This window comes from Abramis brama, assembly GCF_963993115.1.
Source record: "Abramis brama genome assembly, chromosome: 20".
NCBI lineage: Eukaryota > Metazoa > Chordata > Actinopteri > Cypriniformes > Leuciscidae > Abramis > Abramis brama.
Window position 1 is genome coordinate 21,657,159 of NC_139982.1, and position 140,953 is coordinate 21,798,111.

The window sequence follows — 140,953 nt, forward strand, 5'->3', positions numbered from 1 at the left end:
AATTTATTTTTGTGATGCAAAGCTGAATTTTCATCAGCAAGTACTCCAGTCTTTGGTGTCTTATGATCCTTCAGAAATCATTCTAATATGATAATTTGATGCTCAGTTATTATCAATGATGGAAACAGTTGTGCTGTTTAATATATTTTTTTGGAATACTTTTTTCAGGATTCATTGATGAGTAAAACGTTAACAGCATTTATTCATAAAAACAGCATTTATTCAAAATAAAAACATTTCTAACAATATAAATCGTTACCATCACCTTTTATCAATTTAACGCATTCTTGTTGAATTAAAGTACTAATTTCTTTAAAAAAAAAAAGTTATTGTTCCCAAACTTTTGAACGGTAGTGTATATTGTTACAAAAGATTTCTATTCTAAATAAATACAGTTCTTTTTAACTTTTTATTCATCAAATAATCCTGAAAAAAGTATCTCAGGTTATAAAAAAATATTAATCAGCACAACTGTTTCCAACATTGATCATAAATCAGCATATTAGAATGATTTCTGAAGGATCATAAGACACCAAAGACTGGAGTACTTGCTGATGAAAATTCAGCTTTGCATCACAAAAATAAATTACATTTTTAAGTATATTAAAAAAGAGAACCATTATTTTAAATTGTAATAATATTTCATAATATTACTGTTTTTTTTTTGTTTTTTGTTTTTTTAACTGCAGGCTTGATGAGCATAAGAGACTTCTTTCAAAAACAATAAAAATAGTAGTGTTTCCAAACTTTTGACTGGTACTGTATATATATAGACACACATACACAATTTATTTTATTATTTAATATATAACAGATTAATAACACACATGAAACCACAATAAAGGCCAGAGACATTATTTATTGAACACAGACTGTTCTGACAAATAAATATGACAATAAGAGCACTGATGTCCAATATATTCCCCACTGAAGTGCCAATAACTTTAAAAAGGATGATTTATTCCTAACAAATGTTACTGGTTTTAGACCATTTCAATTTTTTAGCGTGTTTGCCAACACTGAAAAATTATCCAACATTACTTTGCAGCTCAAAGTTGAATCGTATGAATATCCTTTATCCCAAGTACAAAGTGACAGAAAGCCTTCTTTTTTCCCCCATGGGAATCACAGGAATCGGATTCCAGCCCCAAACTGCACTCCATCACATATCCTGAGATACAAAACACATCAGCACATTATATCATAAATTCAACATTAAACAACATTAAAGTACATTAAAAGTGTATCACTAGTGCATTAGTGATTGATAGATTGTGTGTGAATGTCTGATTGTCTACCTGTCTCCGCTCTGGACACCCATGGGAATGCAATAGTTGAGCTCCAGACGAGCGATGTTCCCCAGACGCAACACAATGCCCGCTCCATAAGACCAGCGGATACACTCGGCCAGTTTGCTCAGGTGCGCCCTCGGCCCTTCCCCTAGTGGACGTACAGCAGCAAATGTAAGTAAAAACAAAGCATGTTTCATGAAACAAAAGGAGGAAAATTTGCCTTTCACAGCATTATTCATCTTACCATAGTTGAGGTTACACAAGTTTCCGGCATTGAGGAAGAAATGTGTCCTGAAAAGGTCTCCAAAACCGCCTCGGCCTGGCCTGAATGGAAGAGGGGTGTACAGATGAACCCCCCCAGCCCAATACGCCTCTCCACCGAGGTAATCGCCTGTCACCAAAGTGAGAAAACAAACCTTACTCATGAATATATATAGATATATATACCTTTTGTCAGGGTCAGAGTCATTTACCTTCACTCTGAGGGCCGATGCTGTACATGCTGAAGCCCCTCACACTGGTCGGACCACCCAAATAGAACCTAAATACACCAAAACCACCATTACTTTGAGTGTTTGTGGGTCTTTTTTATCAATGACAGAGAGAATTTGCTAACCTGTCAGCAATGCAGGATGGTCTTTCTCCAAGGGGCAGCAACATACCACCCCACAGAGAGGTAGAGAGCACCTATAAGAGACGAAAATCAAAGTGCTTCAAAAAATCAAACCAGTGTTGATAAAGCTAAAAACATTTACATTGATTAAATTACTAAATTAGAAAACATGTTAATTGAAATAAAATACATTTTAACAAAAATAAAATAATATATGTATAAAAAGTAAATATTTTACTTCAGTTAGTTACCAAAGAAATTAACATTTCTATTTTTCGTTTAATTAAGCCCTCTAAAAGTGTTTAAAACAACCAGAAAAAAAGAGTGTTTTATCATTAACTACAACTACGACTATTAAAAAACATTTACTTTAAATGAAATAATGTAAATGTTAACTGGAATAAAATAAAACATAAAAAAAATTATTTTAAGTTAGTTGTTAAAACTAAGCAGACATTTAGGGATAATTCACCCAAAAATGGTCCAAATCTGTATGCGTTTCTTTCTTCTGTTAAACACAAATGAAGATAGAGTGAAGAATATTGGTAATGAAACAGTTGACAGTAACCATTGACTTAAAAAATACTATGGAAGTCAATGGCTACTGTCAACTTTCTTCAAAACATCTTAATTTGTGTTTAACAGAAGAAAGAAACTCATAGAGGTTTAGAATAACATGAGGGTAAGAGTAAGAGAGTAAATGATGACAGAATTTTCATTTTTGGGTGAACTATCCCTTTAAACACAATCACAACCTAATAAAATGATAAAAACAACAAAATTACTCACATAAAAATGGAAAATATAAAAATAAAAACTAATTCAAAATATTATTAAATACTATAAATACTAAATACTATTAAATACTATAGTATATTAATGATACTAAAAAAGTAAAATGACATTATTTAAGTTAGTTGGCAAAAAATATTTCAAATTTTCATTTGGTTTAGTACTAAAATTATTCAAACTAATACCAAAATAATCATTAATAAAAACTAAATACATATTTAAATTCAAACAAAACACACAAAATTACTAAAATAAAATATAAAAATAAAAACTCATTCACAATATTACTGAATACTATAAATAATAAATATTACTAAATACGTACTATAGTATATTAATGATGCTAAATTAACACGGCAACAAACAGACATAAGCAATCGTTTTTTCCCAAAGCATCTTACCGAGTCCCAGAAGAGAGTCTTGTTGAGCTGAATTTCAAAGTCTTCCTTCAGGAATCTGACATCTCCTCCAGTGTAACCTGCCAGTTCCTGATAGACCATAAAAAATAAGTAAAATATTCAATTTTTGGATGAACTATTCCTTTCATTTACAAGGATAGCAAACAAACCTGGTTGATCTTCAGTAAGGCACCTTTTCTCGGAAGGATGGTAGAATTGCGTGTGTCGATGACCATTGCGTGCTGTGAGGAAAACATCATATTCAAAATCAGATATGAAATATCAATGAGTGTAATAACAAAGCCAAGATATAGAAAAGACGCATACAGAAAGTGAGGACTTCAGGGAATGGCCACTCTCCTCCCTGACAGTGAAGGAGGCCGTACGGGCCAAACAACCCAGCTCTCGCCACACACCCTCCCATTTCAATGTGTGATTTGTCCTCCAGATGGGGAACTGGGGATCATAGATCAAACAATGGACAATTCATAAATTAGATATTTATCTACTAAAACTTTGACTTTTAAATCTACTAAAATTATATTACATAAAATAATATTAGTTTAAAGAGAACATAATAAATAAATAAACGCCTTAATATAATTAATGAAAATAAATAAATGATTAAAATGAAGTCCATTACACTGAACTCTGTGGAGACCCCTCGGTCCGTTTCTCTGAGTGAGCTCCATGGGAACTGCCCCGTGACTTTATACAAGTTAATGGAGAAGCTGAAAGAGTAAGAGAAAGAAATGTGCTTGACTTTAAAGTGCCCCTATTATGCTATTTTAATGGTTCCTAATTTTGTTTTTGGAGATCTCCAACAATTGGTTTACATGAATCCAGTACATATTATGGATTTTCAAAATAGACATTGTTCACGAGCAGCCATAGGCTGGCATTATGCAAATTTGTTTCAAACCTTTATAGGTTTGTGCAGGAAGTAAGATGACTCTAAATTACACACTACATGAAAGGTGATATCTGAAACAGGGGAACTTTAATGACTAACTTAAACGAGTGACTTGGGCACCATGACATTTCTAACAAAAGTAAATGTAACTGTAAACAGAAATACAATGCCGAGAAACATACTTCCGTTCAAAGTGTCCAGGCTGGGGCTTGAAGAATGACAGGCCATATGAGGTTTCCTTAGTACCATAAGAGAACTGAAAGGTCAGCTTCTCTGCACGGCCAAAAACATTGGGCAATTTCAAACCCAGCACCTGAGATGAGAACCAGAACAACACTCAGTTTTCAATAACCTCAGTTTTAAATTGTAGACACACAGCCAGCAGTGATGATTGTCTGCAGACTGTCAGTAGCTCACCATGCTTCCCTCGTTGTTCCCAACCATAGTGTTGTAACTTCCCGTCATTCTTCTCAGCTCTTTCACCTCGAATGTCACATCCAGTCCGTTAGGCAGCGCATCAGTACCTAATGTTTTAGAGAAATTCAGACTATAATGTATCACTTTGCTTATTGGTTATTTACTATTGGTTGTTTGCATAATTGTTATACCTTCAGCAGTGTCAATGACAACTTCGACATGTCTGAATATCCCCAGACGCAAAAGTTTCTGTCTGGCCTCATGGGACTTCTTCATAACCTGTTACAAATTTGTAAATATAAACACAATTTGAATATATATATATATATATATATATATATATATAATACTCACATCAATCAAGTTGTTGGCGCGGAAAACATCTGCAATCTCATACGTTAAAAGGTCTTCCTTTGTTCTTCCGAGACCATCAATGTGTACATGTTGTACTACAACCTAAACAATTGAAAGATACATATGAAAACCTGATATGAATCTACATTATGCATATGCAAACTCTGGATAGACCAAACACATAAAGATCAATCTTACATCTTTATTTTCCAGAACTTCCTGTTTCTCCTCATGCTCTGGTTCCCCCAGGTCCATGTCATCTGCTTGAACCCCCAGTTCAGGTCCTTGCATAGGAAGGGGGTCCAGACTCTGGGTCAACAAATATGTAGCAGTGAGTTATAGTGTTACAGACCAAGAATTGTGCATATATAAAGGCAAGTATTGGTGACAGCTATAGTTCGTCAATGTCGATTGTAACATGATTCAGTGTGTAGTGAGAGTGACCGTTTATATGTCTTACTGACAATTAATATGAATAAATGTGTAGTACAAAACGTCATCCTGAACTCGGCCTGTCATTCAAAGACACTGTTCAGAGGTCATTGCTTTAGCTTTTCCGACAACTCTGGAAAAATGCGCTTACCCTGGCATGCACGCTGCCCATGTTTAAACAACTGTTTACATTCAAACGTCCCCAATGTGATTATAAACAGAGTTCAATGTAAAACAGGACAATCCGCGGTCTGACTCTGGCACACTACAATAAACTCCTGGCGGCCGCCATGACACTTGGTAACCACGCCCATCGGAAATGATGATTGGCTGAGGAGGACAGGACAACAACGTCATGTTCGTTACTATTTTCCTTTAAAAAATATGACAAATTGCAGTTTATGTGACGATACAAATTAATCTGCACTGGTTATCCATTGGTATTGTCCATTTTGAAAAAACGTTTTGTGATTTTCTTTCGCTTTTGCAGTAGGCGGGGCCATTGTCAGACCATATCCATGGGAACAGCGGAGCGTCCTCGACTGTGGCTATAAAGTTTGACTGGTTGGCAACAAAAGTTGTCGTCTTTAGTTTGGACACCGATAGTCTAAATACGAATTTAACACAATAATGCGTCCGAGGTCAGCTGTGGAATGTTGGGTTAGTATGAAGACATTTTACTTATATCATTTCTGGAAGAAAATGGCTAAGTTGAACTAACGTTATCAAGGAAATAGGTTCTCTTATGAGGCTAGCTGCTAACTTACTGGTCCTCAATACAAGTTTAACTAAATACTTTCTAATTGTTTCAAGTAATTTAAAAACGTTGTACATTGAAGAATAACATTAGTATATATTGTAATATATATATATATATATATATATATATATATATATATATATATATATATATATATATACAATAAAAAAAACGAAGGACATTTAAAAAAAAAAAAGGAAACAAAAGCTGCAGTAAAAAAAAGCTTTTCCACTAGGGATGTAATGATACCCTCATCGCACTATTGGATACATATCACGATACTGACCTCACGATACGATATTATTGCGATACTCCAAGACATACGGTAAAAGGTTAACAAAAAATTATCTGTTGAATAAAATGCTATATTTGGTATTACATTGGGTGTGAAAATGAATAACGTTAGGCTTGGACTTGGTGCTTGCCTAATGCACAGGACAATGGTAACTAAATAAAAATAAATAATAAATAAAAATATTCATGCTTCTGAAGCTGAAAATCCAGAATTATTTTAGACGATATTCAACACGTTTTTATTACTGAACAGGTGAGTAAGGTATTTTATTGAACAGATAAATTGCCATATGTAGCTCTCTAGCAGATTCGCAGAGCTAAAGCACAACCAAAACAATGTTTTTGTATTGCGATATGTTGTGACACGAAATGTTATTTTGGTTATATTCAGGTGTCACAGTCAGCAGAGAGGCCTCAAATATCTGGCCTTATAGATCTGAGGCCTGTAACACAAGGGCTCACCATCATCCCTAGAGATAAGAGTTTGTCTCGAACTTCCACAGGAGAATTCCCAAGGAGAAACACTCTCAAATCTGACTCTGGTAGGGTTTATGCGGTTTATTTAGTTGGTTTTAGTGTGTATTATCTGGATAATGATGGAAAAGCATTTTGTTGAGGAGATTTTCTGTTTTATTTCTTCTTCTTTTTTACAGCCTCTTCTGTGCAGTCAGTGGCAGATGACAATCTTTCTTTGGTGGACATTGAGAACTTGCTCTTGGAGAGACTCAAGGACAGAAAACATGACTTGAAGGTTGCTTTTGAAGCCTTTGACCAAGAAGGGAACAAAACTGTCACCAAAGGAGAGTTCAGACGTGTCATTGAGGGCTTTCTGGTTCCGCTCACCGAGTCTCAGTTTGAGGGTCTGTTGGCTGAGGTGTGTTCATTTAGAATTACAACAGTCACCACTTTCAGACAGTGCACTTATTGTTATTTTGTGGTACCAAGGCAGCGATTTTCATCTTACTTACATTAAAATATATTTATATTAGCTTGACTTTAAAGAAAATGGAACAATTCCCTATATGGAGTTTCTCAGAAGATACGGCAAGGTTTCATCTGCTGTGGGCAGGTAATTTATGCTTTTGTGGATATTTTCTCAATTATTGTATTTAATTGTATTTCCTTAATTTATACACTACCATTCAAAGTTTTTTTTTTTTTTTAAATAAGTCTCCAAGGTTGCATTTATTTGATCAAAAATACAGTAAAACAGTAATACTGTGAAATATTACAAGTTTTTTTACAGTGTCACTTGATCCTTCAGAAATCATTCTAATATGCTGATTTGATGCTCAAATAACATTTGCGTATTATTATCAATGAGTTTTGAACCTGATATTTTTTTCAGGATTCTTTAATGAACAGAAAGTTTAAAAAAACAGCATTTATTTGAAATAGAAATCTTTTGTAACATTATAAATGTATTTACTGTCACTTTTGATCAATTTAGTGTGTCCTTGCTAAATAAAGGTATTAATTTCTTTTAAATATAATATAATATATAATAAAAATATAATACATTTAATAAATTTTTTGACACCAAACTTTTAAATGGTAGTGTATAATATTTCTTTATACATACAATATCTCTTAACAGAATCCCATCCAGGAGTGGAAGTTACAGAAACTTGTCACTTGGAGAACTACAGTGTCGTCTGAAAAATAAGGTGTGGGTGATAAGGTATGAATTTTATTTAAATATTTGTCTGGAGATGCTAGTGTAATATCCATGATTCTCATCATTTCAGATCGGAGGCAATTTGAAAAACATCACCAGGGCTTTTCGGCTGTTTGACTTCAACAGTGATGGACAGATACAGCAACATGAGCTGCGTAAAGTGCTAGAAGGATACTGCTTTCCCATGAGCCAGCTGGAATTCCACAGGTCCTGGTTTTTCCGTTTAATGGAACTCTCTTGATGTGTTAGCCTATTGTTTTTCCCAGAATGCTAAGTGTTTTTTGTCTCTGTCTTTCCTTCAGACTATGGTCACATTACAGCGTGAATAATGCTGACACAATATCTTACAAGGAGTTTCTTGAGCAGCTTGGTGTTGACTGTGGAAACTATAAAAATATTGCACCAGATTCTATACAACTGGGTACCGTTATTCAAAATAAATTATGTAATATAAAAGTGACAATAATAAAATAATGATTCATTCAAATGTATGCTATGTAATAGTTTTTCTTATTTGTTTTCAGCACTGAATTGGGAAGCTGTCAGTTGCAATACAACAAGACCTAAAAGTAAGATAAGCGTAAGGGGTTTTTCAGGCAAATCCAGGGACACCTTGGATGAAGCCCAGACCAGGTTTTTGAGTAAAGTGAGTATGACGGATTTTTTTTCATCTCATATATATGTGAGCATTTAATTAAAATCAGTTTTCTACTTTGATTGCAATTTACAGATCAAGAAAAATTATAGCCTTGTTGAAAACGCTCTGCAGGCATTTGACATCACAGACAGTGGGTTTGTCTCCCAAGAGAATCTCAGATCTGTCCTCAGTAATTTCCTCTTTCCCATGGATGATATTATATTCCGAGAGTTATTAAACAGGTATGAGAATTTAACATGTTGTTTATGTATTTACCTGATTGCAGTTCTGAAATTCATCTAGTGATCATTTACTGTCACAGATTTGGAGTGAGCAACACAGAGCCTGTGCAATGGAGAATATTTCTTGGATTGTTCAAAGAAGACATAACTGCACAGTAAGTTGGCCATACAGTTATTGTTTGGGTCCTATAAATCAATATTATTTACAATACACTACTGCAATATGTTGAAGTATATATATATATATGGTTTTGATTACGCAAATATATATATAGTTTTGATTACATAAATATTTTGTACTGTCTCAGGAAAGATTCTGCTTCAGCAACTCCAGGATCATGCAGTATTGAAGCAATTCTACCAAGACTACGTCAACATGTACTTAATCAGCTTCATCTGACAGAAGCCTTTATGGACTTTGATACAGTATGTTTTGTGATTCAGAAAAAATCTAATTGTGCACTTTAAATCACAACTATTCATAATAATGATATTTTTTTTCTACAGAACAGAACAGGTTTTATCAGTAGAGATGAATTATACAGGGCCCTGGAGAGTCTGAATTTCCATCTGACCGATAAGCAGTTCACAGCTCTTGTTGATGTCTTGGATGTGGAACATACAAATGTCATAAATTACCAACAATTCCTGGACATCCTTCGTCACCAAATGCCAATCGAGGTATTATAACATTTTACATTATTTTTTAGGACAATTAAGCTCAATTTAATTCACCCAAGTCTCATTACTGCATATATACATATATATATACATATGAAATTATTAAAACAATATAAATACATTTTATAAATATAAAAATGATAACTTTGCTGTACTGTAATACCCATGCAGGTGAATTTTAGGATGAGTTGTCTGGGTCACATAAAAAAAACAAAAACCTAATAACAAATATTGAAATATTATTAGGACCCTTTGGATTTTTGCATTGGGACAATATTTTTAGGACAATTAAGCTAATTTTTAACAATTCTCATTACTGTAAAATACGGAAAAATATTTCCCATTCTGCAATTTTTAAAAAACTCCCATAGATTATTTAAAAAAAAAATAATAAAAAAAATCATTACAAAATATTTTACTGCAATGCAGTAAAATTACATATTGCAATGAGAATCATTACAAAATACTAAGAGAGACATTACTTTAATGCAGATTGGTGGGTACAGTGGTTCCTAATATGTCCTAAAAAGTGTCCAAATTTGTTTTTCTTTATGCAAAATATAATTTCTTATTATTTTTTTTAAAAGAGTTTTGACAAATTCTCCCATATAGAGGTTATTCGCACATTTAAAATGAATCTAAAATGAACCCTGTTCTGTGCATTAATTCCAGCAGACACCAAAGCTCAATAAAAAGGCTCCAGCATGGGTAAACACATTGCCTTCCACAGCAACAAGAACATGGAACGCGGTAAGTAACCTGCAAAGTATTTTTTTAATATTTTTTGTGTATAAAGCTGGCTTATTCACCACTAGGATATCTAAGAATGATAAAATGAATCACTTGCCAATACTAGTTCTTTTACATACATGATTTCTACAGGTAGAAGGGATTTTGAAGGAGAAGCTCTCTGAGAACCATGACATGTTGATCGAATCTATCACCAACACAACCCAAAACCAGAGTGACATCATCCCACCAGAAGACCTTAGGAGATTGATCCAACAATACGGACTACCACTGTCTGAATCCCACTTCAGCAAGTGAGTCTCTCTTTTCTGCCCTCAGCCTTACCTCTGGATACTGACTAATTTCCCCTATTTGCTGTCAAGGCTCTGTGAACCATTTTTGGAGGGTGGAGGTGTGAACTACAAGCTGTTTTTGACAAGCTTGGGTGTTCCAGAGAAGAATAATGGCATCAGTATCAGTGAGAGGTCTGTATAGTCAATGAACATGAGAAATGATATGCATGCAACACCCTGTCCTGATGAGGAATCACATATGATCATTTTTTTTTAATATACTACAGGAACGAAAATGAACATGAAGCCTGCATGTTGAACATAAAAGCACAAGCAGTAAAAAATGTTGTCCTGAGGAAACTCAAGGACAGGTTTCAGAGGTGTGGGATGACCCTTCAGGACTATCTGAAGTCCACCAGGAAAAGCTCAACAGCACCGCTCACTCTGAGACATTTCTGTAAGGTATGGCCTGAGATCTCGCTCGCACTTTTTGTTTACATTTTGGTTAAACTCATTACAGGTACTATAATTCTGATAGCAACATTCATGCAATGTCTGAAACAATGGGTTCTTTACATTGATTCATGTCACTCTTGATTTTAGATTCTGGATGATTGTGGTATTTTACTGAAGGGACCCCAGTTTCAGATGCTTATTGAGTCTCTTGGTTTTAATTTGGGTCCGATTTCTGTTACTGACTTTGTGGCCAAATTTGAAGGTTTGATATTTCACAACACACAAACTGTTTTCTTAACACAAACATATGCCACAAACTGGTAAAACATCATTTTTCTCATTTCTTTTCACCACAGAAGCAACAATACCAGAAAAGGACAAAACTTCCACACTTTTGACTGCAGAGGATTGTCTAGGTCAGCTCAAAATGAGGATCAAGGAATATCATGGGGTATCAAAGCAACAGATCATTCTACTTATTTACTTAAATATTATATTTTTTACTTATACAGTATATATATTTACAGTATATGTGCATATATGTATATATGTAATGCAATGAATTTCATTAAAAAAAAGTGTAAATACATTTTAGGCCACTGTATATTTACTCTTTCTCATTTTAGGCTAAGTACTTAAAAACTACACTATTTAAGTTGTGGCAGAATATGTCCCACTGCTTAAGACATTTTTACCTCTTTTTTGTTTGCAGAATGCTCTGACCGCTTTCCGTCTCATGGACAAGAACCGAGATGGTATAGTTAATCAGAATGACTTCAGGACTCTGTTTGACAGCCTGATGTTTGTAACCCAAGAGCGAGAGTATCGGAGATTCCTCGAACTGTTTGGTTTTACGCCTGGTGCCACACTCAACTACACTGATTTCCACAACAAAGTCCTCTCTAGTGACAAGATGAAATCACATCAAAATGATAACACCTTGTAAGAACCTTTTACTTCTCTGGAATTAATCGTTATATTTATCTTAGCTGTTTTTGTAAAGCTAACAGCTCAGAATTCATGTTTTTCAGACGAAACGGGTGTCTTGATAATGCATGTGACCAAGTTCATGACTATCTAGCAGGCATTGCACACAAAAGACCTTCAGAGCTCTCAAAGGTAATCTCCATCCTGTCCCTGTTGGTAGTGATGCACGATTTTGAAACTCTGCTTCATGAAGCTTTGAAACCTTTATGAATCTTTTGTTTCGAATCAGTGGGTTGGAGCGTGTATCATACTGCCAAATACATGTGATTTCAGTAAACAAGGCTTTGTTACATCATAACTGTTTGGAAATGTTTAGAAATTTCAATAGTTCGCCGTTGGGTGGGGGGGGTTGGGGTGATCTGTGTGAACCAATGAATCATTCGCATGTTCCCCAGCAGCGAACCATTGAACAAGTGTCTATGGGTTTTACCTGATCTCTGATCAGTTTGAACATTTTTAGACATTTTAATTAGACATTAGTATAATTAAAAGGAATAATAGTAGTTAATAGTCTCTTATTGGCCTGTTTAGCTGACCAATGGAACAAACAAAACAAGCCCTGAAAATACTTACTAAAGAACACTTACATTATACAGACTTCATTTTTAATATTATAGGATGAATAGTTTATTGCATTTGATAGATTTTACTTTCAATTAAACTTTCAAATTACTTTCAATTTTTGTTACATTTACACTGTTCTGACCAGCTGGGGTCACCAGCATGTGGCGCTTCAAAACAGTGAATCTTTACTTTTTGGTGCTATATGGCAGCTGTCTTGGAAGTACACATACACCTAGTGGCCTGTATATAGCATAATACAAAAATATAGCATTCGATTACCAATGTGTAGAAAGTGTAGAAATCAGTATAGAAATGCATTATTAGCAGTCAGCCATGGTTATAGCAAGATGTGTTTATTTTTAGCAAGATAAACTGAGCAATATTTGACTGATCATGTGAACTCAAAATGGCGGCTCCCGCGAGGAGTCCCCTCCATGTATTAATGGAGGTAAATATGAACGAGTGCTCTTTTAAACTAAACTTTGCACTTAATAATTGTGTTGACAGGTCTTTTGCCAGTTGGGTGACGATGGTGAAAGCATCATGACCAAAAATGATCTAAAGCAGATGCTTTTTAAATACTCCATGCCTATCACACCAAATGAGTTTGAAAAACTCTGGTGCAGGTAAGCGACTTCATTTTGTTTACATTATATTTCACTTTAATGTGTGTATGAGTTCCTCAATGCATTTAACAGCTGATCCAGAATCAGTATTAGCATGGCATTAACTAAAATACATAAATGGCAAAATTCAAAAATTCTGTCTGATATCTGCTGTAAATAAAACAAAAAAACTCTCACACAGATATGATGAGGAGGGGAAGGGCTTCCTCACTCAGACAGAGTTTTTAAGAAGGCTTAAAGCCACATCAGATGAAGACAGTCAGTCGGACGCTTTACAGGAACAGCCCACAGAAAGGGTGATCTCCACAACACCTGATCTAGAGGTTATGCTACAAAATCTTAGGTGAGAATGGTCTCTTAAAATGGCAAACGTAATGGCGGAAGAAAACACTCTCCTCACACATAGTGTTACATGAATCTATCTGTGTTTGAAGGAAGTGGATCGGGAGTGACTTTGAGAGTGTGAGCGGAAGCCTTGTGGTTCTGGATAAAAACAAAGATGGTTACGTGACTGTGACAGACTTGCTCTCTCTCCTGCACAGAAATGGCTTTCAACTAACAGAAACACAGCTAACATGTCTACTGAACCTGTAACCCTCCATTACAGACATGTTCATTTACTCAAAATGTGATAAGTGTTGTCAGCCACTGCATTCTTCTTCTTCTGTTCTCTTGATGTTTCAGCCTTGGCTTTGATGCTTGTCTGAAGGAGCTGCCTTACCTTGATTTCCTAAAACATCTCACTGGACCTCCAGTCTCGAGTGGGACTGCAGTTGACCCTCCTCAAACTATGGGTTCTCCAGAACCAGTGGAGGATGTTGAGGAGCTGAGCCCAGACAGAGCCATACATAGAGTTAAGGAGCTGATTACTGCTTCCTCAGATACTCTCTACAAGGTACAGACTATTTATAAAATATATTAATACTGCAAGAGATGCAAAAAAACTAATTCTGTGTTTCGCTTTTTAGGCCTTCTCTGCATTTGATAAGACTGGAGATGGTATGATACCGCAAACAGAGTTTCGGCAAGTGCTGGACCATTTCTGCATGCGTCTCTCAGATGTACATTTCAGGAGGTTGCTGTCTGATATGAGACTGAGTGAAGGAGAGGAGATTATGGTTGACTGGAAGAATTTCCTCCAAGTCTTCAACCTCCACACTCAAGAGGTCAGAAATTGTTTTATGGTCATTTTTGAGAAATTGAATTTTTACTTTTTGCACACTATCAAATCACCATAATGTAGAATGGTCTTAGTTGCATATGGTGTATATTAAAATTGCTATTCCTTAAATCTAACAGACAGCAGATGAATGGCTGAAGAAAATCCACAAGATGCGTTTTCCTAATCAGACCCGACCTTTAGTCATCTCTGACATTTTAAGGCGGATACAGGAGGTTGTCTCGGCCCGCATTTACACTATAACAAAGGAGATGGTAGACCTCGACTACGCCAATATAAACACAATCTCCAAAATGGACTTTAAGACCATTTGTGATCGTCACTTCATGAGGCTTACCGACGACCAGGTAATTCCCAGTACACTCTCAAATACTATAAAGGTTTGAAGTACACTACAAGTGCACATTCAATGCATTTAAGTGCACGCTTTCCACAGCAATGCCATAGAAGAACCATTTTGGGTTTCATTCAGTGAAAAGTTCTTAAAAGAACTAAGTGTGAAGAACATTTAAAAAAATCTTTTTGCAATGGAAAGGTTCTTCATGAAACCATAGCTGCCAATAAAGAACCTTTATTTAAGAGTGTACCACATGAACATCTTTAATAGTTCCTTCAATTGCTTGAAACACAATCAACTCTTTCAGTTTCAAAGCCTGTGGAAAATGCTACCAGTTAATGGCTTTGGAAACCTGCAATATCGAGAGTTCCTGAAAAAGTTCAGTGGAGAACAGAAAGGCCTGGAAAAGGTTGCTAAATCATTACCAGGTTCAGCAAGATCAACACTGGAGAGACCAGCATCCCTCAGACGCCCCAAAACAGCACCTTGCACCTTTACACACTCGATGGTACAGTGCATTACTTGCTTCATTTGCTGATATTGGTTGTTTCCTCTCTCCAAGTGTCTCCAGTGTCATTTGTATCTCGCAGCCATCAGTCTCAGAGCGGCCTCAGAGGCCCTCCACGGCGGGCAGAAGGTCCACGCCACTGCTGAACTGTGAGGATGTGGAGATGAAGGTGCGTTCCAGGATCCAGGACTGTTGGAGGCACATCCAGAGGAGATGCAGGCAGGCGGACCCTGACAGAACAGGGGAGATAGATGTGGATATATTCCTAGGTACATGTTTGAGGCCTGATTTCTTTCCATTTATCAGTCACTGCACATTTCAACCATAAAATACAGGGTTCCCACAGTCATAAAAAAACATTTTGCAGATAGCTCTGAATTATTTATTATTGAATTATATGCTTATAATGCCTAAAATGTCATAATATATATAAAATTTCATAATATATATTATATATAATTTGTATAATTATTATACAATTATTATTATTATTATTTTTATTCAACTGAAAAATCATGGTAAAGTCATGGAATTATTTCATTTTCCTGAATTTAATTTTCATCAGTGAATCCGTCTGAATTATAATGATTTTTATATAATATAATTTGTATGTATTTTTCAATATAACAATATACAATTATATATATATATATATATATATATATAATGATTTATATATCTAAATGCAAATAATTTTTTATATAATTATAAATAACATAAAATATATTATATTGGGAATATATCATTTTTATGTATTTTGACTGATATAAAATTATATCATTTTTATTTTATAATTTATAATATTTTATAATCAATTGATTTTATAATCATATATATATATATATATATATATATATATATATATATATATATATATATATATATATATATATATGCATACACTTTTTTTATATATTATATATAATTTAATTACTATAAAAATGAATTTGTCAAAAAGTGCAGGACCACTAATAATAATAAATGGCAAATGACAATGTCATATATTGTCACAATGTTGTTTGGAAATGGTGAATTTGAACTGATGTTTTGCAGAGATACTCCAGGGCCTCAATATTGAGCTGAGTCCACCTGAGTTTGAGCAGCTGGCTGTCAAATATGACATCAAAAACAGCGGACGTCTCTCTTACCCGGACTTCCTACGGCACTTTGTGCTCATGTTCAGCCCTCAGGTCAACACTTCATCCAACAGACTCAGACTGCAGCTCCCCAGGACACCAGTGAGTTCACTGCAATTACAGCACGTCTTGAGCGGTTATAGGCCAGTATAGTTCATCCAGCATTTTCTGACTTCCTCCTTTAGATGAGTCCCGGTCCACTTAGTGGTCAGTGTGTTGAAGCCATGCTGAGAATTTCCAGGCCTATCCAGCTCGTCTGGAAACAGATGAGGCAAAAATTCACCACCTTTGACAAAGAACGCACTGGAAAGATCTCTCTTCAGGACTTTAGAAAGGTACAAGGCACTATTTTATACTTAAAAAAAAAATTTCAGTCCACGTCCTGTATTTAATCATGCAATATTTTGGATTATTCTTTTTTAGGTTCTGAGACAGTACAGCGTGAATCTGTCAGAGGAAGAATTCTTTCATTTCACATCTTTTTTTGACAGTAACCTCTCAGGGATGGTTTCATACAATGATTTTCTGCGCATTTTCCTAAAATGAGTGCAGTTTCCTTTGTTTATTAGTTTTGAGTGTCATATTGCACTGCTTTAGCTGCACTGATGTCACAAATGTTTTCATAAATAAAATAAACAGATTATTGTGATCCTTTATTTCTGTTGTTTTTATTCATATAGCAAGATAATATAATCATAATATTTGATTTTTTTTTTTTTTTTTTTAATGCTTAAACAATCATTGCATTCAAGATCACTAATGTTTTGACAAGAGAATCACTGCAATGTCCTCACCACATGTTGTTTTTCCCTGTGATCCCTGTGATTGCAACACACTGTTTCGCAATAGTAGAGCGTTGCCAGATCAGTGCTTATATGACTGACCTCTCATTTAAATGTATTTATCGCACCTGCACTGCGTGACCTCAGGGATTCATACAGTGTGTTGAAAAACATGCAGGAGTCTGCTAAAGAATGGAATATCTCTTTTGCCGGCTGTGGATTTCTGATGGCTTACTACTGTGGAGTATATAGCTGTTTATTTGAACGAGCCCCGTTTCTTCTTAAGGGGGTGACAAAGATTTGTGGGGCTTCATCTGGTGCTCTCATGGGTGCAGTAATAGCATGTCAAATGTCTCCAGGTACGTTTCAACAATAATTTGTGGTTTCTAAACACCTGAAAGTTGTAAAAGAGTTTTTTTTTGGAAGACATTCGTCATGGATCATACAAATCTTTCACATACACAAATGATACTGAATAGTAGTTTTAAAATCCAAATATATCTCCAAATCATTAAAGAATGAACCCCACCACCATGTAATTCATTTTGATTACTTTTATATTGATTCAAATTCGTGGTCCTAAAGGATATTCCATTTTAAAGCCAAATGCTGTGAAATTTTGCTGGAAATGTCCCGAGAGGCTCGGAAAGGCACTCTGGGTGCTGTGCATCCCTCCTTCAACCTACTGAAGATAGTACGAAACTTCTTAAGCAGAGACCTGCCCGAAGACGCCCACCTACTCGCCAATGGACGGCTGTTTGTGTCACTCACTCGAGTGTCAGATGGGACAAATGTGTTGGTGTCTGAGTTTGACAGTAAAGAAGATCTCATTCAGGTGAACTCAACTACCTTGTTGACAATGGCTTTTGTTTCCTGATGATTAGATAAGTATTCATGAGGATTAATGATTTGCAGTTTGCTCCCTGTCTGCAGGCTCTGATTTGTAGCTGCTTTTATCCACTGTATTGTGGTGTGATGCCTCCAAGCTATCATGGAATAGTAAGTAGCCAAACACTGTAAATTTGTGATAAAATTGCTTGCAGTTTTTCAATTAAAGGTGTACTCACTCATTTTTTATTAGTTTTAATGTTTTTGCTGGCCTTATTATCTTGATATTATACTGACACCTAGCGGGTTGAATGCAGTATCACGCATAAGAAAATGTACCCATTGTTATCATGATAATAGGAAAACGAGCTATAAGCAGTAAACCTTTTATTCGATGAGCGAAAGTGTCTGATAACTATCTGGAAAAAAAAGAAAAAAAAAGAAGATTTTTTTTAAGTCTCACAATTCTAATTACGTGATATAAACTCGGAATTCTAAGAAATAAAGTCAGTCTAAGTCTTTTTTCCCCTTTCCCCCACTGCAAATTTATATCTCACAATTCGAATAAACTCGCAATTGCGAGATAAAAGGTCAGAATTGCGAGAAGTAAACTCCCAATTGTGAGATAAAAAGTTGCAATTATCTTTAAAAAAATGTATTCTGTGGCAGAAACAAGCTTCCATATATAACAGGCGAGTTGGTGAGATAAAACGTCTCGGGTTGCGAATGTAACCATGGTTCCCTGAGAAAGGGAACGAGACTCTGCGTCCTAGGATGCTAATGGGGAATGCCTCCAGTATGACTGGTGTCTGAAGCATGTGTCAAAACACAATAATAACATTGGCTGGCGACAGCCTATGACATCACTACTAGTGTGACCCATGTGACCAGAGTATAAATATGGCACCTTTAAAGGGATAACGTTACTCCACTTTTTTTGGAAATAGGCTCATTTTACAACTCCCCCAGAGTTAAACAGTTGAGTTTTACCATTTTCGAATCCATTCAGCCGATCTCCGGGTCTGCCGGTACCACTTTTAGCATAGCTTAGCATAGATCATTGAATCGGACAGGACCATTAGCATCTCTCTCAAAAAAATGACCAAAGAGTTTCGATATTTTTCCTATTTAAAACTTGACTCTTCTGTAGTTACATCGTGTACTAAGACCGACGGAAAATGTAAAGTTATTTACTATTTTCCGGCGCTGCGTCATATTATTACGCCTGCTGGACTCATGGTACGGCAGCAAAGTTTCTTGATTATTACGCAGGAATGAGAGTATAGTTCCTAGCCATATCAGCCTAGAAAATCGCAACTTTACATTTTCCGTCGGCCTTAGTACACGATGTAACTACAGAAGAGTCAAGTTTTAAATAGGAAAAATATCGAAACTCTTTGGTCATTTTTTTGAGAGAGATGCTAATGGTCCTGTCCGATTCAATGATCTATGCTAAGCTATGCTAAAAGTGGTACCGCCAGACCCGGAGATCGGCTGGATGGATTCGAAAATGGTAAAACTCAACTGTTTAACTCTGGGGGAGTTGTAAAATGAGCCTATTTCCAAAAAAAGTGGAGTATCCCTTTAATACATGTCATCCACTTCTTGTCTGAAGGAGTCCCTCTTTTCAATCATATAAGTTTTATCCATTTTTTTTTACTTTTTTTCCATCTTATCTGCTTTCAGAGGTATGTAGACGGAGCATTGAGTGATAACATGCCTTTCTCTAGTCTGAGAGAAACAATCACAATCTCCCCTTTTTCTGGAGAGAGCGACATCAGTCCTTACGGCAACCCTTTTTACTTCCATGAAATATACTACAATAACGTCAGCATTCATATCAGCTTCATTAACGCACACAGAGTGGTTATTGCATTTTTCCCTCCAGAACCAGAGGTACATTTTTGAATTTATGTTTAATTATCTTGGTACATTTTCAAATCCATACTTATGCACACATACCCTTTTGGTATTTCATAAGGTCTTGGCTGAGATGTGTCAAAATGGATATAAGGATGCTCTCCTTTTTTTACAAGAATATAGTGAGTAGATAACACTCTTCCTGAGATGATATTTGGGGTAATTGTGTGGCTGTTTAGATCCAATTTTGTTTTGCTTACCAGAACTCCTGAAGCTCAGGTCGCCATTGTCAGAATTATGGGATCATATTTCAACATCTAAGAAATATATTAGTGAAAACAAGCCAACAGTGACTGGGAATTCTAAAAGTATCCTTCCAGAATCTATCAATAAAGGTAAGACAACAAATAACTGACATTTCACACCAGGAACTCGTAAATCTGGAAAATTACACATGGAGAAATTGATCTATTTTTCACCCCATTTAGTGTTTTTCAAGGCTAGCATGATGGAGAATGAAGAATTAAGATGTCCTTTCTCAGTGAAACTGGTTTCTTGTCTAATGTGGTGTTTTCTGCCAGTGGAGATGGTGTACATCATGCTTCTAAGGTATCTGTCAAAAACGAGTAAAATTAAATATTCAAGTCTTTTAATTTTATTCTAAGACTCTGACTGGAATTTAGACTTGCTGAGTGGACTCCAGAGATGTGTAAGATGACAACTGGAATGATTGGACGAATATGGAAGAGAGCTTTCTTAAGAAGGTTTGAAAGATATTACATATAATCAAAATATTAAGTGTGATGGATCTAAATAAGAATTTTCTGCCTTCAGGTATTTACATTCACAGAAATGTCCAACTCTTCATCAAGATCCTTCATCTTCAAACCGAACTCACTGACCTGCACGAATTACTATTTACAATTATTTTGAATAAAAAAAATAAAAAAATCAATACCCTTTTAAATGATTTTAATGTAATCACACCACTTAAATGGCCTATAAATGAAAGATTACAGATCATATACAATGTTGATAGACCAGTTTACAAGCTCTTCTCACAAATATATTGTATATAATACTGAATACTAATAGAGAAATAAACGTGCACAAGTAGAAATCAAGATAATTGTATTTTAATGAACAAAAAAAGATATTGATGTTTACAGGAGTCAAAAATAGCACCAAATAAGAGCATGTGAATAATTCCATAAATTATAGCATGCTCAAGATTAGTTCAGCCATCTTCATTTGTATAAATGGTCACACTGTATTCTATTTTACAGTATTGAAGGCGGAGAGGTGATTGTGTGCATTTTTAAAACAGTGATGTTGAAGCTTCCTCATAAGGAAAACATTTAAAGACATTTACAATCATCAATAATTTATCTTGCAGTGGCATCATAAAAGTTCTTAAAACCATCACGGTTGCATCCGGGCAACACGTAAAAAGACCTAATTTGTCACATGATGATAGTAACAAAACATTGTTTAAATGTTATCCTTAAAGATTTGGCAGTATGATCTTTAAAATTTACACTATAAAAACAAATTGGGTAGTTAAAACTTAAAATATTACTACAGAAACAGACAACAATACGTCCCATCTAAAATATCAAACAAGAATAGTGAATGCTCCTTATGAACAAATCAAGTATCAGTCCCTGATATCACATAATGCAATAAACCAGTGCTCAGAACCTCGTACACTACACTACTGAAAGTAACATCAATGACTCTAAACCATTAAATGTAAAAGATGAGTAAATATTCCAATTCCATAGAAATGCTAATTCCTAAAAGGGTCTAATTGAAATTCATTGCAAAAACAGTTCTCTTCTTTACTAAAGAGGCATTCGAGATCCCAAAGGCCCCCAATTGAAGTTCAGAGGTACAGTTTCTTTAAAAGCGTAGCAGCCATTGGATTCTCCTTGTGCAAGTTGGGCCACCTTGTATGATACTGTGATTCCTCAAATCGTTCCTGAAATTATATCGTAACAGTCGTCACAGCAGCGCACAGGAGAAAGACACCAGCGCACTTTAAGACTCCTGGGTTTGATTCTGAGAAGATGGGAGGCACAGCATCTCTGGAAGAACGCAGGAACTCCTCCAACGGGCTTCATCTGAAGTCCCTCGCCATGGTCTGTCCTCATACACCCCAGGTTTGGGCTTGAGAGGAGCTGCCGATGTCCGGGATCTGATCGGCGAAAGACTGCGTCATCCACTGACCGTCCTGAACTTGGCTAACAGCGTTTGGATTCGTTGGCGCCTTCTCGGCTGTGTTGGCTGAACAGAAATCGATATTAAAGGTGAAGTAAGCATGATTTTTTTATGTTAACAAACACATTTTTTTGAGATGTCAAACTATGCACATCACTGAAAACACTAAAAGCACTTTTTATCAACAAGTGGATATTGGTTATTTTTGCGGTTATCAGAGCAATTGCGTTCTTCCGGATTGAAAAAGCAAAGCTGAAGCAACTTGTGGTAGAATGGGGATGGGGCAGAAGCAATGGGGTTTTGTAAGAAAAATATCCATATTTTAAACTTTATAAACTATAATCACTGGCTTCCGGGACTGGCTGTACACGCACGCGCACTCACGAGAGAGTCGAGTTCCGGCGGAAGGGTGACCTCTGACCGGACGTATGACGTAGGCGTAGTGTAAGCTCACAAATTAGAAGTCTAAATCGAGAAAGAAAAATGTCCGAGGATTTTGATATAAGAGAAGAGAAGCTACGTCCTATGTCGGGTCAGGTCAGAGGTCACCCTTCCGCCGAAATTAGACTCTCGTGAACGCGCGTACGCCCCTTGCCGGAAGCCAAATTATAGTTTGGGAAAAGACATTCAGTTTTGGGTTTATTATGAGCGAGACGCTCACGTTCACTCTAGACAGAGGCTGCATCCGAAATGGCATAATTTCCTACTATATGTGTATAAAACAGTATGTGACAAAAGATGTCCGAATGAAAGACAAAAATGGTTAAAAAAAAATCGTCTTTTGTTTTCCGCAGAAGAAAGATGTTACCAACCTGTCTCCTCCGATGTGGAGAAGTTACAAAATCCATTGCTTTGGCCCCCTTCAGGTGCTGATTCTCCATAAGCTCCTCCGAAAGCAGCCTCATAACCAGGATCATACTGCTCTTCCTTGACGGCAATCCTCTTGGCGTCCTCTGCAAGAGAGAGAAGCGGTCAATTACAGTCCATTATTGTATGTACATCACTTATAATATGATTAAAAAAAGAAAAGCAATCATAAAAGTTCTGTATGTACCTTTAGCCAGGCCGAGATCAAAGGTGTATTTGACTTCCTCGACCTCTTTGCTCTTGATCACACCCCTCAGCTCATCTCGGAGCTCTCTGAGCTTGATGTAAAAATGCACTTTGTCCTGAGCACGAGGAAACTGAGCACAGCGGGCGCTGGAGGACGGCATTAGGTACAACGCCTACGGAAAAGCAGCAGCATTTAACTCAAATTTGAGTTTGGCTTTTATCATGCAATGAACCAAAAAAGGCTTCTTACCGTCTCAGAATCAGGAACTTTGTGAGGCTGTAGGCCAAACTGTAGTGTTTTGGGCTTTTTCCCAAATATCTCCCTACAGAACATTTCATAAATACCTGAAACATTTCAAAGTAATTGTTAAATGCACGTCTTTGTAACAGTTGTATTCTTCACGTTCTGTATCTGTTGTGAAAAACGTACATTTCCCGTTAAAAACCGCTATGAGTGGCTTGAATTTCTTTATTTTTTCCACTAAGATTTTTCCACCTTCTCTTAGTTCCTTGCTGCAGAAGGGTGACAAGCAAAACAGGTTAGAAGAACATCATCGCTTTCAGTCATGAAGGAAAGCAGCGTGATTATATCCCGCACCTAGAGAGATCTTTGCTTCCTGGTGTCGCTCTCTCTACCATATTTGTGAAGCCGATGCCGTATTTCTCAGGCAAACTCTGATCATCCATGTGATTTAGCAGCTTTTCAGTGAATCCAGACAGGAACAGGCACTTCCCTTAAAGATTGACAAAATGAGAGATTTTGAACAATTTATTTAAATTTTTTTTTAATATAATATAGAAAAAAAATATTTTATTGATAACTATTTACATAACAATATTGCTGTTTATATTAGAATTATATTGATATCAATTAATTCTAACAATATAAAATACCTCTTTTTATATTTGCAAACAACCACTTTTTAAAATGTTAAAATATTAACCATTGTTATTAATACTACTAATAAATAATATTAAATAATGAAAAAAATAATATTTACATTGATATATCATTTATAATAATAGTTTGAAGATCAGTTGAAGATGACTAGGAAGGGTTGACAAAATGGACAAAATGGTCAAAAGACAGCAAAATGATATATTACTGTTTATAATATTATTAATGTAAATTATTTCTATTATATTAAAATATTTTTTTATTTGTATTATCATCTTATTTATTGACCTTAGAATATCTCTTTTTTTAATATATTATTATAATAGTAATAATATATGAATATTTATATTAGCAATAATACAAATGAAATAATATAATAATCTAAAATGTTAAAGAGGAATAGAATTAAAGCCTACTTACAAAAATGGTTTCCTGGTCCAGGGAACCATCTTCCAATGTAGGCCGCCATCAACCCTGGATTAATTCCGATCTGTATCATAAAAAAAAATATATATATATATATTAATTTCAGTCATTTGGCTTCAATGCCATTTTGGTTTTAACATTCTTCGTCATATTTTAGACAAAAAACAAAAACTTACAATGACATAGTCCAGATTGGGGATAAGGATATCAGGCAGTGTCCTCTTCATGACTTCCTCCTCCGACATGCCCTTAAAACGATCGACTTTCCTCTTGACTTTCTTGAAGGTTTCATCAATCTTCTCCTGTCCTTCAGCAGGCGGGGCCTCCTTATCCTCCTTAGCTTTCTTGGGTTTGGGTCCAGGTTTGGCTCTTGCTTTAGGTTCAGCTTTGGCTTTAGGTTCAGCTTTGGCTTTGGGTTCTTTGCTCGCCGGCCTTCCTCGCTTTTTAGCAGGTGCTTAAAGGGGGGAAAAAAAACTTTGATTTACTTAAAGCTACATGAGAGTTCGCATTCAGTTTGCAGAGCTTATTTCTACGGTTTCAAAAAATACACGGCACTGGAAAACTACCTTTCTGTGCAGCAGCAGCCTGTTGGGCAGCATCCTCTGGGTGTACAGGCATCTGCTGCATGACCCCGTCCTCTCTGGGTCCCTCCATCATAAAGCCAGCATTGCCATTAGCCATGTGAGGATACTGAGCCTGAAGGGCCTGCAGATGCTGCTGAGCTGACTGAACCCTATTTCAAAAATAAAAATAGGGCCCGAAGTTGTCAGTCCAACTTATACAAAATAAATGCCAATTCTACAAGTGCATATTTAAAGGTGCAGAGAGCGATTTCTGAGAAATGCTGTTAAGAGTGGATCAGACCGAGCAGCACAACACACTTGCAGCCAATCAGCAGCAGGGGGCGTGTCCACTCATGAGAGAGAGTGAGCAAGAGGGAGATTTGAAGAAAGACTGTAGAAAGAGCGATGGCTGAGAGACATTACAAACGGCTATGATAAATAGATTGTGCAATTGTGCATTTTGGGGGTGGAGCAATGAAGAGAGGGGTGTGCATGTTTGGGTTGATTTCAAATATCAACAGTGTTTCTCAGAAATTGCTTACTGCACCTTTAACAATATGCAAACTAGAAATAGATAATCAGTTAATTAAGTTACACATAGCCTATTTCTTTAAATTATTTTTACGATAAATGGCTAAATTTCTTATCTAGCCTATACTGTCTCTAAAAATAACACCCAACACTGTGGAAACAATGGTGTTTACAGGTAAAGTAAATTATATAAGGTATTATTTGCATAATTACTCCTTAACTCAACAAGAAACATGTAACAGTTAACAAAACGAAGATTGGCCTTGTCCACATGGACACGGGTATTTTTATAATCGTGACTTTTTTTACGCGGTTCGGCCGTTCGTCCACGCGGAAACGCAGTATCGGGTCACTGAAACCGAACATTTTTGAAAACCCCTGCCAGGGTGAGGATTTTCCGAAACGCCAGTTGCAGTGTTGTCATGTAGACAGTAAAACCTGGGTTTTTGCTTCTGATTCAGGCTTCTGATTGGCCAACGTGGCTTTACGATTAGGGTTAACGCAGGAGGAAAAACTCCGGTTATAAAAATACCCGTGTCCATGTGGACTAGGCCTAAAATACATTTGTAACCACTTAGATAGCAAACATTTGCATAAATAAAACAACATATTGTTAATCATATATTGATTGTTTATTAATTATTAAACAAATATATTTATAATAACTATTCAATTTACGTTTTTTAATAAAATAAATGTAAAAACAATTACACAACAAGAAAAGATAATTACATTTTGCACCCACTTTGATTTCAAAGTTCAAACCTTTGCATACATTGTATCTAGCATAATAATAATAATAATAGTAATTATAAATAATTATAAAACAACTACAATTAGTTTTATTACTAAAATGTTCACAATTAAAATAACCATTAAAAATAGTTGAATTACTTGATATAAGTACCACTACTTCTACATTACAGTAAGCTGCTATCAGACACACAAAAATAAGCAGCATCAGCCAAACAAAGAAAAGAAAATGTCTCGAATGCAAATAGAAGCAATTTCTATAAAGTGATACTGAGTGTATAATGTGAGAAAAGCATAACATTAATGCAACCCGGATCTGCAAATAAACAGTTAATGATTGCAGAAGCAAACACAAGTGGCAACGCCAAGGCAGGTTTTCAATAATTGTTGTTATTGTTGACTCGTGCATTGCCGTTAGTAGCATTCAAAACCAGACTGAAGTGCTGAATGTTATTATCACATAAAATCAGTGGGATCTTAATTAATCTTGGCGCCAATTGATGACAAATGGGGGGACACTCACCATTGTTGGAGGTATTCCGAGGGGGCATGGGGCAAAGATCCATAGAGCCTTTCATCCATCTCTACGGGATTTACTTCAATAAATCAATATTGTGTGTTCATATCAACAGCAATTTCAGTGGTACTCTCACAGGAGAATATTTATAACCTGCCCTTTTTATAGGCTTACTTGTAGATTGCTTTAATAATTAATATGTTATGTTCAATTATATATAAAATTCTAAAATGCATTCCTAAATGAATATCAAAACATATCCAGTCTAGGTTGGCTTAAGTGTATAAACCAGATCAGAAAAGGTTCGGTGTGCTGGATTTTAAACACACCACGTAATCACCAGCACATCTCGCACCACTATTTTGCCACAGCAGGCAGTAGTTTACTTTAAACATTGCGAACTTAAATAAATTTAGCGACCACATATTCTTCCAGCAGGTAACGTTAAACGGAAAAAGATACTTTATTTTTCATTAAGAAAAACAATATATGTGATACTGTTAGCATGATCGGCTAACGCTGGCCTAGTGTGCCAATTCATTGAGTACAATGAATGATGGTCGCTAGCTAAATGTGCAGCGCGTTTCTATCGATATAAATGGCCTTTCCATAGTGTTATTAGTCAAATTAAGCTCTTATTTGTTAAATTAATACATACCGTTATGATATGATTCGAACGATAGTCCACTGAAAGGTTGATTTTTCTCGTTTTAGTAACAAAACCGGTGAAAGCAACAAAGACTAGACCAACAGCTAGAAATCAATTTGACAGTGGAGCGAACCAAAACACTAGGACTGGGGGTGTAATTGGCACAGTATGACTATTTCTTCCGTTTTATGTAAAAAGGAAAAGAAAGAAATCATAATTCAATATTAAATATAATTATTCTAAATGTAAAAACTGAAAAGGTATTCCAGGCTTTTATTTTTATCTTAATTTTAGTGTGGCAATGAAAAACTCTACCCCTCTAAAGTTAATAGTATGACCCCGGTCTCCTGTGACATTTAAACGCTTCAAAGCGAGCTTCTGATTGGCTGCGCTTAAATAAATAAGAAATTCTCTTTTACCATGTAGCAAATGTCCATATATATATATATATATATATATATATATATATATATATATATATATATATATATATAAACAAACAAAACTGGTATTGCTGTTAATAAACGAAAAACATTTGGCAAGACTCGTTTTGAAAGGAGAAACAGGCACAGGATTGACTACACGAGCAATGGTGCTTCGACCCCGATATATTTTTAATTGTGTCAATAACTAATATACACATGGCTTTTCATCATATTTGCTTTGCCATTTGCTTTTATTTGCCCTAAAACAGTTCCATTAGTAACACATACATATAAAAAATAAAATACAACTTACAGAATAACATACATAGTACAGAATTCTCACAGCAACAATAAAGCAGGATTATTATGATGCAACAAAACAGGTATAAATGATAATAAACAGTTATGCCCACTGACTGCAAAATAACAAAACAATTCTAAAAAGTCTAAAAATACCATTCAAAATGAGGTAAATTGAGTGATCGGTATTCAATAAGCACCATAATGTGGGATTGAGCATGCCATATAAATCCATGCATTGAAGGCATGCACAGTGATAAACCTCTTCCAGAGGCCAGTCATGGTTTGAAATTTGCTACACGGAAATACTCCTATTGAAAAACATGTGCATGTCAAATATTAGGTCTTCTCAGAATAATCCTAATACCACAGAAATGTATAAATTTAGTAAATATGAAACTATATAAACAAACAGTCAACATACATTACCATTCAAAAGTTTGGGGTCGGTAAGATTTTTTGAAAGAAGTCTCTTCCGCTCACCAAGGCTTTATTTATATAATCAAAAATACAGTAAAAACTGTAAAATTGTGAAGTATTACTACAATTTTATTATTATTTTAAAATATTTTAAAATGTAATTTATTCCTTTGATGGCAGGCTGAATTTGAAATCATTCAGAAATCATTCTAATATGCTGATTTGGTGGTCAAGAAACATATTTTATTATTATCAATGTAGAAAACAGTTTAACTGCTTAATATTTTTGTAGAAACCGTGACATTTGTCAGGATTCTTTGGTGAAAGGAAAGTTTAAAATAATGTTTATTTGAAATAGAAATCTTTTGTAACATTATAAATGTCTTTACTGTCACTTTATTTTTTTAAAGTATTAATTTCTTACTAACTTACTTTACCATCTTACTAACCCCAAACTTTTGGACAGTAGTGTATGATTAAAGTTTCCTTAAAAAAGATAATAAAAAAAATATAGTGGCACAAAATTAGAAAAATGTCTCAAACAGAAAGTCTCACATTCATTCAAGCAACAAAGCTTTGTTACACACACACACACACAGAAATCATATACATTAAATATTCCAGGTAACAACTTAGTATCATCACTTAGGAACATAGCCAAAACATATTGAAATATTAAATAAAACAATAAAAAAAAAATGTTTAGTTGGTCCTTCTCAGTTCATGCAGTGTAGACAAACAGTCTTTGTGCCATAACTACTTCTCAGGTTGTTCGGCTGTTGTTGCTACATCTGATGTCTGGAATCTGGTCTGCAAACGGCTGCATTGTCCACCGGTTGTCCGTTACCTGGTCTAGAGAATGTTGACAATTATTATGAGCACCTGACATAAAATTGTTCATATTCTTTCTGAACACAATATGTCTGTGCCTGTATCTGTAGAAGGATGGGCTCCAAACGCTTGCTGTGGTTCCCCCCATGATCCATGCGCACAGGTCTTCTCGTACTCAGGGTCATGCTGCTCTTCTTTAATTGCCAATCTTTTGGCATCCTCTAGAAAAACAACATCAAAAGACTTTGGTTAACAACATGTTTTCAAACAGCACATTAATAGAAAACTGTTTTAAAGGAACACTTCGACTTTTTGGGACTTTAGCTTATTCACCGTATCCCCCAGAGTTAGATAAGTCCATACATACCTTTTTCATCTCCGTGCGTGCTGTAAGTCTGTTTGACGCACCCACCGCTAGCCTAGCTTAGCACAAAGACTGGATGTAAATGGCTACAGCTAGCATACTAATCCCAATAAGTGACAAAATAACGCCAACATTTTCCTATTTACATGTTGTGATTTGTATAGTCACAGTGTGTAAAAATAACAAGGTCATATGAGACAGCCATTTTTGAAACGTTTAAATACTGGGAACTATTTTCTCAGAAGGCGAAGCACTGCTACTTGGGCGGAGTGATTAGCGCAGCACCCGTATTTCCCAGTATTTAAACGTTTAAAAAATGGCTGTCTCATATGACCTTGTTATTTTTACACACTGTGACTATACAAATCACAACATGTAAATAGGAAAATGTTGGCGTTATTTTGTCACTTATTGGGATTAGTATGCTAGCTGTAGCCATTTACATCCAGTCTTTGTGCTAAGCTAGGCTAGCGGTGGGTGCGTCAAACAGACTTACAGCACGCATGGAGATGAAAAAGGTATGTATGGACTTATCTAACCCTGGGGGATACGGTGAATAAGCTAAAGTCCCAAAAAGTCGAAGTGTTCCTTTAAAGTCACCTGGGAGTATTGCAGCATTTATTATAAATGATTTATCTGTTGTGCACATTATTTTTTAAGTTCATGTAACCCTTTATTCAAAATAACTTCCCCTTCCCTCTTCTCTTCTATGACAACATGTTTACGGGAGCAAGAGCAGGACAACCTGTCACTCACATGAGATCGACCAATAGCAAACCAAAACCATCCAAACAATTCCAGATGGAAAAAAACAAGTCCCGCCGTACATTTTTTCCGTGTTCGAGAAGCCGTTTCACTCAGATATACATCACAATAGGGAAGAAAAGAAAAAAAACCTATCGCAACTTCCGTTTCATGCCGACTTTAAATTGTGAAACTCTTCACCTTTGGCCAGAGTCACATCAAATGTGTAGTTTGTCTCTTGGATCTCCTGAGTCTTCCCCTCTCCCTTCAGCTGATCCCTGAGATCTTTTAGCTTGATGTAGAAGTGCACTTTGTCCTGAGCGCGAGGAAACTGGGCACAGCGTGGACTAGACGATGGCATCAGATAGCAAACCTGGACAACAGAACCTCATTTCTAATCAATATGCAACTTTAAACAGGAAAATTCAAAGTACTATCAAGAAAGAAACTCGTACCGTCTCCGTTTCGGGCACTTTGTAGGGCTGCAATCCGAACTCTAAGTTCTTGGCCTTTACTCCAAATATCTCCTTGCAAAATGTTTCATAAATACCTGAAATGAAGGATTAAATTACACAATGGCCTGGTTTCACAGACAGGGCTTAGATTAAGCCAGGATTAGGCCTTAGTTAAATTAGGATATTTAAGTAGCTTTTATAAACATGCCTCAGAAAAAAACATTACTGGTGTGCATCTTGAGACGAAATGGCAATGACATGTTTTAAGAGATGTCAGTGTAAGTTGCTTTCAGTTGAAACTACTCAAACATGCATTTTAGTCTGGGACTAGTCTTGAACCTTGTCTGTGAAACCAACGGTATAAATGAGAGTTAAAACCAAATCAAAGACTTACATTTTCCATTGAACACAGCGATTAAAGGTCTGTATTTCTGGAGTTTTTCCAAAAGCTGGTGGCCACCTTCACGGATCTCTTTGCTGCAAAACAATACTTTTTTCAAATGTACTCACATCAAGAATTTTCTATGGACTTAACATCAAATTAGGGCAAAAACACATTTTTAAGGTCGCATTTGTGAAATGTCATTAGTGTATCAATGTAGCTCAGCCAATGTCAATGTGGCGAATTCATAAGACCGAAATCGTGCGGAAATCTTTCACCCTTGTGAAATTCCCAATCACGTGGACTCCAATTTAAATGACTGGATTTCGTCTGTGAAAATTCACCATACAACAGTAAATGTGCCCGCACCTTTTCCCCCCAGATAATGCTAAACTCTTACTTTGATAGGTCTTTACTCCCAGGTGTGGTCCTCTCCACCATATTGGTGAAACCAATGCCATAGCGTTCAGGTAGTGTCTGATCGTGCATGTGGTTCAGCTGTTCTTCAGTCAGCCCGGAGAGAAACAAGCACTTCCCTATAAGACATTCAAATCAAAAAACAAGTATAAATACATAAACAACCTTTAACAACGATTGAAATCGGCTGAATGATACATACAAAAATGGTTCCCAGGATTTGGATAATGCCTTCCCTTGAAGGCTGACAACAGTCCAGGATTGATGCCGATCTACAAAATTAGCAAAAAATGGCATACAATAAATACATTTAAACCAGATTTATATATACACACACACACTTACTGGACACTTTATTAGGTACACCTGTTCAACTGCAAATATCTAATCAGCCAATAACATGGCAGCAACTCAATGCATTTAAGCATGCAGACATGGTTAAAACAGTCTGCTGAAGTTTAAACTGAGCATCAGAATTGCGAGGAAAGGTGATATAAGTGACTATGAACGTGGCATGGTTGTTGGTGACAGATGGGCTGGTCTGAGTATTTCTGAAACTGCTGATCTACTGGGATTTTTATGCACAACCATCTTTAGGGTTTACAGAGAATGGGCTAAAAAAAAGAGTGGAAGCGGAATATAAACAATTTTAAATGATTTATGAATTTATACAAATACATTTATACCAAATTTATAGAATAAATAAATAAAATACAGATCAAACTTGCAGTCTATATAATACAATAACTCACAATCAGCAAGTCAAGATTATGTGTGATGACGTCCGGCAGCTTTCTAGACATGACTTCCTCCACTGACATGCCGTTGAACCGATCTAACGTCCTCTTTGCTTTCTTGGCAGTCTCCTCAGCTTCTGTCTTTTCCTTTCCTTCACCTTTTAGAGGCCTTCCCCTTTTCTTTCCCTTTGCTGTCAATGTCGGAGGGGCTGCAAAACAGATATTTGATAAGTTGTACAAATGGGCTGCAGAAATATTCCAGTTAAAAGGGCTGTGAGGAAAAGGCTGTACCTGGTTGTTGGACAGAGGGTTGATGATGATGATTTTGAGGTTGATCCAGATATGAATCTTGATGAGGTTGATCCAGATATGGATCTTGATGAGGTTGATCCAGATATGGATCTTGGTGAGGCTGATGAGGTTGATCCAGATATGGATCTTGATGCACTGCTAAATCAGTCATGATTTTGTCTTCCATGGGTCTCTCGGCGTACTGGGTGGCATTACCCAGCTGGTGGTACTGCGGCACCTGCTCCGGCTGGTACTGCTGGGGACTGGTTTGATACCTGAGAAAACAAAATTACAAAGAAAGAAACACTGCACTTACTTGATACGCTTCGGAATAATCCGACCCTTTCCCTGTCAGTGCTTTCACATTTAACAAACACCATCATATCCCATTTTGAGAACATTTGTCGAGATGTTAATCTTAATCACATTATTTTTAAAAAATCACTAGTTTAATTCAAAGATGTATGAACTCTTTTGGGTTCTTTTTGGGCTGGGCAAACTTACCAATACTGAAGATAATCCATAGGGGCCGTCAGAGATGAATACTGCCTTTCTTCCATCTTAATTGGTGGTCTTACTTTAATAGATTAATATTCATGTTTATGTTACTAATATGCCAGCTGGTAAACCACACCTCCCTTTGTTTGATTTTTTTTACATCCGTCCCGTTTTCATTAGACTTGGCTTATAAATTAAACGTCACAAGATAAAATAAAATACACATTAACTAGAAATATACATATTTTAAAGACTAATTAGCCTCATGTTATGGGCAACACTTTAGGATGCAGCTAACTAGCTCATTGCATTCAATAGGCTAAGAGCTGTGTGTGGACGCATACAAGCATAAAAATAACTCGTTTCGTTACATACAGATATATTTCTGTGCGTTTGGGTTATGAATCTTACCTGCCATATATATTCTTCAGACCTTTTCTGGCACATATCAGTATTTAATGCAGAAAAATATGAGCTAAATGATGCTACACATGATGAATGAAGCCGGTGTAGGTAAAAATGTCAACAAAGGTAAAGGCTAGATTCAAAATAAAAGTCCCGGTTACTGATCCAATTACATATTTTTGGACTTAAAGCTTTACATTTTTATTTACTTATTATAGATGACGATTTAAAAGTTGACGTTTTAAAACATAAAGACAAAAAAACATTCGTGCTGAATTTACATCTAAGCTTTTATACAATAAAACATTAGTTTTCTAATGGTTGGCTTCACATTGTTGGACTCTACCATTATTTACAAAGGGGAAGTGGTATTTTTCTCTCCATGCATGTCTATATAAAACGCATCTTATGGCATACATGAAATTACTACAGTTCAAGTAAGTGTAGAATAAAGTATTTAATCAATTTAACAAATTTTCATCAATTGCTTGGGGATAATAGGGAAAATAATTAATTTCAGTACACCCCATGATAAACGTGACTTACAATACTTCCAAAGCATGTGAGACATGTAACAAGAACCTTTACTGCTGAATGTCGAATAACGAAACCACTCCGTAATGTTATTTCGACTATAACTTAACAAGGTTAGTGTATCATTCTCCAGATTTGATCTGGCTTAATGTAGGAAATATAATCCTGTTGTCATTCAATTGCACTATACTTCATTTGTTGCTTCGTTTAAGATAGCTAGCAGTGATTAAATGACCTTATAGCAAAAACCGATGTAATTAAATTGACTTATTAAATACGTATACTCACTTGAAATGCTTGTGTACATTATATCTTTTTTGAGTTTCATTGGAAGAAGCTACAACTCTATGGCTACAACATATGAAAATGTGTTGTAGACTAGCTGTGAAAATAATGGCTTATTGTTATTATAATGTTGATACAATTTTTGTATAATCTAAACATGTATTATTATTATTTAAAATAGACATTACATTATTTCAAATAGTGGTAATGGGTTAACACAACCCAAAATTTTCCTTCCTATTTAAATACTAACTCTGTTAGTGGGGCAAATTGCAATTATAACTTTTTTTTCTTTCTTTCTTTAGGTATAAATTCTCTTAATTTGCATAACACTTGTCAGCCAGCTGAGATTTAAGGATGCCAGCAGGTGTATCATGGCCAAGATATCTAAGGATGTTTGCAGCCAGTGTGTTGTCAATGTTTGCTGGAGCACAGGTTGTGCATCAGTATTACCGTCCTGATTTAGTAAGTTTCCAGATCTGGTTTTGTGCTTTTTTTTTTCTTTTTTTTTTTTAGGTGTTTGTACAATCTTGATGCTTGTCTGTAAATGTGATTTGCTATTTGCAACCAATTTTACATATTGTCTGTAGGGATTTTACTTGACTGTCTATTTTTTCTTTTCTTTTTTCTTTTTTTTTTTTTTGGAATTACATGCATCAGTTCATGTTCTAATTAAGTCCAGGATTGTGAATTATAAAAATAAATTAGATTATTTTTAACTTCATGTTGACTGGAAACATTATGTATGGCATAAACAAATTTTTTTTTCTTCCTAAATCATAGACCATTCCAGATGTCCCACCAAAGCCTGGAGAACTGCGAACAGAACTTCTTGGCTTGAAAGAAAGACAGACAGACTCTGTGTCTGAGAAACATTGACCCATTGATTTGTTTTTCATAGCTACTGTTTATATAAAACCTAAATCTTTTTTTCAAAGCCTGAGTAAAATGATACAAAAGTTATTTTATTCTGTGAATAAAGTTATTTGTACGTGTACTGTCTCCATTTGTCATATAAAACTCAAACTCAAAAATATTTGTTTCTTTATCTGTACAGTTGTTTTTGTGTTATAGACTAATTGAGAGTTTCTGCAACCATTTCAGATCGTGATGCTTTTATTTGGGAAGAACCTAATTAATAAATGTGGAAATTAAACTGTCTTAGTAAAAATAAGACTTTTCTCTGAAAAAGTTGTCAACTGTTTTCGGCCGAATATTTTTTTTTTTTTTTTGTAAGTAGGTAGGAACTTTTATTATGGAAAGCAGCCTGTAGCCGTGCAAACGGAAGTATGCATGTGTATATTTGAGCATGTACAGTTGAACGCGCTTGCCTGACACTATCTATCAGACAGAAGGCAGCTCTGGTGCGGTGGAAACATGCCGACTTTGTCCTTGCCTCTTTCAAGCCTGCTCAGAAATAAAGAGAGTTTTAAGAGACTGAGCACGCACTTTAAGTATCTGCACACTAGAAGCGGTACATGGTCGGTCAACAGCAGCACTCCATGGACCAGACGCTCCTGGGGACCTAAATGTGCTCTCGTGTCCCGGAGGCAGGGTCCCCTGGGACAACTGACAGCAGGGAACATGTGCACCAGCTCCAGTGACGACAAGACCAGCTGGCTCTGGTCTGTTTACAATGAAACCAAACAGCGAACGCTAGGTTAGTTAGTATACATGTTATAGAAATGCCTGTTTCCACTTTCCTCTTAAGATCATGATCTGGCAGAGGACCAGAAGGCTGTTTGGATGTTGTATATGAGCAATGCATAAATACAATTTTATTTTTTTATTCGTATTATATTTTACCGTATAGATTGTTAAAGTTTAGTTATTTATTGCAGTGATATGTGCTGGCCTCTGTATGCCATGATTGGAGATGTTAAATGACTATATAATGCATGCATTTATGTGTTTGCAAACCACATATATGAGAGAGAGAAAGAGAGAGAGAGCTGTTTTATTTATATGCTATTATAATATTTAATTTATTAGCTAATATTTTGAATGCACTTTTGTTCAGCTTTGAATTGATTTTTGTTTTGTTTACATTTTTCTTCTAATATTTGTTTTTTTTTTTTCAGCTTTAATTATTTTTAATAGTTTTAGTTTAGTAACAATAACAACGCTTGTCTTTACATGAAAACTATCCAAGATTTATATTAGCATGCAAAGAATTTCTTTTCATAATGAATGTCTCACTGCAGGTTAATCATTATTCATTGGAGTTCCTTTTGAATTTATTATTTTTTATTATATTTAAGCAAGCATAATAAAACTGTGAACTTAAAGGGTCAGTTATTTATTAACACACAAGTATGTTGTTTTTTCCACAGATTTAATTCCTGTGATATCAAGTAACTTTGTCAACCCAGACACCATCTTTGCCAATAATCAGATGAGTCTGCAGGACATTGAGATCTATGGCTTTGACTATGACTACACACTAGCTTTCTACTCAAGTCACCTTCACACACTCATTTTCAACATCGCCCGAGACATCCTCATCGAAGAACACAGGGTGACTGATCCAAGACTTTATACATTAAATATATATATATGTATATAGGCCTATTTACACAAACAAATTCTGTTATGTTAAATGATGTAATTTGTAATAATTATGAAATCTGTCAATATTTTCCAGAAATTACACACTTAAAACCAAGATATTTAAAAGATTTTCAGTAGTTTTAATAAATGAATGCCTTTGGAAACGATATTTTGTCTTTTTCTGTCCACATAACAGTATCCAGAGGGATTGAGGGAATATGATTACATCCCTAATTTTGTGATTCGTGGTCTGCACTATGATGTCCAAAAGGTGTGTTCAGTCCTGATCTAGAATTTTCTTGAGTTTTTTTTTCAATGCATAACTTGTCAATCTCATCCGTATTCTAGGCCTTACTGATGAAGATTGATGCCTTTCATTATATCCAGCGGGGTACTGTGTACAGGTAGAGTGCAACAAACATATATACTTTACTACTTTTATACATTATTATTAATCTCAAGATATGTTCGCTCATTGTAATGTCAATGTTTCCGTAGGGGTCTTAATCCTGTGCCAGAAAAGGAGGTCATTGCGATGTATGAGGGTTCCCACGTACCCCTGGAGATCATGAGTGACTTCTATGGCAAGGTCTGTGCGCTTGCTTTTGTCAATGGTTTGTTTGATATCTTAAAGGTGCGGTCACGCAAAACTCCCGTCCTGTAATGTTTCTTTTTGAGCATCTGCAAAGTTAGAAAGCACAAAGTCACTCTAAAAGAAGTTATTCTCTATATCAGTGCTGAACTCCCTGAAACGCCTTGATTGTAGTCTTGAGTTTTATTCCGGGAACGAACACGTCACAATATTCCTCATTTAAGGAATTCCCGCCTAAGGCATACGCAAAAAAAGGTAAGTAGTGTTGAAACTCACGATTATGGTAAGAGGCGTGACATTTTCAAAACGCGCTCAATGCTTTTGACCAATCACAACACACTGATCCAGCCGACCAATCAGAGCACATTGCGCTTTTCGGAAGGAGGGGCTTCATAGAGACCAAAACAAAACAGAGCGTTACTGACTAACTGAAAACCTATTCTAGTAGACCCCCAAAACAAAATCAAGACTTTGAAAAAGGGCATAAAAGTTCTCCTTTAACACAGCTCTTCTGTTCTCTCGTGCAGAGCTCTCACGGTCACACCATGAAGCAGTTCATGGATATCTTCTCCCTGCCAGAAATGACTCTACTGTCGTGTGTTAATGACTACTTCCTGAAGCACAACATCGACTACGAGCCTGTTCATCTTTATAAAGACGTCAAGGTATAGTCAAAAATCAAGATTTCCTTCACCGATATCAGTTTGTAAGGAGACGAAGTGCTGTCATATTTAGGGTACCACAAATGTCAGAAGGCTCAGACTCTCTTGAGCACATGTTGGATTAATACGGCTCCTGAAAGTGCTATTTAAGTTTGTATAGAGCAGCATGGAACGGTCTAATTTTAGAGGGAGCGTTTGGAAGCACCATCTGTGCCACGTGCCTGGAGAGAAGCAGTGTTACGGATGGACGGATGTCTTTTAGTGGATCTACAGATCAATTCAATCAATATGAGATGCACATCATTGCTTTTATGTTCAGTCCTCCCTCTTTATGCATTAACAAGTCTCAGAGGATTTATGACTGTCCCCAGATGAAATGAGCGAGAGCTTTCACAGGAGGTGTCTGGTAGTGCGTCAGGGCTTTGTGTGTTGCTTCAGTGCTGAATATTGATGTTACGTTGGCTTTGATATTCTGCATCTGGTGTGTTTCTCCACTCCCAGGAGGCCATTGGAGATGTCCATGTCAGAGGGATTATGTATCGAGCGGTAGAGGCTGATATCGGTAATTTAAGTAACATGTCTATTTGAGAGATCTGACCAAATTTCTCAAGCATCTTGTGACATATTCACACAAATTGTTCAATAATAATAATATCATTATAAATATGATTGATAAATATGTACTCTAATATACAGTGCAATGCATAAGTTAATACACCCATGCTAAAGTTGACTAAAAAGAGGAATAAAAAATCATATTTTGGAAATTGAACTTAATGCCTTAATTAAAAAAATTAGGAAAAATCCAACCTTTAAGGACACCAATTTTCTTTGTGAATGAATAATGTATCGTAAATAAATAAATGTTCTTCCTTAAAATACATGGTGCATAAGTGTGTACACCCCTATGTTAAATTCCCATAGAGGCAGGCAGATTTTTATTTTTAAGTATTTTTTTTAAATTAATTTTTAGGATACTATGCATCCTGATAAAGTTCCCTTGGCCTTTGGAATTAAAATAGCCCCACATCATCACATAGCCTTCACCATACCTAGAGATTGGCATGGTTTTATTTCAGTTAGCCTAAAAGCTAGTTTGATTTGCATTGAGAGATGATCTTATGGAAAGTACCCCATGCCAATCTCTAGGTATGGTGAATGCTATGTGATGATGTGGGGCTATTTTAATTCCAAAGGCCAAGGGAACTTTATCAGGATGCATAGTATCCTAATTTTTTTTTTTTTTTAATACTTAAAAATAAAAATCTGCCTGCCTCTATGGGAATTTAACATAGGGGTGTACTCACTTATGCACCATGTATTTTAAGGAAGAACATTTATTTATTTACGATACATTATTCATTCACAAAGAAAATTGGTGTCCTTAAAGGTTGGATTTTTCCTAATTTTTTAAATTAAGGCATTAAGTTCAATTTCCAAAATATGATTTTTTATTCCTCTTTTTAGTCAACTTTAGCATGGGTGTATTAACTTATGCATTGCACTGTACATATCTAAAAATTTGCGCTGTCAAATCAATTAATCTTGATTAATCACATCTAACATAAAAGTTTGTAAATATATGTATGTGTATATATATATATATATATATATATATATATATATATATATATATATATATATATATATATATATATATATATATATATATATATATATATACATACACTTGTATACATGCATACATGCATACATGCATACATGCATACATACATACATACATACATACACATACACACATATACACACACACACACAAGCTTTTATGTTAAATGTGATTAGTCACGATTAATGTATTTGATAATACATTTTATGAGTGCTGTCAAATCGATTAATCTAATAATATTCATAATAATAATTATTGTTATAAATAAATAAATAAAATTAATTATGGACAATATAAAAGTGTAATAATATATTGACCTGCTGTAATGAAATAAAATAATAAGAATAATATTATCATTATAAATACGACTGATAAATGATAGGCACTGTAATAAAAAAATAATAATAATACGTCCATAATCTATAGTAATAATAATAATAATAGCCGCAACAATATTTATAATTATTATTGTTATTAATACCTATTATGTACTGTTATACACAATATAAACGTGTAATAATAATTTAGTCTACAATAATGATGATGATGACATTATATTTTTTTATTAACAGTTAATATTATTGTGTTACTATTATAAATATGATTCTCAATTAATTCAATATAAGTACATTAGTACAATATAAAATGTAATATATGTGATATATAACGATCTACAATAATGAATTAACAATAACATTTATATTTAATTTATTTTATTATTATTATGGTAGTATTTAATATGATGTACATAATATGTACGCACTACTCCCTTGTTTTGTAATCATCAGTGCAAATGATACAATTTAGATTTACTTGTTATTCTTGTTTGTTCTTTTCTGCAGAAAAGTTCATCTGTTACGGTGAACAGACACACGCTGTTTTACAGAAGCTGTCTAAGATGGGCAAGAAGATGTTTTTGATAACCAACAGCCCTTTTGATTTTGTGTGAGTGCAACGAAGCTACTAAATTAAAAATAAACATCATTACACATAAATAAATGGATCATATGAGAGACACCCTATTACAAAGAATTTATACAAAGCCATTGTGACTAACCGCTTGTAACAAAATGCTCTTTTCAAATAAAATATCTTTTAATTTCCTTATTGTAGAGATCGAGGCATGAACTATATAGTTGGGAAAGACTGGCAGGACCTGTTTGATGTTGTCATAGTGCAGGCCGACAAGCCAGGCTTTTTCAACGACAGGAGGAAGTAAGTTCCAAAACCCCTAAGAAATCTCTGGCCAGGTCTGGCAGTGTTGCATCTCTTCTAAATCAAAGTCATTCTGACATTTTTCCCCGGTTTCTGAAGACCATTCAGACGAGTTACTGATAAAGGCGTGTTGTTATGGGACAGAATTCACCAACTGAAGAAAGGGCAGATCTATAAACAGGTGATCTTTCATGCCCCAGTGTTCAGCTGCCAGCTGTTTCTATTCAATGATGATGGTGGAATCTGATCTGTTCACTTTGTCTGCTTCCAGGGAAACTTGTACGAGTTTTTGCGGCTTACAGGATGGAGAGGCTCAAAGGTTTTGTACTTTGGAGATCACATTTACAGTGACCTTGCCGTAAGAATCAGATTCTGTCCTTTTCAACATATACACAAACATATTATTGTGCTTTGATTTGATAATAAGCATAAAAACACAGATATTAGGTATAAAAAAAAGATTACATTGAACCGTTTTATCAATTCTTTTAGTTTTGAATGAAATATACATAATTTTTATCTGCTGTTTTCATCACAATGCATTCAGAGGGTCGGCGGTAGTTCTGTCTTATTAATATTATTTGCAAGTCAGAATGCAAACATGTCTCAGCATGCCCTGTATAGATATCACACAGACAATGACTTGGTCTTCTGAAAGTATTGTTTTTGATTGTGTTTGATTTTGTAATGAAAATGATGTTGTGATGTGTGCAGGACCTGACCCTGAAACACGGTTGGAGAACAGGAGCTATCATTCCTGAGTTGCGTAAGGAGATCAAAATCATGAATACTGAAGAATACGTCCACACCATGACCTGGCTGCAGGCCCTGACCGGGCTTCTGGAACAAATGCAGGTCAGACCACCAGGGGGCGCTCTAAAGCAAACAAAAGGGGACGCTCTAAAACGGTGTTATTCAAATGGCGGGGCTTGGTTCCACCCGGACCGCGGGACATAATTGTGCCATTTTACCGTTTCTACAGATTAAAGATTAAAAACAACGAAGCTGTTCACACCACAAGCACTCAAGGTTGTTTATGGTAATGATCTTTCGGAGCTATATCTATAAGATTTTATCTAGAGCCAAAAGTGCTTCATTCAAGCCCTTTCTGCTCTGTGCGCGTTAGCTAAAAACGTAAAGCGTCACATTAAGAGCTGCAGACGCTGCAGTTATTTTAAGTAGATGACAGATGACTCTGACCGTTTTAAGGTGACATATTTTGCCCCTTTTCACAAGATGCAATATAAATCTATGGCGTCCCCAGAATGTGTCTGTGAAATTTCAGCTCAAAATACCCCCCAGATCATTTATTATAGCTTGTCAAATTTGCCCCTTTTGGGGTGTGAGCAAAAATGCGCTGTTTTTGTGTGTGTCCCTTTAAATGCAAATGAGCTGCTGCTCCCCGCGTCCATTCAGAAGACTGCCCCTTTACACTAGCTTAGTTCGGATACAATAATAAAACGCGTGAATATCACTCATCCATGTTTGATTTCTCATTTCATGAGCCCTTTAAGTGCATGTACATTTTGAGAACTGCTGAAGATTACATTTAACAATGTTATTAATACTTATTGTTTTTAAAGTTAACTTTGTTTTACCATTAGATGAGTGCAAAGGTAATCTATAGCGTAAATAAGCATGCAAATGTCCAATATTGACCAAGCATTTTTATGTGGCAGGTGCACCAGGACCCCGCGTCACAAACTGTGATCCAGCAGTGGATCAGTGAAAGAGAGGATATGATGTAACTAATCTCAAATTAATCTTTATATTTTTTCTATATTTAGACCAGTGTTATTTTAGTTTTCATTCATATTTACAGTTAGTTTTTATTCTTATATTATCTGTTTTCATATTAAATTTAGTCTAGCTTTAATAATGTTGCTGTTTTTATTAGTTTTTGTTTTTTAAAACATGTTTATATAAAAATATATATTTCAGTTTTAGTTATTTTAGTACATCAAGTTAAATGGAAATGAGAAATGTTGCATTGGCAACTTGCTGAAATTAAAATAAGCTTACGTTTTTCAATTTTCAATTAACTTTTTTTTAAAGTTTTAAAGTTGTTTTAATGGTTTTGATTTTAGTTTTAGTTAAATATAATAATACAGACACACATTTCGGTTCATTTCGAGGAATGTGGCGTTTAAAATCATTCATTACACAGTATTATTTCTCTTCTAACTAATGTATAGGAAATATTGATGGCATAGAGAAAATGATACACTGTAGATGAACTTAGTTTCTTCAAGCATAATGACTTGTATTTTATTTTTCAAATTGAGCTTGAAATGGGCAATTCTTCAAAATAATTTGTTGTTAACAGGTTACGGACCAAAGACATCTTCAACGGCAAGTTCGGGAGTCTTTTTCGCACGTACCACAACCCGACCTACTTCTCGCGCCGTCTTTCCCGCTTCGCCGACATCTACATGGCGTCCCTCAGCTGTCTGCTGAACTACGACCTCCAGCACACCTTCTACCCCCGACGCACACCCCTCCAGCACGAGTCCCCTATCTGGCCCGAGCAGACCAGCTTCCAGAGCCACAGGACAACCACCGGATCCCAGGGAGAGACTTAAAGACAAAGGCCACAGAACAGCCACGGTTAGATGTTATATCTCTTCCATCAGATTCAGCTTGAGTCGCTTCAGATAATATCATTCTAGTGTAGATCTGCGCTGTGGATGTCTGCCAATACCTTCATTTTATATGTAACCTTTCTTGTAAAATGGATGACAATGGAGTTTACATGGATAAGAGAGTACTTGAGGAACTTCATGCTGTTTTAATGTGCCTCGGAGAGATTTTATTTTTACATTTTGTAAGTCTTTCTTTCATCATTGGCCTTCATGAATCCATCTCCATTAAGCTTATTGAAAGACTAAAGGAGTGGATACTTGACACAATCAAACATGCTTTATCAAAGTGAATGTACATATTGAAGGGTTAAAGTTGATTCGGAGCTGAACCTGGTTTCAGATAGCTAATGAAGAACAAAAGAGAAACTCTCAGGAAGACAGACCTGTATTCATCTTGAAATGATCATAAAAATAAGTTCAGTGTTTAATGTTTTAAAAGCCTTACATACTGTGTTTTAGCAATATATGATGATAATATACAATGGGCTTCAAAAGTGTGAGACCACTAGTGAAAAAATACACTACCACTCAAAACTATGGGGTCAGCGAGAATACACTGATCAAAAGTGACAGGCATTTATAATGTTACAAGAGATTTCTATTTCAAATAATTGAATACATTTTACTCCTCAATAATCACTGATGAACATTCAGCTTTGCCTTCACAGGAATAAATACATTTTTTAAATATATTAAAATAAAAAATTGATTTTAATTGCTGGTAATATTATTTTCTTATCAAATAAATGCAGTGAGACTTTTTCAAAAACATTAAAATATCTGGCCAACCTCAAACCTTTTGATCGGAATTTGATTTTATTACAGATTATATTAAGTATAACAATTAGAGTGAAAAGTTTAACTGAATTTTTATTATAAACTTTTCAGATTTAAATTCAAATTTTCAATGTGGTTTCAGATTTTTGCTCCCTCCTGTATGTTTTTGTCAAATGTTGGCATAACTGTTTAGAAATCAACATTTATAGCAGAATAAAATATAAACAGTTGCTGTACGATGAGAGTTCGCATGACTCTTAAAGTGAAGGAGCGTATTGTACTGCTTTATTTTGCATAATCGCCTGTAAGGCATTCTTTCTGACATGGTAAATATATATTTTTGACTTTTAAAAATACGTTCAGTATACTGAACTTGGTATTGTATGAATGTTTGCATCACATTTTGAATACGCACACTAATTTTTTTGTCTGCTTAAACTTTCTTTTTGATACTGAAGGAAGTCAGAACCTGTCATTAATTTGACATTGTTCAAATGTGTTCATCTTTAATAGAAGTGTATTTTATTTGGGATATTTATTATAAATGGAAACAAATTAATCATTGTTTTGTCTTTTTTTATTGTTTTATGCTTTTGGTAGTACAATGCAAAGTATACTGTCTATATATAATTATCTTAAAACAAAATCTCAGCAGGCATCTCCAATTTTATTTTCTAAGCCTGCTTTTATTAATAAGATTATTAAGCTGGCAAAGAGTAATTTGACAAATGGCCTTTTAACAATTGGATATGGTGACCAGATGCTTCAGATTACTTTTTGTAATCAATTGGCCGTAGCCAATATCTGATCTCATTCTTTAAAGCCGATAATATGATGGTCTGACCGGCTCGGAACAAAACCCACTGCCGTCACACAGTCTCCAGAGCTCATTCAATCATGGAGAGCATCACGACTACAGATTTGGCCATGACGGTACAACCTACTATTTTTCCACGCGTGGGCTACAGCATACTTTCATACCTCATGTTCATAAACACTCTACTTTCTGTGTTTAATAACTTGTTGGTAATTGCCGTAATGCTGAAGAACATGCATTTTCTCAATGCGATGAACGTCATCATTCTCAGCCTGGCTGTGTCAGATCTTATGATTGCCACCTGTGGCTCTGCGATCGTCACCATCACAAATTATGAAGGGTCTTTCTTTTTAGGCCATGCATTCTGTGTTTTTCAAGGATTTGCTGTGAACTACTTTGGTGAGTACTGATTAAAAGGTTATTTTATTTGTTTTATGTTATATAATGCGTCCCCAAATATGTTGATGCCCTTCTGAGTGTCTGAGGATTTTTTTTTTTTTCATGGAGAGGATATAATTTTTTTCCATGTATATTCTGTATATTTTCATGTGTAAAGACCCATTAATATAAAAGCCAATTATTTAATGTTATATTTAAAATGTATAATAAGAATAATATAAATATGCAATATTTTTAGCATTAGACATTTAATATTAATATTATAAGAATTTATATTATTCACACATTTTGAATGGGTCTTTACACATGAAAATATAAAATGTGTGAGGAAAATAACAAGTATTTAAAATATTGAATAATAATTAATGTTTTAAAAAAATTACAAATATTAAATATTATATGAATATTAAATGTTTAAAACTAAAAAATTACATAGCCTACTTATAATATTAATGATATATTTTAAATATAACATTGAATAATTGCATTTTATAGCAAAGCTATTTCATGTGTAAAAACCCATTTAAAATTTGTAAATAATATTGATATTAAATATTTATACATATTACATTATGTATTAATATGATGCATTTTAAATATAAAATGTAATAATTGGCTTTTGTTTTAAGGCTATTATATATTCATATGTAAAGACCCATTTAAAATGTATGAGAAAAATATTAAGTATTTAAAATTTTATTATAAATATTTTTTAAATGTCATTTATAAATATAACATTTTTATAATGTTACATGCTTACACTACAATATTAAATGTATATTAATATTATATAATTTAAAGATAAAATTAAATAATTTACTTTTGTATTAAGGCTATTATATTTTCATGTGTAAATACCCATTTAAAATGTGTGAGAAAAATATTAAGTATTTAATAATAGTTTATAATAGTATTTTAAATCTTTTTTTAAACAATGGCATTTTTTAAATATTAAATCATTATAATATTAAATGTTTAATACTCAAAATATTTAATACTTTAATACTAAATAACATTATATATAGGATAACATTAAATAATTGTCATTTATATTAAGGCTGTTATATTTTCATGTGTAAAGATATATAATATAGTATAAACAGTATTTATAAACATTTATTAAAAATAAAAAGTAATTATAAAAAATATTTTTTTAAAGACAAATATTTTTTAAAGACAAGGGCTATTATATTTATAATAATTGGCTACTGTTTTTATATTATCTGTACTAAATGATTAAAACCTTATCTGTAAAATATGATAAAATAGTGATTAATCTCATAATTCCTGACCAGTTTTGAGTAAGCTGAATAAGCATGAAAGAAACTGTTATATATAAATACTGCATAAAAAAAAGTCAATAAAATGTATGTTAATGTCTTATTTTCTAGGCCTGGTTTCATTATGCACTCTCACACTACTGGCATACGAGCGGTACAATATAGTCTGCAAACCCATGGCAGGCTTCAAGCTGAACGTCTGCAGGAGCTGCCAGGGCCTGGCGCTGGTCTGGCTCTATTGCCTCTTCTGGGCCATCGCTCCACTGCTGGGCTGGAGCTCGTACGGGCCCGAGGGCGTCCAGACGTCCTGCTCATTGGGCTGGGAGGAGAGATCCTGGACAAACTACAGTTACCTCATCGCCTACACGCTTATGTGCTTCATATTACCCACTGCTGTCATTATATACTGCTACAGCAACGTCCTTGTGTCCATGAGGAAGGTAGGCGGCTCGCTCTTAGTTCATAGTCAATGATTCACTCATAAAAACTTCACTTGTTTCATTACTGGATCTCTGTAAAAAAAAAAAAAAAAAGATCAATAAGTTATGACAACATATGTTTTTACATTGCTTTAACTTGTCAAAATAACTTTTGTGTTATACAAGATTCAACAAAAATTTTAAAGTCATTTAAAGGGATAGTTCAGTGAAGCGATGCGTTTGTGTAAGAAAAATATTCATATTTAAAACTTAAAAAAGTATTATAAAGTAAAAAAAGCTTCCGGCCAAACAAACATATGGATTCAACTTAAGTCTAAGCACAACTTATGCGAGTAATGCAATGCACTGCTGATATTTGCTCTAGGCCATTACGCTCCACGTACTTCCGACATCACAAGTTGCGTAAGTTGCGCTTTGGGCGTAAGTAGACAGCGTTTGGCTGGAAACTATAATTTTACTTTGTAATGTGTTAAATATTAATATTTTTCTTACATAAACGCATGGCTTCACTTCAGAAGGCCTTTATTAACCCTTAACTTGAGGGTGAGTAAATCAGGGGCTAATTTAAATTTTTGGGTGAACTATCCCTTTAAGTTGAAATGACTTAAACATCCAAGTTGATTGTACTTAAAAATTCAAGGCAGGAACTTTTTTTTTTTTTTTTTTTTTTAGTGATTCATCTCTTGAATGAATATTTTGATTTTGTCACCACATACTGATGTAACTATGTAATTGATATACAGTCTTTATTTGAAGTCTCAAGCTACTTTCAAAAGGTGATTTACGCTATTGTGATCGCTACCGTAGACATCCGTGTTTATATCAAAACTATGATCTTTTATCCTAGTACTTCTCATATCACTGCAAATGACACTCCATCATTTCAGATCAACAAAAGCATTGAACTTCAAGGAGGAAAAAAATGCTTGGAGGACAACGAGCATGCGGCACGGATGGTCCTGGCCATGATCGTCGCCTTCTTCATCTGCTGGTTGCCTTACACCGCCATCTCTGTGGTTGTGGTTGTGAATCCAGAGATCTACATCCCACCTCTGGTCGCCACCATGCCAATGTACTTCGCCAAAACCAGCCCGGTCTACAATCCCATCATCTACTTCCTTACTAACAAACAGGTCTGTTTCATGTGCCAGCATCATCTTCGACAGAATGCATTGGTATTTATATACAGGGCACACTGTGCAACGAAACGCTCCAGTCATTCTCTGAAATGTGTTTGTCCAGTTCCGAGAGTCCTCTCTGGAAATCCTGTCCTGTGGTCGATACATCCCTCGTGACACTGCTGGTGTAATGATGAGCCAAAGCAGGGTTACTCCAGTCTGATCTGAGGTCTGTCAATGTGAATCATTGTGTATTACAATTGTAAAATTATATACGTTTAAATGACAAAAATCCAAGTTGATTGTACTTAAAAATTGAAGGCAGCAACTTTTTTTTACAGTGTATACACACATGCCAAAATGCTATAAAAATGCAGAGCAATAACATAAGGTTAAAAGTGAGCATCTTAATCTCATAATTAGAGTGTAAAACCTTTCCCAAATTAATCTCCTCAAAATAAGATTACTGATGTGATCACTATGACAATAAGAGCATAGACTACAGCCTTAATTAGAGACCAGTGCTTATTATGACTATTCTCTATTCAAAATAACGACTCACTTCTCTTAACCCGGTTCAAACGTTTAGACCTTTAAGAAATCAACAAATGAATAAAAGCTTTAAAGAGCAGAAATAAAGGGCAAAATAATAAAAATCAGCGTTTGTGCTGTAATTGGCATTGTTCCGGTCTGGAGATGACACATGGAACCAGCAAACTGCCTAAAGCAAAAGCATCCCTGGTGACCATCAGCCCTGCAGGGTGTTAATTGAAAAACGCAAACAAATGGAGAACCATGGTAATGATGAGGGTTAAAATAAAGGGCTTTATTAGCTACTACATGCTCTCAAAAAGCAAGAGACAAGAGATGGAGTAAAACTAAGGTGCAACTTTGTTCATAGAAATCGATATGTGATCTAAAAAGACATGGAATTAGCTGTTATTTGACTGGAGATGAGAAGTAATTCCACCGTTGTTTGGGGACAAGTCAACAACACATGGCAAGACACTATAGAGGTTGCATTTGTGGCTGCCAATTGTCTAGTTTTGCTGGTGACTTTACACGTAGGAATTCTCGCCAACTTGTTCGTGGCGTGGGCCGTGCACCACCAGAAGTCTCTCCAGACGTCCAACAACGCGCTCCTGGTGAATCTGGCCGTCATTGACTTCCTGCGATGCGCCGTTGACTGCCCGTTGCTCCTCAGCATTGTTTTGAGCGCTCGCGACGCGGCGCGAGACCTCGGACTGCTTTTCTGCAGCGCGCAGATCGCGTCGTTTTCTCTCATTTGTTGCGTGCAGTTGCTCACGCTGGCGTGCATCAGCGCCGAGCGATATCAAGCCATTGCGCATCCGTTTAAAAGCGCCGAGAGCAGAAAACGGGTAACGGTGTGGATTCTCTTGACCTGGCTGGCTCCGATCTCCATATCGGTCATTTGCGTGATATTTGCGAAAGACTCGCCGGTGTACGTAAGATGCAGAGGCTTGCGGATGGAGACTTTTGACTCTTACGACACGTTTGGACTTTATATTTTGACTCCCGTCTGGTGCGTTTGTTTGACGGTCATTGTTGGATTCTACGGCCGCATTTTCCTGTTGGTAAGAGCGCACGGTCGGAAAATATTCGATAAGGGTTCGCTTCCACCACCTGGTAAGAAGAAAGAAGATAAAAAGCAAAAACAGGAGGAAACAAAGAATAGTATTAAAAATGAGACAGGAAATACACAGACAATCGATACTGGTCATTTAAAACCCAATGAAAAAGAGCCATCTGAAGAAAATATCCAACAATATTTACATCCAACATCTGAGGAACTTCCCACAACAACTGTGACTGACTATTTAAATATAAACGAACCAGAGACTGTGACTGAAAAATCCATGAATGAACTTACCAATGAAACACTACAGGTCCTAGAAGGTATTGTGGAACCAAACGACCACCAAGATACTTCTCCATCGGCCAATGAAGAAGTTGGTGCTGTAGAGTCAAGCAAGGTTACTGATGGAGAAGTTTCTGGAGGGTCAACTAATGGAGAAGAGGGTGATGAAGACCCAATTGACCATCGAGATACAACTTCAGAAACTTCTCCATCAACTAATGAAGATGGTACTGTTGAGACAAGCGCTTCACAAGATATTACTGAATCTTCTCCAGCATCAGGAAATGGAGAAGGCGCTGAAGAGCAAAGCGCTCCTCAAGAAACCGCTTCAGAAACGTCTCCAGCATCAACCGGAGAAACCACAGCTGCTCCACAGGAGGAGGAGGAGGAGGAGGTGGTGGGTGCTGTCTGTATGATGCCGTCTCTCGCTCAGAGAGAAAGAGGAAACGCCAAGAAGGAGAGCAAACTGGCCAAGCGCTCCGGATACATCATTTTCACATTCCTCATATTTTGGATCCCGCTAATTGCGACAGTGGTCTTGAATCACTTCTATTACCGAGATGGCAATCTAACAGTGAGTTGAGTTGCGGATAATATAATGAATTTGTCTCACAATTTAAATGACAGCACACTTATTACATGAGAAAACTGCGTTAACCTACTCCTTGAAGGAGGCATTTATTCATAACTCTTTTCATTCATACTGCAAAAAATAAATGAAAAAATTTAAATCAATATTAAAGATTCAAGATTTTGCATTGAAATGTAAACCTGCACTGTAAAAAAATTATATGATCAATACGTTATGACAAATGTTTTTACATGGCTTTAACTCATCAAAATAAGTTAAGGAATTTTCAATTTCAAGTTATACAAGATTCAACTTATTTCATTCATCATGTAATTTAAGTTGAAATGACTTAAACATGCAAGTTGACTGTACTTAAAGTAATAAATTGTAATTAAATACAAATAAACAGTAGATTTAAAAAAGTAATAATACTAAACAAAATAGCAGTAAGGCAGTCAGTAGTCAATACAGATATAATAATAACAAATAGTTTTTTTCTTATTTTAAGTGTAAACCCTTTATAGATTTTATGCTTATAACAAATAAATAAAATAAATAAATAATAATTATGGAAGATATGAGTGTTCAGATGTTTATTCTAGAAAATAATACTGATTTTATTTATTTATTTAGAAGTGCATTGACCATACTGCCAAGTTTAATGGGTATCATCCAGTATAACACAGTTATTAATGTGTTTCAGGTGGATGTTTTTCGGGAGCTGGAGATTTTAACAGTGTCTTTGGTCAGCATGACATCCCTCACTAACCCCATCATCTACGCAGCGGTCAACCCTCAGTTCCGCACAGAATTTCACAATCTGAAGACGAAATGGAAAGCATTTTTTATACATTCATAGAGTTTTATACACTTTTGACTTTTACTTGTGGGGTCATCAGAGCTTTGAACAACACTATGCCAAACACTTCTGTCTGATGTTGACTGATTAGTCGCGTTTATCTGCTGTTGTGTTGTCCTGTGCCTTTAGCCACAAACTGAATTAGGTGATGCTTTCCTAAAGCTTAAGATATGCTAAACCTGTCCATTGAATGAAATAAGACACCTTAATGCTTTTAAGTAATATTTATAAGCATCTGCATTTTGGCACCTTTAAAATCCAGTACATTCTAGTAGATTATTATTTTATGAAAACATTTTCAGGTTTAACCTTTTAAAAAATTTTGCATACTTGTTTCTTTCAAAATTTGAGCTTGAGCAATATCTGTGATTGCTACTCACAAATAAAATGTGAAATCCAGCATTTATAATGTATAATCTTGTACATCAATTGTTCCCCCAGAAAAATCCAAACACTGATTTTGTTTATTTTAATGTTTTTATTTAATTTAATTTAATTTAATCAACCTCTTCAAGGCAACATTATGCGACAGATTGTTCCACACACTTACTCCAGAGATTTATCCTAAACTTCATCTATTTTAAAATATAGAAAATAAGACAAGTTGTTAAAATAATTATATCACAAATATACTTTTTAGACTTCTGTTTAAAAAGACATTATCTAGAGACTAATTTTGATGGCTCCAGTAATTGCAGCACTTCTGACTACCAAAGCTGTGCAGCAGCATTTGTTGCAAAAATGTACTCCTCTTCAAATTGTACCCTGACCAATGTGCAAAGAAGCATCACATGCACAAAAGAACTACTCTGTGAAACCCTGGACTGTTTGCAAGAGAGAACCACATCTCTGCTTAATCGTTACTCTATATACCCAATGATGAATTGCAGACTTTGATGAAAGATTTTGAAAGAGGACGAAATATGTTTGAGGAAGTTGATACCCCCTACAAAATGACCAAGTATTTTGCTGAAAACCACTAATATATGATATATGAACCACTAATATAGATATCAAGCCAACAGAAATCTTCTTTGGAAACAGAGGTGACACTGCAAGAAAGCAAGGTAAATTAACTCAAGTGTTAATAGCAGATACATGTCAATACATATCTATTATTGATACCCTGAAGCAAGGCTATTCAATTGGCGGCCCGCCAATCATCTCCATCCGGCCCGACGGCACCAACCTCCCTCCTCCTCTTTTCCTGGCGGTGCGGCTAATTTAGTTTGATACTCGCTCCGATTAACCTGAGAAACGTTTTACGTGCGAATATTTCAGCAGTTAATGTGTCCCGAATTTATGTCGACTGAACCAGCAGCGATACCAATCATTCGTGAATGAATCATTCTTTTGGTTCGATTCTTTCTAAACGCGCTTGCATAATGGTCTAAAACTATTCGGATTCATTCGGACCGCTCTGTCACTGAATCATCTGAAGCGGTTTATCGGTCAGTAGTCAGTGGCGGATTTAGCAAATTGGGGGCCCAAGGCGAAAGTATGTATGGGCCCCCCCCATTCGATCTTTAAAAGAGAACGAAATTTTTTTTTACAGACTGAATGGTGGATAGGCAGGTAAAGCTAATCTACAGGGAAGTAAAGGTTGGAGAGGAAAAAAAAAACTTTCCCTTTAAAGCATACATTTTCTTTAATCCAAAAAGCAGAGAACACACAAAGTGTAGCACTACACAAACTAATAGTCACAATGGCACCCAAGACGGTTTCAGATAACACCAGAACAATCTAGCATCACAATACGTGTATTGTGAAAGTCGGGGGTGTATGTGTAGAGACGGATAACCATGAAGGCATGAACTGGACATATTAACTACTACTTCAACGTTTCAACGTATTTCTTAATAATATTAATACAATTTACCATGCTTTTGAAGCGTTCATGATGATAAGATGCTTTTTTTTTTTTGAGGTTGGTTGGGGGCCCCCTACTACGACTGCTGGTGGGGGCCCCAAGCAGCCGCCTACCTACCGCCACTGAGTACAGTAGAGGTGATGATACACAGGGCAACTTTTTGAGCAATGTTACTGGGCAATATTGCCGTCAACGGGCAACCAGATGAGACACAGGGCCCACGACCGATCTAAATGATCCAGATAGAAATGTATTGCCAATTTTCAATGGGAAAGTGCCCAAGCAACAATCGCTCGGCAAGATTGCCCAGCAACATTGCTCAAAAAGTTGCCCTGTGTATCATCACCTTAACAACAAATAGCGCTGTTTTCAGTTGTTTCAACCCTATGGTTTCAACACGGCCCAGCACGGAGTTGCGTTTACTCCCGATCCCGGACACTAGTATTAAAGGAGACATATCATGCTTTTAAATTGTTCCTTTTTACATATAAATCATACATTTGTAGTCTATATAAAGCGGAACTGCAATGCTTGGGTCTGAATTCCTCATTATTATAGCTCCACAGGCCCCTTTTCTACCCCTTTTCTGATGTGCGTCTGAGAGCAACTCGTTTTGGTGCGGTCTCTTTAAATACAATTGAGACACTTCATACCCCGCCCACACTCGGTTCAACTCCACCCCGTTCGGCCATTTTTGTAGTTTGATAGCAGAGATACGATTATCTAGCGGCACAGAAACTTTTTATTCACACGTTATTAAAGGGTAACTAAACCCCTGGTCAGAGCCTGACTCCACCCACTGTCAATATTTGAAAAATGCTAGAAAAGTGCGGGGGGGGCGTGCACCTGAGACCTGCTGTGCTGTCAGACTCTCTAAAATGGAGAGTGACTCACAGGGTCGCAAGACGACAGTACATGCATCTGATGAGTTTTATCAGAGCCCGTCATTCTCTGGTTTTATCGAGTTGATGTCAATAGCGCGCGCTCTCTAGGCATATTCATATTTTGCCGCTATGTGAAAAAATCCAGCAAAATGCGCCGACGCGTTTGTCGACCCCAGAGAATTAACTTTAGCCTAACCATAAATTGTGATTAAAATATATATGATCACTCACATCAAGACGCCGCTGCGGTCGTGGAGTCCAGAGGAGTGGCGTTTGGCACTGCGTCGCTTTTCAGCGTGAGCCCGCGTAAAATTCAGGTTTCACACTCACGGTCTTCCAGGCGCCTAATTTCCAAGTCTGCTGGAAAGCTATGCAGTCCAGCAGTGTTGTTGCAACCAGCAACACTACACCTACGTACCCTCCTGACCACTGTACAATACAGATAAATCTACGCTAGCTCGTACCAGGGGCGTGGTGAGCTGGAACCTGCTTACGTCACCTGCCACCGCTTACGTCACTTGCCACCGCAACATCCAATAGGAAAATTCAACTGCAGTAGCCACCGTTCAACCTTAAGAGGGCAGCACTCAGACGTTTTTACACCATATATTGTAAAATTAAAACACTTTATACCCAAATGTCCAAAAAGTTACTCGAATCAATGAACAGCACTAATAAAGCCTCATTCTTACAGATCATTAACTAAAAAAAGTTGGTTTAGGGTTTAGTTACCCTTTAACAAAATGTCAACAACGGAAGACTTGTCCAGCCAGCCTTACATGTGTGAGCCAGAGTCGGAGCCGGAGCGAGATGAAAATGAAGACGACGAACCTGTAGAACAACGTCTTTATATGGATGTATCGCAATGGTGTGTACTGTATTTACACATGAAACTTTGGTCTTCCGACCTTTTACCACCGTGTCGATTTATTTTGATTAATATGTGCGAGGGAGAGAGAGCAAGACAGCGTCTAGTTTGGAGACGGTGATGTCTTGTTTACACTTTCACCTGGCTCCGAAGAGAGAGAGTGAGCGCGCGCGCGACCGGGTCTCTCACTCTGCTCGTTCTTTCAGTTAAACATGCGCCCTGTCACGCGCGGCAGTTCATCTACATTAGACGGTGTAATGAAGCGTGTGGGTTACTACATCCAACAACCGAACATTTTAACTTACCCTCTCGTAACTTCTGCATCCTTTAGCTTGGACTACAAAATTGCAGCGAGAAATAAAAATGGCGGATTGCTCGAAGTGTTGGGCCGGAAGTTAATGTCCTTATTTGGCAGTTCCGCTGCCAATGCTGTGACGTAATAGTTCAAAAAACGTCATAGATAACAGAAAAATCGGAACAGGTTGAAAAATATGACCAAAACAGAATATAAAGATATCAACGAAGCACCTGAAGAGAATAATTTCATATTTTATGTACTTCTAAACATTCCAAATATACAACAAAATGCATTTAAGGGCTAAAAAAGTGCATTTGGCATGATATGTCCCCTTTAAACAGCGTTGCGAAAACCAGTGGGAAGCGTTTCAGTTTGACAGAAACCTCTCTGTTACAAACCACAAATCACTCGATGATTTAACTAGTATTAAATCGGATGAAACAGCCTCAACATTCCCAACAAGACTAATGAGGAAAGCAGGAGAAACATTGTGGCATGAACGAAATTAGAAGACTTTAAATCCCCTAATCACCCTTACAAACATTTACCATGAATGTACTGTAGTAATTTACCATGGGTTGGGCAGAAATGTGTAATATTTATATTGAATATGTAGTAATAAATAAATAAATATAGTGATTTATATTGCATTAGATTTATTAGGTGGGTAGAGGAATATATAATTAATGTTTGTTATGAAATTATGTCAGTTTCTTTGTAAAGGTGCGTATAGTTTTTAACTTGTGTTTAGGCATTTTTTTATACAGTGGGAGTGAGTAGCCTGTGGTTATCAAGTCTCACTGTCAGAATATTTTCATTTAAGCATAACAATTATAAATAAAATAATTATTTCTCACCAACAGCTACGAGTTTGTATAATTTTTTTTTTTTTTTCAAGGAAAATAGTTGTAGCCTACACAGCTGTAAATGATCAAGTTTTTATTTATTATGGTTTTATATATCTGCATACTGTTGGGTACCACATTTCCAAGTAAATACCATACTTTTTTAGGGTTACTTTAACTTATTTATTGAAACTGTTATGTTATGTAAAACCAAAGTTCACAAAATGGGAGCAGTTTATTTTTGTTTGAGGAATTTACCTGCTAGATTTAACTCGTCTCTTGAAAACATCCACTTATGTTTGCTTTTTAATTCCATTGACAAAGAAGTTTATGGTTTCAACAAAATATTTGAGCCATTGTTGGATGATATTAAATTTCTTGAAACCAGAGGGCTAGAAGTTCAGATAAATGGCCAAAGTTCAGTGTTATTTGGCACAATATGCTTGATAATCTGGCCTGCCATTCACTTGGAGGATATTTGGAGAGTTTTGCAGCCAACAAATTCTGTCATTTGTCTGATTGACAAACATGAGATGCAGGGTATATTTGGTGATGATTGTTTGAGTTGCGCAATGAAGTTAATTACAATGAACATGTCATGCTTAAAAATCCTAGTTTAACAGGCATAAAAGCAGACTCTTGCCTAAACTCTCTAGAGTACTTTCATATTACCGATAATGTCTGCGTTGACATTATGCGTGACATTTTAGAGGGTGTGGCTCCACTCGAGATCAAACTAATGTTACAACATTTCATCTATGAGCAAAAACTTTTCACTTTAGATAAGTTGAATGACCGAATGATTAGCTTTGACTATGGTGTGACAAACGAGAAAAACAAGCGCCATTCATAATTTAAGAACATCAGAGAACCCCATTAAGCAAAATGCCAGTCAAATGTGGTGTCTCATCCTTTTTTTGCCTTTCCTGATTGGAAATTTTCCTTCTCCTTAAAGAAATTTGTAGTATAATTTTTGCACCAGTTGTTACCAAAGGATTAGCTGTATTTTTAAAGCAGCTATAGTTATTGATCACCATAATTTGTTTAAGACTCTATATCCAAACAAATCACTAATACCAAAGCATCATTTTATGACTCATTAATGGTGAATGATGATAAAATTTGGCCCACTGTCTAAATTTTGGTGCATGAGATTTGAGGGAAAGCATGGTCCTCTAAAAAGACAAGCACAAGTTGTATGTCATTTTGTAAATATAAGTAAGACATTAGCCTATACAAGAGTCAGGTTCAGACTATGTTTCATTGGAAACTGGGAAGTCCATTAACAGAAAAAAATACTGTCCCAATTACTGTTTCCAGTCATGGTTGGATCTTTGGAAAAAAGTGTTCTGTTTGTTGAAAACATGAGAGACTTTGGCTATGAACTTGACACATGTAGCACTGTTCATGTTTCTTACTCTGTTGGTGTGTTCGGTCAGACTTTTCAAACTGGTTGTGTACTTGCTTTAAACTGTGACTTAAGAGAAGAGCGTCTCTTTGGTGAAGTTTTACATATAGTTCCACAATGTTAGTTCTTAGAGTTCTATCACAAATGTACTTTAACCCACACTTGTGTGCTTATGCAGTCCAAAGAACAAATGAATACAAAGTGATTAATTTGAGCAATGCTGCTGATGTAAAACCTCTTCACATGATTTCCTACAAAGAAAACCTTTTTGTAAATCCAAGATATAAAATTGTTTCAAAATGTCTTTATGAAATTCAAATGACATGTGAATGCTGACATTGTGAATGTTTCAATAAATACATAAAAAAAAAAAAAAAAAAAACTTTTTTTGTTTTGCGTTCATTTTAACTGGTCACAAATAGCACATCTATGACACATTAGTGTGTTAAATATTTTAACACACTCCCTGTGTTAAGAACAATAACACACTGGTTGAGTTAAAAGTAACACAAAATGTGTTGTCCTTAACTACACACAGGTGTGTTAAGATATAACACAGGTTGTGTTGTTTTTAACACATCCGTTTTAAGAGTGTGCTCTTTTGACTTTTACTTGTGGGGTCATCAGAGCTTTGAACAACACTATGCCAAACACTTCTGTCTGATGTTGACTGATTAGTCGCGTTTATCTGCTGTTGTGTTGTCCTGTGCCTTTAGCCACAAACTGAATTAGGTGATGCTTTCCTAAAGCTTAAGATATGCTAAACCTGTCCATTGAATGAAATAAGACACCTTAATGCTTTTAAGTAATATTTATAAGCATCTGCATTTTGGTACCTTTAAAATCCAGTACATTCTAGTAGATTATTATTTTATGAAAACATTTTCAGGTTTAACCTTTTAAAAATTTTGCATACTGGTTTCTTCCAAAATTTGAGCTTGAGCAATATCTGTGATTGCTACTCACAAATAAAATGTGAAATCCAGCATTTATAATGTATAATCTTGTACATCAATTGTTCCCCCAGAAAAATCCAACCACTGATTTTGTTTATTTTAATGTTTTTATTTAATTTAATCAACCTCTTCAAGGCAACATTATGCGACAGATTGTTCCACACACTTACTCCAGAGATTTATCCTAAACTTCATCTATTTTAAAATATAGAAAATAAGACAAGTTGTTAAAATAGTTATATCACAAATATACTTTTTAGACTTCTGTTTAAAAAGACATATTATAGACCGTAAGAACAACAGGTCAGTGCAATAAATCAAATTGTAACCTCAAATCGCAAATTTTTGAAACAATGGCATCTATGACTTCATCTGTATGATTTCAAATACATGGTCAAGTAACTGATGGTTCATCATTAGGGCCTGTACAAACACCCAGCTGCACACTAACTAAAACCGGATTCTTTTTTTGCAAAGTACCAAATATGTTTCATAATAAAATAGTTTTAAAGGAACCGTATGTAAGAAATGCATTTCAATTAATCATAAAATGGCCCTGATATGTCACTAGACATTAAGAAATCATGTTCATTTCAAATACTTGTATCACTGACAACAGTAGTCCGGCCAGGATATTGTCATTTAAAAGTGAAGTTGCAGCCCTCAACTGATGTTGATGTTGTCATGTTGTGTTTTGGCCCCACCCTCCACCTATCTACCAATCACGAAGTCAGTTGTGTTTCGGCATCCGGGTTGCCAGCTCTGCTCTAGTTGAAAGCTCCTTGTAGCAGCCTACATTCCTGCTGGATCCTGCAGCATATCTGGCAACCTCGAGTCAGGGGGGAGGGGGAGGGGATACACCACTCTACAGTAATTTGAAAGTGATTGCAGTACCAGTTTTGGCCACAATCTTACATACGGTTCCTTTAACTATTATTTATGTACACTCCAAAATAATTTATTGTGCGCCACATTTTTATTAAAATAATAAATCCATCTATTATCACAAGTAGTCTTCTGTACTTCTGCATAGTAAAGTGCTAAATCAGATCAGCTTCTCGTTGAACAGAACAGAAAAGAATTGTTACTGATGTACCAAATAATAAAATGTTATGAATAGTGATAGTCTAAAACACACAGTAAAGCTAACATTAATCTGAAACCATAAACAGTGTTTCATACTGTAAATTTCATAACAAATGCATTGTGCTGAAATGTCTCTGCCTCTCAACAACCAGCGGGAGACGGAGCAAAAAAATACATCGCCAACAGGATGAGATACACCACCACAAGAGCAGTACCTGTAATACAAACAGACACACACACAGAGTTTTAACAATTTACAAAACTCATTCAAATCAATATGATGAACAAAGAAAGAGCAGTGAAGGAGACTGTAAAACTAATTATGAAAACAAAAAAGTAGTGTCCATAATCACAAATAGCTTTTTGTAATGATGATTTTTAATTGTTTTTTCTTTTTGGTTTAAATTATTATTTTTTGCTTGTCTATAAAATAAATAAAAATGATACATTCATTTTTTTTTTTTTTTTGGAAACTGCAATGTATTTTTTTTCCAGGATTCTTTGAATAGAAAGTAAAATAAAGAGCATTTATTAAAAGTAGTTTCCTGATCAATTTACTGCATCCTTGCTAAATCAAAGTATTAATTTCTTTCAAAAAAGAAAAATCTTACTGATCCCAACATTTTTAATGATGGTGTAGTTTTTGAGCAGGAGTCTACAACTTTTTATAATGAAGAGCCAGTACTGGATTCTTAATTCTTGGTAAGGTTCCTAACCCCTGATTTACAGAATATTTGAGCTTATTACCTTGAAAGTAATCAGACTTTCCGTCCATAAAACTATAATTCACAACGATGACGCTAAAGATGCTGGCCCACAGATGCAGGTCGCTGAAGACGAGTACAAAGCCAACATCCTGTCACAGAAAGATCATTAGGAAAACACATTGACATATAGCCATCAGTGAGCTAGCTTTGAGTGTGTGTAGCATGTGTGCATAATATCTCACATAAAAGACGTCGAATAAAACCAGGATGGGGATCTGAATCATGCACACCTGCACCGCAATGCAGCTTCCAACCTCGAAACTGGGAGAAAACAACAAAATGCATGTATTTTTAGAAGACAAGACCACAACCAACCAGGGATTGAATCAATGATTCCATTGTTTTTTCATGATGCCTAATGCATGTTAACACATACTGAACTTACAGTATGGTGTTACTGAACAAACTGACCTCAAACTGATTTGATTCTGAAGAGCAAACTGGACTCCATTGACGATTTCTGGGATTTCAGGGATCATGGCCAAAAGAGTCACACCTATGAAATACTGAGATGAAGAGTTGGGATCATAATCCATTAATATTGAGCTTGGTATTTACTGTCTGACTGATTTACTGCAGTATTAACCTGAGAAACAGACGAGCGGTTGAGTATGGGCTGAATGTGTTCGGTGGTCAGATCAGCACATGCAGACATCAGCACTGTGGCAATGACGAGGATTAACAAAGCTCTCCAACGGGACCAGTGCACAGACGCTCCAAGGTGACCTGCTGTGAACACACACATTGTGTTTTAAATCATTCTGCAGATCTCCAATGTTCCAAAATGAAACTTATTTAGCTTCCTTATGAAGTTTTGGTGGTCGGTTCAAAGCTTCGCATTAGTCATTTTATCGCATGGTTTAGCAAACTCACCCGTTCCGTCACCAACGTGAATGTCGTAGATGTGTGAATGTGTTTTAAGAGTAAAGATGAGGCCGATGATATAGGATATGGGGAGTAGAAAGGAAATGGTGTACACTAGAGGCCTGAGAAAACAGAGACACGTCAAAACTATATTAACGGTACTAAAAATATGAATAATTAATCCTTTTTAAAATTATAATGATTATTTCTATAATAATAAGCTACTGTATACAAAGTACTGAGTATACAAAATGCTCACACTATGAACTTACTCAATGTGACTGTGAAACAAGCTGTAGTTGTTTTCACTCTAGTGGACCAGAAAGAAAAAAATGTGCAGAAAATGGCTTGATGTTTCACTGTTTTAAATTTCTACGTGACGCATGTTTGAAATCTCACCAGGTCGTAGTGGCAGTTTTTGCACATGAAGGATCCGCTGCTGTTGGTTCCTGTAGAGTTGGTACAGTCCTCACACACTAGATTCCCATAGGCTTTGGAGAAGAGTGTAGGGGCAAACACTCCTACAGAGAACACAGTGGGAAATTATGGAGCTACAATAGTCTCAAAATGTATTGATTTAATGAAATATGATTCATTGCTATGATTAAAACTAATTCGCATTCACAAAAAAGTAAACAGCATTTCACAAAATACAATTTGGTTGTGCATTTTCAAATCATATTTTGTGAATATGAATAAGGTTATGAGTTTGTGAATTGCTATTTGCAAATATATAAACCTTTCTTTGTGAATGTGAATTAGCTTACGCATTAAATGCCATTTCACATTGCCTTTAATTACTACAGGAGAGAAGCGCAATAACAAGCAGATTTCTGCCGACTCATCTTACCCCCTATTGATATGAAGAGCAGAGAGGAGCTGACCCCCGCCGAGCGACTGTTAAACCTCTGCTCTCTGTGCCTGAGTCCTCCGATTATCATACAGATCCCCTGAGACAGACACAGATATAACAGTCGTCTACTGCACACTTTGCAGATTTAAGATCCTCTGTAAGATAACGTATGGAAGCCTGTTTCCGCCACAGAATAAAAAAAAATAAAAAGATTATTTGTGACTTTGTGAAGTACGGAAGAGGATTAGGGCCAAGCAATAATAAAAAAATAAAACCATCTTGAGATTAAAGTCGTTATAATGCGAGATTAAACTCGTTGTGTTTCGAGAAAAAACTCGTTAAATTTCGAGAAAAAAGTCGAAATACAATCTTGAGAATAAACTCATTACATTTCGAGAATAAAGTCGTTGTGTTTCGAGAAAAAACTCGTTAAATTTCAAGAAAAAAAACTCGAAATACAATTTTGAGAATAAACTCATTAAATTTTGAGAATAACGTCATTGTGTTTTGAGAAAAAACGTGTTAAATTTTGAGAAAAGAAAACTCGAAATAATCGTAAATTTCGAGAATAAAGTCTGTGTTTCGAGAAAAAAAGTCGAAATGAAATGTAGAGAATAATGCATTCGATCAGTGTTCATTGCATAGCCTACTGATAGAGGACATGGCAGAGTTGGATAACTTAGTCAAGCTATATTTTAGACTTTCTTTCAGTAACAAAGAATAAAACATTCTTAGGTCTAGGTCGGCTAGGTCTTTTTAGAAGAAAAAATCAGTCCAATTTGCGCGATGTACTCACTTTTGTCCAACATAAAATTCATAGAGGTTTCGTGGTTTCCCAGGATACCATAAGACGCATTATTAAACTTGTTGATCCTCAAGGTGTGGAATTTCGACGAAGGAGAAGACGCCAGTACACTTGCGCTGGCCCAAATGCATTCTGGCATATGGACAGCTATGATAAATTCAAACCGTACGGCATTGCCATTAATGGCTGTATAGATGGTTACAGTCGTTACATTCTGTAGATGGAGGCGTACACAACCAACAACGATTAATAATGCGTCTTATGGTATCCTGGGAAACCACGAAACCTCGATGAGGCTGAAATCAGTAGGCTATGCAATGAACACTGATCGAATGCGTTATTCTCTACATTTCATTTAGACTTTTTTTCTCGAAACACAACGACTTTATTCTCGAAATTCAATGAGTTTATTCTCACGATTACTTCGACTTTTTTCTCGAAATTTAACGAGTTTTTTCTCGAAACACGACTTTATTCTCGAAATTTAATGAGTTTATTCTCAAGATTGTATTTCGACTTTTTTTCTCGAAATTTAACGAGTTTAATCTTGCATTATAATGACTTTAATCTCGAAATGGTTTTTTTTTTTATTATTGCTTGGCCCTAATCCTCTTCCATAGTGAAGTTTGCCACATTTCTGACTTTTTTTCCCTCTCAATTCAGAGTTTAGGCTATATTTTACAATTCTGAGAAATAAACTCATAATTAGAGATAGATAGAGATATCAATAGAGATATAAATTCGCTGTTTCAAGAAAAAAAGTCAGAATTGAGAGTTTATATCTTGCAATTCTGACTTTTTTCTTAGAATTGTGAGATATAAAATCGCAACTGAGTTATAAAGACAGAATTGTGAGATATAAACTCACAATTTGGAGAAAAAATTAATTTAATCTTACAACTCTGACTTTTTTTCTCACAATTCTAAGTTTTAGTTTATAAACTATTCTGAGAATAAAGGTCTGAATTGACCATATAGCAAAGACCTGCCCCCTTTAGTTACTGTTGCTATGTCCGACAAGCCACGCCGCTCGCACGCCACTCCACGCTCTCACGCAGTGAAAAATACATCGCGGAGCAGAGTTTATATCTCACAATTCTTACTTTCCCCCCAATTCTGAGTTTATATCTCACAATTCTTACTTTCCCCCCAATTCTGAGTTTATATCTCACAAGTTTATATCTCACAATTCTTACTTTTCTCTTGCAATTCTAAATTTAAAAAGTAAAAAGTAGCAATTCCCTTGCTTTTTTTTAAATTACCTTTATTTATTCCTAATTATATGAACAAAAAAGTCTGTATTTCAAGATACTGAATTAAAAGTCTGAGTTGTGGGATATAAAGTCGCAATTCTGAGAAAAACAGTAAGAATTCTGAGAAAAAAAAAGTAAGAATTATGAGATTACCTCTTTAATTTTTTTATTCCATGGTGGAATCAAGCTTCCATAGTAACGGATGACATACTGGTATGAAGAGGATGCAGCCCAGCAGGGTTCCAGTAAGAGCCGCCTTCACTATCTCCTGCAGGCACTTATTGCCCTGGTGGTGACCTCTGAGCAATGCTGTGATGTAAAAGGTCAGCTCTGTGATGGAACCGAATGTTGCGTTCACCACGGCCCCGACAGCAAAGTTACTCTGAGCGGAAATACTGAGAATAGAGATCAGCAATTAGATACTGCATTAATGTTGATCTCAAAGCTATTGGTGAAGTTCTGGTGTTGTGCTGGAGTAACCGCTCACCTTGCAATGCCCATGCCAATATAATATGACAGTGGAATGATGGAGCTGATTGCTGTGGCGAACTTGACCTCTGAGCTGGCAAACTGGTTTGTTTTGTCCACGTAACCAATTATTAGTGCCACTATAACTAATGGTAAGAGATCTAAAGTAACTCAATGTAAGGAAAATGGCAAAAAAAACAGTAAAGAGTAAATCTTTTTCCACAAACATATAAGGCAGCACTGTTTTTCAACATTGATAATAATAATAAATGTTTCTTGAGAATCAAATCAGCACATTAGAATGATTCCTGAAGGATCATGTGACACTGAAGACTGGAGTAATGATGCTGAAAATGCAATCAATTATTTTAATACATCAAATATTTTTTCACAATATTACTGCATTTTTGATCAAATAAATGCAGCCTTGTTGAGCATAAGAGACTTTTGGACATTGGACATGGTTTCTGAATATCAGCATTGAAGGATAACAGATTTAAACTTTAGTTTGATATAGGATACTGACAGCAAAAACATTGATCCCATCCACTGTGTATTTATAGTAGTAGAGATTCACAGCATGGTAGCAGCATAGAACGACTTGGTCTTCATTCTCCTGAGCCTAAAAAATAAGAATAAAAATCGGTTAAATTTGCACATATGATACACGGTTTTAATCAGTATTAATTCACACATGGCAAAACCTCAGTGGATTTCATAATCATAGTACAGTGCTCTCACCTCCGTGGCGTGGCTGATGTGAATGTGTTCGGGGGGCATGAGCAGGATGGTGTGTAAGGTCTTGGCGCTCATCTTGGCCACAGGAATGGTGAAAACCAGCAGCCAGGAGATCAGACACAATACAGAGTGTGTGACGACGAGGAGAGGGTAACCCACAAACAGCCATGCATATATTCTCAAGCGCCACTGAAATCATATGAGATCCACATTATGGGAAAGCTGGAATCTAGTGATATCAGTACAAAATCTAAAGGGAAAAATATACAAATGCTAGAAATGGTGTATTGTGAGGTAATAGTCTCAATTAAGGACAGATGATACAGTCCTGCAACAATAACTCAAGGTTAGAATTATAGATTTTACACCATCAGACTATTTTAGTGGTGAAAAAATATACAATAATTATATACACTACCGTTCAAAAGTTTGGAGTTGATACAACTTTTTAATGTTTTATTTGATGGAAGAATTTTCAAATTATTTCACATTAATTTGATTGAAAAATACAGTTAAAACAGTCATATTGTGAAAAATATTACTGTTTTCTATTTTAATATATTCTACAATGTAATTTATTCCTGTGATACAAAGCTTCATTACTCCAGTCTTCAGTGTCACATGATCCTTCAGAAATCATTCTAATATGCTGATTTTCTGCTCAAGAAACATTTCTTATTATTATCAATGTTGAATACAGTTGTACCGCTCAATATTTTTGTTGAAATCCTGATACCCTGATATTTTTCAGGATTCTTAGATGAACAGAAAGTTCAAAAGAACAGCGTTTATTTGAAACAGAAATCTTTTGTTTGGTTTTTAGCTCTTAACCATTTTAATCACTTATTAGCGTATTTGTATTTCACTAAAATAGTCTGGTGGTGTCAAAATAATATAGATATATAATGGTGGTACAAATAATATATGTAGTCTCTTAATTAATAAATGATGTAATACAGGCTTCATTTATAATAATACTAATATATTTATTTGATAGCATGTTACTATAACATTTGATCTAATATCTGTTTCACTCTTCTCACCCAGTAGTGGTGGTCCTGTGGACTTCTTGTGGGCTCTTGTATGGTCTTCTCCACAGCTGTGGGCAGCAGGAGAGGAGAGGAAGGCTTTGTGTTCTCCTCTGCCTCTAGAGTGGAATTATCCTGGAGGATCTTCACACTGTACACTGGCACAGAGACACTGGCCTGAAAACAGCAACATCGGGTTCAACATCCTTCCAAACCACAAGAAATCCATGAAAAGGCTTGTGATGAATGCAGTATTAGCCTGATTTTCATGGAGCAGGCAAAAGAAACGAGTCTGTGTGTGTAGAGCTGTCATAAGACTCCATGAAAAGATCAGTACACAAACATACAAATATCATTTGGATATAAAACGAAACACAACCTTTGCGATTGATTTCCCAAATGGCCACAGAAAATAGCAGGACAACCTCCAGCAGAGATTCCCTGAGACAAGAAAGTGGCACCTTTGTGATCCAGGGAAAGGCAACAAAATGTGTTGATACTTATTTAGACCAATTCTTACCATAGGGGATGCCAAAAACTGTGAGGAACATTAGGACACCAACAAAAACATAAACCAGAGAGATCCACCAGCCAAACAGAAACACGTAGAGAACATTGCCACAGGTGAACAATGAACCTGCTGAAACCCGAGAATAAAAAAGACTGATATCATTACAGTAAAGGGGAACGAATGAATGTACTGCCACATTTCTCTAATTAGTGGATTTGCTTTAGTTTTGCATCAAAAAATCATGATAATAAAACATTACAATATTACCTAGATGTAATATCAAAGGCATGAGAAATAAAAAAAGTATTACATTAAATTGTTTTTTGGTTGAAATATACAGTGCAAGTATAAATATGATCATTTATAATAAATGTAATTAATAATTTAAGAATTTTAATAGTTTCTACTGCTTTATTTTCTATATTTTCAAATAAAAGTAATAATACAAACGAGAAGGCATGTTCAAACCTTTTACTGATACTGTACATGCACTACAGGAAATGAGAAGAGCTCGGTCTAACCTGAGTAAGGTTTGATAACGTTCAGCTCAGAGTAAAGCTCCTTCACAATGTCCGACCTGTACTCAAAGGGTCGTTCTGTCACGTGACTCTTCCACTTCCTGAATCCAAACTTAAATAAAGAGGACAGAACGACATCAGCATCAACATTACGCTAAATGAAACTAGACATATGTGCTCAGTGTACAGTTACCTTATAATTATTTGCGAGTTTTTGGGCCTCTACTTCGTTTTCAGCACTTATGGTGGTCTTGCACGGGTTTTCATCGCGTATTTCATCACCAAAGCTGCATGCTGAAAAAAGAAGAGGTAGTGGCATTAAAAAGTCTCAAACCAGTTCAGAAAAACCCCCTTGCTTTTATGCAAAGTGTATATGGGCTCTCACTTCTCTGTTGGTTTTTAGGTGTGTAGGAGGCGCTTGTTTGCTGTAAACAGGACTGAGCAGGACCATCGCTGGCTTCTGAATGAACGTGAGCTACACAAACCCTGTCACAGCCAGAGCCAGGCAGATGAACTCCATCATGGTCCTCTGGAGGATCTGAGGAATTAGATGAAATCATGGAATGGTTTATTATTAAGTATTAATATGCCAATTTTGTTATATTTTGTTATGTAATCCAATGATATTCTTAAATTTTTAAATGTGACTTAAAGGGATAGTTCACCCAAAAAAAAAAATTGTCATGACTTACTCACCCTCAAGTTGTTCCAAACCTGTATGAGTTTCTTTCTTCTGCTGAACAACAACAACAAAAAAATATATTCTGAAGAATGTTGTAACCAGTCAGTTGACGGCGACGGACCCCATTGACTTCCATAGTGGGAATAAAATACTATGGAAGTCAATGGCTACCGTCAACTGTCTGGTTACCCACATTCTTTAAAATATATTATTTTGTGCTCAGAAGAAAGATACTTTAGGTTTGGAACATGAGGGCCAGTAAATTTTGGGTGAACTATAACCCAAAGTGTCCAAATACTTTTTAGGTCACTGTATATCGAATATGCAGTATTTCAATGAATGTTTTTACACATAAATTTGCGTGCCAACATCAACACGTTAATTCAGATACATCCAAAGACACACCACAGCACAGAGAGGAAATAATGCATAGTAAATGGGGAAGTGTGGACAAATGCGGTTTCAGAACGATTTCACAACAGAACCCTGACTGACTGCAAGTGCATTAGAAGCAATTCTTTCTTAAGAAATCCTGATTCATTTATGTCCAGGATAAATCACAATACAAGTTGACCCATTGATGTAAAATGCAATGGACATGCATTCCTTGTTCACTTCACTTGAATTATTCGTCGCGTTACATCCAGTTCATATCAAAAGTCCGATTTAATTGGAGCAAATGTGCAACTGTCTGCTGTAGTAAAATAATGCATTGCACTATTGACAATTCAAGTCAGTGGATTCTTTTAGTAACTTACTTTAATACTGTCGTTTACATAAAATGGTCTGTCTTTGTGTTATTGTTTACCTTGATTTTTTATGTCGAGTTTCCTTCTTCGTGTCTCTATATTCGTTGTCATTTCAACACATTGTCTTCTCTGTCAATCCACGCAGTCTCGAATGATATGACAGTTCGCAGTTCTTCAGTATGTAATACGTTTCATGTGATTCAAACGCACTTACGCTGAGCGACCGTGTTGCCAGATCTCGCTAGAAAAATCAGCCGATAGGTCTGGACAAAACAAACCCAAAATAAGGTACCCCGTTTTTTTTTTTTTTAACTCTCTGTATAGAAGCTTGTTTCCACTATGGAATAATAAATAAAAAAATCTCACAGTTCTGACTTTTCCCCTCACAACTCCGAGTTTATATCTCACAATTCTAAAAAAAGAAAAAGAAAAGAAAAAACATATAAACTAAAAACTATAATGAAAAAAAATAAGTGCGAGTTACCTTACCTTTTTTACTTTTCATTCTGTGGTGGAAACAAGCTTCCATATTTCTGAACACTCTCATACAATCCGTAATACTGAAAAACACACAGATAGCGCTTGATTCGATTTGATAGCACAAATTCGCTTATTATAAGCAGACATGGCAACCCTGGATGAATTGCTAAGATTAGTGGGAAATGTTGTTCTCAAACACAGCTGCGATTCAAGAGATAATGAAAGTTATTTCTCTGCATTAAAAACAAACATGAAGATGTAGATGGTCTTCAAGAGCACGAATTCAATAAACAAAGGTTATTAAAACTTAAATATTTATTTTAAAGAAGTTTCACAAACCTGACATACAAGCCAGAAAGCATTCCAAAATAATGTGAAAGCAAACATTAAACTGTGAAGCAACCATTGTTTTTATAATTGCCTTACAACATGAAATAACCTTTATTAAATATGTTAATCTCATCATCAAGCATCAGAAAACAAAATCACAGTACAATCAATGCAGATTCTGTAAAAATAAGGTTCCTGGATCTACCTCAGCATAACCCGAATAACCTTTATTCAATGGTAAACTTCACTTGCATTAGGCAGCACTGAATAAAGGCTTTAACAAGGCTTTTTTTCAAGGCTTTAACATTTCTAAACACATGCAGAGTCCTTTCCACCACTAATCTGGGCATCCAAAGCACTTAGTGTGGTCAGAGAAAATACCTGCAAGCTTGTAAGATGCATTCACTTGGCAAGTAAACGTTTGGCAGTGGAGATGTTCTCAAAGGTTCTCAAAGGAGATTCGTGGTGTTCACAAATGTCTATTATATGAACGAACATCTCTCAAATAACCTGAGGGAGTCATTTCTTGTCCATTTTCCAACATTTTGAGAGGATAGTGATGGCCCACCAAGTGGCTGCTACCAGCAGATATCAACACTGCTCCACTAAGGAATTAATGCTAGTTTGTTAGTGCTGAGCCTGAACGTTTCAGTAGGTGAACACAGAAGGACAGGAGATGTATTCTGTGAGAGGTTATGTGAGGAGCCTGGCCACCTGCATCTTCACCTCCTCATCTGGATGTGAGAGCAGCAGGGGAAGCTTACGGTGAAGCTGAGAGGAGTTGTCCAGTAGAACACAGTACAGAGAGTCTTGCCTCGTCCTCAGAGCTTCAGCCACCTGTGCCGAGGGTCTCCACGCACGCAGGTTCCCCACGAAAAACAACAGGCGGAGGAGAACAGATGTGCTAGTGCAGCCGTCAAACAACAAAATCAAGGAGGCTGGAGCCTGTGAACAGATTTACAAGTAACTGGAGGAGTGTGTGCAAATACATAAGCTCTTAACAATAGAAGAACTAAAGTAAGCTAAAAAAATTTAAAAAAACGAAATCACAAAAAAGACTTTATTTAATCACAAATAAAGTATATATGCGTGCCTCAGAGAGAAGCACTTCCTGCCGCTTTCCACTAAAATAAAAGTTTAATGATGGTTTAACATTTGAAAATGAAGAAAGACAGCCATAACATTATTATATTATTATTATTATATTTCTTTAAAAAAAATGTATTCCTCTTTTTTAAATATTTCTTAAAATATTAAACTATTTCTTATTTTGTTAGATTTTTTATTTAGTAATAATTATAATTTAGTATAATTATAAAAATTATATATATTTTTCTGATTAGTCGATTAATCTATCAACTATTTTTACGATTAATTTTGGATTAGTTGATTAATCCTTTAGTTAAATTGCAAATAAATAATAACCGTAACTTCTGTCATTAATCTTTCAAAATTTCTTATTTTGTTTAATATTTCTATTTAGTAATAATTATAATCAAAACATTTCTTATTTTGATAAATATTTTTTTATTTAATAATAATTATAATCATACGAAATAATTATTTATTGATCAATTTATCTATTGATTATTTTTCCAGATTAGTCAATTAATCATGATTATTTTATTTATTATTTTCTGATTAGTTGATTAATCCTGTAGTTATGCCAATAAATAATAACTGTAACTGCCATTAATCTTTCTTTCAACAATTTATTCAAACCTTTTCTCATACTTTACGAATAAAAAATTCCCAACATAAAAAACGAAGTACCAAGAATTAAAAGGCATCTATCAGAAATGTTCATAATGGCTGCGTTCAGTGACTGTTAATTGACAACAGCATTTGCTAACAGGTGTGAGTCTTGAAATGTTTTGTTCATTCGGCAGATTAAAATAGCTGTTTGAATACATATCTGTATGAACGAAGTGCTGAAGTCACAACATCATTTGAACTCGGGTAACAAAACCGACAGTATCAAAGATGGCGACGTCGTCCATAACACCAGGGCGATTTAACATAATTGACAGGTGCGTTATTAAATAAACATTATGTTTCAGCCCTACTTGATATATAATCACAAATCTTTGGTAATATTATGAAGCCCTACAAACAAGCACAGCAAACCTTAAGCTTTTTTTATTATTAGATTTTTTGCCACCCCAAATCGTGCAGGTCTAAACTAAATCATGGCCCCAGACTGGTCTTAAAATAGATCTAGGCATCAACAGGAAGCCAATGGGACAAACTAGGACACCCAGCAACCAAGAGAGTTATTTATAGGGTTATCTATTAATAATCATATTGTGTTGGCATGAGAGAAAAGTCAGTGCACTGGATCTCACCTACAAAAAAATGAAAGCATAAAAGACAAATTTGTTCACCTGAGCTTGCACAATATCGTCCATCAGATCTGGATTGGAGGAAAGATTTACTAGGACCTTCAGGACTTGGATCTGCAGGAACAGATTAAATATTCAATAAATCTGATTGTGTACACATATCATTTAACTCATTAATCCAAAATCACCTGTAGGACTTCGTTGCTCACTACGAGCAGCGATAAGAGGAGGGTGATGGAATTCTTCATCAGATGCTGGTGATTATCGGTGACTGACAGATTAGTGAGTAATCGGAGCGCTGCCAGCTGAAGGTCAGAGTTCACCGGTGACATCTCAATCAGCTGCATCACTGACGGGATATATATCTGAACAACAACAGAGACGTGTGGAAGAACATGCTATTTTAGTATTATTTATATAACATTTATTAATTATTTGAATTAGCTTTTATTTTCTATTTTAAACTTCATTCAAGTTTTAGTCATTTCGCTTTGTACTTATGTCATTTTTATGAACTTTTTTTCTATATATATTTTTTGTGTTTTTCTATTAGTGCTGTGAAATAGATTAATCACTATATATATATATATATATACACATAAACCTTATGTTAGATGCGGCTAATAGTGATCAATCGATTTGACAGCACTAATTTCTAGTTTTTAACATTTTTATTTTCAACTTTTTTTGAATTTTCCTTCGTTTTTTTTTTTTTTAAAGATTTTAAGTTTAAGATTTTCATCTGTTATTTATATTTTATTTTATTTCAGTTTTATTTTAATCAACAAAAACAATTTTGAACATTAGTTAACAACAACAAACACTGGTTCAAAAGCAACAGGCACGTACCGAAATAACAAAATAATACAAAAAAGCCTATATAATAAAATCTATAAAGTATTTGCAATACCTTCAGCTGCTCTTGATTGCGGATGTTCATGCTTAAATTGTTCAGAGCGTTTAGAGTCTGAACCCGGATCTCAGATGAAGGGTCTGAGAGGAAGCCTGCTATGATGTGAAGACCTCCAAATTCTCGTAGAAGATCCTATTTAAGAAAAGCAAAAATTTATTGTAAATATGATACATCAACTGCAATTTGAGAGCTTTTTTTTTTACTCTTCTGCAAAATGTAAGAATAATGCACAATGTCTAGATGCCAAACCATTAGATGACCTGGTTTACTGTAAAGGCAGCAGCATTTCCTAAGGTTACGAGAACGTTTCTCCTCTCTTCTGGGTTTGGGCTGCTCTGCAGAAGAGAGAGAAGCATGCTCAGATGTCGAGGCTCCAGGCTGGCAGCAGATTTTGAGTGAATATCACCTTATGAGAAAAAAAGAAAAAAAAAAAGAAGCAAAGAATATGTTTGTATGAAAATATCAAGAACCTGAGACAACTAAATGAACAAACTCCCCATATTTAATCAATGCAATGTGTTTGACTCTAAAACAAATATTGTAAAATTACATAGAGCTGTCAGTATTTACTTTCATAATATACATCATAAAAAACATTTGAATGTCACTTACTAGATTCAGTCTCCGCACACGGATCCAGATTATCACTCTTACTGACAACTTTAAATCCAGAGACTTTGTCCATTAAACTCCCGGGCTGAATAGTCACACTTTTAGCAGACTTTCTTCTGTTCACTCCTCCGTCTCCTGCACGACCAACGACTAGTTTATAAATGCCATATGAAGCTCCGGCTCCTGCTACAATCCCCAACAGAGCCTTCATGCTGCCGAGCCGGGCTATGACATTGTCATCTCCCATTCTGCGATATGCGCAATTTCATACAGAAATTGTTAACACATGGCTCTTGTCCGACAGGATAAATAAAGATGCACCCACTTCCTGGTCACATTATACTCGTCGGGTTCCTCAGCGCGTTGCCGCCTATTGCATCAGTGGACGACCAAAACGTTTCGCGGAGTTGCGTTCATGAATGAATTTAGCTAATATATAACAAATATACAACAAATACAAAATATATAACAAATAACAAAAAACATAAACAAAGAATAATTTCACATTTTTGAAAACCAAAAAAATGCCTGGCCAAAAAAGTGTCGCTGTTTGGATTTAATAGGAAAATACTTAAGAGTCAATGCTTGGATCATTATTGCAGTGATTATTGTGTTTCTAGCATGTTTGGCGACAGTTCTTCTAACCCGTTACCCCAATTTATGGAGTGTGTAGCTTTTCATTTCTTAAACAACCATGTAGGAAGACACATGGCCATATTCCAGAATGACAATATCAAGATTCCTCAGGCTCAAATTGTGAAAGAATGGTTGGGAGGAAGCATGATGAATAATTATCACACATGAATTGGCAAGTCTTTGGGATGTGCTGGAGGAGACTTTACAGAGTGCTGGACTCTTGCATTGCCAATACATGATCTTGACCAAAAATGTATGCACCTCTTGATGGAAATAAATGTTTTGATGTTATTTCCATCGAGAGGTGCATACATTTTTGGTATTGATTAAGATATTGTATTGATAATGCAAGAGTCAAGCACTTCTATTAACTCTACTCCAGTATATCCCAAAGCCTTTCAATAAATGTAAAGTCTGGACTTTGTTTTGTGGATAATATATGAAAACTACGAACTAGGTATTTTTGCTATTACACATATACTCCGTGGATTTTTTCATCTGACCAACCACTTGCTCAGGTCACCAAGCAACATGAATGTAAATATTGACAGAAGCTACAGGTGTCTCAGGTTATTGTTGCACTAACTGCAGGAAATGATTAAACTACTTCTTCAACTGCGATCGATTTTATGATGACTTCTTGGCAAGATTCAGATCCAATATTGAGAGACTACTTCATTAAACATTCACTTCCTCAGATTTACAAGGTGATTTAATGATCTAGTTAATGAATGAGCCAGCCAAGGAAATAGTGTAACTGAACACAATCCAATTCATTTGTTTATAACATGTACATTTTATTAATAATGTTGATATATATATATTAGTTTAAAGGATTATTAATGCTATTTATTATATTTTGCATTTAAACTAGGCTTTGCTTGCTGGGTTATGTGTGTCATGCCCTGAAGATCCTTTGCACTTTATAGAAGAGAAGATCCTATCAATTCTAGAGGATCAGGATTTCGAGCTTTGCTGGTATGTGGGCTTGTGTATAATTTGTGACATTAGAATATAAACGATGATGTAAAATCAAGTTTATAAGCTTTAAACAGTATAATACAGTAAATAATACTGATAATAGCCCTAAAAATGTAAATTGTTTCTGAATTCTTTAGGCACACATTTATTGACAAAGACAAACAAATCTTCTCACTGGCAGGAAGCATCGTGTATGATATTTTTGGAAATTCAGAAGACGGCCAGGTAAATCTCATATAATGTATTCTTTATTCAGAGCGAATAGGGTTGAGCTATCAAACCTCCATCTGCTAAAACTCATTTATTCATTTTTTCTCACAGTTTCTGTCACATTCGTTGGAGAAAGCGTTCTCGTGTTATCGAACCAAGATGACCAGAATGTGTTTCATGTGAGTGTCAAAACTGTACTGTAAAAGAGCCACAACAGCAAACAAAACCTGCTTTGGATCCACTCGTAATTGTTCCAAAATGGGGTTTTCACATAGTGATGCCATTTTTTGGTTGCCCAAATACCTTTTCATTGATCAGTTCTTAAGTTCTCAGTGTGAAGAAATCGAATAACTTGTGCAGTGGAATGTTAAAGGTTCTTCATGGAACCATAAGAGGGTACAAAAAAACACCGGGCCGGTATCAACTAGGCTAATGTCTGACTTCTCATGTTAAAGGGGTTGGAAGAGTTATATTTCGAAGAAGAAAATGAATGCTGCCAGGCTCCTTGAGAGAATGGAAGAGGCTAAGTTGTATCACACACAGAGAAGGATAAAACAGGCTTTCATCAAGTGGACAGCGTGGGTTTGCTTTCGCAAACACAGGCAGAATGGTAAGCTACTGCCTATATATATTACATCAGATTACATTCAAAGTTGGAATATTTAGGAAATCCAACTAGTTAAACACCATTTTGTTCTCTATTAATATTGTAACATGAAGGCATTACCTATGTTATCCAGATGCTGTGAGGAAACTACAGAAAGCACAGGAGTCTGTTCACTGCAGAAACATCATTACAACTTGGCGTCGTGTTGTGCATGAAGCTAAAAGAACAAAGGAATATTTTAAGGTAGTTTTTCAAATTAAAATGTGTGTAACACAAATGCATTTAATTGATGAGATGTTTAGGTATTATGCATGTCTGTATGTTCAGAAGCTAGAGAGAGAGATACAAGAAAGTCTGAACTCAGAGATATCACAGGGCAACGGACAGGACAGACTATCACTGCTGCCTAACAAGCTGTCTCTTAAGGTATCACTTAACCTCTGTGACGTTACCATTATATAACTGGCTTCAAGTCAACTGTGATTTTAATCAACTATTTGGTGCAGATCTTCCAATGTCTAGGCGTGCGTGACCTCCTGAAATGCGCTCAGGTGTGTCATTCTTGGAAAGCGATCACTCAAATCAGCTCACTGTGGACTGAGGTCAGTGCAGCTCACTTAAACACTTTAATTCAGCTATCCTTGTGGAAAACAAGTGCACTTAGCAGTATTGAATGTGCTCTTGTAGTGCTCGTCACTACATGTTTCTTGACACATTTTTAAAAAGTGCACTTTGTAATGTCAAATTAAAGTTTTACTTTAAAGTACATTTTACATCATCATGTTTTAATAATATTTTGTTATCATGCTTTAACGAAGTACACTTATTTTGATGTGTTGACTAACATACTAAACCAAGTTATTATATTTTAAATGTAGGGTAATTGCAACTTCATCATTACAAAAGTGTAATTAGAAATATATTTAAACATACATACACGTTTAAATAAGAAATACATTAAAGTATATTTTAGTTTACCATAAATGCTTGTCAGTACATTCGGCTGTAACCAACCATATTTAATGGTAGGCTTGTAAAACATTTTGTTCAAAATTAACTAAATTTAAATAATGAGTCAAAACGTGTTTGTCTCGATTCAAGCATATTTCTAAGTGTTTATATTTCAGACAGGATGGGTTTCAAAGAAAAATTGCATACATACGTCACTCACCCGTGCGTCTCCACATAGGCTATCCCGGGGGTCGGCAACCCGCGGCTCTAGAGCCGTATGCGGCTCTTAAGCGCCGCCCTAGTGGCTCCCTGGAGCTTTTTCAAAAATATGAAAATGGAAAAAATATTTTTTGTTTTAATATAATTTCTGTAGGAGGAAAAACATGACAAACATTCTAACCCTTTCGCACATACGATCACATCGGTGTGATTAGAACGGTCAGTGCATGACGTGATCAACTGCTAAATTCAAATGTGCTCTCGCGCGTTGGCTGGCGCTGAGCCAGAGACAGGCGCGCTCAGAGCTGTCATATAGCACAACTTTTCAGTGTTTTCAACCACATAATGTTTATTTTAGGTTTCAGACATATAAGTACTAAAAAAAACAATATATTTAGAGTTTGTAAAATACACACTGATGTTAAAGGAAGAGGCAATAATAATCCTTTCCATTATAATTAGACACGTTTTATTCATATCAGATAAACATTGTGTAAGTAACTTTAAAGTTTACTCTATTCTTCTCCCAGTTCACCAGCCACTTGCTTTTATGTATTTCGGGAGAAGTGGATGATTTCACGTGTTGTAAATCCAACAGATCCGATTCTCTGAACTGTGTCTGCGGCACAAACTAAGATGGCGGCGCCCATCGCGCATACAGCTCAACTAACGCGATCGTTATAAAGGTGTTTAAACAACAAAACACTTCCACTTGCATATATTTGACAATCGGAATATCAGATATTTCATGCCATATCTAACAAATTTGTGAATATTTTGAATACAAAAGGAAAAATGACATAAAAGCAGATCATCATTCATTCAGCTCTGTTGTTGCTGCGGTGTGTCACGTGACAAGCAATGACGCGTCACCATGGAAACCATAAAGTGACACATTGGGGTCAGTCAGAATATTTTAAACTTACGTGTGAAAGGGTTAAAGTTTTTCAATGTTGTAAAAATAATACACAAATAAATAAAACGAAACATAATACATTAAAATTATAATGGAAGTTAAACTTAAAGCACGATCGTACAGCAGAGTAGTCACGTGGTGCGTCATTCTCTCCAGGATGCGCTGCAGGGAAAATAAACATTTAATCATGAATGCTCATTATGTATTTGTTGCCTACTTATCATTTTGATACTAGGGGGCTATTAAAGCTAATATAGACACTTACAGCATGTGTTGCCTTCATTATAAGGCTTATATAAGGCTTTTAATTTATTGCGGCTCAAGACAGATGTTTTTTTTTTTTTTTTGGTCCAGTATGGCTCTCTCAACATTTTGGGTTGCCGACCCCTGGGCTATCCGTAAATAAAGAGAAGTTGCTCCGGTTACTTTGTCTTGTGTGGGAGTGGCATAAGTTAGCTAGAGAAAGGTCGTCAGGGAGCAGCTAAATCTCAAACCTGCGGGGAATCGCCCGTTTAAAAAAGAAGCGCTGACAGAGCTCGTAATAAATCAAGAATCAACATTCTTGGCTTTGCTTGGCTTTCTGAGATGGCGAGAACTAAGTTTGAAATGTTGTAAAAACATTGAGAGATGCAGTTTAATTTACTCAACAGGTGAGTACGGTATTTTTTTTTAAACAGATAAATTGCCATATGTAGCTCTTTAACAGAGTTCATTGTTTATTTTGAAGGATCATTTCACTATGGGCTGTTGTAGCGCTGGAATTTATTTTCAAGGATGTAGTGTCCAAGTAATGTGCTAGTAAGCTCCTTTCCATCTAAACTGGTAATATCTCTTAAGCCTATGTTAAATGAGCAGTAGGAAAATCTCTTTTTTAGTTATGAGAAAGAACCATATTCATTCGCACTGCCTCACACAGAGCCGAAGCACAACCAAAACAATGTTCTTCCGCAACATGCATGCAGTTTGGTTTCTTAACCACTAGAGGGCCAAGGTATACCATTTTCATTTAATTTTAAATAACATTCAATTAAGTGACCGGAAACATTACAGTTTCAGTTTCAATTTAAAGTAAATTCTTGTAAAACATATTATTTCTGCAATAAGCATACTCTTTTTAAAAGTATGCTAAAGTGCACTTCTTTTTCACAAGGATATATATCCAGTATAATCTGTAAAATGTGTTTCCACAGATTGATTTCTCCCCTGAGGGCAGCTGGATCACAGATCAGACTGTGGAGAGAAAACTGCGGGCACATCGTGTCTATGTGATCTCTGTGAACTTGTGCGGTTGCACAATGGTGCAGGGCCCGAGCTTCAGACGCATCAGTAAAACTACTTTATCAGTCTAAAATTACACACATTTTCAGTTTGATCAATGATATGATAAGGATCTTGCATGTGTTTTATTTTCAAAGGTCAATGCCGGAATCTTCAAGAACTCAATCTGAGCGAATGCCAAAATCTTAATGCAAGTAGAAAACAAACACGTTGTGATTATAGATTTTGCTGCTGCTTATCAATCTAACACCTTTTTTTGTTTGGAAACAATCTCGACAGGATGAAAATATGAAGATGATTTTAGAGGGATGTCACTCTCTCCTCTATCTTAATCTGGCCTTTACTCATATTACTAATGGCACTATAAGAGTCCTCTCAAGGTACAAACTTATATGTTTCTCAGTAGCCTACACAGATATAACTGTATTTGTATAGTTCTGGAACTGACTGTTGTTTATAAGATGCTGTGTGACGCTGCGGTCTCTGAATCTGGCACACTGCATGGGTTTCTCTGATAAAGGCCTGCAGTATCTGACCACAGGGAAAGGCTGTCACAGACTCAGTCATCTAGACCTCTCCGGTTGTTCTCAGGTTAGAGTTGACACATAGCCTATAGGAAATGCACACTAGTAATATTAGTTCATATTTACAGGCGGTTCACAGAGAAAGCTTTCTTGCGTTTCACTGCTCTGCTGCCAAAACAGTGCAAACATCACAACAATGCGTTTATCGTAGCAACTGTAACACTTCACAATAAGGTGTTATTTGATAGCATTATTGTTTTTGGTAACACTTTACAATAAGGTCTCATTTGTTAGCATTAGTTAATGTATTGATTAACAAGAACTAACAATGAACAATACATTTATTACTGTATTTATTTATCATTGTTAATGTTAGTTCATTAAAAATAGTTGTTCATTGTTTATGTTAGTTCACAGTGCATTAACTAACATTAACAAATACAACTTTTGATTTGAATAATCTATTAATAAATGTTAAAATGAACATTAAGATTAATACATTCAGTAGAAGTATTGTTTATTCTTAGTTCGTGTTAACTGAAGTAGTTAACTAATGAAACCTTATTGTAAAGTGTTGTCCCATTTTTTTAAGGACAAAAAGGCAAAAAAAAAAAGTTACAATAGGCCTACATGAAATTCTAAAATGAACTAAAGTGTGTTCAATTGTAAGTATTACACCGTTAATGAGTCTTACAAGTAATTTTTGAATTTAAAGAAGGCATTTTCTTTGAAAATGTACATTTATGAATGTAAAATGTGCAGTTATGCAAGGAATAGTAATAAAATAATAAATGTAATATGAAATGGATCTATTTAAAAATAGACTAATAGTTTTGGGATAAATTCCTTTTTACAAAATTAGAAAAGTCCATCCAAAACACTCCAATTCCCCACAAAAACGTGGGTAACTATTTCTTCAAAGTGATGACATATGGAAGAATTGGGTAAAATACTGTCATTAAACGTTTATAGTTTACTGGTTAATAATTATGAATTGTTTAAAAATAAAATCAGCAACTTTATTGGACAGAATAATTTTTTTTTTTTTTGTATAAGAAGCAAGAATTCTTTCCACTGAACTGTATCATTTGTCGGCTATTTCTGTTATATTTATTATTTCCGTCAGAGTATGTCTCATAAAAAAATGATTAGCGCATACCATAATTTTGATGCGGCATGTTACGGTTCTTACTTAGTCACAATAATTCGCAATAATGGACAGAATCAGTATTACCATGGTACTTTTATTAGTGATTTATCCATGATATTTATGTTGTACCTCAAAGAATACCATGGCACACGTCCAATTAAACATAGTATTTCCATACGCTGTAGTGATTTCAACTTAAATTACATTAAACTGACTTAAAAAAATTATTTGAATCTTGTATAACTTAAAAATTGCATAAAAGCAATGTAAAAACATATATTGTGATAACTTATTGATCATATCATTTTTTGAAGTGTAGTAGCCTACTTCTGTATCCAAGTGGTAGCTATCATGGTACTTTTTGCTGCTTATAGAAATAAATCAGAATAAAGATTGATCAAATGAATTGCATTATATAAATGTTAGAAAAGTTATTTTTTTCCACTCTACAGATATCTGTGGATGGATTTACATATGTCGCTGAGGCTTGCAGTTCACTTCAACAGATTGTGTTAGATGACCTGCCCACCCTCACTGACACCTGTGTGGAGGTACAGTGTGTGTTATATGTACAGAAAATATGACAACACCTATTAGACACTAATTTTGAATTGGTGATTGTTGTTTTTCTTTGTTGCAAGGTCTTAGTGTCTAAATGTCGTGTGCTGACTGTGATTTCCCTATTGGATTCGCCATTTCTATCTGATGTGGCATTCAAAACAATAGCGGAAGTGATCAGCCTCACCAAGATCCAAATAGAAGGTTTGTATTTGTGTGCTCAAATAATGTGGCATGGCTAGAAAGGCTAAATTAGTAAAACAGAAACTGTGTGTTCTGCGTTTCAGGTAATGAGCGAATGACAGACAGCAGCTTGAAGGCCCTGTGCCGGAGCTCTCAGAAACTCACTGAGGTCCATGTGTCCGACTGTCCTCGCATGACTGATGCCAGCTTGAAGTCTTTAGGAAGTCTGACAAAACTGTGCAACCTAAATATCTCAGGCTGTATCAAGTGAGAGAAGCCATTGCACCGACGTGAATATATAGAACAATGCAAACACAGTGTTTCTTCTTTCGGCAGTGGCTATTTACACTAAGTGAAAATAGCATTAAATTCTATTTACACTATCTAAAAATAGCAGTATTTTCTTTGCAATAAGTGTAAATAGTAGAAAGATGTTATACTAGTGACAGCAACTCAGTGTTGTTGTACATTAAACGGTATGCAATAATAACAGTGTAAATTATTATATTTGTTAAAACTTTTTAATGGATGCCGCCTTATTGGGACAATAAAACCCTCCTACACCTAACCCTAACTGATAAACACTTTATTATTAAACATGTTAGACACTTTATTTTCACTTTTTGAATATTTTCTTCATTTTTATTGAAAATCAATGCCTTTCTTATCTGATATATAATGGGAAAAGGGAGTAGAGAAAGTTCGACAAAAGACGGATTCGAATACGGGTCGATTTGCTTCAAAACTTTAGCCCTACACCATTGCTACTGTTGGCAATCCAATGACTTTCGTAATTTTGTCTGGCCCAACCAGACGTTAGTGTGCGGAGTAAGTGTAAATAGCTTCTGCCAACAAGGCGGGCTATTTGCTCTTAGTGTAAATAGACACTACGTTTTTTTCTGTGCTGTGAGACAACAAAAAATGGGCAAAAAACTAAAGAATTCTGAATTATTAAACAGAAAAAAATATGCTGGTCAAAGGAAAAAATGCTTTGGTCGACACACAGCCTTAGGGTGGCACTCCACAAAATTCAAAAGGGGAAAAAGTCTGCAAAACATTTTAAAAAAATCATTTTTCATTGCTACATACAGCAGAAAAAAAATAGATAGGATTTCATACAATCAGGGTGGCACTTCAAAAGATAAATATTTCACCTTTCCATTCAGGATTTCCATACAACTGATTCTTAAACTTTTACATTGGCTCCCTCAATCTTTAATATTTGGTTTCATTCTTGACATGCATTTCAGATTCTATAAAAATGCATTCAATTTTTGTGTGTTTTTTACCCAATCTAGGGTGACTGATATGGGAATCTATTACATCACTGAAGGACCATCTGCTGTTGAACTGCGAGAGCTTGATCTTTCTTACTGCCCAAAAGTTACTGACCTGTCTCTGAAGAGAATAACTCAGAGGTGAAAACAGTTAACACTTACAGACAGTGCACTCTTTTTACATAAAATCCTTCTTATAGAGTGACTGTATGAATGTAAAATTCATTTCCAGATGTAGCAATCTGACCCACCTGGCCGTGTGTTTCTGTGAGAACCTGACAGATAATGGCTTTGAGTGTCTGGACAAATGTGCTTCTCTGGTCTCTCTGGACATCACTGGCTGCAAAATACATGACAAAGTATACTTAGTATATCATTTATCACAGATAATCCTTTTACAGCTGTAGTCAAAACATTATTAGAAGTATTTCTAGCATTATTATATTAAATTATATTAAAGATGTGTCTTTCACAGGGACTGGTAGCTCTGGGGGCCAATCACAGTCTGAGAAAACTGACTGCAAATGAGTGTGTTTTCATTACAGATAATGGAATAAAGGTTTGGCTTACATTTATTATCACTCCATTGTGCATAAATGTAAGGCTTGCCAGGAATTTGCAATCTGATTACCGTTTATGGAAAAGTTAATGTGACATAATTTTGTTTCTGTGCAGATGTTTTGCCGACAATGTCCTCGTCTGGAGCTTTTGGATGTGTGTCACTGTGTGTGTCTGTCTGATCGTGCGATCAAAGCCCTTTTCTTCTTCTGCAGGACCATTGCCACAGTCAGAATAGCTGGATGCCCTAAAGTACTACTTTAAATCAGTAATCTTGAAAGAATAATAAGTGCACAAAGTAGTTAGTCAGGAAACAATTAACAGATGAACAAAAAGTGCGTCCCAGTTCGAGTACTTGTGCACTATTCTATGCCATTTTGTAGTATAAATAGTGCGATTAGTGTGTTCACACTGAAAATTTCAAGTAGGAAAAGTACACTTAAAATACCCGGATGATGCACTTAATTAACCGAAAAACGAAGGCTGCATCCGAAATTGCATACTTCGCTACTACATAGTAGGCGAAAAACAGTATGTGACAAGAGTAGTATGTCTGAATTCACAGTACTCATAAAACAGTAGCTTCCGGATGACTTACAACTTCCGGCGAGATTGTGAAGTGCGCATGCAATGGACACTTTACTATCCCATGAGGCCACGGGAGAGGATTTGTGAATGGCAGTGAAGCCACACAACTGACGCTGGTAGGTCACATGACAGTGACAACATGGCGAATGTAGTAAGTCTAGAATCAAAGTATGCGATTTCAGACGCAGCCAAAATGTGGAATGTTGAACGTAGTTGAGGGGGAGGAGCTTTAAAATTCAAACCAGAACATATAAAATATGTAAAAAAAAAAAAAATTTAGGATTAGACATATTTCAAGGTCATTAATCAAATAATCAAATGTTCGAAATTCAACTTTACTCAAATTGTTATGCTGATAATATGATTTGTAAAATGCATTCAATGAGAACAGGCTTTTCAAACTTTTAGATGCCACGGACACTCAAATATGATCATCCTCGTGTGAGGGACACTTGTTCTAAAATTTAAAAGAAAGCTAGATATTTTCGTGTATAACCCTTGTAGCTCCCTGAGGGTCCCGGACCCCCGTTTGAAAACCCCTGAATTAGAAAATGCAAAAAAAAAGTATTTTCACTAGTGCACTCAGATCATTGGACTCTGCAATATAGGCCTATGGTAAAGGTAAATATCACATAATAGCTGAAACTATATTTTGCTGCATCAGATGACAGATACAGCAGTGAAGTATCTAACCAGGGCTGGTCACTTCCTGAGGGAGCTGGACGTGAGCAGCTGTCCTCTCCTGACTGACCGCACTCCTTCTTTCCTCCTGTGCAGCTGTCCACATCTGCGGTCCATCAGCATGCTCTACTGCAAGAACATCTCCAGGTGATTCACTGTGCCATTTCCCTTCCATGACGGCAACACAAATACAGTGCATAATATCGATGGACAGATAGGAGATATTGAAGATTTAATTTCATAGATTTGAGCAGAGATAATCCTATGTTAATGATTATAGTGTTGAGTTAAGTACCTTTCTCATCTCAGACAGGCCGCTCTGAAACTGCAGCGCCGAGTCCAACGCTGGAAACACAGTCACGATGACGCCCCCTACTGTCTGGGTTAATTACTACAACTCCACGAGATATGGAAGGATGAGGACACTGCAGTACAGACATTACCAGTCGAGTCTACACTGTATTGTGGAAAATATTTAGATAGTATATAACATTTATGCATTTGATAAGAAATCTCTTCTTTGAAAGAGATTAGATGCCACAGACCCTCAAATATGATCATCCTCGTGTGAGGGACACTTGTTCTAAAATTGAAAAGAAAGCTAGATATTTTCGTGTATAAAGACCCAATTTATACTGTGAAACACAGTCACGATGACGCCCCCTACACTGGAAACACAGTCACGATGACGCCCCCTACACTGGAAACACAGTCACGATGACGCCCCCTACACTGGAAACACAGTCACGATGACGCCCCCTACACTGGAAACACAGTCACGATGACGCCCCCTACTGTCTGGGTTAATTACTACAACTCGAAGAGATATGGCAGGATGAGGACACTGCAGTACAAACGTTACCAGTCGAGTCAACACTGTATTGTGGAACATATTTAGATAGTATATAACATTTATGCATTTGATAAGAAATCTCTTCCAAAAGGTGTTTTTTCTTGTTTCTTTAGGTACTACACAATACTGTCAGGGTAGCTACAAAAAGGTTGAGAATCAGTATTAACTAAGTTTTTGGCACTGAATGAAAAATTCTTATGAGAATGGTAATTCATATAATGAGGACGGTAGCCTACCATGCCACATTTCACACGCTGAAAGTGTAAGTTCACCCAAAAATGAAACTTCTGTCATTAATTACTCACCCTCATCTTCGGAACAGATATTTTTGATGAAATCTGAGAGGTTTCTGTCCCTCCATAGGCAGAAACGTCATTGCAACTTTCAAGGCCCAGAAAGGTAGTAAAGTCACCGTTAAAATAGTCCATGTACTACAGTAGTTCCACCTTAATGTTATGAAGTGACAAGAATACTTCTTGTGTGTAATAAAAATAACGACATTAATCAACAATCTCTTCTCTTCCATGTCAGTAAATTAATACATTAATTTATACGTTTATAATACATTTATTTTCATATCGAATCACAAAATAAAAATAAAACGGCCTTTTATTCTAAACTTAAGTATTTGCATTCTATTATGTCTTATTAAGATTATATGCTATAAACTTTAGCTATCTGTTGAACTTTAGACACTATTCTTAATGCTAAAGTATTATGTAGTATAGTATAGTATATTATAGTATTTGTATTGTGATTAAAACCAGGGTTTACTAATACAATAAAATATTACAACATAACAGGATGCTTCTGTTTTCATTTAGTTAAAAAATAAGGTTAGATATGCTATAAAAATGCTGAAATAATGAAAAGTGTGCCAACAACATAGATTTACTGTTGGTTTTTGTATTGAAAACATACAAGAGTACAATTTAAAAAGCATTTACTTTGAATGTAACCACAATTTAGTTAGTCAATGAATTTTGTCTTCTTGCATTGAATTTATTCTTGTATGTTGTATTGTATCTTGCTCGCATATATGGAATCAAAACTTAACTCTTTTTTTCTCTCTCTAATAATAGTAATTCCACAGACAGAACTAATTTCATTAATTTTTGTTTAGGCAAAGATTTGCATTTCAACCTTAACTTTTATGTAAACTACACAGTCCGATGCATTTTATTGTCAAGCATGCAGTAAAATCCGCATGACACACATCACGCGGCCTACTACACATCACACATATTCATGGATTTCGGTGTAAAACTAGGTCTAGCATTGTTAGGAAGACGAAAAGAGAGAAGAAACATGCAAATGATCAGGCAAATTAGTGATAAGAAGGGGTGGTGGACATTACTAATTGAATGACATGACAAAACTACCATAGACATCCATCCTGCCAGTGAAGAGAGAGTCTGGGTTTGGTTCTTTTAAAATGAACTATATGTGAAAACACCCTTAAGTGACGATGCGGACGTTAACTTGTATGGCCCTGCTCATATGCGTCAAAGGTAAAATCTAAATTCATTTTAGAACTATATATATATTATATATATTATATACTTATATTTATCTGTAGCACTTTTTTGTTGCAGGTTGTCTTCCTCATTTGAATGGTAAGAGCCACTCTAGATGTCTAGAAAGAATGACATAACATAATCTGAAACCGCATGATTATTAAAAAAGAAACATTTATGTGATCTCATTTCATTATGTGATCAGCTTGTGTGTCACTATTCTCTTTTTCTCTCAGTTTGTGGACGTCGCCCTTTAAAAACCCGTATTGTGGGTGGAGTTGATGCGCATGAGGGGGCGTGGCCATGGCAGGTTAGTCTTCACAGCCCCAAATATAAAGGTCACTTTTGCGGAGGTTCCCTCATCAGCAGTGAATGGGTGCTCTCGGCTGCTCACTGTTTCGCTGGGTTAGAATCACAAACATATTTACACAGATTTTAAATGATGTTATACATGTTGTTCTTGTAATAATGTTGTTTTCCTCGTGGTCTGTATATTCAGTGGTGTCAACACATCCAGCCTGCTTGTGTACTTGGGAAGGATGACACAGCAGGGAGATCATGCTCATGAAATCAGCAGAAATGTCAGTACGCTTGTCATACATCCTGACTATAGCAGTGACACCTACAACAATGACATCGCTCTCCTGCATCTGTCCTCTTCAGTCAACTTTACTAACTATATCAGACCGGTGTGTCTAGCAGCGGAGGACAGCATTTTCCCTTCCGGCACAAACTGCTGGATCACAGGCTGGGGACAAACTGCATCTGGAGGTCACACACATAGAGTACACACACATACACACACCTTCTACTAACGTCACAGACTGATGATTGTGTTTTGTCGTGTGTCCAGTGAATTTGTCTTATCCTGGGACTCTGCAGGAGACTGTGGTTCCAGTGATAATTAATTCTCAGTGTAATGATCTGCTGGGTGCCGGCATCATTACAGACAACATGATGTGTGCTGGTTTACTGCAGGGAGGCAAAGACACCTGCCAGGTACAACAACCACTCCGATTATTACTACGCATCTACATGTGCACTCATGAGGGTTGTGCAGAATTCAATTAAAAAAACAACAGGAAGAACATCTGCAGTGCAATTCAAAGAAATTCAAAATAGTCACAAAATTCATCGGGTGAGCCTAATTCCTATTGTTTGCATGCATTTTGAACATGGGATGTCTATTGTTTAAATTAACGACCAATTAATCGTTAACCTCCTTATTCTGAAGCATGGGTGGTACCTTTTGAAAAGGCACTGCCCCGGTGACAGCTTTTGCACCGTTTTTCTGAGTGTGAGGTCAAAACATATTGCATGGATGAATCATTCACAGAAAGAGCTATAGGATAAATTTACAAATTAAACTGTGAATTTTCAAATCATGCTGACTCTACTCAATAACTAACTACGTAGGTGTGTCTGTGTATACCCCTGAACTTACACTTAGTTGAAGCACACTTAGATTTTTATTACAGCACAGTTTGTATAGGAGTATTTATAGACTTTTTATATTCACTGTTTAATGTTAAATAGTGCCACAAACAAAAAATGTAACTGAAAAGCATACTACCCCTCTCTTTTTCTGTTGTAGGGGGATTCTGGTGGTCCAATGGTGAGTCAGCAGTGTTCATTGTGGGTTCAGTGTGGTATCATCAGTAGGGGTCACGACTGTGGTCAGCCCAATGAACCTGGAGTGTACACCCGCGTGTCACAGTATCAGCAATGGATCACGACCTCAACTGGCCCGAACCTCCCAGGATTCGCCACCTTCAACCCCCTAATCTCATGCTCTGCTGCCAGTCAGGGTAACACCTATATAACCAAAAGCATGTATACACAATATCAACGTACAGTAAATTACAGACATCACAAAACTGTATATTAATGTTAATTGGTTATTTATTTTATTGCAGTTTATTGCGGTACATTAGACTTTATTAAAGAGCAAACTAAGCAAAAAGCTATGTAAAAAGCTGGTTCAAAATATTCTCGAAAAGATTTTTTGCTGAAGGATTTACACAGCGACCAACACACATTGATACACATGTTAGTGAGCAGTGATGGGTAGATTACTGTGGTAGAAAATGTATTCCATTCTTTGTCATCAACAGCATGAAGTGCATTAAGTATTATATTACATCATGGTTTTCCAGACTGGTGTTTTAAAACATAATAAAAGTACTTTTTTGGAATCTGATGTAGTCACTTACTACCCAGCACTGTTAATGAGTATCTTAATGAGCATATTTGTGCAATTAATTTCATTTAACTCGAGTAATTGTATTCTCTCAATATTTGTTTTTGTCTCCAGGTTGAAGTGTAGTTGTATAAAACAAACTTACCTGCACTACTTCCAGTGAATGCTGCCTTTGACAGTAACCAGCTCCACTGCAAACCGCCTGCCACAGAACTTCACTCATGAATATGATCAACACAAACTGCATAGGTTCAACATTTGTTGAACAAGCAGTTTTCTACAGGATTGACCATTGAAGGGTGTAACCGAGATCGTGAGGAAAAGGCAGGAATTTGTTAACAGTTCTCATCAGTTTTCATTTTGCAAATATCAAGTACAATTCTTACACATAAATGTGTCCTTATATCACCATAGAATAACTTTAAAATATGTTTTTTGAGCATACAATACTAAAAAAAAAAATTTTGTTGATAGAAATTTTTATTTTATTTATTTAGCTAGGATGTATTAAATTGATCAAAAGTAACAGTCATTTATAATGTTATAAAAAGATTAACGTTTAAAATAAATGCTGGTCTTTTGTACTTTCTATTCATCAAAGAATCCTAAAAAAATATATATATCAGTTTCTACAAAAATATTAAGCAGCTCAGCTGTTTTCAACATTGATAATAAGAAATGTTTTTTGAGCAGCAAATCTTCATATTAGAACGATTTCTGAAGGATCATGTGACAATGAAAAATTAATAAATGCTTGAAATGTAATGGTTTATTTCTTTATTTTTTAATCATGTAGGTACTATCTAACATCTATACCATAACAGGATGTTTTGCAATTTGTGTAAAACATGAGTACCACCACTTTTAAAATGTAGAAAATACACCATTATATGCTGCCATCTTTGGTTGCATACTCTATTCTTGGAGGCAGGACGTACCCACAACCCCACCCATAAAATGACATGCATCCTGTTTCAAACATGTCATTTAGATGCATTCACCATTCTTATATCAAGACAGTTGTATCGCCCAACTTTGTAGAGTCTTTTTGGACAGATTTACACAAGATCCATAAACCTTCACTGAAGTGGGTTATTTGGTCCCAGGTGCTTCTGTGCAGGTTTTAACTCTGAGCCCCAAGTCTGAGAGTCTCAAACCAGCTCTGGTGTCTCAGGTTCACAGCACCTTTTTCAGCTGTGGCTTTGATCCATCGTTCTTCATACGGGCCACCATTCAAATGAGCTAAAAGGAATACATAAAATGTAATGAATGCATAGAATATGTTATATCAATGCGGTTTAAATAGTCAAATTGCCATGTTTGTGTTTCAGAATAAGATCTAGACTTGCAAATGGTATGTATGGGATTAAATTCCCGCTGAAAGTGTTGTCACGGATCAAAAAATAGTAAGTGTGCTGTGAATAAAAAATTTAAAAACACATGTAAAAATATAGTGCACAAACTGAAAAAAAAGGATGCAAAATGATCAGAATAGCAAACAATGTGGTCTTTGATCAAAATATAATTCCTGGTATGAGTGAGCATCAGTAGCCATTAGTCCATAGACTGTAGCATGAGTGCATTGGAGTGGTGTCAACTCCCCTCTTTGATTGATTGGCTAGAGGACGAGCTGTGGACTGACCAATGGTAACGCTTAAGCCAGCCCTCATTTACATGAAACTCGAACTGCAACATTTGGAATAGCAAGCGCAGAATGTGAAAAGAAGAGTGAAGAGAAAAACAGCACAAGCGTACAAAAGAGTAAAATATGAGCAGAAAATGTAAGAGAGCACAAAGTAATAAAACCGAAGAAAATGTGTTTTAAGAACACATAAAAATAAGTTTAAAGGGATACTCCACTTTTTTTGGAAATAGGCTCATTTTACAACTCCCCCAGAGTTAAACAGTGAGTCTTACCGTTTTCGAATCCATCCAGCTGATCTCCGGGTCTGGCGGTACCACTTTTAGCATAGCTTAGCATAGATCATTGAATCGGACAGGACCATTAGCATCTCTCTCAAAAAAATGACCAAAGAGTTTCGATATTTTTCCTATTTAAAACTTGACTCTTCTGTAGTTACATCGTGTACTAAGGCCGACGGAAAGTGTAAAGTTGCGATTTTCTAGGCTGATATGGCTAGGAACTATACTCTCATTCCTGCGTAATAATCAAGAAACTTTGCTGCCGTACCATGGGTGCAGCAGGCGTAATGATATGACGCAGCGCCTGAAAATAGTTCCTAGCCATATCAGCCTAGAAAATCGCAACTTTTCATTTTCTGTCGGTCTTAGTACACGATGTAACTACAGAAGAGTCAAGTTTTAAATAGAAAAAATATCGAAACACTTTGGTAATTTTTTTGAGAGAGATGCTAATGGTCCTGTCCGATTCAATGATCTATGCTAAGCTATGCTAAAAGTGGTACCGGCAGACCCGGAGATCGGCTGGATGGATTCGAAAACAGTAAAACTCAACTGTTTAACTCTGGGGGAGTTGTAAAATGAGCCTATTTCCAAAAAAAGTGGAGTATCCCTTTAAGATTTGTGCACTATCATTTTTAATGTGTTTAAAGTTTTGATTCATGCTTGTTTGTTTTTTTAAATGCACTTTTAATTTTTTTATTCATGCTTATTATTTTTTGATCCGTGACCACAATACTTTGTATGGGAATTGAATTCCATACAACTGAAAAAATAAGTATGTTTCAAGCAGTTAAAAGACATGAAGTGAGTCTGGCTTTTACTCACCCGTGACTGTTGTCTTCCCATTAGCTGAAGTACGTTCAGTCTCTTGACATTCTATCTCTGAGCTAATGCTAACAGAGGTTCCACACAACTGCACTGCTGTTTTCATGATGGAGGGCACACGCACACTCACAGCACCTGGACCAATGACAAATAAAAGTTTCCACCATAAAGAGGTGAGTCGTACCACATGACGTTTTAAAAATGAATGGATAAATGGATAAAAAGAAAGTAGGCAGGTAAGTAGATATGTTCATACTAGGCTCATCTTGTGTATGAGTTTCTTTGATGTCCATTATTAGTACCTTGTTGACTGTGAAGTTCTGCACTTCCGTCTTGGCCCACGTACGCGTCAATGTTTCCAGCAGCAGTAAACACCTTAAGGACACCACTTGAGCTGTCTGGGACGCAGGAAGGACATCTTTAGTGCACTAAACTAGTGACTAATGACCTACTGTCAATTCAGACTACCACTTACCAATCATGATGTTTCCTGTTTCACTGCGTACAAGAGCTTCACCTGTAAAACAACAACGATACATGTCCTAACTGCACATCAGGTGTTTAAAATGAACAGTTATCGTCCATTTCCCTCACCGTGTACGTGGCCAATCTGGATGTTCCCGGAGGATGTTGACATTGAGGTGGATTCGCCATAGATAGCCTTCGCTTTCAGATCCCCGTGTTCTGTGGAGAGGTTCATCGTGGTTCCCTGAATTTTCTTAATGTCGATATTCTGGAGAACAAAAACAATGACTTAATAACAGTTTCAGAATGTATGCAGTTTTATGTATCAAAAACTACTTACACTGTCCCCAGATGTGCGGATATCTACATTCCCATGTAAAGTCTTGAGTCCAGTGACATTTCCTCCTGTGGACTGAACTTGAACCTCATGACCCTAAACAAAATCACAGGAATCAGATCCTTATTATCTCAATAAATAAGATATGTTTAGGCCTTTATGACACATTAACTCAGGGGGTTTCAATCTTTTAGATCTCAGACCACCCAAATCTGATCATTGTGACACAAGGGACTCGCTTCATAAAATTTAAAAGGGAAGTATGCTCAATATACATCAAAAGTTTGAAAAAAACAACACTTTTTTTAATATTTTTGAAAGAAGTCTCTGATGTCCACCAAGGCTGCATTTATTTGATCAAAAATACAGTAAAACAGTATTTGAATATATTTTAAAATGTAATTTATTCCTGTGATGATAAAGCTGAATTTTCATCATCATTACTCCAGTCTTCAGTGTCACATGATCCTTCAGAAATCAATCTAATATGCTGCTCAATTATTAATAAAACAGTTTTGGTTGCTTAATATTTTTGTGGAAACAGTGATAAATTTTTTTGCAGGATTCTTAGCTGAATAGAAAGTTAAAAAAAAACAGCATTTATTTGAAATATATTTTTATCTAAAAATATAAATGTCTTAACGGTCACATTTGATGTTGTGCATTTAAATGATGTTGTGTCCTTGTTGATAAAAAAATTAACCTTTACAGACCCAAAACTTTTTATTGGTAGTGTATATTAAAATAGAAAACAGTTATTTTAAATTGTAATGTTTTACAATATTACTGGGCTTTTTTTCTGTATTTTTGATTAAATAAATATTTAGTTTCTTGTATGTCACTCTCTATAGTAATGTACTCTTAGATGTATTATTTATCTATTGATTTAAATCCAATTTTATTTATTTTCATGAATTTTTATTTTTAATTAATTGATTTATTCACTTAGTTAACCCTTTTCTTCTCTAAACGTTTCCACGGACCCCCTAGTACTCCTTTGAGGCCCCGGACTCTATTTTGTATTTTGAGAAAAGCTTATGTATTACCTTTACAGATTTTAGGACACAGTGTCCTCTCTCTGTGAGCACGTGGCAGAGGTCACTCTCCATATTCTGGATCTTCACGTTGCCTTGGTCTTTAGTCTTGATGTGGAGATCTGGAGGGATGGACAGGGACTAGAATGATTCACATACATTTCAATTAATTTACATGATTAAAAGTATACTTGTTACATCAACATGCTGTAAATACAGTCTACATAGTAAAACCATTAATATTAACGTAAATAACTTAATAAATTAAAATAAATAACATTAATTATAATTACATTTTAACAGCAACAATATATTAATATAATATACAAAAATATACATGCCTTATTATTTTCTTTACAAGCCGGAATACAGATCCTTACCACATTTAATAGGTGCTGTCAGTTCAACAGTGACATTGCTATCCATCTCATCGTCCAAAATCTGAAGTTCATTGCTTTGATCATCATAATGAACATGAAATCTGTCCACATTAAGAGTTTGATTCGCATCTGTCACGTGCACAGTAATAAATACCCGATCAGATTCAGGATAAGTATGTGGATCCAGTGGTTTTATAGATATATTGCAGCCTAAATGACACCTGACCTTTGTGAAAGGACTAACTAATAATTCCCATTGCTTTATAGGTTTATTCAAGTCTTTCGTGGTTGAAGGAGCATCTGAAAAACTTCGGAGAGCCTGAGAGATCCAAGCCCTGGTGAAGAGTGTTGAACATCTCTGCACTGAGCCCAGACACAGACCGTGGCGTAACCGCTGCGTAACTGCACAAGCAAACATCACTGAAGCTTTACTTTGAGTGCAAAGACTAAACTACATAAGTGCTCATTATAGCAAAATACAGTAGGCTACTACTAGTAGTGGTAAGCGAGCATCGTGTAGTAATGTTTATGTCTCGAGGTCACGCGAGCAGCGCACAGCAATGACAGCGAACCGGAAGAGCGCGCGAGAGGAGTTATGGGAAGTGAAGTCAAACGAAGGCCAGTCCGTGATACTTAACAACATGACAAGATTTGACTGATGTCTGACTGTATGTTAAAAAAATTGTTAAAATGAAGAAGAAAAAAAAGCATTTGTGATATAAAAATTATATCAATATAAGCACTCGAGATATAAACATCACTGATATGTTGTAATGTTGTAAACTTTCCACTGTAAATTTGAGATAATATTTTCTATTCACTAACTAACGCAGCCCTCACTGAACCTTTTTATATTTTGGCATTATTTATTGTTTATTAAGCCTGATACTTATGGGGACTATTGTCTGGTCTGCAGAATGAAGCTGATTTCACGTTTTACTGTTGTTGTGTGTGGACATTTGTCCCCACAATACAGACAAAACCAGACCCAACCTGTTTTTCCATATGCCACATAAAATTGAGGGGAAGCGTATATTACTGTGTAGTAAGCAGCTCATAACTGTCATATCTTGATGATTTTAAACTCCCAGTGCAGGTCATTTTTGAGCTGAGCAGACACCACGTCATATTGGGGCGGATTTTCCGTCTGGTTTTCTAATAGCTAGGAGCAACATTATTCATGACAGTACCTCATTGCTTGTGTAACTAGTCTTAATTCTTTCAATGAAGGCCCAAGGGAATTTTTACTGAAATGATTCATGATCCTGAAACAAAAGGGCCACTGTAAAAAAACAGCGGTAACGAATTGCCCAGTTATTGTTATAATTATACATGTAGTAGGATAAATCGCCCAGTAGGTGGCACTCTAGTCATCTCACATAACGTGAAGTCTGAGGATTACAATAGGGCCTTTTTACAACAGATAACAGTGCATAGTTTGTCATCCTCCTCCCCATTAGCTTATGAATTAGTGTTGAGTTATGAGGAGGGATTTAGTATTTGTCCTCAAAGTTAGGACAGCCAAGTTCAGAATTTAATAAAGCATATGTTAAAGGTAGGCTACAACGAAGTAAAAAAAAATTAGTAGCCTACATAATGCACATTAACTACATTGTTCTTAATTAACGTATAGTCATGCTGTAATACTTTTCAACACTACAGTAAAAAAGTGGTTAATATCCATAAGAGGATGTGTATTGCTGGTGGTACCTGTAAATCACATTTCATTCATTTAGCTAAATTACTATTTTCAGACAGGTAGTATTACCCTTCTTTTCAAGAAGAGACCATTAAAGAGGAAATTAAAAAGCCTGTCTAGACACCAGTGGCTGATGGTCGAGTCAAGAGCATTGAGGGTAATCAGAAGGTCATGGTCAAAGTTCACACATGAGCCAATGAGATGGAGTGAGACATTTGCTAGATACAGCACAAAGAGAGTAAATTCACGCAGAATTCATATATGACACACATAATAAAACTTTATTATCATGACTGGAACGACAGAAATATTGTCATTTGTACCATTTTTGAGTTTGAACTCCATATAGAAATCACAAGACAGGATCAAAGAAAGGTTTTTATAAATGGTGAAACCTAAACCATAATATAAAACAAATCAAGATTCAGCCTGTTTATTGATCATTTATAACAAGAACGCTAAACTTTACTCACATAAAGATAAAATGAAATGTTGATTGACCTCATTTGACTGGTTTACCAAACTGTCTATATTGTACTGTGTTCATAGGCTATATATACACATGTATCACACAGCAAGTCAGACAATAAGGGCAGAGAGACAAATTATTTACATCATCCAGTAGTCCTTTATGGCAAGTCACATTCATAGTCATCTTCACTACATAGGGAACATACAGGCCTGCACTGAATCTGCATCTGCCGTTCACAAAGTCCCACACATCACCCGCCTCTTGCATGTTCTGTTATTACATTTCTTGGTAATTTCATATCATAAATAGGGTCTATATGATAAAATATATTCACACATACACTTCGGTTCAAACGTTTGGCGTTGGTAAGATTTTTTGTTTTTGAAATTAATCATGCATGCTCACCAAGGCTGCATTTATTGGATAAAAAAACCCCAGTAATATTGTAAAATATTATAACAAATAACCGATTTCTATTTGAATATATGTTAAAATGTCATTTATTCCAGTGATGCAAAGCTGAATTTTTTAGCATCATTACTCCAGTCTTCAGTGTCACATGATCCTTCAGAAATCGTTCTAATATGCTGATTTGCTGCTCAAGCTAATTTCTTTTCATTATCAATGTTTAAAAAACAGCTGTGCTGCTCAATATTTTCATATAGACCCTATTTACCTCCTTTATATATATTTCTGATTTTATTGAGGGTATTAATCTGAGCACGTTATTCCAACTAACTAAGAATTTCCTTTTCGTCTGACGTCACCTGTTCCACTCGACTACTCCCGCTGGATATCACATTTTGCAGTTTCATTCAGAAATGAATCACATTAAGGAAGTAGAATGCCATTACCTGTGGACTTTAAATCCATCCCACAGATTTTCTCACTCAATCAAGTGGTGAAAATGTGAAAAAGCTGCACAGATTCCATGTGGACCTTGTAGTACGTTCGCTTTAAACCTAAACAGATTATATAAAAATATATAAGAACTACGGAAGAAATCTTGTCGGAAAGATTCAAATGGCCTGGACAGAAAAGATTCATCTGAACAGAAGTAAACAAAACAGAATCAGATCATTCATATCGGTCTTTCAAAGTCTGAATTGGACGTACAGGCGTCACAAGAACGTTGACATCATCAAACGTCACGCGGGTCCAGTGTTCACCTGATATCTTCATTATGCTGCGTTCAGTTCGTAGTATGAAGGCATGCACAACGTTTTATTACGCTTTTCACAGAAAATAAAATGGTCAACGAACGCTCAGGTTACGCCGGAGAACGCGATGCAGCTGAGATGTCTTGAAGTCATTTGGTTCGAAAGCAAGAAGCACTGAAATGCAACCCAACAGATGAAACGTTAATGGGGTGCCAACTCGGAGCACGGTTTTCGCAAGTGTCCCAGGGGATCAGGACCATCTCATGCTCGACTGGAGAACCTCGACTCCACAGGTCACGGCTCATCATAATCTATTTACAGCGATTAAGGGAGTGTTCGTGCCTTTTAAGTCTTTCACAGTGTCCTTGGGCAGCTTCTCCTCCTTTAATGATGAAAACCACCCCTGGCAGCCAGTCCAGTGTCTTTCATGAACAGCAATGGCTTTGTTTTGTCGTTTTCCTCTCCCTCCCTCTGTCTGGTGGCTTTGTCTTTCAGGTGCAGCAGTCACGGTCGAGGTTACTCTGAGAGGAGATGAGAGAGGGGTAGGGTGTCATCTTATCAATGTTGACGTAGGTGGTGTTAAGGAGGATGTAGTGCTCTCCGCTGAAGCTGGAGAAGATGGAGGCGATGCGGGACACTAGCTCTGAGAAGGTGGGCCGACGCTCCGGTTTGGGGTGCCAGCACTCGATCATGACATTGTATCTACAAAGAAGGGAGAAAAATGTAAAGTGTAAATGCTTTTTTGAATATTACCTTTCATGTAGTGTGTATATAGCCGTTTGTGAAGGTAAAAGTTCAGCAAAGTGCACAATAAATGGAGTTATTGTCTCCTAAAGAAAAGAATCGATTATGAACAGCTGAAACGATTCGTCAGCAATTCCAGTCTCACTACTGTTACATACATAACAATGTAGCAAATTTGCATAATGCCAGCCTATGGTCTTCATTGGCTGCCCGCGAACGACGTCTACTTTGACCCGCCCTCAAACACTGTAGTTGTGGCTGAGGCCTGGTTTGTGTTGGCAACATGTAGAAAAGACGTTGTTTTCTGCGCTGCGACATTTCCAAAGGACGCATGCTGGGATTGATATGGTAAAACTGACGCCATCATTACTGTTAGTATCCCAGTGTATACAAGTGCTGAGGAAGCATCTGGAGCTGAAATTCACATATGGTATAGGCATTTTCTTTCCAACAGGCGCTGTAAGCAGGAGACCAATCAGAGCAGAGTAGGCTCTCAGAAAGGAGGGGTTTAGAGAGACTGAATCTTCGAACTAATTGTTTTCAGCCTTTTTGAGAAATTAGGTGATGTGCAATGTATATTATGAGAAAATTAAAGTGTTTTTTTAAAGTATTGCATGCAAACCTATTGTAGGAGACCTCCAAAACAAAACGAGGAACCTTTAAAATTGCATTATTGGGGAACTTTAATAAAAAAGTGTGATCTGGACACATTATTCAGACGGGAAAAAAGTTTTCAAAGTAATTAATTATTTTATGTTTGTGGCACAAAGAGATGTTTAATACTTTAGAATATTTAAAAATGTGTTTTTATAACAGTTAGCAAGCACCACTAATAATGTTACAGCCCACTTTGCACAATCCAATAATACTGTATGCCAAGCAATGATGCCAAGCACCAATTCTAATATGCTGATTTGATGCTCAAGAAACATTTATTATTATTATTATCACTGTTGAAAACTGTGATACTTTCCCCCCATGATTTTTATAGAATTTTATTTTGTAACAACATAGAAGTTACTGTCACTTTTGATCAATTTCATGCTTCCTTGCAGAATAAAAGTATTAATTTCTTTCTTTCTTTTTTTTAAATTTTTTTTTTTTTTAAATCTTACTAAACCCAAACTTTTGAATGGAATTTATTTGTCATTTTGAGTCATTCTGAGCTCGAATGAATCACAATCGTACTGTAAGTCCTCTAATTTCTCCGTTCCCATCCCAGCTGTTTGCTTTGGCATTTCAAGACACCGGTGCCTTGAAATTTATAACCTTCAGTGCGAACCTTCATCGCATTTCAGAACGACTTTCCATTGTTTGTCTTGCAATAGTCTGCTGAGCAGAGGCACTGAGACCTGGGAGGACTGGCTCATTGTCCCGTCCATGAGGGAAGGGAGTGATGACCCACATATCTCTATTCAGAGCTGGTTATTTGGCTGGTTATTTGATGGCAGTGTGTGAAGAATGTTTGGAGGTCGACTCATATCATACAGTCAGGGTGGGGAGTCGTTGTGTGCCGAGCTCAGGTAGTCATGCAGAGCTGAGTTGGCCAAGAGTTTTGAAGAACTATTACTGCTTGACTGAATCTGCGGGTGGTTAACAATGGCTCTCTGTTTTACACTCTTGTTGACACACTCCCCCTTTGGAGTGCCGTACACCGGCCATAATGAAGAACCAAGTGTGTGTCATGTGGGTGCGCTTACAGTGCGTCTGGGCAGAACTCTGGCTGCAGAAGTCTCCGGCCTTGCAGGAGGAAGACTGTGATGTCGAAGGAGTTCACATCAGAGTAAGGCGGGGCACCCCGGGTCATGAGTTCCCATAGCAACACACCGAACGACCACTGCGTGAAGATCAGATTCAAAACAATAAGTTATGAGGAAGGCAAGTGAGCACCTGTCAAAACAAGTGAACTTTGGGTGACTTTAATTTCATCAGTTTTTGGAGGCCAGCAAAAAGGGATACAGTGAGGAAAAGCACAGGAATGCTGAACTCATAAATCCATTTAAGGGAACAGTCAAGTAAGTATTTGGGAAATATTGAGAAAATAATTTCCCCCAGAAGTGGCAGTGTGTAGTCATCTATTTTATTTGAAATGCAGGTAGGTAGTTAGAAAACAGGACGTGACTCATGGCACACCTTGAGCCAGACCTTATGTGCATGCATGAGTCAGTTTGATAGAGAAAAACTTTGTGCAAATCCTCTCAACGTGACCCAGAGACGTTGCTTAAAGCATGGATAGCTTTCAAGCAGTAGAATTAGAATGGGACCAGACTAAAATCTCATAGTAAAACAGAGATTTGCAGTAAGAAATTACGTACTGCAGTAAGCTACCAACATAGTCAGCATTTTGGGGCATCAAAGGCACACTGTGTTTTGATTCAATGCCAATGATGCCCAGAATTGGTATTTGATACATGTTCAAATGTTCAGAATTTTTTAATTTGAATATTTGAGTGTACTTATGAAGTTATGAAGGTAAAAAATGCTCTTTTTGATTATTCAAATCGCTTATGATGCCCAAAGGTGCTTGATTTGAACATTTAAACGTGCTTACGATGCCTGAAAATGCTCGATTTGATCATCTTGAAATTTGCTTTTGATGCCCAAACATGATCAGTTTGGAAATGTAAATGTTCTTAAGATGCCCAAAAACGTTTGATCATTAAAATATGCTTATGATGTCCAAAAATGCTTGAATTGATTATTAAAATGTGCTTAGGACATCCAACAATGCTCAATTTGATCATTAAAATATGCTGATGATGTCCAAAAATGCTCTATTTTATCATTAAAATGTGCTTAGGATATCCAAAAATGCTCGATTTGATCATTAAAATGTGCTTATGATGTCCAATAATGCTCGATTTGATCATTAAAGTGTACTGATAATGCCCAATAATACTTGATTTGAACATAGTGTATCCTACCTATGAAGACCAAAAATACTGTCTAGGTTAGCATCTCACTTTTGAAACAGTCAATAAAAATATTAGAAAAAACAAGATTCTTCTATTTATATAAGCTGATCTTTGGTCAATTAGGATGATTTTACAAACTTGCTAAATATTATTTGTCAATTGTTACTGAGATACTCACCACATCAGATTTGGTGGTGAACTTATGCGTCTGCAGGCTTTCTAATGCCATCCATTTGACGGGCAGCTTCACCCCGTGCTTGTTGTGTACGCTGTAGTATTCTTTATCATACACGTCTCTGGCCAGGCCAAAATCAGCCACCTTTACTATATAGCTCTCATCTAGCCTAAAAGGGATGTTACCAACATTTACATTAGGTTAAACAATCACAAATACATAGGGCTTTACGGTGTAATTAAAATTCCAATTTATATTTAATACTTCAAGACACCCTAATGCACAACATGTGCCCTGAACATGCCCTTGAACAACTCACATGCAGTTTCTTGCTGCGAGGTCTCTGTGTACAAACTTCTTGCTGGCAAGATATTCCATTCCTTTAGCCACCTGCAGCCCGAAACCCATCAGGTCCTTCACTGTGGGGTTCTGTGGGAATGAAAACAATCACTCCATTTAAAAACAATAACGATAAAAACAACAAAGCACTTCACCATAAAGCATTGTCACCATTTAATCATCTTTATTATATTTTGAATAGCCATAACCCTGTCTGAAACTAGTCTGATACTGAAGTTGTGCTGAAAGACGATGGAGATGCTGCCACCACGTACGTGAGTTTCATCTCTGATGAAGTTGCGCAGATCTCCATGCTTCATGTAGGGCAACACGACGAGAGGCGAGCCCTCGCTGGGCAGGCAGATTCCCAGCAAAGAGAGTACATTGGGATGGCTGAAGTCTTTCATGATTATGCCCTCCTTCAGGAATTGAGACACCTCCTCTATATCAGTGATTCCTGCCACATAAATGCACAATAATAGTCACAGTAGTTCAAAGATCACCACAATGGTTTTTGGTATCACCCCCAGCCTAGATTTACACATGCAAAATGACTCCTTTAAAATCTATCCTGCTATACATTTTCCGAGTTAGCAATAAACCTGCCAAATTGTCAGTGAACTATTCACCATGACTTATAAATTATCCCCAACACTATCAAGTGTTTTATCACACACGGCCTGATATTTCACCCGGGAGGTTTCAGAGCGGAGATATAATCCACTGTGATATGAGCGCACCTTTACTAGCTAAGCTCTGAGAATCTGTTGGCCCTGCCATTTTAGCTGTGCCTCGCTTAATCTTGTTGGTGGAGCTTTCACGTTTTGAGGAGATTAAACAGATGTTTAACCTTTCACTAAGAGAAAGAGAGGCTTATGTGTACACAAAAAAGAAAAGGCCTGTGTGTACATGTCTCACAGAAGACTGATTTTGAGCAATGAGGCATCCTACGCTACACTGATTCTTGTCAGTGTAGCTTAGGATCCTCAAAAATCCAAAACTGTTCTGGGAACAGTGCTAAAGTAGTCAATCAATTCCTCATTATTAATATATGATGATTTTATGATTCTTTGTTTGATTAATATACAAATGCACCAGGGATATTATAATTAACTAAAACAAAAATCATAAAAAGTTAAATTTTCAAACGTTATTATATATATATATTATTGTGATATGTGATTATATATTATATGTGATTGCTTACAGACTGCATGTAAAGGTCAGTCTGCTCCCTCTAGAGTTTCATGACTGCAACTATATATCAACTATAGTCAACATTCGAAGTGGATCAAAAAAGTTAATCAAAGTTGTCCTAAGACAAGAACGGGTATTGTTTTAAGGTGCTATATAAATAAATTTGACCTTGTTTAAAATTCATGTATAACTTTGATGAAAGATTTTGATCCACTTCAAATGTTGACTACTATATATACTATACTACTATATATACAGTATATATATATATATATATATATATATATATATATATATATATATATATATATATATATACAGTGAGGAAAATAAGTATTTGAACACCCTGCTATTTTGCAAGTTCTCCCACTTGGAAATCATGGAGGGGTCTGAAATTGTCATCGTAGGTGCATGTCCACTGTGAGAGACATAATCTAAAAAAAAAAATCCAGAAATCACAATGTATGATTTTTTAACTATTTATTTGTATGATACAGCTGCAAATAAGTATTTGAACACCTGAGAAAATCAATGTTAATATTTGGTACAGTAGCCTTTGTTTGCAATTACAGAGGTCAAACGTTTCCTGTAGTTTTTCACCAGGTTTGCACACACTGCAGGAGGGATTTTGGCCCACTCCTCCACACAGATCTTCTCTAGATCAGTCAGGTTTCTGGGCTGTCGCTGAGAAACACGGAGTTTGAGCTCCCTCCAAAGATTCTCTATTGGGTTTAGGTCTGGAGACTGGCTAGGCCACGCCAGAACCTTGATATGCTTCTTACAGAGCCACTCCTTGGTTATCCTGGCTGTGTGCTTCGGGTCATTGTCATGTTGGAAGACCCAGCCTCGACCCATCTTCAATGCTCTAACTGAGGGAAGGAGGTTGTTCTCCAAAATCTCGCAATACATGGCCCCGGTCATCCTCTCCTTAATACAGTGCAATCGCCCTGTCCCATGTGTAGAAAAACACCCCCAAAGCATGATGCTACCACCCCCATGCTTCACAGTAGGGATGGTGTTCTTGGGATGGTACTCATCATTCTTCTTCCTCCAAACACGTTTAGTGGAATTATGACCAAAAAGTTCTATTTTGGTCTCATCTGACCACATGACTTTCTCCCATGACTCCTCTGGATCATCCAAATGGTCATTGGCAAACTTAAGACGGGCCTTGACATGTGCTGGTTTAAGCAGGGGAACCTTCCGTGCCATGCATGATTTCAAACCATGACGTCTTAGTGTATTACCAACAGTAACCTTGGAAACGGTGGTCCCAGCTCTTTTCAGGTCATTGACCAGCTCCTCCCGTGTAGTTCTGGGCTGATTTCTCACCTTTCTTAGGATCATTGAGACCCCACGAGGTGAGATCTTGCATGGAGCCCCAGTCCGAGGGAGATTGACAGTCATGTTTAGCTTCTTCCATTTTCTAATGATTGCTCCAACAGTGGACCTTTTTTCACCAAGCTGCTTGGCAATTTCCCCGTAGCCCTTTCCAGCCTTGTGGAGGTGTACAATTTTGTCTCTAGTGTCTTTGGACAGCTCTTTGGTCTTGGCCATGTTAGTAGTTGGATTCTTACTGATTGTATGGGGTGGACAGGTGTCTTTATGCAGCTAACGACCTCAAACAGGTGCATCTAATTTGGGATAATAAATGGAGTGGAGGTGGACATTTTAAAGGCAGACTAACAGGTCTTTGAGGGTCAGAATTCTAGCTGATAGACAGGTGTTCAAATACTTATTTGCAGCTGTATCATACAAATAAATAGTTAAAAAATCATATATTGTGATTTCTGGATTTTTTTTTTTAGATTATGTCTCTCACAGTGGACATGCACCTACGATGACAATTTCAGACCCCTCCATGATTTCTAAGTGGGAGAACTTGCAAAATAGCAGGGTGTTCAAATACTTATTTTCCTCACTGTATATATATATATATATATATATATATATATATATATATATATACACACACACACACACACACACACACACACACACACACACACACACATACATACAGTATATATGCACCCTTGTCTAAAAGTTAAAAGTAAAAAGGTAAACATTATACATTTATAGTGTAGTTAGACAACAGTTCTTGTTGAGAACTGAGACAGAAAAATAAAGCTCGGGTCATAAATCTAAAAGCTCTCAGTAACATGACATGATTAGAGGCATCTCTAATACGATATGGCTGGTCTGCTGTGTATTCATCATCATCATCATCACACAGCCATATTAAAACAGTCTCAACAGTCATACGTCATTTCTCTGTAAAGAGATGTCAAACTGCATTCAGAATGGATGTGTAGCATCATTATGGGTATCCTAAAGGTAGTTTAACATCTTTTCGGTAGGATTTAATAGTATCAATGATTTTTAGGCTGTTAGGGCCACTCAATTATACATTACAGTGGTTTTACCATGGTTAAGGAGTGTCTGGCACAATAAAGTGCCTAAAACCCCCATGAAAATTGTTGAATGTGGCTCATCCAATCAGATTTTAGAGCTGCAGCTCTCTGTGCTTGCAACTGTACCATCTCAACACTCATGTTGTCAAACTCACTGTTCAAGGACTTGATGGCGCAGTGCTGCTTCTGGCCATCTGGTTCGAGCAGAGTTCCGTGGAACACGCAGCCAAAGTGCCCTAGTGCACACAAAGACAGGAAAAGATGCAGAGATTATCAGCACATCAATCTATCAAAGCATTTTATGCCCGAGCGAAGTGTGGACATAGCAGGTGCGTATCGCGTCGAGTCCAAAAGCAAGAACAATGGAGTGTGAATATATTGTACTGGGACAACAACTGATCTGTTATACTCAAACTTTCTCTCTCTGAGTCTCGGAGTCTCACGCAGTCTGATTTTGTACTTTCTAAATCACAAAAACTGACATGTAAACCCTACAGTATGAGGTTTGTTTTAGTTTCTACTGTACACCTGCTTGTTTAATTTTGTTTTAGCACCTTTTTTACAAGGGACAATACAGAGGGCATGCAGAATGGGATCTGGAAATGTTGCAGGCTTTCACATCATGGAAATAAATGACTTTTTTAAATATTTTCAAATAGAAAACAGTTATTTTAAATTGTAATAACATTTCACAATATTACAGTTTTTACTGTATTTTTGATCAAATAAATGCACCCTTGTTGTTGAGCATTCGATACTTTTCAAAGACATTTAAAAAAATCTTACCGACAACAAACTTTTGAATGGTTGTGTATATTATTATGGCAACTGCTATAGTGTTATTGACCGATATTCAAAAATGTTATGTCTAATTGGCTAGACGTAATCTGTGTGATTTGAAGTTAAGAATAATTCATGTCTGTAGCACATGACTTAAAGTTTTATAATTAAGGCTGTTAAAATCTCTGACCCTAATTATGAGCCATAGTAATAGTGAGACTTTGCAAAACAGACGCATACAAGAATGACTGTAAGAATGCTGTGAAATATGAACTTGAACAGAACGTCTGGAGGGCAGCGTGGTGTATAACTGAAAGATTAACCAATTACAAGTGTCTGGGCAGGGTATTCTCTCTAATGAGGGCATGGAGAACAGAGGGCGAGAGAGAGTCGGAGGGTTTGTGTTGAAATAATAGAGCGTGGAGTGCTGTAATCTCTCTCCAGCTCTGCTATCACGTCTTCCCAGATGGCAGCCGAGTCAGATTACCGACAGGGAGCCCTGAGACGGCCCAACAATGAGCCTGGAATTTAACACGGGAACAAATCACCACACATGCCACCCCGAGCACCCCAACATACTCACATGCACGCATGGCCTCTTCCTCTCGCTCTATAAATCGCTTTGTGTCACATGCACAAACATGGGCATACACACACAGAGGACTTGGTTTCCCACAGGGGTGATGGGTTTTAGGAGTATTGTGCAGGGGTTTGGGGAGGACTGGAGAGTGGTTTTCACCTGAGCGCCATAGTAAATATGATACACTCGTTCATACCCCCACTTCTGCAGTACAATAAGAGGACGGGCAATTTAACGTTCAAATGTCCAACCTGCCGGGCTGATTGTCACAGTTTAATCTGTTAACTTTAACCACGTCTGAAACTGATTCCCTCAGCTAAATCCCTCAATTTAAGCTATTGGATTTCTTGTAATGCACCTTTTATGCAAAGCTTTGTTGCCAAATGTGCTTGTAAGTTACAGTAACAGTACAAAGAAACTAGATTTTTGGGTTGATGACAAATAAAACTGTCCAAGAAAAATCTAGTTTAAAACTTGTATTTTTTAAATGAGGCTTACTGACCTTGACACAAATACAGCTGTCCTCTCTATGATTTCTTTTCTTGTTTTATGCTATTTTTTTTCTGAATGTTGGTCGCATACCTCATGACTTTGATTTGGCAGACAAAAGTTTTTCAAATATTAATAATATTTTTACATAACTGGTTCACTGACTTCCTGGTTTTAAGTAAACTTTTTTAGTTTTTTTTTTTCTTTATTTAGATATCAGGACAGCTGTATCACATTTTTTTATTTATATTATTTTTAATTAATCATAGTATTCAAATGTGTTCAAGCCATTTTATGTATATTTTTTTAATAAATTAATTACAAATATCCAACCTAAGTATGAGCAATGGTAATGGGGTGCTTGCCAAGATACCCAAAAACCTTTATTTTGTAAAAGTAAACTACTGTTCAACAGTTTGGGGACTGTAAGATTTTTTTAAATTATTATTAATACAGCAAGGATGCATTTAATTTATCAAAAGTGACAGTAAAACATTTATAATGTGTAATGCTGTTCTGTTGAGCTTTCTACTCATCAAAGAATCCTGACAAAAAGTATCATTGCTTCCACAAAAATATTACGTAGCACAGCTGTTTTCAACATTGATAATAATAAGAAACGTTTCTTGAGCAGCAAATCATCATATTAAAATGATTTCTAAAGGATCATGTGACACTGAAGACTGGAGTAATGATGCTGAAAATTCAGCTTTGCCTCACAGGAATAAATTACATTTTAAAACAAAACAGTTATTTTAAATTGTAATAATATTTCAAATATAAATGCATTTAAATAAATGCAGCTTTGATAAGCAGAAATCAAAGCTTTTATAAACATTTTTAAAAATCCTACCAACCCCAAATGTTTGAATATCAACAAGCAGTAATGACCATAATTTGAACACTGATATTTGTGTTCCCTCACCTCTCCCGATGATCTCATTCACATGCAAGAGCAGATCTTCCCGGGCGATGACCACATGCTGCACTTCCTTCAGCAGCTCAGGGTGGAGGCTGCCCAGATCTATGGGTGCATTAGAGGGCAACAGTGGAGACGCCAGATCCCCTTCCATCTGCCCCAGCATTGGGGACAGGTCCACATGGGCATGTGCGTAGAGATGAGGCCGGCAGGACTCTGTCTGTGACAGAGGCAAGTTTTGGTCTGCAAGGCAATGGGGTCGAGAGGTCAAAAGTCAATGACTTGTTCGCAGAGGCCTGGGGTCACCTGAACAAAGCAGGGAAAGTCTGGGAGGCAGAGTCATTACACCAACTACAAAGAGCTGAGGAAATTCTAAACCCGTCTACACAGATGAGAAGGGATTTTTTTTGTCTTTTCAGACAAAAAAGGAGGCAGAGGCAAAGCACAGAAGCATGTAATATCTTCAGAGAGAGAGTGGAGAGAGCAGAGGGTAAGGTCAGAAAGCGTATGTGTTTGGAGAACTGGAAAAAAGTTGCCTTTCTCCGATGATTTAAGACCAGTCTTCACTATCCAGAGCGGAAAAAAGCAAAGCTGGTCTGAGATCAGCAGATAAGGCAAACCTCCACCAGCGTGTGTTCTGAGCGAGAGGCAGCAAAGCGTGAGAACATACCCTCAAGCAAAGTGGTTCTATAGTCCACCGACTCGTGAGAGACCATTTCATTAGTCGGACTGACACTCCTCGCGTTTGCCAACATGTCCAAGTGCGGAATGTGAGCCCGGCCGTCATACCAAACCATAGCCTTAGCTAAATCTACAACCAGAGAGAGACAGAGGGTGAGAGAGAGACCAAGGAGAGGAAAAAAGGGACAGATCGCTCCACCATTGACTTCAGCAGCGTCAACTCCCACAAACAAACCCAGAAACCCCTCTCTTTGTTTATCTCACAATCTCATAGCATTCAAATTCAGTTCATTTCATTTCAAATAACCATCAGCAAGGTCAGCATCTCTGGTTATGAGAGCAGCTGGAATCAGAGGTGGTTGCTAAACTGACTTCAGAATGAAAAGCGAATTACTGCCAAAAAAATTACAATTCTTAATCTGTACTTTTTCCTTGTTGTCCAGTAAAAATATCTAAACATCCTTAAAACAAGATAACTTGATAAACAAAACTGCATAAGATATTAAAACATATTTTTGTCCGGAAAATACAGATTAATAATCTTTTTTGTTGCAAGACAGGCTTATCCGCTGCATCTAAAGCTGTTTTGAATAATAAAGTTTTCCATTCTGGATATAAAAGTCGATATTTGCATTATTTTTTAATAGAGGTAACTTCTCTTTAGCTATACAAATTATGTGGAACATTTGCATGGAAAGTGTTGCACATTTATCTTGAAAAGCCACAGGAGGCTTCAAAAACAGCTTAAAGCTTATAAATAAAAACAGACAGTCACATACCATCAATATGCTTCTTCCTCTTGATGCAAACAAAGACTCCGATCAGGAGCAGTAGAAGGACGGACACACACACTCCTCCTGTTATCAGTATACTGTAGTCCTGGTCTTGGGCCAAGACCACACGACCTAGGATCACGGATGATGTGGCCTGCTTCCACTACAATGGATACAAAAATTACTTCATGTTATTTTCAGTAAATATTAGTGACCATAGCACCTAATTTTTTAATTATAGCAATTTATTTAAAATAAATAAATTTATATAATCACTTTTGCAGGATTTTAAGCTATAATATAAAGATAAATATTTTAAATAAAACATTTTATTACACAAAATAACATTATATTATTTAATTATTTTTAGAGCAGCATCTGTCTGATTAATAAGCAAAAATTGTAGACCAAAAGCAAATATTATTACAGTTAAAAAAGACAAGCAAGTATGTGCAAAACTACAACTAGGGAACATCTATGCCATCAACATCTGCGGCACATTTGCTTCAGATTTCATATGCCGCGAAGTGTTTACATTTGAACCTCCAACATCACAACAATCCATCTAGAAACATCCTCAGGGAACGTTTACACTCCCTGTAAGAGGGAGAGAGGGCTTCACTGCTCATAAAGCAGCATGGCAAAATGAAACACACATCCACTGCAGGCAGGAGGGGAAATTGGATCAGAGATAGAGCCTCTCTTATGTGGTGCAGTGTTATTGAGTTTGGGCTGAGATGAGTTTTACCGCGCTATATTGTGATGGGGTCAGATTAGAGCATCGTGTCACACGCACGCTGTCCGTCTCTCCCTGACAGATAAGCACTTTATGCTGAGACCAACGCTTCCTTGATCTTTGCACCAATCATATCAGACTGTCTGGGGCCAGAATCGGGGCCTGAAACGTTTTTTTAATGTTCTTGTTGAGCTAATGGTGACCAGAAAGGAAATACAAGAAAGGCAGGTGGACCCTGATATATAAAAATGATCACCTTTGAGGAAATTACTCATTGATATTAATCCTCATATCCAGGAGGGATATGGGTTTTGGAGTTAATCTGGAAACTATAATCATCTGGCAACCCAGAGGCCTCTGCTAAGATCAGAAATAGCTCATGTTTGGTACTTTAAGAGACTTCTGGAACAAACAGGGCAGAGTTGGCTGGCTGACGAGTGGCTCTTATGGGGGCCGTCTGGACTGGAGTGGTCTGAAGTGGAGTAGAGAATGAAAGAGTCTTGTACCTCCACCTCCAGCTCTTTGGCAGCTGTCTGGAGCTCCATGGGTACGGTGCATTCGAGCGTGTTGCCCACCAAAGTGACGCTCTCGCAAGTCCGGTTCGAAACTCTCAGCACCTCGCCGTTTTTCACTGCCTCCTGATTCACAGGGGGGACCTGCAAGGGAAAATGAGAGAGAAAGGTAAGATGATTAAAAAAAAAAAACTTGCCTCACTTTAAATTGCCCCATGACTGAGCGTGTATATGGGGCGTATAGATTGTGCAGCGTCTACCCCTTTAAACTCAGCCAGCTCTGGTGTATGGAGCAGAGCAGAAGGCAATAAAGACAGCGATCACATTCCTCACATGACAGCCTGGGCTTTACAGATTGGACACACTCCACTATTGCACCTGTTACCACACAGCACCGGCCAGCCTGAGATCCAATACGAACAGGCACACATACACTTACAAGTAAGACCTAGCTCCCTAGAGGAGATTAGGCCATTCACAAAAAGAAAATTATCACAAAACCACCAGCACTGTGAGATATATGTAATTTTTTTTTAAAATATTTATATATACACACACACACACACACACAAACACACACATTTATTTACATATATTACATATATTTCTCACCTAGATCAATCAAGAAAACTTTACATACAGGACATGATAAGACCCTATGCTTACAAGACAAACAGGTTCCATAGCCTTTTAATAAATTTGAAAAAGAAAAGTATCATATTTGCATGTTTTTTTTCCATTTTTGTATGTATTGCTGTACGTTCTGTAATACCTGTCAAACAAGGTTGTATATCATTTTTATGCTGCAATAAAAACAATATGAATTTATATCTTTTTCCTATTTTTAAAAAATATATATAATTTTATTTAAATGAAAAAGATATAAATGAAGTGTGTGTATAAGCCATTCTTTTTCATTAAATAATATGATTTTATATAATTCAAAGGTAGATTAAAATATAATTTAAATAAGTTAAATAAGTTTAAAATAAGTTACTTAAAAAAAAATTAGCACTTAAAAAGTCCAGGCACCATCTCCATTGGCACCAGTAACACTCGCAATCTCTGACATTTTGATAAACCCCTCGAGCGTCAGCAGTGCTGCCAAGTGCAATTTTATTTCCCTAAAGAAAGGCCTTAAGTATCAAGCTCCAAAATCTAAACAAACAGACTGCATGGGAATAAAGTGCATGATCTGAGTGATAGGGCAGTTTAATGACAATTAAGCTAAACTGAGCATGCTGTTGTGCCCATTATTGAATATAGTGGCTTTAAATGAGCCTAAGCGGTACACAACGTTTAGTGTGTCTCTATGTGTGTGCGCGTATCTATGTCCCAAGAGGGGTACCGAGGGATTTGATGCTGAGGTCTCGCATGGGAAGAAAAAGTAGATCTCACGCGACCTCTCTCCCCCCTCCCCTTCACAACAGCTGCGTTTGACTATTGAGTGGCGGTTTCAAAAAAAAAAAAGTCTACTCTTATATTTCATTGTTAAAAACGCTGAGTTTTTTCGCCAGCCTAACCTCACCAGTGCAAAGGATCTCACCATCAATGTGTCAGAGGCTGTAACCTTCAGGGAACGAGAACAATGTGAAAGATGGAGGTGCGCAATGGGAAACAAACTAAACTTCCTGTTTTGTTTCAGTATTGTTTACTTCTAACTCAATGAGCAATGTGAATCACTCTGTGTATGTGTGTTTGTCTGAGATCAAATATCAAACTGCTTTCCTGCAGAGCATCGCTCTTACCTTAATCTCCAGAATTCTCTTGTTGCCTCTCGGTGTAACGGTGGGCTGCTGAAAGTCCTCGAACTTGGGATCTTCCACATAAAGTAGGTCATACTGATCGGTGGAGAAACCGTCTAACACAAAGGTCATTTTTGTGGCAACTGGAGGCTGAACACCGAGGCCTTTCAGGGAGGGCGTGATACAATGGATATTTCGCTTATCCTCATCATGACTGCAGGTCTAGGCATAGAGAAAAAGACAAATACAAATATTAGCCTCTGTCGTTATAGTTGTGCCAAGTCAATGCTGAGGCATGTTACATTCTTTTGTGTGGCCAATTCGTTTTATCTTTTGTTTCTTTTGGAGTAAAGCATCTTTATTTATAAGTTTCATACAAGTCTTTAGTGTTTAACCAGGGGCCAAGTTTTCTCAAGAGTCGGGGTGATTACATGACTGAGCATATTTAAGTTCAGATTTCAGAGGCTTTCTAGAAAACATTCAAACAGCAAACATTATTTACATTAATGCATTTGGCAGATGCTAATATCTTGCATGTTCTGTGTTTCAGTGAAAGCATTGAGATACTATAATTTAAAATAACTCTTTTCTGTTTTAATGCATTTTAAAAATGTCATTCATTCCTGTGATGGCAAAGTTGAATTATTTTACTCCAGTCTTCAGTGTCACACGATCCTTCAGAAATCATTCTAATACGCTGATTTGATATGCTGATGTCACTTTTGATCAATTTAATGTTCCCTTGCTGAATATTCACTTCTCAAAAAATAAAATCTTACTGACCCCAAACCTTTGAACAGTAATGTATATTACTTTTTTAAACCAGATGTGAGACGCATCCGTTTGCATAGCATACATCGCAAACTTTAAGAGCAGTGGACAAGGAGCCTTTGTGAGATTGAAGATCTGTTTCAATGCAATTATGCATGAGTTGCAACTCAAAAGCTTCACGTGCCAGCTGTGGCTCCAGCCCTGCCAGGTCTTGCCACACACCATTTTCATTTCACATTACAACACCACAACTGCCCATTTTACAGTATGCCTGTTATTTGCACGTCACCGGCATGTAATTAGCTGTCCTCATCTGAACGTTCCACTTCATAATAAAGCATAACCCTAGAGCAAGAGACACATTCAAATTGCTTGATGCCATTATTTATGAACATAAGGCATCCGAGTCGTCTTTGCTCCAAGACTTCCATCCAGCAAACCTGTGTCTCCCTCTGCACACTTGGCAGGTTAACAAAGCTCTAAAGTCGAAAAACAAAGAAATTCTCACTTCACATAAGTGTCGTTTCAGAGTCAAATGCCCACACCGGTTTAGGTCACAGTAAATATTTGTAATCACATAAGACATTGATATTTTATATTGCCAAAAAGGCAATAAAGTCCTTGACTTGGGAGTTCACATACAGATCAGATACTCAGAAACAAATTTAAAGAGAATGGATGAAGATACCTTAACAAAGTAACTGATTGCTATTCCTCACTATATATGGCTTTGTATACTGTATAAATACTCACTTTATAATTCCTGACAACATCTTTCCTTCGCTAATTCTCTTTGTTGAGCAATATCCCCGATGGAAATCAAAAACCATTATCACTGAAGAGAGCAAACTATGAAAAAGTATTTGAAAACATAAACACATGTGTATTTGAATAGCAACTCTTTGCATATTAAGAGTTCTGAAGACTCATTTGCTAAGACTAGTCAAATACTTGTAAAGTAGTTTGGCTTGGTGTGCTGCTCGACAAACACAACCTTTAATTGTTTAGAATAGATCGAGTATCTCAAAGGGCTTAAGGGGGTTGGATAACAGCTGCTAAAGAAAGCAGCCAAAGGATGATGGGAGACACTGAAAACATTTCAAATTGGTGTTTGGGGAATAGATATACCCGTTGTCAGTTAAAGTGATGTTTTACTGCAGGATTTTCATGGGAAGTTATCATATACTATAGGTATTTCCACTGATATAACCATCTTTGATGGCTCCTTTCAATGTGTTTTCGATGTATACTAATACATGAATACATATGAAGTAGAGGTTGACCAATATTTAAATTCTATTGTGCCAATACTAGTCAAATCTATATACTTATATATACTAAGTTCTTAGTCTTTCTTTAACAGGGTGGCCTAAAGAGAAGCCACATGAGTTTACAACAAATAAAGCCAGATATAGTTTGAGTCATCAAAATACCAATAATTACCAGGAAAAAAATGCAACTTTAGCAACTTTTAACATAAACAATCCCGAAATACATGGATTATAATTTTGAAATGCTTTACTACCTCCAGATGCTCATTCAAAAAGAGAAGGGAGATAAAACATTCTGTTTTACATCCATCTACACATATTACAATTCAAAAACCATAACATAAACATGTCGAAATTCATCAACAGTAGATTATAAGCAATCCCTTAGCATAAACAGTGCCGCCTTTTGCCTTTGAACACCACTCACATTTATTTAATTCAATCAAAGATATTTGAAGTTTAATATTCACATTGTGATTCTTGTTTTCAAAACCAAATTTAAGACATCTTAAAATGATAATTAGGATTTAAGATATTAAAGACTTTTTATGGCCTTAAATTTGATCAAACTGAATCTAAGACATTTCAAGACTTCAAGATCCGCAGGAACCCTGTTTTAAAAGGGGTAAAACTAAGGAAGGAATTTCGGATATCATGAGGCAAAGTGGAGTAAGGTGTCAGCAAGACCATACTGAGATGAGAAAGCCAGATTTTGGTATGTATAGAGAGGGATCTGGCATGAAAATGACCCCCTTTGAATCCCAAAAACAGGTGTTGTTCTTGCTTGAAACCCCTCTGTGGTGTCTGGAGCATGTTAGAGTCCTGTTAACACCCCTCACTTCCTACAGGAGAGTCCAAGACAAAGCAAAACTTGAACATGACCCTTGGTTAGTAACAAGAAGAATAAGATGCCATACCCCTAAACAAATAAAACCCTCTCAGGTTTGCTCCTGATCGTGGGCAGTGCCAATCGCCAGCGACAAGCTGCAGCCTGTGAAAAATGCTTTTTATGTTGGTGGGAAAGGCGAGATTGGCTGATCCCTGGATTAAGCAGAGATCTCAGAAGTAGATATTCAAGAACGCTCTTGAGATTTCTTCCATTTCTCCTGAGCCACCACAATTTGCCTTGGGTCTTTACGCTCCTTCATTTGGCCTGCAGAGCTTTTCCATGTATGATTGCAAGAGGAACTAAAATGCAACTGATGGAGGGATTCGCAGTGTCCCGAAAGAAATCGAGATCACTGTCCGCTTTTCTTTCATTTTAGGCCTGTCAGCAGCTAGATTGTGAATGCAGCCCACAAGAAACCTGAGCTACTGACCGCTTTTCTGTTTCGGCCATCGTTGATCGAACCTCAGCGTAACAGATGACAGCTCAACTCGGGTTACACAGTCGTAGTCGGTGTGATTCAGAAAAAAGCTGACAGTAGACAGGAAGTGTTCGACCACAATGCTCCCCAATAAAAGTGAGGGGAAAAAAACAATAAACCTCTTGTGCTTTACAAATTAGGAAAAGAATATTGTCTCAACCCCCACTGTTTATAGAGAAGAATTTACAGGCTGACAGCTGCAGAGCCATCTTAAATCATTTGAAAGGATAGCCTGCATTTCATGCCGTCTCTGCTCATTTTTTGTTCTAGATGCCTTAAGAAAAGGCAGAAATATTCCTCTTTCAAGTGAGCTTAAAATCATTGACAAACCCATCACGTGTTTTTTAAAATGGCGCTATCCACTTGGCTTTAAGTACAGTATCTTTGATTTGAGATAAACGAGTGAGATAATTACCGTAAGTACCTTGATGTTTTGAGGAGGGAAATTTTGAATGTGAATGGAAATGAAGAGCTACAATCAGAATGAAGATGTGTGTCAGTACGAGTCCTGTCTTGGACTATAACTAAGACTTGTATGCTTAAGATTAGATAGCTTTGTTCACATGCTCTGTTCCACTGCATGACCACACTCCACCCCCATAGAAATCAGATAAGCGGAAACTGTGTGTAAATTAGTATTTGTCTGGTCCCATTGAGAGAGGAGCAGTTCAGGTTAACCACAGCTCTCAGGAAATGAGATGTGAAAGTGTTTTCAAATGGTTGAAGAAACTTGAATAGAAAAGAAAATTAGACACATTACATATAAAAAAAAAAGTTTTATTATTATTTTTAATACATTTTAATTTAAAAACTTTAAACTTTAATTTCATTTAATTAGATTTTAATTTAACTTTCCAAATGGATAAAGGAACTTGGAGAGGTAAAAAATTTGACTAAATAAATAAGTCTCAATTAATAAAAAAAAATGAAAAAAATGACTTAAGAAATTTGGATAGGGGAAAAATGACGCATTACAAAAAAGAAAATTAATTTAAAACCTACAAAAAAAAAAAAAAAAAAAAAAACTAAGAGTCAGAACTATCTAGTTTTTAAAAAATATTTCGGGAGCTAGAAGTGATAATCATATAAAGAACATTGTGTGTGCTTTTTCCAAGTGCAGTTCTGAAATATTGCTTCCTTTATTTCTCAGATTAGCAGATCTGCTTCACTATTCAGTGGGGTTAATGATACTAACATGCATGTGACATGGGAGGAAAGGTATTTGATGTCTCGGCACTCTGTGTGGGCCGTGTACAGTACACTCACCACTTGGAAAAGTTTGCCCTCTGTGGCGGCAGTGAGAACCATCTGAGGTTGGAGAGCTGAGTGGAGGTAGAAACCATGAACTGTCACTGTGCTTCCTCCACTGTGGACACAAACGCACACAAAAACCATGCTGTTAAATGCATATTTATGCACTCTTCCAGTTGAACCCCAACTTCAAGCACACGTTAAGTCGCTAAATGTTGGCTGCAGGACTTACCTGATAAAGGAATGCTTGGGCTGGATGCTGGAGATGTGTGGGTTCTCGTTGTAGGTGTAGCTGACAGGAGCTTCACGAATCACTCCATCAATGTGCAGCTGTACCTTGTGTTGGGATGGTGATGGCTGAGGTGGTGTCCGACAAGTCAACATTGTGGCTGAAATACTGCAGAAAGGCAAACACAATGTTTTAAACAGACACGTATGCATAATAGTGGTGTTTTGCTCCTGAACAAATCTTTTAAGTGAACCAAAAGACCAACATCATGACAAAAAGATTTTTTATGTATAAATGTGTGTATATATATATACAGTATATATATACACATATATATTATGCAAACAAACTTTTATGTTAGATCTGATTAATCAAGATTAATCGCGATTAATTGATTGAACACTTCAATTTTGAAGTGTTTCCAAATGAATGAAGAAACCTGAGTAGATGTGAATGATGCTTAAACACTCTCTGACTCTTAGTAGATTTGTAGACATGCAAACCTCTGCAGCACACAGGTAGAGTTTCCCATTGTGACCAGTTGAAAATTTCCACTGTCCAGGAATGAACCAGTGATAGTGAGCATTGTTCCGCCAGACTTGGGCCCAAACTCAGGGAAGATCTCTGTGATAACTGGGTTCTAGACAGATAAAACATTGTGTTAGTAAAGTAAAACTAATTCACACATTAAGGGTCTTTGACAGAAATAACATTGATGATATTAGTATCGGTTTTTATTTTTGTTGCATCACGCTAGGGAGGCCCCAACGTAGTTTAAGATCTCATTGGTCCAAAATCCTGCTCCAAAGTCCACATATCTGTATATTACATATTACACAAGCATACTAATTGGTTTATATTTTATGACGCTTACAGTGTAGACAGAAAATGTATTTGCCGCTGGTTAGGACGCCATGTAACCTTAACCCAACTCCAAATAAGTGGGGGAAAAAAAGAATAGATTAACATCCTTGGGTCCTTGTGCACTATGAAAACCACAATACTGGAAAATAAGTCAAAAACACATTACTCGAATGTGTGCTTAAGTACTTATACTGTGATTTGTGAGGATTCTTACCACAAATGAGAAACCATCTTTCTGGGCCTGTTCCTTGCCACTGCGCACCCTGACCACAGAGTCAATGCTGGATGCGTTCACATGATCTAGTCCGCAGACCAACCTGACATACAACACAAAGACATAAACATCTCCCGCTAAAAACAGCGAACAAGACGTGGTTGTAAACTAGTGGAGTAAGCAGGCTATTAGTCCACACTAATTTAATGATAACTCTACTACTCGGCAGAAACTACACAGGAGCTATTCTCCGAGGGAATTTCTCCTTTCCTCTCACAATAGGACGGCTGTAGGGTGGTATGTCCGGGGGCACAAAACCTCATGAGTTTAGTGTCTTAATGGTACTATAGTTTGACATGGAAGGCCAAGATGCACAATAGAGCACTTTTGCAGACCAATTTAATGTTCTGCAGGGTTGCAACACGAGCACTATGTTGAGAATGTGACCTTGCATGTTTCTGAAGTTGTATTTACACAGAGTGCAAGAGGATTTGCTTACATTCAAGTGCAATGTTTATTCATTTACAACTAACTAGCAATGTGAACGTATTTTAAATAAGCCTCACAAATAAATGATTTATCAACTTACCGATTATTGCTACTGTCTTTCCTCTCCAATTTACACTTTGTTCCAGCAACAATCACATTGATCAGCTTGGTATCTAAGCGGTCTTTCTTATTAAAACCAAAGTTTTTGCCACAGATTGTCACGTTGGTGTGGCCTCCGAGTGGAGCAGAGGAAGGAGAAATCTAGGAAAAGAAAGAAGAAGCTGTGAGGTAAAATTGTGATAGTGTTTTTCTTTCAGTGTCTACCCTCCTGCTGTGTGTCTTTATGCCAAGCATTTTCTCTGCTCATGAGGTTGGTAACCACTGACAATAATTTGTTTTGGTTGTATGGGCACTCTGAAGGCAGGGGGTCTTCCAGTAAATGGTGATAGAGACAAAAACCGAGAACAAAACAACCTTTCTGTCTTTCTTTGTGCTTTAGTCTCTTGTGTTAAAACTGCCCTTTAGGTTGAGCCACCAGCTGAGGTTAAGAACCTTAAAGGTGAAGTGTGTAAGTTTTTTCAATGGTAATTTAATTTAATTCTATTTAATTTATTTTTTTTATTTATAATATGTATGTAAAACAGTTTTGTTTTCTATATGGTTTCTGAATGTCCTGGTTCTGAGATGTTAGTTCTTTATTGGTAAGCAGATGGTGTCGCTTTGAACACATGGACGAGAAGGCCTAATTTTGGCTCAGAGTTAATAATTAAGTGTTCAGATCACCACTTATCATTAGCAAAGGCTCTTACGCAAATACAAATATAGTTCATGCTGCTCTGCAGCAATGCATGGATTTAGAGGAGGCACAGAAGGGCAAACAAATTCCTTCTGATATTTAGAATCAATTTACGTCTTTAAAAGAAGACCAGAGGTCCTTGAAATCCATGCGTCAGTGCTTATCCCTGAAAATATCAATAAAGGTCAGAGTTTCATATGTGCTCTCTGTACTTAGAAAACACTCATTCTATTAGCTACGTGCTATTAGCTGCTTTAAAACCATGGTAATGTTGTTTGTGAGAAGGCAGGGTGGTTACCGTGGTGATGAGGAGAGGGCAGGAGTCCTGGATCCAATGGGAGGGCGAGCACTGAGGAGCCCTCATGCAGCGATCGGTGGTCTTGCACCATCCGCAGCCCATGAAGGATGGGGCCAAGAGACAAGAGCTACAAGTCCAAAGTTGCTCACATCCAGGGCCTATCAGAGGAACCTTGGAGACCTGAGGGGGCACACACAAAAGATATCACACTTAAATTACATTTATTCATTTAGCAGGTGGTTTTATCCAAAGCAACGTTTTGACAACATTTTTCAGAGGAGACTTTACTTACTGTTGCAGTCATACCCTGTTTACTATATCAGTTAGTCTTAAATCACCAGTGTGTTTGCCATCTATTCACTAGTGATTTTTCTGAAAATATATGACCCATTTCCCCAAGACATTTTAAGAATGGCTGTGTCGTTCACCTTGTTTCCTGTTACTAACAATAAGGAGCCGTCGTGACGCTGTGGAGACAGCAGGGCCATCTCTGAGGACACGGGGAGCGTGTCCAAGCGGAAGTCTACATGCGGCTCGGTTTTGCCAAAGCGGGAAACGACCACCTGTAGAGGATGCCAACAAAAATGGGTGACCTTTTACATCAAAAGCCTAAACGGTAAGTGCAGGACATTAATAAAGAATTTTTATGTTTACAAAAAGACCTCAACAGCATGTTTATCCTTTACTGGAATAAGTCTGCATTCCACATTGATGATTAAATGCTGCTATTGCATGATTTAAACAATGTGGTTCTAGTGAAGTTTATTTATAGTTGACACATTCGGGAACATGTCAATAGAAGGTCATATCTTGAAATCGGTCTAAAAAAATGTATTATGTTGTTGTTGTTTTTCACAAAAATGAGGCCTATTTAAGGACCATTAAGATATTTTGCAGTATGACCTTATTTTCATGACAATCATTTTTTTTTTGTAAAAATGAAATAAAATAAAACAAAATAATAAATAAAATAAAAACATATTTTAATAATAAAATAAAATAAAACTATCTACAAAATACAATCGTTTTATGATTTTTGACAGACAAGACATATTGTGAGATTCACCTACATAATGTTGGTACCACTTTCAAACCCTGAGATTATACAATATCTTATTCCTGAAAAACAGAAATTCTGCGTGAGTTGGAGCTGCTGCAAAACCCTGTTATTTTTTCCTACCAGGTTATAAATCTTTAAATTACAGATCATGTCTGGAACTTTCCTTGGGAAAAAGAAAGAATCAAAGGAGGACGCAATCTAGAGGCAGTCTTTGTGAAGGAACAGCCTCTGCTTTGCTATGGATACTCTAATAACCGGTGTCTCTGCCTTTCAGGGCAAAAGATGACAGATTGAACTGCGATGACTGTGGTTGATGGCAAGGAGTGGGAACAGACAAAAGCTTAGGCCTGTAGGCAAGTGCAGACGTAAAGACCTCTGTCTATCTGGCATGTTGGGAGGTGTCAGAACAGTGGCTCCATCCACACACCTGGACTAACATTTATCATGGTTACATTGCAATTACAGGCCTCCAAGACAGCCTACGTCTGAATAGTGCTTGTGCTCCATTAGCGATCAGTGGATCACATCATTAATAGCCCTGGGCTTTGAGCGTGGGGCATCTGGTGGTGGAGAGTATGTCATTACTGTGGTTTTAGTGATTTTAGGATGGTGTGCATGACATATCTCTATCTCACTTATTATAGTGCACTAATGTGACTCCTTTTGTGGTCTGTTTAAAAAGCCTAATCTTAACATATCAGATTGGACTGTAAAAAATGAAAATGTGCAGTTGTTACCTAAAGGAGCTATTACTGCATGATCTTTCACTGGAGCAATGCAATGTATTCAGGGCAATTCAATCACAATATTGTTTTATTCCATGAATAAAAGCAGTTCATTTAGGTGCCACCACATGTTTGTGTTACCAGACAAAATGTTTTCACTATGTAGCTCATGCAAGCTCTACGTATTTATGTCTGTAATATATACTATATTTAATATCTATTAAATAAAAAAAATTCAATATAAAATTGACTTAAATTATTAAAAATATATTTTATAATATAGTTAATATATATTTAATAACTTAACTAAATTATATTTATTTAAAAATTTAAATATTTAAAAATTATTCTGTTTGTTGGTGATGTACAAATGCAATATGCTACATTCACGATTTCAAAACTAGAACCCAGAGCTAAAACTTGGCGAGTTTCACATGGCCCAGAAAGTTTCCAATAGCAATAAGCCATAAAAGGATTTTGAGTCCCAGAAGCGACCAAGCTACGCCAGTCTTAATTAAGCCCGGGCATGGCAGAAAATGGCTACAAATGGACCCGTTATTGAAGGAGGAATGTTACGCACTCTGGGGAAAAATACACACCACGAAGCCCTAATAACCGTGTGAATTACAGCTCATTGTGTATGTAAGGGAAGTCCTGCTCACAAACACAAGGCAAGGTGTTGAGTTTTTCTCACCGAGAGTGTGGCAGAGTGGGAGCACTTCCTCATACAGAATAAGGGCCACTGGGACTGTTTCTGCCCTGCAGCCCCCCTCTTCCCAACCTTTTAAAAAGCTTGTGGGGCTCTTGAAACTTTCATTCACACAGTTACCCACTACTCACTTGCATTCCATATTTTATTTTACTTCATCAGTCTCTCACAATCTTTTTTTGCATTCTCATTGTCAAGGCCTCTTAAACACTCACCCACTCTCTTTGTCTTTGCAAAAACTCTCTCTCTCTTTCAAATGAGACAGCTGGACCAGCACTCACCCCTTACCAGGCCTCAACATCCAGACAAAAGAGGCGAGAAAAAGTTGAGAGGAAAAATTAAAAAAAGGAAGAGAGAGAGAGAGGGGACGACAGCTGCAGCCGTTCCAAGAAAATGCCATGCGAGGACGTGTCATCGAAGTCCAGTGCTTACTATTAACGTACCATTCGGTTCCTCCGCCACGCTTCCGTGCAGCTGTCACCCTTTCTCTCGCTACTCATTTCTCAAACATTTTCTTGAGGCATTTACAAAATACCAGAAGTTTCTATCTAACACTTCCGTGAGCAAATCGTCTGATTTCTGCAGCTCATGCAGGACAGATTCAATATTTGGGTCGGTGCCACTCCTGCACAATGAACATATTGAGAAAACATTGATAGGCGAAAGTTTCACTTTGTGTGCTTTTTAGATTGGAGAGCTGGTACAGTGCTGCTCAGAGGTCAAAGGTGACTCAAAAGCAAACAGGAAAAAAAGACCATATTTCCCAACCTGCCACTGGCACCTGCATTTTCCTTCATTCAGAGCTGTTTTCACTAGTCACGTACTTACATCCTGACTATTTGCATACACAATAGTGCTGGCAACAACAGGACTTTGACAAAAAATATACAGTTTTAAATTTAGATTCTGCAAACACTTTACCGTTTCTTTTTTCCAGAATGAGGTCAGCCAAACCTATTCCAGCACTATCACTCAAAAATTCCATCTAAACGTTGACTTTCTAATCCAAACATTATGTAAAAGTTTAGCTTTAACTGTTTAAAAGGGGAATTGAGCCCTGACAAGATGGGCTTTTAATAAAACTTGGCTGTCCATGCAGTAGAAACGCAAAATGTTTTTGAAATCTTTGCTACATGACTAGAGAAAACACACAAAAAGGGCTGTGGCATTCCCTTTTGCCAAAAACTTCAACACCCACAATACACTTTTTCTGTTGATCCGACTGTCCGTGGGCAGGAAGGGATACAAAAATGCGAAAGTTCGATCTGTAGTTCTAACAAAAGTCCTGAAGCTGTCAAAAGCCAACCAGATGGTACAAAATGACGTTTTGCCTCAACATGGAGAAAGAGTACATTTACATAATCGGCAAACTACTGTACGTGGAACTACATGGTTTTCTAAATACATTGTGGAAAAAAGCTAAAGCTAACATGTCTCACCTGGATGACTCGTCCCTCAGCTGTGCCTAGGCTGACCACAGTGTGGTTTTGGATGGGCACCACGGCTATGGAAGTGAGAAGACTGTTCCGGAACCGTCCATGGAAGTAGTCCCGACGTGGGTTGGTGCTTGTAACTTCCAGCCGGTAGCCTCTTTCATGTTTCCCACAGCTGAAGGAATCTCCCACAAAACTCTGGTAACAAAAAGAGAAACACATGGACAATTTAAACAAGTGGTGTTCTACCTGGCAAAAAACAGAAGCTCTCAATACCATATTGGTGGCACATAATAATGTGTGGATGAATTTTGCAGCACTGCCATTTTTTTTTTTTTTTTTTTTTTACAGAGGACTGGCCTCAAGTTCACCATGCCAAAAGCAATTTGTGAGCTAGATGCTTGTAGAAAAAAGTGACTTCGGCCCCACACAGTAAAGCTCTATCTAAGCTCGGCATCTACTGTTTCATCCTGGCCAATGCAGTTGCGTGTTTTCTCCCATGGTGCTTGGATCATCCTTGCCGCATTCTGACGGCTGTGCTCACAGATGGCAGGAATTCATGGGAAACTGCGAGGAACGTTGGGCTTGCTGTTGCTCTGTTAGAGTTCTGATTGAGGCCAGCTTTGTTTGGCTGCGATCTCTACAACCTGTGGAGTTTTGGAAGTTTCAGAGAGGCTGTATGGTCCCCAAGTTATTAAAGAGGCCATATTCATAACACTTCTGTAGCATTTTTCCCCCCTTGAAGTCCAACCGTTATAAGGTTTTACATAACCCTCAGAATTAACAATCTATTTCTGCAAACTGTACCTTTAAGACTGTTTTTTATATCATGTACTGTGTTATGTTATGATTGGCATAGTTCACCGTGTCATTCATCAGGGCAGGCCAAGTTGATGAAACCAAATAGGCACAGAGGGAAGAAGCTTTGTGTTGTGAATGTCCTGTGTTGTGAATCCTGTTCTCCCTGATATGTCCCCTTTAAGAAAACGTATTTTTGTGGAAACTGTGATACATTGTTCCAAGATTCTCTGATGAATATAAAGTTCAAAAGAGCATTTACTTAAACAGAAATCTTTTGTAAATATCTTTACTGCCACTTTTGTTCAATTTAATGCATCCTTGCTGAATAAAAGTGTATTAAAAATATGTCTTACACTGACCACAAACTTTTGAACAGTAGTGTGGCAGTCCAATTTGTGAACAAATCATTCAGACTATCTTTGAAAACTGGATCAACTGATTCATTAAGAAGTTAATTAATGATTCATTTATGAATTGGACTTCTCTCATGAGCTCTCATGAACGTGCCAAAAGGATCAATTTCGGTGATTTTCAAGAATACTGACTTAATTTCAGTTTCTCTCAAAGGAGGATTTGGAATATAGTGAACAAGACCAATATGCACTACCTTCATGATTCATTTATGGTGATTCTTTCCCTCTTTTTGAGCTCATCAATCCCAGTACACAGTGATTTTAATAATACTATAAAGATTAACCTTTTGTGTTGTGAAAGCAAGTCATTCAGGTTTGGAACACCATTTGCACGAGTAAACAGTGAATTTTAAGGGATAATTAAGGGGATAGTTCAACCAAAAATGAACATTCTGTCATTATTTACTCACCCTAATGTTGTTCCTAACCTGTATGACTATTTATTCTGTGAAACATAAAAAGATTTTCTGAGAAATGTCCACACAATGAAAGTCAACGGTCACCAAAACTGTTTGGTTACCAATAATCAAAAGCATCTTCTATGTTCTGCAGATTTGGAACGACATGAGGGTGAGAAATATAATGAGTTTATCCAAGTTAGAGTTTACCTAGAGTAACCTGAAAAGGAACGGGGCACCTGAGGGCTACACATTGGTCAAGCTCAAAGGGTCACGGACCCTGGTATGAAAGTAAAGAAGTCATTAATAATTAATGAAACCAGACCCTGGCACTATAGGCCATGACTAAAATGCCTGTTGGAGCACAGAGAACAGGCGGTTAATGATTAACACCGTGCTCACTCAAACTCTTCTCAAGTTACACTGTATGGTGAAGGCACCCTGACAAAAACACTAAAAACACACCCATGAAAAATCAGACAGGCATAAAAAGGACACTCCATACTGTGCCAGAAAAGTCCTCACTCTTTCTCTGGCGATGTGAGTAAGATGCATGAGTCAGTGGGTACTGCGGTTGCAGCTTTATTTTGAGGGCATGTCTCAAAGGGCTGCTTTGAAGATGCAGAGAACAATACAGGTAGACAATAAATCAGGCCGAAGGAGCGCTGGGCCCTGCTCTCATTACAGGGCAGCGCGGGCTGGCTCAGAGGCACAGAATCGGTATACAGGTGTAAAAGCCAGCAAAGATGAGGGGGGATTACAGGCCAGCTTATCCCATCCCCTCAAGGCAGAGGACTTCTCTGGACCTCTATTGAGGGAGCGACAGAACAAGAGAAAGTAAGACACATGCAGCATGAAGCAACCAGGGAAATCATCAAACTGTGCACAAGATGCCTTTGAAGTGCAAGTTTGCTTTGCAGGGTTATATAAGCCCACCGCGATCCATCATAACGGCCGAGCTGCCACGTATTTCAATAGGACTTGCATAAGCATTCGTAAGTAAGCACCATGGTTTGGCATTGATTCGGGGGGCTCTATGAAGCCTGACCTATCACCAGCTGAGCACACCCCTGAGAGTCAACGCTTGTTATAGAGGGAGAGAAAAAAAGAAGGTTTGTGGGGTTATTTTCATAGCAAATAAACCTTACGTTTTGCTTTGTTTTTGAAAAGGAAGACATTCCACCGCTTCGCTCACGGTACTGCAAGGATCAAGGGTAGAAATTGAAAAACCTGGGCAGTGTTTTGACAAGCTTTGGTTGCTCTGATCCCGAGGCTCCTCCACCAATCGGGTGTCTTGTAGGGTTTTCGAAGATTTGCTCACATCATTTCTCACTTCACTTATTAAAGGGAATATTCGGGGTTCAATACAAGTTAAACTTAATCAACTGCATCTGTGGCATAATGCTTATAGAGTGCTGCAGGGATGGCATATTTTTGTAGTCCAACCCAAAAGATTGGTTGATTCTACTAAAAGCCAAAAGGATTTCCAATGGCTTTTGGATCACTACATAAAATAAGCTCTGTGACCAACAACAGTTTATGATTCTCACACATTCTGTTCATCAATATATTCACATCAAGTAAAAAGCTAAATTTACACTACATCTGCATGACTTTAACGTCACCATCTCATTCAATCTTTACTTTTAAGTTTGAGTTAGAATAGTTTGAAGGAGTGTGATTATAAACACAACAAGGCTGTAAAATCAGACTAGTGAGTAAATTAGTTTTCCTGTTTGGTGAAATGACGTTTAACCACTGTAGTCCCATTTTGCAACTGCTAAAAAAGTCATGACTAGGGTATAATAACTGATAACTGTTTCAGGCATTTATCCAAAAGCCCATTTAAAAACCACATTGACTTCTGGACAATGGGACAATGGAACATGAAGTGCAAAAATGGGTCCATTTCATGGTTTTAGGACTCTTTCCTGCAGCACTCCATAAGGATAAGAACCAAAAAATATTGTAACTTGCCCATAGTTTTCTTTAAAAACGGCAAAAATAGGTGTCACGGTAAGGCACTTACAATAAGGAGTAAATGGAGCCAATTTTTGGAGGACTTAAAAGCAATGTTGTGAAGCTTTTCATTTTTATGAATTCTCCCATTAAAACTTTGTTTAAATCAACATTTTAGTAATTTCAGGATTTATCACATTGCATTGCAACGAAGTTGTAAAATTGGATATTACACAGAGATGGTTAGCAAGCGATTTTTTCACACTAAAATCATGTTACTTTGCAAATTGTTTACATCATGTGGCTATTTTAATAATTACACAATTGCCCCATTAACTTCCATTGTAAGCTTTTTGCATTTCTTTTTTTTAAAGAGGGAAAAATCGAAATAAATTGTCAACATTATGTGCTGTAAACGGAAGTTAACTCATATTGAACCAGGAATATTACTTCATATACGAGTATTATTTCAAAGAATGCCGAAAAATAATCACACAAAAATATCCCGCGTAGCTCCTCTTTGACACATTAAGCAGCTTTCATTGTGTGCGGCACAATGCTGCGGTGATAGGGTTACCATGCCCCACCTTTGGTGCTTTATAGCTTTGTGGCCTTTGGCGTCACCTCCAAAAAGCTTGATATGAGTGAAAGGAGATCTGTACGGCCAAATGTCACCTTCCAAAACTTTCTGTTAACCTCCGGGCCCCGGTGCAGTTGCGATCACGTACAGCGTACGTGAAGATTTCTGGAACGACATTGCTCCACACTGCCACCCTTCAGCTGCTTCTTGACGAAAATAATGTGACTTTTGACCTCACAGAATTCTCAGTAATGTTGTATATGTTTATATGCATGTGTGTATGTTTGTGGTGTGCACCACCTTTGCATTTATACGGCACGTCGCAAAGCAACCCGATTCTTGTGTTTATGCGCCTTTCTTGGATTACTAGGTCGTGAAGGTCAGTAGTCTGGGGAGAATTAGAGAAGCTGACAATAATGTGGGATTAGAGGCTGGCAGTCACCAAACAGTCCTGGTGCCTGGCTGCTGGTGTGTAAATACCTGTGGATGTCTCGAAGAACACTTGAAGAGCCTATTGTAGAGCTCCAAAATATATAGAAATAAAGCTGATGATCGCGATGATCAAATCGTGAAGGCTGCGATTTCATTAAATAAATATATGCGCTGTCAGTTTCAGATTGAAGATTGCTCATTTACACGCAAGCTCATGATATATTGTTATCTCAGAGCAGCTTAGATCATTAACTTGTCGTGAGCTGCATGCGTGTAAATCAACATAGTGCCACGCTTCATTCTGAAACCGACAGCGCATATATTGAATTTAATTGCAGACCTTCGTGATTTGATTATCTCATTAAGCAATATTACGATAAAAAAGCTTGAAGGTTTATATTTTCATATCACAATATATTTCACAGAAAAATAATATCTCAAATGTCTTTTATTTCAGCCCTAGTCTACTGGAGACTGTCAAAGTCACACCTTTCTTTTTAACAGCTGCTGTCTGGGAAAGATGCTGTTGACTCCTAATCATTCTTTCTTGTTTTCAGTTTTCTTCTCATGTTTCTTTGCCTCACGTTCCTCTTTTTGGCCTTATCTTGTCTTGTTACTCAATTTTCACTTCTCTCACTCTTTACCTCTCGACTTGCTCTCCCAATCCAGCAGTCAAGTGATCTGTCAGCAGGGGACTTTGTTCCTCACTCAGGTTTCCAACTGGGAAACAAAACACGGCCCGGTACAACCGCTCGTATGTTTGCTAAAAAATGAATCCGTTTATTCAACTGCTCATGGTTAAATCCCTGCTCATGTAGAGATTTTGAACTTGTTGCTGCATGCTACAAGACGATTCGCTCAAAGAGCACCATGGTTAATACGCCTTGACCAAACTAGTGAGACAAAATATTTAATCATTAATCAAACTGAAATCGAGATTAACGAAAGAGATTTGTTAAAACAACAGGATGAAATACTTGATTATTTTTCATCATTCCTTTGCAGTTAATGAGCCATAAAACACATATTGGTCCAACGCTACACATTTTACACTAGCAAAAATAGCGACAAGCTAAACCTAAGCGAGAGAAATCCATCATGCTATTGACATACAGTGAAACATATTATGGACGTGCTTATGAACCATGCTCATCCATTCAATTAGAAAAACAGACATAAGCAAAGGGGGGATAATTTAGTGTGGAGTCCACTCCAGAGGCCCGGAGGTCTGTCATTATTTACTCGTCCAGCATGGATCTATTCAAAGCATTAGCGGAAACTCCCATTCATTAAAGCAGACAAGATGAGCACGCTCAAAGCATTGCTCTCTGCCACAGTCCACAAGCATGCTGGAGTAAAAACCTCCACTCTTATGCAAGGAGCATGGATCTGATAAAAGGGTAAAAAGCACTGCTTTAAAACCATGAAGCGTTGAGACCCTTTAAAAGATCAAATCCAGTCCTTTATGGAAGAGGCAGAGCATTCAAATGCCTGGTTTGCAGTTGGCCAGAATAATCAATTCCAATCTTGACTGTAAAGACTTGGCAGGGCTGCTTTTCTGTGATGATCTTACCCTTTTTTACATGTCAGAGGGAGCAAAACGTGCCTCTGACAGGACAGATCAGACACAAGAGTTTTATTTTGGGAGCCGTTTAAAGAGTTTCGCAGATTCTCTGTTCCTAATTTCAGCTCATTTATTTCCGTGCATGACATTCTGCCGAGAACTTTGCTCCGAACAAATTCCCTTAAACTCATAAAAAGCTGAGAATGAACATGTGTTAAGTCCATACTTCTTGACACATTTAGTATGCTGTAAAAAGAGGCTGTATGATGATAATCTGTTGTTTCAAATGGCATAGGCCCTGTTTACAACTGGTATTAAGAAGCGTTTTTGTCAATCTGATCACAAGTGGATGATGCTAAACACAGGTGTAAATGGGTTCTAAATTGTTTTGAGCTTCCAGAGGTAGTCGAAAACGCATTTGACCGAATTGCTTTCGTAGTGTAGAATCTCATGTGGTCAAATGCGTTCGATCAACCTAAAAAGACAACCTACTCTCCGCCTACTGACCTAACGTGTAAACATTATGGGAAGTGTAGAACAATGCATCACTGTGCTATCTTTTGGTAAACCACTGGAAGTTGCATGTCTTTTTATTGCCTTTTTTGTCCAGATACTGTACAAATCCCCTGATAAATCCCCTACAGGGATTATAGTCCAACTGACCAAAACTCATCCTAATACCAGTTGTAAACAGAGCCATATTGTCTTGGAAGACATTAACACACAGTTCAAATGGCTTATTATCAGTAGTTGGCATGAGCTGTCCTTCCTAGTTGACATTAAAAGGCAGATATGATGAAATCCTTATGTCAATTTTGGCCTTTGCAAAAACACACTACACGTTCTAAGCAAAGATCAAGGTCTTTACTCTCAAAATGCCCTCTTTCTGCCAGAAAAACACAACTGACGTGATAAAGAGTATGAGCATGCAGCAAATTATGTCGTTTGTAGTCAAATTTCTCAGCACTGATTCAAATCGAGCAGGTGGCATCCTTTTTATGACACATGATTTCAATGCTAGTCAGCTATTATACTAAATGTGTAAAACTATGCAACAAATGGAAAACAAACAATTGAGCATGGCGTTAATATGTAAAGCATGACCGCATTGTAGAACAATGCATCACTGTGCTATCTTTTGGTAAACCACTGGAAGTTGCATGTCTTTTTATTGCCTTTTTTGTCCAGATACTGTACAAATCCCCTGATAAATCCCCTACAGGGATTATGGTCAGACTAACACGTTAATAAAACACATCTGTTTGAGGTAGAGGGGGGAACTGATCCATCTCTGGCCACAGGCAGGGGAGATTGATTTGTTGAATACAATAATCAAAGGTGATAACTCTTTGTCCTCTTGTTTAGCTACATAGTCTTTGAATATTACATAAGTAAAATAGTTTTCTTAAGTCTCTCTTAAGACATGCTCACCACATCAAATTTACTCATAGACTAGGAGAACGAAAGATTTTCATGAAATTTGGTTCCATTAACAGATCTCAAACGGTTCTTTTGAGTGACTCGAAAAAATACACTGTAGCCTGATTCCTGAATATATAACTCTTATAAGCCAGTTCTTTTTAGTTAATCAAAAAATACAGCACAGCCACTTTAGTGCAATTCTCAAATATATAATTCCAATAAGTTGTTATTTTTATAATTGCTTGTGTGAATCAAAAACATACAGAACGGTTCATATAGCCAGAATCCTGAATGATTCTCTAAAAACAATCGGCTCATAAGAATCAAGAATACACAAGATGACCTGAATAAATGACTCCTATGTGGGGTTCTTTTTAGTGAATCAGTTTTTTTTTTTTTCAAAAACACACAGAATGATTATGTCCAGTTCCTGAATCTAAAAAGAAATAGCTCATAAGAATCAAAAACATACAATGGGACCAGTGTAGTCTGATTCTCGAATGAATGAGTCTTGTGAGCTAGATCTTTTCAGTGAATCAAAATACTTTCAGAATGAATCAGTCAGAGCAGTTACATACTTAATCTGAATCACTACTGAATTATTGTTCATAATATCACAATGTGCAGTAAAAGCACTTGTTGCAATCATTGGTATTTTATGATTTTATTTATTCAATTAAAATATTTACTAACTTTTTGCTTTTTTAGCTAATATGTAGTTAGTCAAAGCACTGCATTTACAGTATGCTGCACCTGAAACACATGAGAAGCCAATAAAAACTGTTATATTTATGATTTTCTGAAATCCGAAACGATCTGTTGACAACAGACTGCTGAAATAAGCAAACAACCAAAAAATGTTAATGAACCCATTAAAGAACAGAAATCATTAAGAAGAACCTGAGTCAGAACCAAAATCATGAAATTCCTTTTGATTCCCATGAATACTCACACTGCTTCGAACCCTGCATGACTGACACCTGAAGTCCACTCCATTAGCTGACCAAACAAAGGGTGTCATGCCCCACAAAACTCACAAGTCAGGTATCAGGTAAAAGCTTGCTCTCTTTTCACACGATCACACAGTCCGTGTCTTCTGAGGGATAAGCTTGGGAGTATCTGACTGACGTGTTGAATGAGGTGAAGGGACAGCCGCAGATAAGCTCTTATTTGTGGTGCATTGTTAAGTTCTCACCAGGTGATAAAGTAGAATAGTTCCTGGCCAATTCAATCCGTTCCATTACTTAAGCACACATTCATTCAAGTCGGCATCCTATGGAACCATTGTGCCGGCATTAGCACAAGGGCAGCTCAGCGTAATGGCTCTTTTGACCTAGTGGGGGAGGTTGAGTCCTAGCATACCCCGAAAAGTTTATTTGTGGTCCCTGCTGTGTAAGCCAAAACAATTAGTAGAGGTCTTTGAACTGCACCAAACAATTAGTCTGGATCGGTCAGCTCCAGTCGTTTAGTGGTGAGGGCTGATTGAATATCCAACCTGACCGGGCTCATTAAATGCTTCAGCGAGTATTTGATTTACACCTGGTCAGGATGTCTTTAACCTTACATGGAGGTTTCACAATTGAGCTCTTTGATGAAGCCTTGTGCTCACAGACCCGGAGAGCAGGAAATTACTGGAGGGAGTAAAAAAAATGAGGAAGAGAAGGTATGGTGGATGTCAGAGATGGATCAACATGCCTCTGGGCCACTGACTCACCAAAGCAATCTTTCCCTTCACCTGACACTTACACATGTTTCTGAATTATGCCCAGAAGAGCACCAACAAGTATTTCAAGCCTGAAGGCGGCGTTAAATACATGGGCCAGTCATCACAACATCGAAGGAGGAAGCTGTGGTGCAGTAAACCTGGCGTAAAAAGTGGAGTACCAGCCAATCGTGTGTTTGTTTTTATGTGAAGTTCCTCCTAAAGGACAGATTGTGAGCGCAAGCGTTTATCAGTTGTATGCTTAACTGCTTTATGGGAGTATTTAAGACACACATATGCAGCAAGAGCGGGAAAACAGTCCAAGGACAGGAAGAAAAAACAACAACACACATACACACACACATACATATTTGCACATACATACATACATACATACATATATATACTCGTACGTAACAGCAATGATCGATCATGAAAACGATGATTGGATACTGCAGCATTTTGGGCGGTACCTGAGGTCTGATTTGTAAGTGTTAGGACAGCATGCAGTCCAGACGGAATGTATTTGAAAGTGCGCAGTGATGCCTGGAATCACTTTGATCATGAAAATACAGTTAAGTGCAAGATGTGCAGAGCCAATCTGCCATATACATAACACTATAATGAGAACACTATTGTGATAGAATGTTGTAAATTCTTTGTGCTTTAGTTGCCTGTGTTTTCGCGTTGTTGTCACGGGAAGAACGGGAATTACACATTCAGACAAGCACGGTCAAGTTCAGATAAAGGCTTATTAAGGGAAGTTTTTGTCGAACAAATTAATTGTATTAAAAGGACAGCTATAAAAAAAAAGCCACTGTTGAGCAGCAAACAGGTATTTGAAGCTGCTGGTGAATTCTCAATCCCTATATATTGTATAATATAATAATATTTTTTAAAAATATGCAATTAAAAAAAAAAAGTAACTATTTTCTATTTTAATTTTAATATCTATTTTCCTTTTTTTCTATTGTCAGCAGCCATTACTCCAGAAACATTTCTTATTATTATCAATGTTGAAAACAGTTGTGCTGCTTAATATTTTTTGTGGAAATTCTGATAGATTTTTACAGGATTCTTTGATGAATAGAAAGTTCAATATAGAATAACATTTATTTAAAATAAAAATGGTGACATTTAAATGTCTTTACTGCCATATTTTATTTGCTCAATTTAATGCATCCTCGCTGAATAAAGTTTCTTTCAATATACAAATCTTACCAACCCCAAACTTTTGAATGGTAGTTTATATACATTTAAAGAAGACTTTTAGGACACTGAAAACTTAACACAGCAAAAATAAGGACATGAAAGTCAGGATACATCCCCACAGGTGCTATCATCCCCAGATGTAGATGAGCAGTTCGCACCTGGATGCCAGCTGTCCGGTCTCCTCTAGCTAATATTATAGTCTAAAGTCACGCAGGTTTCCCGCCAGGGCAAGGCTGCCAACATGAGCTCACTGCAGGGGCTTGACATTTTGAGAAAACACACAGCTGCACACTTCCACCTGCCTCTTGGTCAGAGCTGTTGGTCTGTGACGTGTACGTGCCTGCGTTTATGTGCTTTTGCCAGAAATGATTCAGGGTGACTTAATTCCCCAGTACAAACCTCAACTCACCCACATAGAATACATTTCTTACACATGTATGCATACTCATAGAAACGCAACCATGCAGGAAGCTTATCGCAGCTTCTCCAAGCAGAGACAGGATACAACAAGTACAGCGTCTTTCAGCATGATTTTGCACCTCCCAGAGCTGAAGCCGTGGCCTGTAAATTCTCCAGGTTTTGCCGCTTTTGCGCAAACACATCTAGGAATAAGCAGGCAGCAGCACGTATGCTTTTATAAGTGCTAAGTACCGTGCATTAGCGTGTCACCCTGTCCTTACATGACCAAAACACACTATATTGCAAAAGATTGAGCGAGGTACAAAGAGCTAAAAGTATCTGATTTACATTGATATGGGCTTATTCACAGTCAAAAAGATGTGGGAAAATGTGTACAAAGTAAGTTAAAAATCAATGCACTGCCTTTTCGCTTTTCTTTACACTTTTAGACTTGCCATCTCAAAGCATGTTCATTTAGCCACAATGGCCGTAATAATTAAAATGGCTGTCGATCAAAACTCCCTCTTTAGGAATTATATTACAGGCGGCAATCAATCAAGCTTCAGATTCAATTTTAAAGTAATCAGCATTTGCCAGTTGTTCCCCTGATCAATTGTAATCTAATGATAATTTTGACCTTAAATGTGGCTGTTTGTTATTGCCTGTCTCAAGTGTCCCCCTCCCCTCTGCTCTTTCAAGACTGGGGGGGTTGGGGGGCGCTGGGTTTGTTGGGGTGGTTCCAACTCGGATACATCCATTATTCCAAACAATAAGGACTATATTTCTGTCTTTTTTATTAACGAATATTGCTGAGCTAGAGCAGACTGGCCGATCGATAATTTTAAGAGCTTGGGTGAAGTCAGAAAGCTGTGGTGTCTTTCTCTCGAAGGGTAAGAGTCTATTACGGACTTTGGTGATTTATATGATATGATATTCATATAACTTTGGCTCCACATTAACAAATAAAACAGGAAAGCAAGGCTAAATTCAATCAAAACTGAAGCACAGTGTCAGATGCCCGCACTGTTTCCAAATAAAGGCAGAAGATGTTGGAGCCCAGTTTGTGGAGTCGGTTGTCTAAGAGCAAAAACAAGATATTGGGATCAATTTATCATGCATATTTACAATGTAATGGTTTTATGACACCATGTCAATTGCCCCTTTATGGGATGATAAGACAGACTCTGCATAACATATGCTACCAGTATCATAATTCTCAACGATGGCACTATGATTTGCCATCGGCCTTAACACACTCACACGCACACCCAAAACAAACAAACGCACATGCACACATTCACACACTTATGGACAAAAACTGTATTGGAAACAGACGCACATCCCTTTCAAAGTAAACACTTCTAAGACGCCTAGGGAAATGTCTTCCAACTGCTATTGCCATTTAAGCTATCGTACATCCGCATAATGAAAACTGATAGAACCGCAGCTGACTTTGAGCAGATGCTTGGATCAAGGATCCAAAGAATGAAAATATTTAAAAATGTCTTAAGTGCTTCAGTCTGCAGATCTTCTGCTGTAATAAATGACTGAGTGCACTTTGTGAGCTTGGCCAGATAAAGTTCAGGGCACTGAAGCAACTACACCAGACTTGAGATCTGTGTAACTTTGGGACGAGGCCAGCCGCTCCGGTCTGGCCCATATGAACTGCTAAAGCGACCAGTACAAATACTGTTAGAGACGGTTGAAGAACACCTGCTGGGTAGTGATCTGGACTTCCCCGCTGTATGGACTCTGATAAGACAGCACACAAGCAAATAGAAAAGTGCAGAGAACAGACAGCATGAGTAATGGTTGTTATTGTTAAAGAAGCCTGATTCACATGGACCTCAAACAAACGTAGTTTTCAGATTATTCGCAATCTTCATTTGAATCTACACCACCAAGTTTATAACTGAAGTGCTCAGACATTGTCATATTAAGAGATTTACACAATAAATATTTAAAATTCACCTTAGTCCACAGTGAAGAGAGTAAATTGTGTTGATTGTTATGTTAAATAAGTAACATAGTTGAACTGCACATGCCCTGTTGTTCATTGGTACTAAATAAATGTTTTTCATAATGCACCATTTAAAAGGGCTCTGTAAGTTACATTAGTTTACATTTATTTGCTTTAGCTTACAGAGAATTCAATTCATTTGGAGAAAAAATGAACGTGAATCAGAATCAAATTTGAATCAAGAGCTTGCAAATCAAATTCAAATCTGTAAATCTGTACTGATGCCCAGCCTTTTTCCATTCACCTTCTGTGCCATGCTGTCCACTGTCCAGCTTTAGTAGCATCTAGATATGTTCGTAGGCTTTATCTTTACATATTCTAAACATTAACCGCTGTGTATTACAATGCAGATCAGAGCGATGTATGACTACGTTTTGTAATGAACTCTGGGAAGTAATAGCCCTGCGTTATCGACAGGCCCTCAGGGAGTCGTCAGCAGTTAAATTTGTGTCATTTATTGATCTGCATGATTTACTGATTGATCCAACAAATGGTGATGGATAAGTAAAAAAGACGAGGAGGGCCGGTGATTTATGATGGCCAGAGGATAAAGACAAGCAATTGGGCTGACAAGAAGTCAGATTTGCTCTCGGCTGTGCAACGTTAGCTAAAATTGACTGGAGAAAATGCATGATTTGGTTGAAACCTCTTACCTGGTTGAAGGATTTCTCCTCCGACCCTGGGAAGTGATGGAGCTTCCTAGTGTGTCCCTTTTGAATGAAATCCCTGAAGAAGTTATTAATGTCCGAAATGGAGATAACGCAAACGGCAGAGCTGGCGGTGGGCTCCGGTGAGTCAGGTTTGCTGCGGGCAAAGGCAGCAAACAGCACGTCCTCTCCTTCTTTCAGGCCCATCTCCTGTTGAAAGTCATAGCCGACTTTGGCCACATGTGCAGCCTGGAGAACATTGAAAACCACCTGGGCAGAGCGCTTCTTTCTCCTTCGCTCAGAGTAAATGCACTCAAAGGGCATTTCTACATAGCGCAAGATCTCGGGATCCGAAGAGCACATGCGTACGATCCTCGTGTGGAAGGCATTCGAGCTGCCACCTTCTCGTTGGACGGTGAGAAAATAAGCATATGGACCACTCTGGAAGGAGTAGACGTAGCGTAGCGGGTAGTTTCCACGCAGATCTGGGGCCAAGTCCATGTAGGATTGCTCGGAAAAGAACTCGAAGCCATCTTGAGTCTCTCGCATCTTCCTAACGGAGATGGTGTGGTGGAGACGAGGGTTGGTAATATCAAGAGGCTCAGAGTTGGCGACGAAGAACCTCACGACACCGCTGCTCATGACGTTGAGGATCTGCGTGCCAGAGGGTCCTGCTAGGCAGTCTGGACAACCGTGGCTGCTACCTTTGTTTTTCTCAGAATACATGCAATTTACTTCCGTATCCAGGGGTCCATCCTCTAACACGTGACGGGTACAGACGCCATTCCCCACCGAACCACAGCTGAAGAGCTCAAGGTCGTAGAACGTTTCAATCACCAGGGCCATATTGGTGTTGTTCGTGTTGGGGGGTTTGTCTCCACAAACAAAGCATGGTTTTGGCGCCAAGCAGTCCGGACCCTCGTAGACCGGTCCGGTATTATACTCATGTCTCTTCTTGAGGTCTTTTGACAGAGCGTAAAGCTTGTTGATGGCACCTACGTACACAGTTTCATTGAATTCCAACAGCTTCTGGATGGGAGTGTCAGACACAAAGTGAGGAAGGTCATAGGTCACAGAGAGATCGAGTTTGGAGCTTTCTATTGGTTCCTCGCATTGACTATTCAAGCCCCACCACAGCGTTTGAAGGATGATGAGGATGCAAGTGGTTTCAGAATAGTGAATTCTCATCTTTGTTCTTCTGCAGAGTAAAAAAGTCAACATTTATTTAGCATATTAACCATGTAAAGCCTGACATATGAAATAACAGACGTAAAAATCTAAGAATTTAGAAATTCTAAGAAAAAAAATGTGTTTTATGTTTTGTTTCATATTTGATACATCAGGCCTATATAGTGAGAATATGGAGCTTCTGATATCTTGTGATGTAAATCAACTAGATCTTTACTACTTACATAAGATGCATTTACAAAATCTGTTGTCACTCTATATCTCCCAACAATATGACTTATTAAGATGGGGGTTGTGCTTAGTTTTATGATCAAAAATCAGAGGGCAGAAGGCATTTTTAATCAAGTTTTGAGCATGTTGATCATTTAGAGGTCGTATATCACAATAAGATACTGCAGGATTTATAGGGTTAAAACAAATTGCATTTTTGTTTGAATTCTGATATACAGTAGCCCATTAGTGCACAAAACACAAGGACACAAAAGCTTTAAGACACAAAGCTACTCCGAACAAATGACACTTGTAAATCACAGCCACACGGACTGCAACAACAATGATATCACTAGTTTCCTTGCATTGTAGAAGCCTCAATAATTCACCACTCACTGTGTATGACAAATCCATGGATAAAAGAAAGAGGGCAACTCTAAACGATCCGTGTGCCTCTGACTTGGACAGCACTTTTGTGGCTGTGTACCAGAAGAGGCGAATCATCAAAGAGTCAGCCTACACTGAGTGCACTGCGGTGACAAGTCTAACTTTAGACAGCGTTCTCAAGGGAGTGGTTGATAAACTCAATTAAGCCTGGTAGGCTGCGGACGCCGGAGAAGTGATTTATTGTTGGTGTACTTAAACGTTATTCCTCCAGGAGGTCACTTTTAAGGTTGAGATGGAAAGAGCGGCAGAGATAGGGAATATGGGATTCACCCTTACTGTTATCTAAAATATTGAAGTGTGCTGAGGAGCACTATAGGTCTCTGCAAACTCCAAGTATAACAGTGTGAGAGACTGAAGAACTGTTGCACTTTCTGTCCTTTTAGACATTTCAGTCAGTTTCTTACTGTTTACCTATACAACATCTCCTCTTTAAAAAAAAAACCTGATAAAAAAGATTTCATATTGTCTTTTCATCTTCCTTAAACACATGTCTAAACATAATCACTTCAAGTGCAGTAACAAAAATGCTTGGCTCAGATCATTATTTAATAATATTTATTTTACAACACACTGGGGCTTACATAATGCAATTCCATGTTGTTTTTAAAAATAAACTGATTTTTTAAGATTTTAAAGCCAATTCTTAAGTATCTGCAGACCAATATTATTTTCTCAGAAATTTAGCCCACTCACTTAGGCTAACGTTACTGTCCCACTCAAATGACTCTCAAATGTCTGTAACCCCCGAATAGGAAAGATAAACGTGTTTAGAGATAAACAAGTCTAGATTTTCAATAATAACGTTACTAAACTGAACAAAAATAAAATAAACAAAAGCTTTAGTTTTCTTAACTGAGT

At 36.8% G+C, this 140,953-nt stretch overlaps 14 protein-coding genes across 25 annotated transcripts in view; 7 read left to right on the forward strand and 7 right to left on the reverse strand.

The window, feature by feature from the left end:
• Positions 1–839: 839 nt before the first annotated feature.
• Positions 840–5,550, reverse strand: samm50 (SAMM50 sorting and assembly machinery component). Its single transcript, XM_084095173.1, has 15 exons — positions 5,363–5,550; positions 4,978–5,088; positions 4,780–4,881; positions 4,617–4,704; positions 4,426–4,532; positions 4,191–4,321; positions 3,739–3,826; positions 3,423–3,551; positions 3,266–3,337; positions 3,099–3,185; positions 1,909–1,979; positions 1,766–1,833; positions 1,537–1,683; positions 1,299–1,440; positions 840–1,171 (listed from the first exon to the last, which is right to left on the reverse strand). The coding sequence occupies exons 1-15, from the start codon at positions 5,381–5,383 to the stop codon at positions 1,126–1,128; spliced, it is 1,410 nt and encodes a 469-aa protein (XP_083951299.1). The 5' UTR covers positions 5,384–5,550; the 3' UTR covers positions 840–1,125.
• Positions 5,551–5,841: 291 nt separating this feature from the next.
• efcab6 (EF-hand calcium binding domain 6) lies at positions 5,842–16,901 on the forward strand (the record flags this gene model as incomplete). The annotated part of the gene is made up of 30 exons (XM_084094858.1): positions 5,842–5,871; positions 6,657–6,807; positions 6,919–7,139; positions 7,255–7,334; positions 7,863–7,932; positions 8,014–8,150; positions 8,246–8,364; positions 8,468–8,589; positions 8,674–8,822; positions 8,903–8,977; positions 9,131–9,248; positions 9,330–9,503; positions 10,386–10,546; positions 10,616–10,717; positions 10,813–10,987; positions 11,129–11,243; positions 11,338–11,432; positions 11,694–11,923; positions 12,013–12,100; positions 13,040–13,158; positions 13,340–13,501; positions 13,593–13,748; positions 13,843–14,053; positions 14,127–14,324; positions 14,458–14,685; positions 14,983–15,183; positions 15,266–15,452; positions 16,237–16,421; positions 16,505–16,654; positions 16,743–16,901. The coding sequence occupies 30 exons, from the start codon at positions 5,842–5,844 to the stop codon at positions 16,863–16,865; spliced, it is 4,332 nt and encodes a 1,443-aa protein (XP_083950984.1). The 3' UTR covers positions 16,866–16,901.
• Positions 16,902–17,142: 241 nt separating this feature from the next.
• Positions 17,143–20,719, forward strand: LOC311070807 (patatin-like phospholipase domain-containing protein 2). Of its 3 annotated transcripts, none has more exons than XM_084094871.1 (9): positions 17,143–17,460; positions 17,687–17,936; positions 18,035–18,100; positions 19,616–19,825; positions 19,911–19,971; positions 20,053–20,184; positions 20,278–20,398; positions 20,473–20,553; positions 20,624–20,719. In XM_084094871.1, the coding sequence occupies exons 1-9, from the start codon at positions 17,444–17,446 to the stop codon at positions 20,688–20,690; spliced, it is 1,005 nt and encodes a 334-aa protein (XP_083950997.1). In that variant the 5' UTR covers positions 17,143–17,443; the 3' UTR covers positions 20,691–20,719. The 3 variants fall into 3 exon arrangements, with proteins under 3 accessions (XP_083950997.1, XP_083950995.1, XP_083950996.1); XM_084094869.1 differs by having other exon boundaries at positions 17,155–17,460; positions 17,704–17,936; XM_084094870.1 differs by lacking the exon at positions 20,473–20,553 and having other exon boundaries at positions 17,155–17,460; positions 17,704–17,936.
• A 190-nt stretch (positions 20,720–20,909) lies between these two features.
• On the reverse strand, positions 20,910–27,528 carry tdg.1 (thymine DNA glycosylase, tandem duplicate 1). Of its 3 annotated transcripts, none has more exons than XM_084094860.1 (11): positions 27,409–27,528; positions 26,757–26,829; positions 24,953–25,119; positions 24,563–24,840; positions 24,381–24,450; positions 23,661–23,796; positions 23,493–23,575; positions 23,313–23,407; positions 23,064–23,235; positions 22,822–22,962; positions 20,910–22,075 (listed from the first exon to the last, which is right to left on the reverse strand). In XM_084094860.1, exons 2-11 carry the CDS (start codon positions 26,813–26,815, stop codon positions 21,939–21,941), a joined length of 1,338 nt encoding a protein of 445 aa, XP_083950986.1. In that variant the 5' UTR covers positions 26,816–26,829; positions 27,409–27,528; the 3' UTR covers positions 20,910–21,938. The 3 variants fall into 3 exon arrangements, with proteins under 3 accessions (XP_083950986.1, XP_083950987.1, XP_083950988.1); XM_084094861.1 differs by having other exon boundaries at positions 26,757–26,817; positions 27,409–27,523; XM_084094862.1 differs by lacking the exon at positions 26,757–26,829 and having other exon boundaries at positions 27,409–27,523.
• Positions 27,529–27,989: 461 nt separating this feature from the next.
• Positions 27,990–33,800, reverse strand: tdg.2 (thymine DNA glycosylase, tandem duplicate 2). Of its 3 annotated transcripts, none has more exons than XM_084094864.1 (11): positions 33,675–33,800; positions 33,270–33,342; positions 32,766–33,040; positions 32,490–32,683; positions 31,940–32,009; positions 31,721–31,856; positions 31,333–31,415; positions 30,939–31,033; positions 30,685–30,856; positions 29,474–29,596; positions 27,990–29,391 (listed from the first exon to the last, which is right to left on the reverse strand). In XM_084094864.1, the coding sequence occupies exons 1-11, from the start codon at positions 33,679–33,681 to the stop codon at positions 29,330–29,332; spliced, it is 1,290 nt and encodes a 429-aa protein (XP_083950990.1). In that variant the 5' UTR covers positions 33,682–33,800; the 3' UTR covers positions 27,990–29,329. The 3 variants fall into 3 exon arrangements, with proteins under 3 accessions (XP_083950990.1, XP_083950989.1, XP_083950991.1); XM_084094863.1 differs by having other exon boundaries at positions 27,990–29,396; XM_084094865.1 differs by lacking the exon at positions 33,270–33,342 and having other exon boundaries at positions 27,990–29,396; positions 33,675–33,793.
• A 1,044-nt stretch (positions 33,801–34,844) lies between these two features.
• uqcc6 (ubiquinol-cytochrome c reductase complex assembly factor 6) lies at positions 34,845–35,482 on the forward strand (the record flags this gene model as incomplete). Its single annotated transcript, XM_084094872.1, has 2 exons — positions 34,845–34,952; positions 35,271–35,482. The coding sequence occupies 2 exons, from the start codon at positions 34,845–34,847 to the stop codon at positions 35,364–35,366; spliced, it is 204 nt and encodes a 67-aa protein (XP_083950998.1). The 3' UTR covers positions 35,367–35,482.
• A 141-nt stretch (positions 35,483–35,623) lies between these two features.
• nt5dc3 (5'-nucleotidase domain containing 3) lies at positions 35,624–45,111 on the forward strand. Its single transcript, XM_084094859.1, has 14 exons — positions 35,624–36,147; positions 36,821–37,005; positions 37,234–37,308; positions 37,386–37,441; positions 37,536–37,626; positions 38,157–38,294; positions 38,793–38,853; positions 40,761–40,863; positions 41,032–41,133; positions 41,233–41,314; positions 41,405–41,491; positions 41,848–41,988; positions 42,813–42,877; positions 43,460–45,111. The coding sequence occupies exons 1-14, from the start codon at positions 35,865–35,867 to the stop codon at positions 43,713–43,715; spliced, it is 1,725 nt and encodes a 574-aa protein (XP_083950985.1). The 5' UTR covers positions 35,624–35,864; the 3' UTR covers positions 43,716–45,111.
• A 178-nt stretch (positions 45,112–45,289) lies between these two features.
• parietopsin lies at positions 45,290–52,315 on the forward strand. Of its 2 annotated transcripts, XM_084094440.1 has the most exons (5): positions 45,290–45,768; positions 47,160–47,488; positions 48,376–48,621; positions 48,731–48,835; positions 51,760–51,862. In XM_084094440.1, the coding sequence occupies exons 1-4, from the start codon at positions 45,450–45,452 to the stop codon at positions 48,827–48,829; spliced, it is 993 nt and encodes a 330-aa protein (XP_083950566.1). In that variant the 5' UTR covers positions 45,290–45,449; the 3' UTR covers positions 48,830–48,835; positions 51,760–51,862. The 2 variants fall into 2 exon arrangements, with proteins under 2 accessions (XP_083950566.1, XP_083950565.1); XM_084094439.1 differs by lacking the exons at positions 45,290–45,768; positions 47,160–47,488; positions 48,376–48,621; positions 48,731–48,835 and adding an exon at positions 49,504–51,059 and having other exon boundaries at positions 51,760–52,315.
• Positions 52,316–59,132: 6,817 nt separating this feature from the next.
• cax2 (cation/H+ exchanger protein 2) lies at positions 59,133–69,583 on the reverse strand. 4 transcript variants are annotated; one of them, XM_084094997.1, is made up of 20 exons: positions 69,426–69,583; positions 68,321–68,473; positions 68,129–68,229; positions 67,939–68,047; positions 67,427–67,546; positions 67,286–67,347; positions 66,922–67,083; positions 65,882–66,067; positions 65,663–65,762; positions 65,160–65,301; positions 64,884–65,067; positions 62,612–62,711; positions 62,161–62,282; positions 62,034–62,071; positions 61,771–61,883; positions 61,484–61,626; positions 61,309–61,403; positions 61,080–61,158; positions 60,878–60,986; positions 59,133–60,345 (listed from the first exon to the last, which is right to left on the reverse strand). In XM_084094997.1, the coding sequence occupies exons 1-20, from the start codon at positions 69,475–69,477 to the stop codon at positions 60,272–60,274; spliced, it is 2,244 nt and encodes a 747-aa protein (XP_083951123.1). In that variant the 5' UTR covers positions 69,478–69,583; the 3' UTR covers positions 59,133–60,271. The 4 variants fall into 4 exon arrangements, with proteins under 4 accessions (XP_083951123.1, XP_083951124.1, XP_083951125.1 ...); XM_084094998.1 differs by having other exon boundaries at positions 67,427–67,543; positions 69,426–69,577; XM_084094999.1 differs by having other exon boundaries at positions 61,484–61,623; positions 69,426–69,561.
• Positions 69,584–70,143: 560 nt separating this feature from the next.
• On the reverse strand, positions 70,144–74,391 carry armc10 (armadillo repeat containing 10). Its single transcript, XM_084095001.1, has 6 exons — positions 74,044–74,391; positions 73,692–73,837; positions 73,429–73,563; positions 72,707–72,883; positions 72,561–72,632; positions 70,144–71,121 (listed from the first exon to the last, which is right to left on the reverse strand). Exons 1-6 carry the CDS (start codon positions 74,288–74,290, stop codon positions 70,870–70,872), a joined length of 1,029 nt encoding a protein of 342 aa, XP_083951127.1. The 5' UTR covers positions 74,291–74,391; the 3' UTR covers positions 70,144–70,869.
• Positions 74,392–75,311: 920 nt separating this feature from the next.
• Positions 75,312–85,761, forward strand: fbxl13 (F-box and leucine-rich repeat protein 13; the record flags this gene model as incomplete). The annotated part of the gene is given in 22 exon segments (XM_084094083.1): positions 75,312–75,386; positions 75,554–75,657; positions 75,798–75,885; positions 75,982–76,049; positions 76,326–76,480; positions 76,611–76,720; positions 76,805–76,903; positions 76,984–77,079; positions 79,754–79,902; positions 79,904–79,964; positions 79,966–80,031; positions 80,121–80,221; positions 80,303–80,432; positions 81,968–82,066; positions 82,157–82,277; positions 82,361–82,523; positions 83,555–83,674; positions 83,766–83,892; positions 84,009–84,092; positions 84,209–84,343; positions 85,344–85,507; positions 85,670–85,761. Coding segments are annotated over 22 exon segments (2,394 nt in total). The 3' UTR covers positions 85,749–85,761.
• Positions 85,762–87,681: 1,920 nt separating this feature from the next.
• LOC311071006 (tryptase-like) lies at positions 87,682–90,049 on the forward strand (the record flags this gene model as incomplete). Its single annotated transcript, XM_084095219.1, has 7 exons — positions 87,682–87,724; positions 87,809–87,829; positions 87,967–88,135; positions 88,230–88,501; positions 88,584–88,729; positions 89,325–89,538; positions 90,045–90,049. 7 exons carry the CDS (start codon positions 87,682–87,684, stop codon positions 90,047–90,049), a joined length of 870 nt encoding a protein of 289 aa, XP_083951345.1.
• A 641-nt stretch (positions 90,050–90,690) lies between these two features.
• fam185a (family with sequence similarity 185 member A) lies at positions 90,691–95,477 on the reverse strand. Its single transcript, XM_084095383.1, has 8 exons — positions 94,895–95,477; positions 94,527–94,636; positions 93,484–93,576; positions 93,273–93,411; positions 93,154–93,195; positions 92,981–93,076; positions 92,679–92,813; positions 90,691–91,172 (listed from the first exon to the last, which is right to left on the reverse strand). Exons 1-8 carry the CDS (start codon positions 95,310–95,312, stop codon positions 91,054–91,056), a joined length of 1,152 nt encoding a protein of 383 aa, XP_083951509.1. The 5' UTR covers positions 95,313–95,477; the 3' UTR covers positions 90,691–91,053.
• Positions 95,478–96,855: 1,378 nt separating this feature from the next.
• met (MET proto-oncogene, receptor tyrosine kinase) overlaps positions 96,856–140,953 on the reverse strand; it is a 44,627-nt gene continuing 529 nt past the window's right edge. Inside the window, exons 2-21 of one of the 2 annotated variants that reach the window (XM_084094254.1) lie at positions 138,257–139,448; positions 124,708–124,899; positions 121,203–121,337; positions 120,775–120,954; positions 119,781–119,941; positions 119,192–119,294; positions 118,617–118,753; positions 118,117–118,281; positions 117,900–117,999; positions 113,228–113,446; positions 111,474–111,623; positions 110,238–110,394; positions 109,448–109,588; positions 108,784–109,020; positions 106,165–106,245; positions 102,674–102,855; positions 102,379–102,488; positions 102,063–102,228; positions 100,670–100,806; positions 96,856–98,927 (exon numbers count right to left, since the gene is read on the reverse strand). In XM_084094254.1, coding sequence (XP_083950380.1) covers positions 98,717–98,927; positions 100,670–100,806; positions 102,063–102,228; positions 102,379–102,488; positions 102,674–102,855; positions 106,165–106,245; positions 108,784–109,020; positions 109,448–109,588; positions 110,238–110,394; positions 111,474–111,623; positions 113,228–113,446; positions 117,900–117,999; positions 118,117–118,281; positions 118,617–118,753; positions 119,192–119,294; positions 119,781–119,941; positions 120,775–120,954; positions 121,203–121,337; positions 124,708–124,899; positions 138,257–139,438 — 4,146 coding nt within the window. In that variant the 5' untranslated portion in view covers positions 139,439–139,448 and the 3' untranslated portion in view covers positions 96,856–98,716. The remainder of the gene's footprint in view (positions 98,928–100,669; positions 100,807–102,062; positions 102,229–102,378; positions 102,489–102,673; positions 102,856–106,164; positions 106,246–108,783; positions 109,021–109,447; positions 109,589–110,237; positions 110,395–111,473; positions 111,624–113,227; positions 113,447–117,899; positions 118,000–118,116; positions 118,282–118,616; positions 118,754–119,191; positions 119,295–119,780; positions 119,942–120,774; positions 120,955–121,202; positions 121,338–124,707; positions 124,900–138,256; positions 139,449–140,953) is intronic. The other variant, XM_084094255.1, reaches the window with a different exon arrangement.

What these genes read in the sequence shown, in the direction of transcription:
- samm50 (XM_084095173.1), bottom strand. Translation starts at nt 5,383, where the DNA reads ATGGGCAGCGTGCATGCCAGG. An exon ending in GCGCCAACAACTTGATTGAT is followed by an intron (nt 4,705 to 4,779) that starts GTGAGTATTATA and finishes AATTTGTAACAG; the next exon opens with GTTATGAAGAAGTCCCATGA. An exon ending in TGTCATTGACACTGCTGAAG is followed by an intron (nt 4,533 to 4,616) that starts GTATAACAATTA and finishes CTAAAACATTAG; the next exon opens with GTACTGATGCGCTGCCTAAC.
- LOC311070807 (XM_084094869.1), top strand. Translation starts at nt 17,274, where the DNA reads ATGCAGGAGTCTGCTAAAGAATGGAATATCTCTTTTGCCGGCTGTGGA. An exon ending in GTGTACATCATGCTTCTAAG is followed by an intron (nt 20,399 to 20,472) that starts GTATCTGTCAAA and finishes ACTGGAATTTAG; the next exon opens with ACTTGCTGAGTGGACTCCAG. An exon ending in AAGAGAGCTTTCTTAAGAAG is followed by an intron (nt 20,554 to 20,623) that starts GTTTGAAAGATA and finishes TTCTGCCTTCAG; the next exon opens with GTATTTACATTCACAGAAAT.
- tdg.1 (XM_084094860.1), bottom strand. Translation starts at nt 26,815, where the DNA reads ATGGATGAAAGGCTCTATGGATCTTTGCCCCATGCCCCCTCGGAATAC. An exon ending in AAGTTCCTGATTCTGAGACG is followed by an intron (nt 23,236 to 23,312) that starts GTAAGAAGCCTT and finishes GCTTTTCCGTAG; the next exon opens with GCGTTGTACCTAATGCCGTC. An exon ending in CTCCACATCGGAGGAGACAG is followed by an intron (nt 22,076 to 22,821) that starts GTTGGTAACATC and finishes ATTTCTGTTCAG; the next exon opens with CCAACACAGCCGAGAAGGCG.
- tdg.2 (XM_084094863.1), bottom strand. An exon ending in GGGAGTAAAGACCTATCAAA is followed by an intron (nt 31,416 to 31,720) that starts GTAAGAGTTTAG and finishes ATTGTTTTGCAG; the next exon opens with CAAAGAGATCCGTGAAGGTG. An exon ending in TGATGTGACTCTGGCCAAAG is followed by an intron (nt 29,597 to 30,684) that starts GTGAAGAGTTTC and finishes TTGTTTTTCTAG; the next exon opens with AGGATGCCAAAAGATTGGCA.
- nt5dc3 (XM_084094859.1), top strand. Translation starts at nt 35,865, where the DNA reads ATGCCGACTTTGTCCTTGCCTCTTTCAAGCCTGCTCAGAAATAAAGAG. An exon ending in ATCTTTATAAAGACGTCAAG is followed by an intron (nt 38,295 to 38,792) that starts GTATAGTCAAAA and finishes CTCCACTCCCAG; the next exon opens with GAGGCCATTGGAGATGTCCA. An exon ending in GGCTTCTGGAACAAATGCAG is followed by an intron (nt 41,989 to 42,812) that starts GTCAGACCACCA and finishes TTTATGTGGCAG; the next exon opens with GTGCACCAGGACCCCGCGTC.
- parietopsin (XM_084094439.1), top strand. Translation starts at nt 49,560, where the DNA reads ATGAGAAGTAATTCCACCGTTGTTTGGGGACAAGTCAACAACACATGG. An exon ending in ACCGAGATGGCAATCTAACA is followed by an intron (nt 51,060 to 51,759) that starts GTGAGTTGAGTT and finishes AATGTGTTTCAG; the next exon opens with GTGGATGTTTTTCGGGAGCT.
- cax2 (XM_084094997.1), bottom strand. Translation starts at nt 69,477, where the DNA reads ATGACAACGAATATAGAGACACGAAGAAGGAAACTCGACATAAAAAAT. An exon ending in ACATCAGCCACGCCACGGAG is followed by an intron (nt 65,763 to 65,881) that starts GTGAGAGCACTG and finishes CTTATTTTTTAG; the next exon opens with GCTCAGGAGAATGAAGACCA. An exon ending in TTTTATTCGACGTCTTTTAT is followed by an intron (nt 60,987 to 61,079) that starts GTGAGATATTAT and finishes TTTCTGTGACAG; the next exon opens with GATGTTGGCTTTGTACTCGT.
- armc10 (XM_084095001.1), bottom strand. Translation starts at nt 74,290, where the DNA reads ATGGGAGATGACAATGTCATAGCCCGGCTCGGCAGCATGAAGGCTCTG. An exon ending in CTGCCTTTACAGTAAACCAG is followed by an intron (nt 73,564 to 73,691) that starts GTCATCTAATGG and finishes TTTCTTAAATAG; the next exon opens with GATCTTCTACGAGAATTTGG. An exon ending in TGAGCAACGAAGTCCTACAG is followed by an intron (nt 72,633 to 72,706) that starts GTGATTTTGGAT and finishes CTGTTCCTGCAG; the next exon opens with ATCCAAGTCCTGAAGGTCCT.
- fam185a (XM_084095383.1), bottom strand. Translation starts at nt 95,312, where the DNA reads ATGTTTGCTTGTGCAGTTACGCAGCGGTTACGCCACGGTCTGTGTCTG. An exon ending in TCCGCACATCTGGGGACAGT is followed by an intron (nt 93,412 to 93,483) that starts GTAAGTAGTTTT and finishes TTTGTTCTCCAG; the next exon opens with AATATCGACATTAAGAAAAT. An exon ending in AGAACTTCACAGTCAACAAG is followed by an intron (nt 92,814 to 92,980) that starts GTACTAATAATG and finishes TCATTGGTCCAG; the next exon opens with GTGCTGTGAGTGTGCGTGTG.